We start from the raw sequence: 141146 nt of genomic DNA, 5'->3' as shown, positions 1-141146 counted from the left end.
TACCCGAGAGTCCTAGGAGTCCTCATACGTGTACTTCCTTTAAAGTAAAGCATATAAGGGACAAAGAACTCATGGAAACAGCTGCATGCCTCCCTTTCTGCACGGCTACTAAGGTCCTAACCTGGAGGCAAGTTTTCACGTTGAGATTCCCTTTAGCTCTAGAGCTTGTCAGGCTGACCACCACCGCGGCCATGGAAGCCCCTGGTTTAGACAGAGCCAACTCATTTTCTCCCCAGAAGCATTCTTACAGTGTTTACAGGCCTGTCAAGAGGAGGGAATGGCAGGCACTTTCAATGCAGCGTGAACGCTGCCTTCAAAATGGGAAAGCAAGGCTAGTTCCAGCAGGTCCCCTTTTCCAGGGGCACACTCAGCATGCACCCCTGTGGCTTCTAAGAAGTCCGAGGAGACACAGGTTACCCTGTGTTTCCTTCCCTGACTCAACTTCTCGAAGTAGGCTGTTCTGCATCATGCGAACTGCCTCAACCAAGGAACGCCGTAAGCTGCTCCTCTGGGCCTGTGGCTATTCGAAAGCCTGCAGTGCCACAGGAAGAACAGGACTTCAACTGCAGTAAGAACGCAAGCTGACTTCCTCTAGGAGGCACGGTGACTTCAGGCAGGACGTCTTAGATGGAATGCGAAGACGAGGGTTACCCTGAGTGCAGCTCAGGCTAGGGCAACGCGTAAGACTTGCACGCCGTGTGGGACGTGCCAGAACGCTGTTCGTGAACGTGTGCGAGGGCTGAGGAAATGAAGCTGCTCCAAAAGAGAGGGCAGTGCGTTTCCCTACACCCGGCATGCACAGAGGGGCTGTAACGGGCTCCGGGTCTGGACGTTGCTTAGCTGACCCAGGTGAGCCTGGGGTACTCAAGTGTTCCTGCGGGAATAGGGTGCCCAGGCTTGCGTCCTAGGTGTCCAGAAAACTGTGCTGCCGTTCAAGGAACGCAGAGCAGAGGCCAGCGCCTCATGGAAACTGCTGCACGCCTCTGCTTCTGCACGGCAAATCAGGGCCTTACTTCCAGGCATGTGTTCATGCTGGGTGTGCCGGTAGCGATATAGCAGGGTAAGATGCTGACTTTCTCCTCGAGCAGAGTGACTTCACGTACGAGGGCCTCGAAGTACTCCAAGCACAGTGTTCTCTCATGGCAGCTCACACAAGGACCATGAGAAGTTTTCTGTGCACTTCGGACTCACCAGCAAAGTTGTCCTGAGGCCGTTCGAGGACTCTGGAAATGTAGCTCTCCTCAAGGAACGTACAGTGTGTTGACCATCACTGGGCACGCACAGAGGGCCTCCGAGGGATGCACCAATGGGCCTCGAAGTTGCTCAGCCGGCCCACAGGGGTCTGGAGGTGCTCAGTGAACTTTCAGGAAAACGAGGCCTACCCGAGAGTCCTAGGAGTCCTCATACGTGTACTTCCTTTAAAGTAAAGCATATAAGGGACAAAGAACTCATGGAAACAGCTGCATGCCTCCCTTTCTGCACGGCTACTAAGGGCCTAACCTGGAGGCAAGTTTTCACGTTGAGATTCCCTTTAGCTCTAGAGCTTGTCAGGCTGACCACCACCGCGGCCATGGAAGCCCCTGGTTTAGACAGAGCCAACTCATTTTCTCCCCAGAAGCATTCTTACAGTGTTTACAGGCCTGTCAAGAGGAGGGAATGGCAGGCACTTTCAATGCAGCGTGAACGCTGCCTTCAAAATGGGAAAGCAAGGCTAGTTCCAGCAGGTCCCCTTTTCCAGGGGCACACTCAGCATGCACCCCTGTGGCTTCTAACAAGTCCGAGGAGACACAGGTTACCCTGTGTTTCCTTCCCTGACTCAACTTCTCGAAGTAGGCTGTTCTGCATCATGCGAACTGCCTCAACCAAGGAACGCCGTAAGCTGCTCCTCTGGGCCTGTGGCTATTCGAAAGCCTGCAGTGCCACAGGAAGAACAGGACTTCAACTGCAGTAAGAACGCAAGCTGACTTCCTCTAGGAGGCACGGTGACTTCAGGCAGGACGTCTTAGATGGAATGCGAAGACGAGGGTTACCCTGAGTGCAGCTCAGGCTAGGGCAACGCGTAAGACTTGCACGCCGTGTGGGACGTGCCAGAACGGTGTTCGTGAACGTGTGTGAGCGCTGAGGAAGTGAAGCTGCTCCAAAAGAGAGGGCAGTGCGTTTCCCTACACCCGGCATGCACAGAGGGGCTGTAACGGGCTCCGGGTCTGGACGTTGCTTAGCTGACCCAGGTGAGCCTGGGGTACTCAAGTGTTCCTGCGGGAATAGGGTGCCCAGGCTAGCGTCCTAGGTGTCCAGAAAACTGTGCTGCCGTTCAAGGAACGCAGAGCAGAGGCCAGCGCCTCATGGAAACTGCTGCACGCCTCTGCTTCTGCACGGCAAATCAGGGCCTTACTTCCAGGCATGTGTTCATGCTGAGTGTGCCGGTAGCGATATAGCAGGGTAAGATGCTGACTTTCTCCTCGAGCAGAGTGACTTCACGTACGAGGGCCTCGAAGTACTCCAAGCACAGTGTTCTCTCATGGCAGCTCACACAAGGACCATGAGAAGATTTCTGTGCACTTCGGACTCACCAGCAAAGTTGTCCTGAGGCCGTTCGAGGACTCTGGAAATGTAGCTCTCGTCAAGGATCGTACAGTGTGTTGCCCATCCCTGGGCACGCACAGAGGGCCTCCGAGGGATGCACCAATGGGACTCGAGGTTGCTCAGCCTGCCCACAGGGGTCTGGAGGTGCTCAGTGAACATGCAGGGAAAACGAGGCCTACCCGAGAGACCTAGGAGTCCTCAGACGTGTACTTCCTTTAAAATAAAGCATATAAGGGACAAAGAACTCATGGAAACAGCTGCATGCCTCCCTTTCTGCACGGCTACTAAGGGCCTAACCTGGAGGCAAGTTTTCACGTTGAGATTCCCTTTAGCTCTAGAGCTTGTCAGGCTGACCACCACCGCGGCCATGGAAGCCCCTGGTTTAGACAGAGCAAACTCATTTTCTCCCCAGAAGCATTCTTACAGTGTTTACAGGCCTGTCAAGAGGAGGGAATGGCAGGCACTTTCAATGCAGCGTGAACGCTGCCTTCAAAATGGGAAAGCAAGGTTAGTTCCAACAGGGCCCCTTTTCCAGGGGCACACTCAGCATGCACCCCTGTGGCTTCTAAGAAGTCCGAGGAGACACAGGTTACCCTGTGTTTCCTTCCCTGACTCAACTTCTCGAAGTAGGGTGTTCTGCATCATGCGAACTGCCTCAACCAAGGAACGCCGTAAGCTGCTCCTCTGGGCCTGTGGCTATTCGAAAGCCTGCAGTGCCACAGGAAGAACAGGACTTCAACTGCAGTAAGAACGCAAGCTGACTTCCTCTAGGAGGCACGGTGACTTCAGGCAGGACGTCTTAGATGGAATGCGAAGACGAGGGTTACCCTGAGTGCAGCTCAGGCTAGGGCAACGCGTAAGACTTGCACGCCGTGTGGGACGTGCCAGAACGCTGTTCGTGAACGTGTGCGAGGGCTGAGGAAATGAAGCTGCTCCAAAAGAGAGGGCAGTGCGTTTCCCTACACCCGGCATGCACAGAGGGGCTGTAACGGGCTCCGGGTCTGGACGTTGCTTAGCTGACCCAGGTGAGCCTGCGGTACTCAAGTGTTCCTGCGGGAATAGGGTGCCCAGGCTAGCGTCCTAGGTGTCCAGAAAACTGTGCTGCCGTTTAAGGAACGCAGAGCAGAGGCCAGCGCCTCATGGAAACTGCTGCACGCCTCTGCTTCTGCACGGCAAATCAGGGCCTTACTTCCAGGCATGTGTTCATGCTGGGTGTGCCGGAAGCGATATAGCAGGGTAAGATGCTGACTTTCTCCTCGAGCAGAGTGACTTCACGTACGAGGGCCTCGAAGTACTCCAAGCACAGTGTTCTCTCATGGCAGCTCACACAAGGACCATGAGAAGTTTTCTGTGCTCTTCGGACTCACCAGCAATGTTGTCCTGAGGCCGTTCGAGGACTCTGGAAATGTAGCTCTCCTCAAGGAACGTACAGTGTGTTGCCCATCACTGGGCACGCACAGAGGGCCTCCGAGGGATGCACCAATGGGCCTCGAAGTTGCTCAGCCGGCCCACAGGGGTCTGGAGGTGCTCAGTGAACTTGCAGGAAAACGAGGCCTACCCGAGAGGCCTAGGAGTCCTCAGACGTGTACTTCCTTTAAAGTAAAGCATATAAGGGACAAAGAACTCATGGAAACAGCAGCAGGCCTCCCTTTCTGCACGGCTACTAAGGGCCTAACCTGGAGGCAAGTTTTCACGTTGAGATTCCCTTTAGCTCTAGAGCTTGTCAGGCTGACCACCACCGCGGCCATGGAAGCCCCTGGTTTAGACAGAGCAAACTCATTTTCTCCCCAGAAGCATTCTTACAGTGTTTACAGGCCTGTCAAGAGGAGGGAATGGCAGGCACTTTCAATGCAGCGTGAACGCTTCCTTCAAAATTGGGAAGCAAGGTTAGTTCCAACAGGTCCCCTTTTCCAGGGGCACACTCAGCATGCACCCCTGTGGCTTCTAAGAAGTCCGAGGAGACACAGGTTACCCTGTGTTTCCTTCCCTGACTCAACTTCTCGAAGTAGGCTGTTCTGCATCATGCGAACTGCCTCAACCAAGGAACGCCGTAAGGTGCTCCTCTGGGCCTGTGGCAATTCGAAAGCCTGCAGTGCCACAGGAAGAACAGGACTTCAACTGCAGTAAGAACGCAAGCTGACTTCCTCTAGGAGGCACGGTGACTTCAGGGAGGACGTCTTAGATGGAATGCGAAGACGAGGGTTACCCTGAGTGCAGCTCAGGCTAGGGCAACGCGTAAGACTTGCACGCCGTGTGGGACGTGCCAGAACGGTGTTCGTGAACGTGTGCGAGGGCTGAGGAAATGAAGCTGCTCCAAAAGAGAGGGCAGTGCGTTTCCCTACACCCGGCATGCACAGAGGGGCTGTAACGGGCTCCGGGTCTGGACGTTGCTTAGCTGACCCAGGTGAGCCTGGGGTACTCAAGTGTTCCTGCGGGAATAGGGTGCCCAGGCTTGCGTCCTAGGTGTCCAGAAAACTGTGCTGCCGTTCAAGGAACGCAGAGCAGAGGCCAGCGCCTCATGGAAACTGCTGCACGCCTCTGCTTCTGCACGGCAAATCAGGGCCTTACTTCCAGGCATGTGTTCATGCTGGGTGTGCCGGTAGCGATATAGCAGGGTAAGATGCTGACTTTCTCCTCGAGCAGAGTGACTTCACGTACGAGGGCCTCGAAGTACTCCAAGCACAGTGTTCTCTCATGGCAGCTCACACAAGGACCATGAGAAGTTTTCTGTGCCCTTCGGACTCACCAGCAAAGTTGTCCTGTGGCCGTTCGAGGACTCTGGAAATGTAGCTCTCCTCAAGGATCGTACAGTGTGTTGCCCATCACTGGGCACGCACAGAGGGCCTCCGAGGGATGCACTATGGGCCTCGAAGTTGCTCAGCCGGCCCACAGGGGTGTGGAGGTACTCAGTGAACTTGCAGGGAAAACGAGGCCTACCCGAGAGGCCTAGGAGTCCTCAGACGTGTACTTCCTTTAAAGTAAAGCATATAAGGGACTAAGAACTCCTGGAAACAGCTGCATGCCTCCGTTTCTGCACGGCTACTAAGGGCCTAACCTGGAGGCAAGTTTTCACGTTGAGATTCCCTTTAGCTCTAGAGCTTGTCAGGCTGACCACCACCGCGGCCATGGAAGCCCCTGGTTTAGACAGAGCCAACTCATTTTCTCCCCAGAAGCATTCTTACAGTGTTTACAGGCCTGTCAAGAGGAGGGAATGGCAGGCACTTTCAATGCAGCGTGAACGCTGCCTTCAAAATGGGAAAGCAAGGCTAGTTCCAGCAGGTCCCCTGTTCCAGGGGCACACTCAGCATGCACCCCTGTGGCTTCTAAGAAGTCCGAGGAGACACAGGTTACCCTGTGTTTCCTTCCCTGACTCAACTTCTCGAAGTAGGCTGTTCTGCATCATGCGAACTGCCTCAACCAAGGAACGCCGTAAGCTGCTCCTCTGGGCCTGTGGCTATTCGAAAGCCTGCAGTGCCACAGGAAGAACAGGACTTCAACTGCAGTAAGAACGCAAGCTGACTTCCTCTAGGAGGCACGGTGACTTCAGGCAGGACGTCTTAGATGGAATGCGAAGACGAGGGTTACCCTGAGTGCAGCTCAGGCTAGGGCAACGCGTAAGACTTGCACGCCGTGTGGGACGTGCCAGAACGCTGTTCGTGAACGTGTGCGAGGGCTGAGGAAATGAAGCTGCTCCCAAAGAGAGGGCAGTGCGTTTCCCTACACCCGGCATGCACAGAGGGGCTGTAACGGGCTCCGGGTCTGGACGTTGCTTAGCTGACCCAGGTGAGCCTGCGGTACTCAAGTGTTCCTGCGGGAATAGGGTGCCCAGGCTAGCGTCCTAGGTGTCCAGAAAACTGTGCTGCCGTTTAAGGAACGCAGAGCAGAGGCCAGCGCCTCATGGAAACTGCTGCACGCCTCTGCTTCTGCACGGCAAATCAGGGCCTTACTTCCAGGCATGTGTTCATGCTGGGTGTGCCGGTAGCGATATAGCAGGGTAAGATGCTGACTTTCTCCTCGAGCAGAGTGACTTCACGTACGAGGGCCTCGAAGTACTCCAAGCACAGTGTTCTCTCATGGCAGCTCACACAAGGACCATGAGAAGTTTTCTGTGCCCTTCGGACTCACCAGCAAAGTTGTCCTGTGGCCGTTCGAGGACTCTGGAAATGTAGCTCTCCTCAAGGATCGTACAGTGTGTTGCCCATCACTGGGCACGCACAGAGGGCCTCCGAGGGATGCACTATGGGCCTCGAAGTTGCTCAGCCGGCCCACAGGGGTGTGGAGGTACTCAGTGAACTTGCAGGGAAAACGAGGCCTACCCGAGAGGCCTAGGAGTCCTCAGACGTGTACTTCCTTTAAAGTAAAGCATATAAGGGACTAAGAACTCCTGGAAACAGCTGCATGCCTCCCTTTCTGCACGGCTACTAAGGGCCTAACCTGGAGGCAAGTTTTCACGTTGAGATTCCCTTTAGCTCTAGAGCTTGTCAGGCTGACCACCACCGCGGCCATGGAAGCCCCTGGTTTAGACAGAGCCAACTCATTTTCTCCCCAGAAGCATTCTTACAGTGTTTACAGGCCTGTCAAGAGGAGGGAATGGCAGGCACTTTCAATGCAGCGTGAACGCTGCCTTCAAAATGGGAAAGCAAGGCTAGTTCCAGCAGGTCCCCTGTTCCAGGGGCACACTCAGCATGCACCCCTGTGGCTTCTAAGAAGTCCGAGGAGACACAGGTTACCCTGTGTTTCCTTCCCTGACTCAACTTCTCGAAGTAGGGTGTTCTGCATCATGCGAACTGCCTCAACCAAGGAACGCCGTAAGCTGCTCCTCTGGGCCTGTGGCTATTCGAAAGCCTGCAGTGCCACAGGAAGAACAGGACTTCAACTGCAGTAAGAACGCAAGCTGACTTCCTCTAGGAGGCACGGTGACTTCAGGCAGGACGTCTTAGATGGAATGCGAAGACGAGGGTTACCCTGAGTGCAGCTCAGGCTAGGGCAACGCGTAAGACTTGCACGCCGTGTGGGACGTGCCAGAACGCTGTTCGTGAACGTGTGCGAGGGCTGAGGAAATGAAGCTGCTCCAAAAGAGAGGGCAGTGCGTTTCCCTACACCCGGCATGCACAGAGGGGCTGTAACGGGCTCCGGGTCTGGACGTTGCTTAGCTGACCCAGGTGAGCCTGCGGTACTCAAGTGTTCCTGCGGGAATAGGGTGCCCAGGCTAGCGTCCTAGGTGTCCAGAAAACTGTGCTGCCGTTTAAGGAACGCAGAGCAGAGGCCAGCGCCTCATGGAAACTGCTGCACGCCTCTGCTTCTGCACGGCAAATCAGGGCCTTACTTCCAGGCATGTGTTCATGCTGGGTGTGCCGGAAGCGATATAGCAGGGTAAGATGCTGACTTTCTCCTCGAGCAGAGTGACTTCACGTACGAGGGCCTCGAAGTACTCCAAGCACAGTGTTCTCTCATGGCAGCTCACACAAGGACCATGAGAAGTTTTCTGTGCTCTTCGGACTCACCAGCAATGTTGTCCTGAGGCCGTTCGAGGACTCTGGAAATGTAGCTCTCCTCAAGGAACGTACAGTGTGTTGCCCATCACTGGGCACGCACAGAGGGCCTCCGAGGGATGCACCAATGGGCCTCGAAGTTGCTCAGCCGGCCCACAGGGGTCTGGAGGTGCTCAGTGAACTTTCAGGAAAACGAGGCCTACCCGAGAGGCCTAGGAGTCCTCAGACGTGTACTTCCTTTAAAGTAAAGCATATAAGGGACAAAGAACTCATGGAAACAGCAGCAGGCCTCCCTTTCTGCACGGCTACTAAGGGCCTAACCTGGAGGCAAGTTTTCACGTTGAGATTCCCTTTAGCTCTAGAGCTTGTCAGGCTGACCACCACCGCGGCCATGGAAGCCCCTGGTTTAGACAGAGCAAACTCATTTTCTCCCCAGAAGCATTCTTACAGTGTTTACAGGCCTGTCAAGAGGAGGGAATGGCAGGCACTTTCAATGCAGCGTGAACGCTTCCTTCAAAATTGGGAAGCAAGGTTAGTTCCAACAGGTCCCCTTTTCCAGGGGCACACTCAGCATGCACCCCTGTGGCTTCTAAGAAGTCCGAGGAGACACAGGTTACCCTGTGTTTCCTTCCCTGACTCAACTTCTCGAAGTAGGCTGTTCTGCATCATGCGAACTGCCTCAACCAAGGAACGCCGTAAGGTGCTCCTCTGGGCCTGTGGCAATTCGAAAGCCTGCAGTGCCACAGGAAGAACAGGACTTCAACTGCAGTAAGAACGCAAGCTGACTTCCTCTAGGAGGCACGGTGACTTCAGGGAGGACGTCTTAGATGGAATGCGAAGACGAGGGTTACCCTGAGTGCAGCTCAGGCTAGGGCAACGCGTAAGACTTGCACGCCGTGTGGGACGTGCCAGAACGGTGTTCGTGAACGTGTGCGAGGGCTGAGGAAATGAAGCTGCTCCAAAAGAGAGGGCAGTGCGTTTCCCTACACCCGGCATGCACAGAGGGGCTGTAACGGGCTCCGGGTCTGGACGTTGCTTAGCTGACCCAGGTGAGCCTGGGGTACTCAAGTGTTCCTGCGGGAATAGGGTGCCCAGGCTTGCGTCCTAGGTGTCCAGAAAACTGTGCTGCCGTTCAAGGAACGCAGAGCAGAGGCCAGCGCCTCATGGAAACTGCTGCACGCCTCTGCTTCTGCACGGCAAATCAGGGCCTTACTTCCAGGCATGTGTTCATGCTGGGTGTGCCGGTAGCGATATAGCAGGGTAAGATGCTGACTTTCTCCTCGAGCAGAGTGACTTCACGTACGAGGGCCTCGAAGTACTCCAAGCACAGTGTTCTCTCATGGCAGCTCACACAAGGACCATGAGAAGTTTTCTGTGCACTTCGGACTCACCAGCAAAGTTGTCCTGAGGCCGTTCGAGGACTCTGGAAATGTAGCTCTCCTCAAGGAACGTACAGTGTGTTGACCATCACTGGGCACGCACAGAGGGCCTCCGAGGGATGCACCAATGGGCCTCGAAGTTGCTCAGCCGGCCCACAGGGGTCTGGAGGTGCTCAGTGAACTTTCAGGAAAACGAGGCCTACCCGAGAGTCCTAGGAGTCCTCATACGTGTACTTCCTTTAAAGTAAAGCATATAAGGGACAAAGAACTCCTGGAAACAGCTGCATGCCTCCCTTTCTGCACGGCTACTAAGGTCCTAACCTGGAGGCAAGTTTTCACGTTGAGATTCCCTTTAGCTCTAGAGCTTGTCAGGCTGACCACCACCGCGGCCATGGAAGCCCCTGGTTTAGACAGAGCCAACTCATTTTCTCCCCAGAAGCATTCTTACAGTGTTTACAGGCCTGTCAAGAGGAGGGAATGGCAGGCACTTTCAATGCAGCGTGAACGCTGCCTTCAAAATGGGAAAGCAAGGCTAGTTCCAGCAGGTCCCCTTTTCCAGGGGCACACTCAGCATGCACCCCTGTGGCTTCTAAGAAGTCCGAGGAGACACAGGTTACCCTGTGTTTCCTTCCCTGACTCAACTTCTCGAAGTAGGGTGTTCTGCATCATGCGAACTGCCTCAACCAAGGAACGCCGTAAGCTGCTCCTCTGGGCCTGTGGCTATTCGAAAGCCTGCAGTGCCACAGGAAGAACAGGACTTCAACTGCAGTAAGAACGCAAGATGACTTCCTCTAGGAGGCACGGTGACTTCAGGCAGGACGTCTTAGATGGAATGCGAAGACGAGGGTTACCCTGAGTGCAGCTCAGGCTAGGGCAACGCGTAAGACTTGCACGCCGTGTGGGACGTGCCAGAACGCTGTTCGTGAACGTGTGCGAGGGCTGAGGAAATGAAGCTGCTCCCAAAGAGAGGGCAGTGCGTTTCCCTACACCCGGCATGCACAGAGGGGCTGTAACGGGCTCCGGGTCTGGACGTTGCTTAGCTGACCCAGGTGAGCCTGGGGTACTCAAGTGTTCCTGCGGGAATAGGGTGCCCAGGCTTGCGTCCTAGGTGTCCAGAAAACTGTGCTGCCGTTCAAGGAACGCAGAGCAGAGGCCAGCGCCTCATGGAAACTGCTGCACGCCTCTGCTTCTGCACGGCAAATCAGGGCCTTACTTCCAGGCATGTGTTCATGCTGGGTGTGCCGGTAGCGATATAGCAGGGTAAGATGCTGACTTTCTCCTCGAGCAGAGTGACTTCACGTACGAGGGCCTCGAAGTACTCCAAGCACAGTGTTCTCTCATGGCAGCTCACACAAGGACCATGAGAAGTTTTCTGTGCACTTCGGACTCACCAGCAAAGTTGTCCTGAGGCCGTTCGAGGACTCTGGAAATGTAGCTCTCCTCAAGGAACGTACAGTGTGTTGACCATCACTGGGCACGCACAGAGGGCCTCCGAGGGATGCACCAATGGGCCTCGAAGTTGCTCAGCCGGCCCACAGGGGTCTGGAGGTGCTCAGTGAACTTTCAGGAAAACGAGGCCTACCCGAGAGTCCTAGGAGTCCTCATACGTGTACTTCCTTTAAAGTAAAGCATATAAGGGACAAAGAACTCCTGGAAACAGCTGCATGCCTCCCTTTCTGCACGGCTACTAAGGGCCTAACCTGGAGGCAAGTTTTCACGTTGAGATTCCCTTTAGCTCTAGAGCTTGTCAGGCTGACCACCACCGCGGCCATGGAAGCCCCTGGTTTAGACAGAGCCAACTCATTTTCTCCCCAGAAGCATTCTTACAGTGTTTACAGGCCTGTCAAGAGGAGGGAATGGCAGGCACTTTCAATGCAGCGTGAATGCTGCCTTCAAAATGGGAAAGCAAGGCTAGTTCCAGCAGGTCCCCTTTTCCAGGGGCACACTCAGCATGCACCCCTGTGGCTTCTAAGAAGTCCGAGGAGACACAGGTTACCCTGTGTTTCCTTCCCTGACTCAACTTCTCGAAGTAGGCTGTTCTGCATCATGCGAACTGCCTCAACCAAGGAACGCCGTAAGGTGCTCCTCTGGGCCTGTGGCAATTCGAAAGCCTGCAGTGCCACAGGAAGAACAGGACTTCAACTGCAGTAAGAACGCAAGCTGACTTCCTCTAGGAGGCACGGTGACTTCAGGGAGGACGTCTTAGATGGAATGCGAAGACGAGGGTTACCCTGAGTGCAGCTCAGGCTAGGGCAACGCGTAAGACTTGCACGCCGTGTGGGACGTGCCAGAACGGTGTTCGTGAACGTGTGCGAGGGCTGAGGAAATGAAGCTGCTCCAAAAGAGAGGGCAGTGCGTTTCCCTACACCCGGCATGCACAGAGGGGCTGTAACGGGCTCCGGGTCTGGACGTTGCTTAGCTGACCCAGGTGAGCCTGGGGTACTCAAGTGTTCCTGCGGGAATAGGGTGCCCAGGCTTGCGTCCTAGGTGTCCAGAAATCTGTGCTGCCGTTCAAGGAACGCAGAGCAGAGGCCAGCGCCTCATGGAAACTGCTGCACGCCTCTGCTTCTGCACGGCAAATCAGGGCCTTACTTCCAGGCATGTGTTCATGCTGGGTGTGCCGGTAGCGATATAGCAGGGTAAGATGCTGACTTTCTCCTCGAGCAGAGTGACTTCACGTACGAGGGCCTCGAAGTACTCCAAGCACAGTGTTCTCTCATGGCAGCTCACACAAGGACCATGAGAAGTTTTCTGTGCTCTTCGGACTCACCAGCAATGTTGTCCTGAGGCCGTTCGAGGACTCTGGAAATGTAGCTCTCCTCAAGGAACGTACAGTGTGTTGACCATCACTGGGCACGCACAGAGGGCCTCCGAGGGATGCACCAATGGGCCTCGAAGTTGCTCAGCCGGCCCACAGGGGTCTGGAGGTGCTCAGTGAACTTTCAGGAAAACGAGGCCTACCCGAGAGTCCTAGGAGTCCTCATACGTGTACTTCCTTTAAAGTAAAGCATATAAGGGACAAAGAACTCATGGAAACAGCTGCATGCCTCCCTTTCTGCACGGCTACTAAGGGCCTAACCTGGAGGCAAGTTTTCACGTTGAGATTCCCTTTAGCTCTAGAGCTTGTCAGGCTGACCACCACCGCGGCCATGGAAGCCCCTGGTTTAGACAGAGCCAACTCATTTTCTCCCCAGAAGCATTCTTACAGTGTTTACAGGCCTGTCAAGAGGAGGGAATGGCAGGCACTTTCAATGCAGCGTGAACGCTGCCTTCAAAATGGGAAAGCAAGGCTAGTTCCAGCAGGTCCCCTTTTCCAGGGGCACACTCAGCATGCACCCCTGTGGCTTCTAAGAAGTCCGAGGAGACACAGGTTACCCTGTGTTTCCTTCCCTGACTCAACTTCTCGAAGTAGGCTGTTCTGCATCATGCGAACTGCCTCAACCAAGGAACGCCGTAAGCTGCTCCTCTGGGCCTGTGGCTATTCGAAAGCCTGCAGTGCCACAGGAAGAACAGGACTTCAACTGCAGTAAGAACGCAAGCTGACTTCCTCTAGGAGGCACGGTGACTTCAGGCAGGACGTCTTAGATGGAATGCGAAGACGAGGGTTACCCTGAGTGCAGCTCAGGCTAGGGCAACGCGTAAGACTTGCACGCCGTGTGGGACGTGCCAGAACGGTGTTCGTGAACGTGTGCGAGGGCTGAGGAAATGAAGCTGCTCCAAAAGAGAGGGCAGTGCGTTTCCCTACACCCGGCATGCACAGAGGGGCTGTAACGGGCTCCGGGTCTGGACGTTGCTTAGCTGACCCAGGTGAGCCTGCGGTACTCAAGTGTTCCTGCGGGAATAGGGTGCCCAGGCTAGCGTCCTAGGTGTCCAGAAAACTGTGCTGCCGTTTAAGGAACGCAGAGCAGAGGCCAGCGCCTCATGGAAACTGCTGCACGCCTCTGCTTCTGCACGGCAAATCAGGGCCTTACTTCCAGGCATGTGTTCATGCTGGGTGTGCCGGTAGCGATATAGCAGGGTAAGATGCTGACTTTCTCCTCGAGCAGAGTGACTTCACGTACGAGGGCCTCGAAGTACTCCAAGCACAGTGTTCGCTCATGGCAGCTCACACAAGGACCATGAGAAGTTTTCTGTGCCCTTCGGACTCACCAGCAAAGTTGTCCTGTGGCCGTTCGAGGACTCTGGAAATGTAGCTCTCCTCAAGGATCGTACAGTGTGTTGCCCATCACTGGGCACGCACAGAGGGCCTCCGAGGGATGCACTATGGGCCTCGAAGTTGCTCAGCCGGCCCACAGGGGTGTGGAGGTACTCAGTGAACTTGCAGGGAAAACGAGGCCTCCCCGAGAGGCCTAGGAGTCCTCAGACGTGTACTTCCTTTAAAGTAAAGCATATAAGGGACTAAGAACTCATGGAAACAGCAGCAGGCCTCCCTTTCTGCACGGCTACTAAGGGCCTAACCTGGAGGCAAGTTTTCACGTTGAGATTCCCTTTAGCTCTAGAGCTTGTCAGGCTGACCACCACCGCGGCCATGGAAGCCCCTGGTTTAGACAGAGCAAACTCATTTTCTCCCCAGAAGCATTCTTACAGTGTTTACAGGCCTGTCAAGAGGAGGGAATGGCAGGCACTTTCAATGCAGCGTGAACGCTTCCTTCAAAATTGGGAAGCAAGGTTAGTTCCAACAGGTCCCCTTTTCCAGGGGCACACTCAGCATGCACCCCTGTGGCTTCTAAGAAGTCCGAGGAGACACAGGTTACCCTGTGTTTCCTTCCCTGACTCAACTTCTCGAAGTAGGCTGTTCTGCATCATGCGAACTGCCTCAACCAAGGAACGCCGTAAGGTGCTCCTCTGGGCCTGTGGCAATTCGAAAGCCTGCAGTGCCACAGGAAGAACAGGACTTCAACTGCAGTAAGAACGCAAGCTGACTTCCTCTAGGAGGCACGGTGACTTCAGGGAGGACGTCTTAGATGGAATGCGAAGACGAGGGTTACCCTGAGTGCAGCTCAGGCTAGGGCAACGCGTAAGATTTCCACGCCGTGTGGGACGTGCCAGAACGGTGTTCGTGAACGTGTGCGAGGGCTCAGGAAATGAAGCTGCTCCAAAAGAGAGGGCAGTGCGTTTCCCTACACCCGGCATGCACAAAGGGGCTGTAACGGGCTCCGGGTCTGGACGTTGCTTAGCTGACCCAGGTGAGCCTGGGGTACTCAAGTGTTCCTGCGGGAATAGGGTGCCCAGGCTAGCGTCCTAGGTGTCCAGAAAACTGTGCTGCCGTTTAAGGAACGCAGAGCAGAGGCCAGCGCCTCATGGAAACTGCTGCACGCCTCTGCTTCTGCACGGCAAATCAGGGCCTTACTTCCAGGCATGTGTTCATGCTGGGTGTGCCGGAAGCGATATAGCAGGGTAAGATGCTGACTTTCTCCTCGAGCAGAGTGACTTCACGTACGAGGGCCTCGAAGTACTCCAAGCACAGTGTTCTCTCATGGCAGCTCACACAAGGATCATGAGAAGTTTTCTGTGCCCTTCGGACTCACCAGCAATGTTGTCCTGAGGCCGTTCGAGGACTCTGGAAATGTAGCTCTCCTCAAGGAACGTACAGTGTGTTGCCCATCACTGGGCACGCACAGAGGGCCTCCGAGGGATGCACTATGGGCCTCGAAGTTGCTCAGCCGGCCCACAGGGGTGTGGAGGTACTCAGTGAACTTGCAGGGAAAACGAGGCCTACCCGAGAGGCCTAGGAGTCCTCAGACGTGTACTTCCTTTAAAGTAAAGCATATAAGGGACTAAGAACTCCTGGAAACAGCTGCATGCCTCCCTTTCTGCACGGCTACTAAGGGCCTAACCTGGAGGCAAGTTTTCACGTTGAGATTCCCTTTAGCTCTAGAGCTTGTCAGGCTGACCACCACCGCGGCCATGGAAGCCCCTGGTTTAGACAGAGCAAACTCATTTTCTCCCCAGAAGCATTCTTACAGTGTTTACAGGCCTGTCAAGAGGAGGGAATGGCAGGCACTTTCAATGCAGCGTGAACGCTGCCTTCAAAATGGGAAAGCAAGGCTAGTTCCAGCAGGTCCCCTTTTCCAGGGGCACACTCAGCATGCACCCCTGTGGCTTCTAAGAAGTCCGAGGAGACACAGGTTACCCTGTGTTTCCTTCCCTGACTCAACTTCTCGAAGTAGGCTGTTCTGCATCATGCGAACTGCCTCAACCAAGGAACGCCGTAAGCTGCTCCTCTGGGCCTGTGGCTATTCGAAAGCCTGCAGTGCCACAGGAAGAACAGGACTTCAACTGCAGTAAGAACGCAAGCTGACTTCCTCTAGGAGGCACGGTGACTTCAGGCAGGACGTCTTAGATGGAATGCGAAGACGAGGGTTACCCTGAGTGCAGCTCAGGCTAGGGCAACGCGTAAGACTTGCACGCCGTGTGGGACGTGCCAGAACGGTGTTCGTGAACGTGTGCGAGGGCTGAGGAAATGAAGCTGCTCCAAAAGAGAGGGCAGTGCGTTTCCCTACACCCGGCATGCACAGAGGGGCTGTAACGGGCTCCGGGTCTGGACGTTGCTTAGCTGACCCAGGTGAGCCTGCGGTACTCAAGTGTTCCTGCGGGAATAGGGTGCCCAGGCTAGCGTCCTAGGTGTCCAGAAAACTGTGCTGCCGTTTAAGGAACGCAGAGCAGAGGCCAGCGCCTCATGGAAACTGCTGCACGCCTCTGCTTCTGCACGGCAAATCAGGGCCTTACTTCCAGGCATGTGTTCATGCTGGGTGTGCCGGTAGCGATATAGCAGGGTAAGATGCTGACTTTCTCCTCGAGCAGAGTGACTTCACGTACGAGGGCCTCGAAGTACTCCAAGCACAGTGTTCTCTCATGGCAGCTGACACAAGGACCATGAGAAGTTTTCTGTGCCCTTCGGACTCACCAGCAAAGTTGTCCTGTGGCCGTTCGAGGACTCTGGAAATGTAGCTCTCCTCAAGGATCGTACAGTGTGTTGCCCATCACTGGGCACGCACAGAGGGCCTCCGAGGGATGCACTATGGGCCTCGAAGTTGCTCAGCCGGCCCACAGGGGTGTGGAGGTACTCAGTGAACTTGCAGGGAAAACGAGGCCTACCCGAGAGGCCTAGGAGTCCTCAGACGTGTACTTCCTTTAAAGTAAAGCATATAAGGGACTAAGAACTCATGGAAACAGCAGCAGGCCTCCCTTTCTGCACGGCTACTAAGGGCCTAACCTGGAGGCAAGTTTTCACGTTGAGATTCCCTTTAGCTCTAGAGCTTGTCAGGCTGACCACCACCGCGGCCATGGAAGCCCCTGGTTTAGACAGAGCAAACTCATTTTCTCCCCAGAAGCATTCTTACAGTGTTTACAGGCCTGTCAAGAGGAGGGAATGGCAGGCACTTTCAATGCAGCGTGAACGCTTCCTTCAAAATTGGGAAGCAAGGTTAGTTCCAACAGGTCCCCTTTTCCAGGGGCACACTCAGCATGCACCCCTGTGGCTTCTAAGAAGTCCGAGGAGACACAGGTTACCCTGTGTTTCCTTCCCTGACTCAACTTCTCGAAGTAGGCTGTTCTGCATCATGCGAACTGCCTCAACCAAGGAACGCCGTAAGGTGCTCCTCTGGGCCTGTGGCAATTCGAAAGCCTGCAGTGCCACAGGAAGAACAGGACTTCAACTGCAGTAAGAACGCAAGCTGACTTCCTCTAGGAGGCACGGTGACTTCAGGGAGGACGTCTTAGATGGAATGCGAAGACGAGGGTTACCCTGAGTGCAGCTCAGGCTAGGGCAACGCGTAAGACTTGCACGCCGTGTGGGACGTGCCAGAACGGTGTTCGTGAACGTGTGCGAGGGCTGAGGAAATGAAGCTGCTCCAAAAGAGAGGGCAGTGCGTTTCCCTACACCCGGCATGCACAGAGGGGCTGTAACGGGCTCCGGGTCTGGACGTTGCTTAGCTGACCCAGGTGAGCCTGGGGTACTCAAGTGTTCCTGCGGGAATAGGGTGCCCAGGCTTGCGTCCTAGGTGTCCAGAAAACTGTGCTGCCGTTCAAGGAACGCAGAGCAGAGGCCAGCGCCTCATGGAAACTGCTGCACGCCTCTGCTTCTGCACGGCAAATCAGGGCCTTACTTCCAGGCATGTGTTCATGCTGGGTGTGCCGGTAGCGATATAGCAGGGTAAGATGCTGACTTTCTCCTCGAGCAGAGTGACTTCACGTACGAGGGCCTCGAAGTACTCCAAGCACAGTGTTCTCTCATGGCAGCTCACACAAGGACCATGAGAAGTTTTCTGTGCACTTCGGACTCACCAGCAAAGTTGTCCTGAGGCCGTTCGAGGACTCTGGAAATGTAGCTCTCCTCAAGGAACGTACAGTGTGTTGACCATCACTGGGCACGCACAGAGGGCCTCCGAGGGATGCACCAATGGGCCTCGAAGTTGCTCAGCCGGCCCACAGGGGTCTGGAGGTGCTCAGTGAACTTTCAGGAAAACGAGGCCTACCCGAGAGTCCTAGGAGTCCTCATACGTGTACTTCCTTTAAAGTAAAGCATATAAGGGACAAAGAACTCCTGGAAACAGCTGCATGCCTCCCTTTCTGCACGGCTACTAAGGTCCTAACCTGGAGGCAAGTTTTCACGTTGAGATTCCCTTTAGCTCTAGAGCTTGTCAGGCTGACCACCACCGCGGCCATGGAAGCCCCTGGTTTAGACAGAGCCAACTCATTTTCTCCCCAGAAGCATTCTTACAGTGTTTACAGGCCTGTCAAGAGGAGGGAATGGCAGGCACTTTCAATGCAGCGTGAACGCTGCCTTCAAAATGGGAAAGCAAGGCTAGTTCCAGCAGGTCCCCTTTTCCAGGGGCACACTCAGCATGCACCCCTGTGGCTTCTAAGAAGTCCGAGGAGACACAGGTTACCCTGTGTTTCCTTCCCTGACTCAACTTCTCGAAGTAGGCTGTTCTGCATCATGCGAACTGCCTCAACCAAGGAACGCCGTAAGGTGCTCCTCTGGGCCTGTGGCAATTCGAAAGCCTGCAGTGCCACAGGAAGAACAGGACTTCAACTGCAGTAAGAACGCAAGCTGACTTCCTCTAGGAGGCACGGTGACTTCAGGGAGGACGTCTCAGATGGAATGCGAAGACGAGGGTTACCCTGAGTGCAGCTCAGGCTAGGGCAACGCGTAAGACTTGCACGCCGTGTGGGACGTGCCAGAACGGTGTTCGTGAACGTGTGCGAGGGCTGAGGAAATGAAGCTGCTCCAAAAGAGAGGGCAGTGCGTTTCCCTACACCCGGCATGCACAGAGGGGCTGTAACGGGCTCCGGGTCTGGACGTTGCTTAGCTGACCCAGGTGAGCCTGGGGTACTCAAGTGTTCCTGCGGGAATAGGGTGCCCAGGCTAGCGTCCTAGGTGTCCAGAAAACTGTGCTGCCGTTTAAGGAACGCAGAGCAGAGGCCAGCGCCTCATGGAAACTGCTGCACGCCTCTGCTTCTGCACGGCAAATCAGGGCCTTACTTCCAGGCATGTGTTCATGCTGGGTGTGCCGGAAGCGATATAGCAGGGTAAGATGCTGACTTTCTCCTCGAGCAGAGTGACTTCACGTACGAGGGCCTCGAAGTACTCCAAGCACAGTGTTCTCTCATGGCAGCTCACACAAGGACCATGAGAAGTTTTCTGTGCCCTTCGGACTCACCAGCAAAGTTGTCCTGTGGCCGTTCGAGGACTCTGGAAATGTAGCTCTCCTCAAGGATCGTACAGTGTGTTGCCCATCACTGGGCACGCACAGAGGGCCTCCGAGGGATGCACTATGGGCCTCGAAGTTGCTCAGCCGGCCCACAGGGGTCTGGAGGTACTCAGTGAACTTGCAGGGAAAACGAGGCCTACCCGAGAGGCCTAGGAGTCCTCAGACGTGTACTTCCTTTAAAGTAAAGCATATAAGGGACTAAGAACTCATGGAAACAGCAGCAGGCCTCCCTTTCTGCACGGCTACTAAGGGCCTAACCTGGAGGCAAGTTTTCACGTTGAGATTCCCTTTAGCTCTAGAGCTTGTCAGGCTGACCACCACCGCGGCCATGGAAGCCCCTGGTTTAGACAGAGCAAACTCATTTTCTCCCCAGAAGCATTCTTACAGTGTTTACAGGCCTGTCAAGAGGAGGGAATGGCAGGCACTTTCAATGCAGCGTGAACGCTTCCTTCAAAATTGGGAAGCAAGGTTAGTTCCAACAGGTCCCCTTTTCCAGGGGCACACTCAGCATGCACCCCTGTGGCTTCTAAGAAGTCCGAGGAGACACAGGTTACCCTGTGTTTCCTTCCCTGACTCAACTTCTCGAAGTAGGCTGTTCTGCATCATGCGAACTGCCTCAACCAAGGAACGCCGTAAGGTGCTCCTCTGGGCCTGTGGCAATTCGAAAGCCTGCAGTGCCACAGGAAGAACAGGACTTCAACTGCAGTAAGAACGCAAGCTGACTTCCTCTAGGAGGCACGGTGACTTCAGGGAGGACGTCTTAGATGGAATGCGAAGACGAGGGTTACCCTGAGTGCAGCTCAGGCTAGGGCAACGCGTAAGATTTCCACGCCGTGTGGGACGTGCCAGAACGGTGTTCGTGAACGTGTGCGAGGGCTCAGGAAATGAAGCTGCTCCCAAAGAGAGGGCAGTGCGTTTCCCTACACCCGGCATGCACAGAGGGGCTGTAACGGGCTCCGGGTCTGGACGTTGCTTAGCTGACCCAGGTGAGCCTGCGGTACTCAAGTGTTCCTGCGGGAATAGGGTGCCCAGGCTTGCGTCCTAGGTGTCCAGAAATCTGTGCTGCCGTTCAAGGAACGCAGAGCAGAGGCCAGCGCCTCATGGAAACTGCTGCACGCCTCTGCTTCTGCACGGCAAATCAGGGCCTTACTTCCAGGCATGTGTTCATGCTGGGTGTGCCGGTAGCGATATAGCAGGGTAAGATGCTGACTTTCTCCTCGAGCAGAGTGACTTCACGTACGAGGGCCTCGAAGTACTCCAAGCACAGTGTTCTCTCATGGCAGCTCACACAAGGACCATGAGAAGTTTTCTGTGCACTTCGGACTCACCAGCAAAGTTGTCCTGAGGCCGTTCGAGGACTCTGGAAATGTAGCTCTCCTCAAGGAACGTACAGTGTGTTGACCATCACTGGGCACGCACAGAGGGCCTCCGAGGGATGCACCAATGGGCCTCGAAGTTGCTCAGCCGGCCCACAGGGGTCTGGAGGTGCTCAGTGAACTTTCAGGAAAACGAGGCCTACCCGAGAGTCCTAGGAGTCCTCATACGTGTACTTCCTTTAAAGTAAAGCATATAAGGGACAAAGAACTCATGGAAACAGCTGCATGCCTCCCTTTCTGCACGGCTACTAAGGTCCTAACCTGGAGGCAAGTTTTCACGTTGAGATTCCCTTTAGCTCTAGAGCTTGTCAGGCTGACCACCACCGCGGCCATGGAAGCCCCTGGTTTAGACAGAGCCAACTCATTTTCTCCCCAGAAGCATTCTTACAGTGTTTACAGGCCTGTCAAGAGGAGGGAATGGCAGGCACTTTCAATGCAGCGTGAACGCTGCCTTCAAAATGGGAAAGCAAGGCTAGTTCCAGCAGGTCCCCTTTTCCAGGGGCACACTCAGCATGCACCCCTGTGGCTTCTAAGAAGTCCGAGGAGACACAGGTTACCCTGTGTTTCCTTCCCTGACTCAACTTCTCGAAGTAGGCTGTTCTGCATCATGCGAACTGCCTCAACCAAGGAACGCCGTAAGCTGCTCCTCTGGGCCTGTGGCTATTCGAAAGCCTGCAGTGCCACAGGAAGAACAGGACTTCAACTGCAGTAAGAACGCAAGCTGACTTCCTCTAGGAGGCACGGTGACTTCAGGCAGGACGTCTTAGATGGAATGCGAAGACGAGGGTTACCCTGAGTGCAGCTCAGGCTAGGGCAACGCGTAAGACTTGCACGCCGTGTGGGACGTGCCAGAACGCTGTTCGTGAACGTGTGCGAGGGCTGAGGAAATGAAGCTGCTCCCAAAGAGAGGGCAGTGCGTTTCCCTACACCCGGCATGCACAGAGGGGCTGTAACGGGCTCCGGGTCTGGACGTTGCTTAGCTGACCCAGGTGAGCCTGGGGTACTCAAGTGTTCCTGCGGGAATAGGGTGCCCAGGCTTGCGTCCTAGGTGTCCAGAAAACTGTGCTGCCGTTCAAGGAACGCAGAGCAGAGGCCAGCGCCTCATGGAAACTGCTGCACGCCTCTGCTTCTGCACGGCAAATCAGGGCCTTACTTCCAGGCATGTGTTCATGCTGGGTGTGCCGGTAGCGATATAGCAGGGTAAGATGCTGACTTTCTCCTCGAGCAGAGTGACTTCACGTACGAGGGCCTCGAAGTACTCCAAGCACAGTGTTCTCTCATGGCAGCTCACACAAGGACCATGAGAAGTTTTCTGTGCACTTCGGACTCACCAGCAAAGTTGTCCTGAGGCCGTTCGAGGACTCTGGAAATGTAGCTCTCCTCAAGGAACGTACAGTGTGTTGACCATCACTGGGCACGCACAGAGGGCCTCCGAGGGATGCACCAATGGGCCTCGAAGTTGCTCAGCCGGCCCACAGGGGTCTGGAGGTGCTCAGTGAACTTTCAGGAAAACGAGGCCTACCCGAGAGTCCTAGGAGTCCTCATACGTGTACTTCCTTTAAAGTAAAGCATATAAGGGACAAAGAACTCCTGGAAACAGCTGCATGCCTCCCTTTCTGCACGGCTACTAAGGGCCTAACCTGGAGGCAAGTTTTCACGTTGAGATTCCCTTTAGCTCTAGAGCTTGTCAGGCTGACCACCACCGCGGCCATGGAAGCCCCTGGTTTAGACAGAGCCAACTCATTTTCTCCCCAGAAGCATTCTTACAGTGTTTACAGGCCTGTCAAGAGGAGGGAATGGCAGGCACTTTCAATGCAGCGTGAACGCTGCCTTCAAAATGGGAAAGCAAGGCTAGTTCCAGCAGGTCCCCTTTTCCAGGGGCACACTCAGCATGCACCCCTGTGGCTTCTAAGAAGTCCGAGGAGACACAGGTTACCCTGTGTTTCCTTCCCTGACTCAACTTCTCGAAGTAGGCTGTTCTGCATCATGCGAACTGCCTCAACCAAGGAACGCCGTAAGGTGCTCCTCTGGGCCTGTGGCAATTCGAAAGCCTGCAGTGCCACAGGAAGAACAGGACTTCAACTGCAGTAAGAACGCAAGCTGACTTCCTCTAGGAGGCACGGTGACTTCAGGGAGGACGTCTTAGATGGAATGCGAAGACGAGGGTTACCCTGAGTGCAGCTCAGGCTAGGGCAACGCGTAAGACTTGCACGCCGTGTGGGACGTGCCAGAACGGTGTTCGTGAACGTGTGCGAGGGCTGAGGAAATGAAGCTGCTCCAAAAGAGAGGGCAGTGCGTTTCCCTACACCCGGCATGCACAGAGGGGCTGTAACGGGCTCCGGGTCTGGACGTTGCTTAGCTGACCCAGGTGAGCCTGGGGTACTCAAGTGTTCCTGCGGGAATAGGGTGCCCAGGCTAGCGTCCTAGGTGTCCAGAAAACTGTGCTGCCGTTTAAGGAACGCAGAGCAGAGGCCAGCGCCTCATGGAAACTGCTGCACGCCTCTGCTTCTGCACGGCAAATCAGGGCCTTACTTCCAGGCATGTGTTCATGCTGGGTGTGCCGGAAGCGATATAGCAGGGTAAGATGCTGACTTTCTCCTCGAGCAGAGTGACTTCACGTACGAGGGCCTCGAAGTACTCCAAGCACAGTGTTCTCTCATGGCAGCTCACACAAGGATCATGAGAAGTTTTCTGTGCCCTTCGGACTCACCAGCAATGTTGTCCTGAGGCCGTTCGAGGACTCTGGAAATGTAGCTCTCCTCAAGGAACGTACAGTGTGTTGCCCATCACTGGGCACGCACAGAGGGCCTCCGAGGGATGCACTATGGGCCTCGAAGTTGCTCAGCCGGCCCACAGGGGTGTGGAGGTACTCAGTGAACTTGCAGGGAAAACGAGGCCTACCCGAGAGGCCTAGGAGTCCTCAGACGTGTACTTCCTTTAAAGTAAAGCATATAAGGGACTAAGAACTCCTGGAAACAGCTGCATGCCTCCCTTTCTGCACGGCTACTAAGGGCCTAACCTGGAGGCAAGTTTTCACGTTGAGATTCCCTTTAGCTCTAGAGCTTGTCAGGCTGACCACTACCGCGGCCATGGAAGCCCCTGGTTTAGACAGAGCCAACTCATTTTCTCCCCAGAAGCATTCTTACAGTGTTTACAGGCCTGTCAAGAGGAGGGAATGGCAGGCACTTTCAATGCAGCGTGAACGCTGCCTTCAAAATGGGAAAGCAAGGCTAGTTCCAGCAGGTCCCCTTTTCCAGGGGCACACTCAGCATGCACCCCTGTGGCTTCTAAGAAGTCCGAGGAGACACAGGTTACCCTGTGTTTCCTTCCCTGACTCAACTTCTCGAAGTAGGGTGTTCTGCATCATGCGAACTGCCTCAACCAAGGAACGCCGTAAGCTGCTCCTCTGGGCCTGTGGCTATTCGAAAGCCTGCAGTGCCACAGGAAGAACAGGACTTCAACTGCAGTAAGAACGCAAGCTGACTTCCTCTAGGAGGCACGGTGACTTCAGGCAGGACGTCTTAGATGGAATGCGAAGACGAGGGTTACCCTGAGTGCAGCTCAGGCTAGGGCAACGCGTAAGACTTGCACGCCGTGTGGGACGTGCCAGAACGCTGTTCGTGAACGTGTGCGAGGGCTGAGGAAATGAAGCTGCTCCAAAAGAGAGGGCAGTGCGTTTCCCTACACCCGGCATGCACAGAGGGGCTGTAACGGGCTCCGGGTCTGGACGTTGCTTAGCTGACCCAGGTGAGCCTGCGGTACTCAAGTGTTCCTGCGGGAATAGGGTGCCCAGGCTAGCGTCCTAGGTGTCCAGAAAACTGTGCTGCCGTTTAAGGAACGCAGAGCAGAGGCCAGCGCCTCATGGAAACTGCTGCACGCCTCTGCTTCTGCACGGCAAATCAGGGCCTTACTTCCAGGCATGTGTTCATGCTGGGTGTGCCGGTAGCGATATAGCAGGGTAAGATGCTGACTTTCTCCTCGAGCAGAGTGACTTCACGTACGAGGGCCTCGAAGTACTCCAAGCACAGTGTTCTCTCATGGCAGCTCACACAAGGACCATGAGAAGTTTTCTGTGCCCTTCGGACTCACCAGCAAAGTTGTCCTGTGGCCGTTCGAGGACTCTGGAAATGTAGCTCTCCTCAAGGATCGTACAGTGTGTTGCCCATCACTGGGCACGCACAGAGGGCCTCCGAGGGATGCACTATGGGCCTCGAAGTTGCTCAGCCGGCCCACAGGGGTGTGGAGGTACTCAGTGAACTTGCAGGGAAAACGAGGCCTACCCGAGAGGCCTAGGAGTCCTCAGACGTGTACTTCCTTTAAAGTAAAGCATATAAGGGACAAAGAACTCCTGGAAACAGCAGCAGGCCTCCCTTTCTGCACGGCTACTAAGGGCCTAACCTGGAGGCAAGTTTTCACGTTGAGATTCCCTTTAGCTCTAGAGCTTGTCAGGCTGACCACCACCGCGGCCATGGAAGCCCCTGGTTTAGACAGAGCCAACTCATTTTCTCCCCAGAAGCATTCTTACAGTGTTTACAGGCCTGTCAAGAGGAGGGAATGGCAGGCACTTTCAATGCAGCGTGAACGCTGCCTTCAAAATGGGAAAGCAAGGCTAGTTCCAGCAGGTCCCCTTTTCCAGGGGCACACTCAGCATGCACCCCTGTGGCTTCTAAGAAGTCCGAGGAGACACAGGTTACCCTGTGTTTCCTTCCCTGACTCAACTTCTCGAAGTAGGCTGTTCTGCATCATGCGAACTGCCTCAACCAAGGAACGCCGTAAGGTGCTCCTCTGGGCCTGTGGCAATTCGAAAGCCTGCAGTGCCACAGGAAGAACAGGACTTCAACTGCAGTAAGAACGCAAGCTGACTTCCTCTAGGAGGCACGGTGACTTCAGGGAGGACGTCTTAGATGGAATGCGAAGACGAGGGTTACCCTGAGTGCAGCTCAGGCTAGGGCAACGCGTAAGACTTGCACGCCGTGTGGGACGTGCCAGAACGGTGTTCGTGAACGTGTGCGAGGGCTGAGGAAATGAAGCTGCTCCAAAAGAGAGGGCAGTGCGTTTCCCTACACCCGGCATGCACAGAGGGGCTGTAACGGGCTCCGGGTCTGGACGTTGCTTAGCTGACCCAGGTGAGCCTGGGGTACTCAAGTGTTCCTGCGGGAATAGGGTGCCCAGGCTAGCGTCCTAGGTGTCCAGAAAACTGTGCTGCCGTTTAAGGAACGCAGAGCAGAGGCCAGCGCCTCATGGAAACTGCTGCACGCCTCTGCTTCTGCACGGCAAATCAGGGCCTTACTTCCAGGCATGTGTTCATGCTGGGTGTGCCGGAAGCGATATAGCAGGGTAAGATGCTGACTTTCTCCTCGAGCAGAGTGACTTCACGTACGAGGGCCTCGAAGTACTCCAAGCACAGTGTTCTCTCATGGCAGCTCACACAAGGATCATGAGAAGTTTTCTGTGCCCTTCGGACTCACCAGCAATGTTGTCCTGAGGCCGTTCGAGGACTCTGGAAATGTAGCTCTCCTCAAGGAACGTACAGTGTGTTGCCCATCACTGGGCACGCACAGAGGGCCTCCGAGGGATGCACTATGGGCCTCGAAGTTGCTCAGCCGGCCCACAGGGGTGTGGAGGTACTCAGTGAACTTGCAGGGAAAACGAGGCCTACCCGAGAGGCCTAGGAGTCCTCAGACGTGTACTTCCTTTAAAGTAAAGCATATAAGGGACTAAGAACTCCTGGAAACAGCTGCATGCCTCCCTTTCTGCACGGCTACTAAGGGCCTAACCTGGAGGCAAGTTTTCACGTTGAGATTCCCTTTAGCTCTAGAGCTTGTCAGGCTGACCACTACCGCGGCCATGGAAGCCCCTGGTTTAGACAGAGCCAACTCATTTTCTCCCCAGAAGCATTCTTACAGTGTTTACAGGCCTGTCAAGAGGAGGGAATGGCAGGCACTTTCAATGCAGCGTGAACGCTGCCTTCAAAATGGGAAAGCAAGGCTAGTTCCAGCAGGTCCCCTTTTCCAGGGGCACACTCAGCATGCACCCCTGTGGCTTCTAAGAAGTCCGAGGAGACACAGGTTACCCTGTGTTTCCTTCCCTGACTCAACTTCTCGAAGTAGGGTGTTCTGCATCATGCGAACTGCCTCAACCAAGGAACGCCGTAAGCTGCTCCTCTGGGCCTGTGGCTATTCGAAAGCCTGCAGTGCCACAGGAAGAACAGGACTTCAACTGCAGTAAGAACGCAAGCTGACTTCCTCTAGGAGGCACGGTGACTTCAGGCAGGACGTCTTAGATGGAATGCGAAGACGAGGGTTACCCTGAGTGCAGCTCAGGCTAGGGCAACGCGTAAGACTTGCACGCCGTGTGGGACGTGCCAGAACGCTGTTCGTGAACGTGTGCGAGGGCTGAGGAAATGAAGCTGCTCCAAAAGAGAGGGCAGTGCGTTTCCCTACACCCGGCATGCACAGAGGGGCTGTAACGGGCTCCGGGTCTGGACGTTGCTTAGCTGACCCAGGTGAGCCTGCGGTACTCAAGTGTTCCTGCGGGAATAGGGTGCCCAGGCTAGCGTCCTAGGTGTCCAGAAAACTGTGCTGCCGTTTAAGGAACGCAGAGCAGAGGCCAGCGCCTCATGGAAACTGCTGCACGCCTCTGCTTCTGCACGGCAAATCAGGGCCTTACTTCCAGGCATGTGTTCATGCTGGGTGTGCCGGTAGCGATATAGCAGGGTAAGATGCTGACTTTCTCCTCGAGCAGAGTGACTTCACGTACGAGGGCCTCGAAGTACTCCAAGCACAGTGTTCTCTCATGGCAGCTCACACAAGGACCATGAGAAGTTTTCTGTGCCCTTCGGACTCACCAGCAAAGTTGTCCTGTGGCCGTTCGAGGACTCTGGAAATGTAGCTCTCCTCAAGGATCGTACAGTGTGTTGCCCATCACTGGGCACGCACAGAGGGCCTCCGAGGGATGCACTATGGGCCTCGAAGTTGCTCAGCCGGCCCACAGGGGTGTGGAGGTACTCAGTGAACTTGCAGGGAAAACGAGGCCTACCCGAGAGGCCTAGGAGTCCTCAGACGTGTACTTCCTTTAAAGTAAAGCATATAAGGGACTAAGAACTCATGGAAACAGCAGCAGGCCTCCCTTTCTGCACGGCTACTAAGGGCCTAACCTGGAGGCAAGTTTTCACGTTGAGATTCCCTTTAGCTCTAGAGCTTGTCAGGCTGACCACCACCGCGGCCATGGAAGCCCCTGGTTTAGACAGAGCAAACTCATTTTCTCCCCAGAAGCATTCTTACAGTGTTTACAGGCCTGTCAAGAGGAGGGAATGGCAGGCACTTTCAATGCAGCGTGAACGCTTCCTTCAAAATTGGGAAGCAAGGTTAGTTCCAACAGGTCCCCTTTTCCAGGGGCACACTCAGCATGCACCCCTGTGGCTTCTAAGAAGTCCGAGGAGACACAGGTTACCCTGTGTTTCCTTCCCTGACTCAACTTCTCGAAGTAGGCTGTTCTGCATCATGCGAACTGCCTCAACCAAGGAACGCCGTAAGGTGCTCCTCTGGGCCTGTGGCAATTCGAAAGCCTGCAGTGCCACAGGAAGAACAGGACTTCAACTGCAGTAAGAACGCAAGCTGACTTCCTCTAGGAGGCACGGTGACTTCAGGGAGGACGTCTTAGATGGAATGCGAAGACGAGGGTTACCCTGAGTGCAGCTCAGGCTAGGGCAACGCGTAAGACTTGCACGCCGTGTGGGACGTGCCAGAACGGTGTTCGTGAACGTGTGCCAGGGCTGAGGAAATGAAGCTGCTCCAAAAGAGAGGGCAGTGCGTTTCCCTACACCCGGCATGCACAGAGGGGCTGTAACGGGCTCCGGGTCTGGACGTTGCTTAGCTGACCCAGGTGAGCCTGGGGTACTCAAGTGTTCCTGCGGGAATAGGGTGCTCAGGCTTGCGTCCTAGGTGTCCAGAAATCTGTGCTGCCGTTCAAGGAACGCAGAGCAGAGGCCAGCGCCTCATGGAAACTGCTGCACGCCTCTGCTTCTGCACGGCAAATCAGGGCCTTACTTCCAGGCATGTGTTCATGCTGGGTGTGCCGGTAGCGATATAGCAGGGTAAGATGCTGACTTTCTCCTCGAGCAGAGTGACTTCACGTACGAGGGCCTCGAAGTACTCCAAGCACAGTGTTCTCTCATGGCAGCTCACACAAGGACCATGAGAAGTTTTCTGTGCACTTCGGACTCACCAGCAAAGTTGTCCTGAGGCCGTTCGAGGACTCTGGAAATGTAGCTCTCCTCAAGGAACGTACAGTGTGTTGACCATCACTGGGCACGCACAGAGGGCCTCCGAGGGATGCACCAATGGGCCTCGAAGTTGCTCAGCCGGCCCACAGGGGTCTGGAGGTGCTCAGTGAACTTTCAGGAAAACGAGGCCTACCCGAGAGTCCTAGGAGTCCTCATACGTGTACTTCCTTTAAAGTAAAGCATATAAGGGACAAAGAACTCATGGAAACAGCTGCATGCCTCCCTTTCTGCACGGCTACTAAGGTCCTAACCTGGAGGCAAGTTTTCACGTTGAGATTCCCTTTAGCTCTAGAGCTTGTCAGGCTGACCACCACCGCGGCCATGGAAGCCCCTGGTTTAGACAGAGCCAACTCATTTTCTCCCCAGAAGCATTCTTACAGTGTTTACAGGCCTGTCAAGAGGAGGGAATGGCAGGCACTTTCAATGCAGCGTGAACGCTGCCTTCAAAATGGGAAAGCAAGGCTAGTTCCAGCAGGTCCCCTTTTCCAGGGGCACACTCAGCATGCACCCCTGTGGCTTCTAAGAAGTCCGAGGAGACACAGGTTACCCTGTGTTTCCTTCCCTGACTCAACTTCTCGAAGTAGGCTGTTCTGCATCATGCGAACTGCCTCAACCAAGGAACGCCGTAAGCTGCTCCTCTGGGCCTGTGGCTATTCGAAAGCCTGCAGTGCCACAGGAAGAACAGGACTTCAACTGCAGTAAGAACGCAAGCTGACTTCCTCTAGGAGGCACGGTGACTTCAGGCAGGACGTCTTAGATGGAATGCGAAGACGAGGGTTACCCTGAGTGCAGCTCAGGCTAGGGCAACGCGTAAGACTTGCACGCCGTGTGGGACGTGCCAGAACGCTGTTCGTGAACGTGTGCGAGGGCTGAGGAAATGAAGCTGCTCCCAAAGAGAGGGCAGTGCGTTTCCCTACACCCGGCATGCACAGAGGGGCTGTAACGGGCTCCGGGTCTGGACGTTGCTTAGCTGACCCAGGTGAGCCTGGGGTACTCAAGTGTTCCTGCGGGAATAGGGTGCCCAGGCTTGCGTCCTAGGTGTCCAGAAAACTGTGCTGCCGTTCAAGGAACGCAGAGCAGAGGCCAGCGCCTCATGGAAACTGCTGCACGCCTCTGCTTCTGCACGGCAAATCAGGGCCTTACTTCCAGGCATGTGTTCATGCTGGGTGTGCCGGTAGCGATATAGCAGGGTAAGATGCTGACTTTCTCCTCGAGCAGAGTGACTTCACGTACGAGGGCCTCGAAGTACTCCAAGCACAGTGTTCTCTCATGGCAGCTCACACAAGGACCATGAGAAGTTTTCTGTGCACTTCGGACTCACCAGCAAAGTTGTCCTGAGGCCGTTCGAGGACTCTGGAAATGTAGCTCTCCTCAAGGAACGTACAGTGTGTTGACCATCACTGGGCACGCACAGAGGGCCTCCGAGGGATGCACCAATGGGCCTCGAAGTTGCTCAGCCGGCCCACAGGGGTCTGGAGGTGCTCAGTGAACTTTCAGGAAAACGAGGCCTACCCGAGAGTCCTAGGAGTCCTCATACGTGTACTTCCTTTAAAGTAAAGCATATAAGGGACAAAGAACTCATGGAAACAGCTGCATGCCTCCCTTTCTGCACGGCTACTAAGGGCCTAACCTGGAGGCAAGTTTTCACGTTGAGATTCCCTTTAGCTCTAGAGCTTGTCAGGCTGACCACCACCGCGGCCATGGAAGCCCCTGGTTTAGACAGAGCCAACTCATTTTCTCCCCAGAAGCATTCTTACAGTGTTTACAGGCCTGTCAAGAGGAGGGAATGGCAGGCACTTTCAATGCAGCGTGAACGCTGCCTTCAAAATGGGAAAGCAAGGCTAGTTCCAGCAGGTCCCCTTTTCCAGGGGCACACTCAGCATGCACCCCTGTGGCTTCTAAGAAGTCCGAGGAGACACAGGTTACCCTGTGTTTCCTTCCCTGACTCAACTTCTCGAAGTAGGCTGTTCTGCATCATGCGAACTGCCTCAACCAAGGAACGCCGTAAGGTGCTCCTCTGGGCCTGTGGCAATTCGAAAGCCTGCAGTGCCACAGGAAGAACAGGACTTCAACTGCAGTAAGAACGCAAGCTGACTTCCTCTAGGAGGCACGGTGACTTCAGGGAGGACGTCTTAGATGGAATGCGAAGACGAGGGTTACCCTGAGTGCAGCTCAGGCTAGGGCAACGCGTAAGACTTGCACGCCGTGTGGGACGTGCCAGAACGGTGTTCGTGAACGTGTGCGAGGGCTGAGGAAATGAAGCTGCTCCAAAAGAGAGGGCAGTGCGTTTCCCTACACCCGGCATGCACAGAGGGGCTGTAACGGGCTCCGGGTCTGGACGTTGCTTAGCTGACCCAGGTGAGCCTGGGGTACTCAAGTGTTCCTGCGGGAATAGGGTGCCCAGGCTAGCGTCCTAGGTGTCCAGAAAACTGTGCTGCCGTTTAAGGAACGCAGAGCAGAGGCCAGCGCCTCATGGAAACTGCTGCACGCCTCTGCTTCTGCACGGCAAATCAGGGCCTTACTTCCAGGCATGTGTTCATGCTGGGTTTGCCGGAAGCGATATAGCAGGGTAAGATGCTGACTTTCTCCTCGAGCAGAGTGACTTCACGTACGAGGGCCTCGAAGTACTCCAAGCACAGTGTTCTCTCATGGCAGCTCACACAAGGACCATGAGAAGTTTTCTGTGCTCTTCGGACTCACCAGCAATGTTGTCCTGAGGCCGTTCGAGGACTCTGGAAATGTAGCTCTCCTCAAGGAACGTACAGTGTGTTGCCCATCCCTGGGCACGCACAGAGGGCCTCCGAGGGATGCACCAATGGGCCTCGAAGTTGCTCAGCCGGCCCACAGGGGTCTGGAGGTGCTCAGTGAACTTGCAGGAAAACGAGGACTACCCGAGAGGCCTAGGAGTCCTCATACGTGTACTTCCTTTAAAGTAAAGCATATAAGGGACAAAGAACTCATGGAAACAGCAGCATGCCTCCCTTTCTGCACGGCTACTAAGGGCCTAACCTGGAGGCAAGTTTTCACGTTGAGATTCCCTTTAGCTCTAGAGCTTGTCAGGCTGACCACCACCGCGGCCATGGAAGCCCCTGGTTTAGACAGAGCAAACTCATTTTCTCCCCAGAAGCATTCTTACAGTGTTTACAGGCCTGTCAAGAGGAGGGAATGGCAGGCACTTTCAATGCAGCGTGAACGCTGCCTTCAAAATGGGAAAGCAAGGCTTGTTCCAGCAGGTCCCCTTTTCCAGGGGCACACTCAGCATGCACCCCTGTGGCTTCTAAGAAGTCCGAGGAGACACAGGTTACCCTGTGTTTCCTTCCCTGACTCAACTTCTCGAAGTAGGCTGTTCTGCATCATGCGAACTGCCTCAACCAAGGAACGCCGTAAGCTGCTCCTCTGGGCCTGTGGCTATTCGAAAGCCTGCAGTGCCACAGGAAGAACAGGACTTCAACTGCAGTAAGAACGCAAGCTGACTTCCTCTAGGAGGCACGGTGACTTCAGGCAGGACGTCTTAGATGGAATGCGAAGACGAGGGTTACCCTGAGTGCAGCTCAGGCTAGGGCAACGCGTAAGACTTGCACGCCGTGTGGGACGTGCCAGAACGGTGTTCGTGAACGTGTGCAAGCGCTGAGGAAGTGAAGCTGCTCCAAAAGAGAGGGCAGTGCGTTTCCCTACACCCGGCATGCACAGAGGGGCTGTAACGGGCTCCGGGTCTGGACGTTGCTTAGCTGACCCAGGTGAGCCTGGGGTACTCAAGTGTTCCTGCGGGAATAGGGTGCCCAGGCTAGCGTCCTAGGTGTCCAGAAAACTGTGCTGCCGTTCAAGGAACGCAGAGCAGAGGCCAGCGCCTCATGGAAACTGCTGCACGCCTCTGCTTCTGCACGGCAAATCAGGGCCTTACTTCCAGGCATGTGTTCATGCTGAGTGTGCCGGTAGCGATATAGAAGGGTAAGATGCTGACTTTCTCCTCGAGCAGAGTGACTTCACGTACGAGGGCCTCGAAGTACTCCAAGCACAGTGTTCTCTCATGGCAGCTCACACAAGGACCATGAGAAGTTTTCTGTGCACTTCGGACTCACCAGCAAAGTTGTCCTGAGGCCGTTCGAGGACTCTGGAAATGTAGCTCTCGTCAAGGATCGTACAGTGTGTTGCCCATCCCTGGGCACGCACAGAGGGCCTCCGAGGGATGCACTATGGGCCTCGAAGTTGCTCAGCCGGCCCACAGGGGTGTGGAGGTACTCAGTGAACTTGCAGGGAAAACGAGGCCTACCCGAGAGGCCTAGGAGTCCTCAGACGTGTACTTCCTTTAAAGTAAAGCATATAAGGGACTAAGAACTCCTGGAAACAGCTGCATGCCTCCCTTTCTGCACGGCTACTAAGGGCCTAACCTGGAGGCAAGTTTTCACGTTGAGATTCCCTTTAGCTCTAGAGCTTGTCAGGCTGACCACCACCGCGGCCATGGAAGCCCCTGGTTTAGACAGAGCCAACTCATTTTCTCCCCAGAAGCATTCTTACAGTGTTTACAGGCCTGTCAAGAGGAGGGAATGGCAGGCACTTTCAATGCAGCGTGAACGCTGCCTTCAAAATGGGAAAGCAAGGCTAGTTCCAGCAGGTCCCCTGTTCCAGGGGCACACTCAGCATGCACCCCTGTGGCTTCTAAGAAGTCCGAGGAGACACAGGTTACCCTGTGTTTCCTTCCCTGACTCAACTTCTCGAAGTAGGGTGTTCTGCATCATGCGAACTGCCTCAACCAAGGAACGCCGTAAGCTGCTCCTCTGGGCCTGTGGCTATTCGAAAGCCTGCAGTGCCACAGGAAGAACAGGACTTCAACTGCAGTAAGAACGCAAGCTGACTTCCTCTAGGAGGCACGGTGACTTCAGGCAGGACGTCTTAGATGGAATGCGAAGACGAGGGTTACCCTGAGTGCAGCTCAGGCTAGGGCAACGCGTAAGACTTGCACGCCGTGTGGGACGTGCCAGAACGCTGTTCGTGAACGTGTGCGAGGGCTGAGGAAATGAAGCTGCTCCAAAAGAGAGGGCAGTGCGTTTCCCTACACCCGGCATGCACAGAGGGGCTGTAACGGGCTCCGGGTCTGGACGTTGCTTAGCTGACCCAGGTGAGCCTGCGGTACTCAAGTGTTCCTGCGGGAATAGGGTGCCCAGGCTAGCGTCCTAGGTGTCCAGAAAACTGTGCTGCCGTTTAAGGAACGCAGAGCAGAGGCCAGCGCCTCATGGAAACTGCTGCACGCCTCTGCTTCTGCACGGCAAATCAGGGCCTTACTTCCAGGCATGTGTTCATGCTGGGTGTGCCGGAAGCGATATAGCAGGGTAAGATGCTGACTTTCTCCTCGAGCAGAGTGACTTCACGTACGAGGGCCTCGAAGTACTCCAAGCACAGTGTTCTCTCATGGCAGCTCACACAAGGACCATGAGAAGTTTTCTGTGCTCTTCGGACTCACCAGCAATGTTGTCCTGAGGCCGTTCGAGGACTCTGGAAATGTAGCTCTCCTCAAGGAACGTACAGTGTGTTGCCCATCACTGGGCACGCACAGAGGGCCTCCGAGGGATGCACCAATGGGCCTCGAAGTTGCTCAGCCGGCCCACAGGGGTCTGGAGGTGCTCAGTGAACTTGCAGGAAAACGAGGCCTACCCGAGAGGCCTAGGAGTCCTCAGACGTGTACTTCCTTTAAAGTAAAGCATATAAGGGACAAAGAACTCATGGAAACAGCAGCAGGCCTCCCTTTCTGCACGGCTACTAAGGGCCTAACCTGGAGGCAAGTTTTCACGTTGAGATTCCCTTTAGCTCTAGAGCTTGTCAGGCTGACCACCACCGCGGCCATGGAAGCCCCTGGTTTAGACAGAGCAAACTCATTTTCTCCCCAGAAGCATTCTTACAGTGTTTACAGGCCTGTCAAGAGGAGGGAATGGCAGGCACTTTCAATGCAGCGTGAACGCTTCCTTCAAAATTGGGAAGCAAGGTTAGTTCCAACAGGTCCCCTTTTCCAGGGGCACACTCAGCATGCACCCCTGTGGCTTCTAAGAAGTCCGAGGAGACACAGGTTACCCTGTGTTTCCTTCCCTGACTCAACTTCTCGAAGTAGGCTGTTCTGCATCATGCGAACTGCCTCAACCAAGGAACGCCGTAAGGTGCTCCTCTGGGCCTGTGGCAATTCGAAAGCCTGCAGTGCCACAGGAAGAACAGGACTTCAACTGCAGTAAGAACGCAAGCTGACTTCCTCTAGGAGGCACGGTGACTTCAGGGAGGACGTCTTAGATGGAATGCGAAGACGAGGGTTACCCTGAGTGCAGCTCAGGTTAGGGCAACGCGTAAGACTTGCACGCCGTGTGGGACGTGCCAGAACGGTGTTCGTGAACGTGTGCGAGGGCTGAGGAAATGAAGCTGCTCCAAAAGAGAGGGCAGTGCGTTTCCCTACACCCGGCATGCACAGAGGGGCTGTAACGGGGCCGGGTCTGGACGTTGCTTAGCTGACCCAGGTGAGCCTGGGGTACTCAAGTGTTCCTGCGGGAATAGGGTGCCCAGGCTTGCGTCCTAGGTGTCCAGAAAACTGTGCTGCCGTTCAAGGAACGCAGAGCAGAGGCCAGCGCCTCATGGAAACTGCTGCACGCCTCTGCTTCTGCACGGCAAATCAGGGCCTTACTTCCAGGCATGTGTTCATGCTGGGTGTGCCGGTAGCGATATAGCAGGGTAAGATGCTGACTTTCTCCTCGAGCAGAGTGACTTCACGTACGAGGGCCTCGAAGTACTCCAAGCACAGTGTTCTCTCATGGCAGCTCACACAAGGACCATGAGAAGTTTTCTGTGCACTTCGGACTCACCAGCAAAGTTGTCCTGAGGCCGTTCGAGGACTCTGGAAATGTAGCTCTCCTCAAGGAACGTACAGTGTGTTGACCATCACTGGGCACGCACAGAGGGCCTCCGAGGGATGCACCAATGGGCCTCGAAGTTGCTCAGCCGGCCCACAGGGGTCTGGAGGTGCTCAGTGAACTTTCAGGAAAACGAGGCCTACCCGAGAGTCCTAGGAGTCCTCATACGTGTACTTCCTTTAAAGTAAAGCATATAAGGGACAAAGAACTCATGGAAACAGCTGCATGCCTCCCTTTCTGCACGGCTACTAAGGGCCTAACCTGGAGGCAAGTTTTCACGTTGAGATTCCCTTTAGCTCTAGAGCTTGTCAGGCTGACCACCACCGCGGCCATGGAAGCCCCTGGTTTAGACAGAGCCAACTCATTTTCTCCCCAGAAGCATTCTTACAGTGTTTACAGGCCTGTCAAGAGGAGGGAATGGCAGGCACTTTCAATGCAGCGTGAACGCTGCCTTCAAAATGGGAAAGCAAGGCTAGTTCCAGCAGGTCCCCTTTTCCAGGGGCACACTCAGCATGCACCCCTGTGGCTTCTAAGAAGTCCGAGGAGACACAGGTTACCCTGTGTTTCCTTCCCTGACTCAACTTCTCGAAGTAGGCTGTTCTGCATCATGCGAACTGCCTCAACCAAGGAACGCCGTAAGGTGCTCCTCTGGGCCTGTGGCAATTCGAAAGCCTGCAGTGCCACAGGAAGAACAGGACTTCAACTGCAGTAAGAACGCAAGCTGACTTCCTCTAGGAGGCACGGTGACTTCAGGGAGGACGTCTTAGATGGAATGCGAAGACGAGGGTTACCCTGAGTGCAGCTCAGGCTAGGGCAACGCGTAAGACTTGCACGCCGTGTGGGACGTGCCAGAACGGTGTTCGTGAACGTGTGCGAGGGCTGAGGAAATGAAGCTGCTCCAAAAGAGAGGGCAGTGCGTTTCCCTACACCCGGCATGCACAGAGGGGCTGTAACGGGCTCCGGGTCTGGACGTTGCTTAGCTGACCCAGGTGAGCCTGGGGTACTCAAGTGTTCCTGCGGGAATAGGGTGCCCAGGCTTGCGTCCTAGGTGTCCAGAAATCTGTGCTGCCGTTCAAGGAACGCAGAGCAGAGGCCAGCGCCTCATGGAAACTGCTGCACGCCTCTGCTTCTGCACGGCAAATCAGGGCCTTACTTCCAGGCATGTGTTCATGCTGGGTGTGCCGGTAGCGATATAGCAGGGTAAGATGCTGACTTTCTCCTCGAGCAGAGTGACTTCACGTACGAGGGCCTCGAAGTACTCCAAGCACAGTGTTCTCTCATGGCAGCTCACACAAGGACCATGAGAAGTTTTCTGTGCACTTCGGACTCACCAGCAAAGTTGTCCTGAGGCCGTTCGAGGACTCTGGAAATGTAGCTCTCCTCAAGGAACGTACAGTGTGTTGACCATCACTGGGCACGCACAGAGGGCCTCCGAGGGATGCACCAATGGGCCTCGAAGTTGCTCAGCCGGCCCACAGGGGTCTGGAGGTGCTCAGTGAACTTTCAGGAAAACGAGGCCTACCCGAGAGTCCTAGGAGTCCTCATACGTGTACTTCCTTTAAAGTAAAGCATATAAGGGACAAAGAACTCATGGAAACAGCTGCATGCCTCCCTTTCTGCACGGCTACTAAGGTCCTAACCTGGAGGCAAGTTTTCACGTTGAGATTCCCTTTAGCTCTAGAGCTTGTCAGGCTGACCACCACCGCGGCCATGGAAGCCCCTGGTTTAGACAGAGCCAACTCATTTTCTCCCCAGAAGCATTCTTACAGTGTTTACAGGCCTGTCAAGAGGAGGGAATGGCAGGCACTTTCAATGCAGCGTGAACGCTGCCTTCAAAATGGGAAAGCAAGGCTAGTTCCAGCAGGTCCCCTTTTCCAGGGGCACACTCAGCATGCACCCCTGTGGCTTCTAAGAAGTCCGAGGAGACACAGGTTACCCTGTGTTTCCTTCCCTGACTCAACTTCTCGAAGTAGGCTGTTCTGCATCATGCGAACTGCCTCAACCAAGGAACGCCGTAAGCTGCTCCTCTGGGCCTGTGGCTATTCGAAAGCCTGCAGTGCCACAGGAAGAACAGGACTTCAACTGCAGTAAGAACGCAAGATGACTTCCTCTAGGAGGCACGGTGACTTCAGGCAGGACGTCTTAGATGGAATGCGAAGACGAGGGTTACCCTGAGTGCAGCTCAGGCTAGGGCAACGCGTAAGACTTGCACGCCGTGTGGGACGTGCCAGAACGCTGTTCGTGAACGTGTGCGAGGGCTGAGGAAATGAAGCTGCTCCCAAAGAGAGGGCAGTGCGTTTCCCTACACCCGGCATGCACAGAGGGGCTGTAACGGGCTCCGGGTCTGGACGTTGCTTAGCTGACCCAGGTGAGCCTGGGGTACTCAAGTGTTCCTGCGGGAATAGGGTGCCCAGGCTTGCGTCCTAGGTGTCCAGAAAACTGTGCTGCCGTTCAAGGAACGCAGAGCAGAGGCCAGCGCCTCATGGAAACTGCTGCACGCCTCTGCTTCTGCACGGCAAATCAGGGCCTTACTTCCAGGCATGTGTTCATGCTGGGTGTGCCGGTAGCGATATAGCAGGGTAAGATGCTGACTTTCTCCTCGAGCAGAGTGACTTCACGTACGAGGGCCTCGAAGTACTCCAAGCACAGTGTTCTCTCATGGCAGCTCACACAAGGACCATGAGAAGTTTTCTGTGCACTTCGGACTCACCAGCAAAGTTGTCCTGAGGCCGTTCGAGGACTCTGGAAATGTAGCTCTCCTCAAGGAACGTACAGTGTGTTGACCATCACTGGGCACGCACAGAGGGCCTCCGAGGGATGCACCAATGGGCCTCGAAGTTGCTCAGCCGGCCCACAGGGGTCTGGAGGTGCTCAGTGAACTTTCAGGAAAACGAGGCCTACCCGAGAGTCCTAGGAGTCCTCATACGTGTACTTCCTTTAAAGTAAAGCATATAAGGGACAAAGAACTCCTGGAAACAGCTGCATGCCTCCCTTTCTGCACGGCTACTAAGGGCCTAACCTGGAGGCAAGTTTTCACGTTGAGATTCCCTTTAGCTCTAGAGCTTGTCAGGCTGACCACCACCGCGGCCATGGAAGCCCCTGGTTTAGACAGAGCCAACTCATTTTCTCCCCAGAAGCATTCTTACAGTGTTTACAGGCCTGTCAAGAGGAGGGAATGGCAGGCACTTTCAATGCAGCGTGAACGCTGCCTTCAAAATGGGAAAGCAAGGCTAGTTCCAGCAGGTCCCCTTTTCCAGGGGCACACTCAGCATGCACCCCTGTGGCTTCTAAGAAGTCCGAGGAGACACAGGTTACCCTGTGTTTCCTTCCCTGACTCAACTTCTCGAAGTAGGCTGTTCTGCATCATGCGAACTGCCTCAACCAAGGAACGCCGTAAGGTGCTCCTCTGGGCCTGTGGCAATTCGAAAGCCTGCAGTGCCACAGGAAGAACAGGACTTCAACTGCAGTAAGAACGCAAGCTGACTTCCTCTAGGAGGCACGGTGACTTCAGGGAGGACGTCTTAGATGGAATGCGAAGACGAGGGTTACCCTGAGTGCAGCTCAGGCTAGGGCAACGCGTAAGACTTGCACGCCGTGTGGGACGTGCCAGAACGGTGTTCGTGAACGTGTGCGAGGGCTGAGGAAATGAAGCTGCTCCAAAAGAGAGGGCAGTGCGTTTCCCTACACCCGGCATGCACAGAGGGGCTGTAACGGGCTCCGGGTCTGGACGTTGCTTAGCTGACCCAGGTGAGCCTGGGGTACTCAAGTGTTCCTGCGGGAATAGGGTGCCCAGGCTTGCGTCCTAGGTGTCCAGAAATCTGTGCTGCCGTTCAAGGAACGCAGAGCAGAGGCCAGCGCCTCATGGAAACTGCTGCACGCCTCTGCTTCTGCACGGCAAATCAGGGCCTTACTTCCAGGCATGTGTTCATGCTGGGTGTGCCGGTAGCGATATAGCAGGGTAAGATGCTGACTTTCTCCTCGAGCAGAGTGACTTCACGTACGAGGGCCTCGAAGTACTCCAAGCACAGTGTTCTCTCATGGCAGCTCACACAAGGACCATGAGAAGTTTTCTGTGCACTTCGGACTCACCAGCAAAGTTGTCCTGAGGCCGTTCGAGGACTCTGGAAATGTAGCTCTCCTCAAGGAACGTACAGTGTGTTGACCATCACTGGGCACGCACAGAGGGCCTCCGAGGGATGCACCAATGGGCCTCGAAGTTGCTCAGCCGGCCCACAGGGGTCTGGAGGTGCTCAGTGAACTTTCAGGAAAACGAGGCCTACCCGAGAGTCCTAGGAGTCCTCATACGTGTACTTCCTTTAAAGTAAAGCATATAAGGGACAAAGAACTCATGGAAACAGCTGCATGCCTCCCTTTCTGCACGGCTACTAAGGTCCTAACCTGGAGGCAAGTTTTCACGTTGAGATTCCCTTTAGCTCTAGAGCTTGTCAGGCTGACCACCACCGCGGCCATGGAAGCCCCTGGTTTAGACAGAGCCAACTCATTTTCTCCCCAGAAGCATTCTTACAGTGTTTACAGGCCTGTCAAGAGGAGGGAATGGCAGGCACTTTCAATGCAGCGTGAACGCTGCCTTCAAAATGGGAAAGCAAGGCTAGTTCCAGCAGGTCCCCTTTTCCAGGGGCACACTCAGCATGCACCCCTGTGGCTTCTAAGAAGTCCGAGGAGACACAGGTTACCCTGTGTTTCCTTCCCTGACTCAACTTCTCGAAGTAGGCTGTTCTGCATCATGCGAACTGCCTCAACCAAGGAACGCCGTAAGGTGCTCCTCTGGGCCTGTGGCTATTCGAAAGCCTGCAGTGCCACAGGAAGAACAGGACTTCAACTGCAGTAAGAACGCAAGATGACTTCCTCTAGGAGGCACGGTGACTTCAGGCAGGACGTCTTAGATGGAATGCGAAGACGAGGGTTACCCTGAGTGCAGCTCAGGCTAGGGCAACGCGTAAGACTTGCACGCCGTGTGGGACGTGCCAGAACGCTGTTCGTGAACGTGTGCGAGGGCTGAGGAAATGAAGCTGCTCCCAAAGAGAGGGCAGTGCGTTTCCCTACACCCGGCATGCACAGAGGGGCTGTAACGGGCTCCGGGTCTGGACGTTGCTTAGCTGACCCAGGTGAGCCTGGGGTACTCAAGTGTTCCTGCGGGAATAGGGTGCCCAGGCTTGCGTCCTAGGTGTCCAGAAAACTGTGCTGCCGTTCAAGGAACGCAGAGCAGAGGCCAGCGCCTCATGGAAACTGCTGCACGCCTCTGCTTCTGCACGGCAAATCAGGGCCTTACTTCCAGGCATGTGTTCATGCTGGGTGTGCCGGTAGCGATATAGCAGGGTAAGATGCTGACTTTCTCCTCGAGCAGAGTGACTTCACGTACGAGGGCCTCGAAGTACTCCAAGCACAGTGTTCTCTCATGGCAGCTCACACAAGGACCATGAGAAGTTTTCTGTGCACTTCGGACTCACCAGCAAAGTTGTCCTGAGGCCGTTCGAGGACTCTGGAAATGTAGCTCTCCTCAAGGAACGTACAGTGTGTTGACCATCACTGGGCACGCACAGAGGGCCTCCGAGGGATGCACCAATGGGCCTCGAAGTTGCTCAGCCGGCCCACAGGGGTCTGGAGGTGCTCAGTGAACTTTCAGGAAAACGAGGCCTACCCGAGAGTCCTAGGAGTCCTCATACGTGTACTTCCTTTAAAGTAAAGCATATAAGGGACAAAGAACTCCTGGAAACAGCTGCATGCCTCCCTTTCTGCACGGCTACTAAGGGCCTAACCTGGAGGCAAGTTTTCACGTTGAGATTCCCTTTAGCTCTAGAGCTTGTCAGGCTGACCACCACCGCGGCCATGGAAGCCCCTGGTTTAGACAGAGCCAACTCATTTTCTCCCCAGAAGCATTCTTACAGTGTTTACAGGCCTGTCAAGAGGAGGGAATGGCAGGCACTTTCAATGCAGCGTGAACGCTGCCTTCAAAATGGGAAAGCAAGGCTAGTTCCAGCAGGTCCCCTTTTCCAGGGGCACACTCAGCATGCACCCCTGTGGCTTCTAAGAAGTCCGAGGAGACACAGGTTACCCTGTGTTTCCTTCCCTGACTCAACTTCTCGAAGTAGGCTGTTCTGCATCATGCGAACTGCCTCAACCAAGGAACGCCGTAAGGTGCTCCTCTGGGCCTGTGGCAATTCGAAAGCCTGCAGTGCCACAGGAAGAACAGGACTTCAACTGCAGTAAGAACGCAAGCTGACTTCCTCTAGGAGGCACGGTGACTTCAGGGAGGACGTCTTAGATGGAATGCGAAGACGAGGGTTACCCTGAGTGCAGCTCAGGCTAGGGCAACGCGTAAGACTTGCACGCCGTGTGGGACGTGCCAGAACGGTGTTCGTGAACGTGTGCGAGGGCTGAGGAAATGAAGCTGCTCCAAAAGAGAGGGCAGTGCGTTTCCCTACACCCGGCATGCACAGAGGGGCTGTAACGGGCTCCGGGTCTGGACGTTGCTTAGCTGACCCAGGTGAGCCTGGGGTACTCAAGTGTTCCTGCGGGAATAGGGTGCCCAGGCTTGCGTCCTAGGTGTCCAGAAATCTGTGCTGCCGTTCAAGGAACGCAGAGCAGAGGCCAGCGCCTCATGGAAACTGCTGCACGCCTCTGCTTCTGCACGGCAAATCAGGGCCTTACTTCCAGGCATGTGTTCATGCTGGGTGTGCCGGTAGCGATATAGCAGGGTAAGATGCTGACTTTCTCCTCGAGCAGAGTGACTTCACGTACGAGGGCCTCGAAGTACTCCAAGCACAGTGTTCTCTCATGGCAGCTCACACAAGGACCATGAGAAGTTTTCTGTGCACTTCGGACTCACCAGCAAAGTTGTCCTGAGGCCGTTCGAGGACTCTGGAAATGTAGCTCTCCTCAAGGAACGTACAGTGTGTTGACCATCACTGGGCACGCACAGAGGGCCTCCGAGGGATGCACCAATGGGCCTCGAAGTTGCTCAGCCGGCCCACAGGGGTCTGGAGGTGCTCAGTGAACTTTCAGGAAAACGAGGCCTACCCGAGAGTCCTAGGAGTCCTCATACGTGTACTTCCTTTAAAGTAAAGCATATAAGGGACAAAGAACTCATGGAAACAGCTGCATGCCTCCCTTTCTGCACGGCTACTAAGGTCCTAACCTGGAGGCAAGTTTTCACGTTGAGATTCCCTTTAGCTCTAGAGCTTGTCAGGCTGACCACCACCGCGGCCATGGAAGCCCCTGGTTTAGACAGAGCCAACTCATTTTCTCCCCAGAAGCATTCTTACAGTGTTTACAGGCCTGTCAAGAGGAGGGAATGGCAGGCACTTTCAATGCAGCGTGAACGCTGCCTTCAAAATGGGAAAGCAAGGCTAGTTCCAGCAGGTCCCCTTTTCCAGGGGCACACTCAGCATGCACCCCTGTGGCTTCTAAGAAGTCCGAGGAGACACAGGTTACCCTGTGTTTCCTTCCCTGACTCAACTTCTCGAAGTAGGCTGTTCTGCATCATGCGAACTGCCTCAACCAAGGAACGCCGTAAGCTGCTCCTCTGGGCCTGTGGCTATTCGAAAGCCTGCAGTGCCACAGGAAGAACAGGACTTCAACTGCAGTAAGAACGCAAGATGACTTCCTCTAGGAGGCACGGTGACTTCAGGCAGGACGTCTTAGATGGAATGCGAAGACGAGGGTTACCCTGAGTGCAGCTCAGGCTAGGGCAACGCGTAAGACTTGCACGCCGTGTGGGACGTGCCAGAACGCTGTTCGTGAACGTGTGCGAGGGCTGAGGAAATGAAGCTGCTCCCAAAGAGAGGGCAGTGCGTTTCCCTACACCCGGCATGCACAGAGGGGCTGTAACGGGCTCCGGGTCTGGACGTTGCTTAGCTGACCCAGGTGAGCCTGGGGTACTCAAGTGTTCCTGCGGGAATAGGGTGCCCAGGCTTGCGTCCTAGGTGTCCAGAAAACTGTGCTGCCGTTCAAGGAACGCAGAGCAGAGGCCAGCGCCTCATGGAAACTGCTGCACGCCTCTGCTTCTGCACGGCAAATCAGGGCCTTACTTCCAGGCATGTGTTCATGCTGGGTGTGCCGGTAGCGATATAGCAGGGTAAGATGCTGACTTTCTCCTCGAGCAGAGTGACTTCACGTACGAGGGCCTCGAAGTACTCCAAGCACAGTGTTCTCTCATGGCAGCTCACACAAGGACCATGAGAAGTTTTCTGTGCACTTCGGACTCACCAGCAAAGTTGTCCTGAGGCCGTTCGAGGACTCTGGAAATGTAGCTCTCCTCAAGGAACGTACAGTGTGTTGACCATCACTGGGCACGCACAGAGGGCCTCCGAGGGATGCACCAATGGGCCTCGAAGTTGCTCAGCCGGCCCACAGGGGTCTGGAGGTGCTCAGTGAACTTTCAGGAAAACGAGGCCTACCCGAGAGTCCTAGGAGTCCTCATACGTGTACTTCCTTTAAAGTAAAGCATATAAGGGACAAAGAACTCCTGGAAACAGCTGCATGCCTCCCTTTCTGCACGGCTACTAAGGGCCTAACCTGGAGGCAAGTTTTCACGTTGAGATTCCCTTTAGCTCTAGAGCTTGTCAGGCTGACCACCACCGCGGCCATGGAAGCCCCTGGTTTAGACAGAGCCAACTCATTTTCTCCCCAGAAGCATTCTTACAGTGTTTACAGGCCTGTCAAGAGGAGGGAATGGCAGGCACTTTCAATGCAGCGTGAACGCTGCCTTCAAAATGGGAAAGCAAGGCTAGTTCCAGCAGGTCCCCTTTTCCAGGGGCACACTCAGCATGCACCCCTGTGGCTTCTAAGAAGTCCGAGGAGACACAGGTTACCCTGTGTTTCCTTCCCTGACTCAACTTCTCGAAGTAGGCTGTTCTGCATCATGCGAACTGCCTCAACCAAGGAACGCCGTAAGGTGCTCCTCTGGGCCTGTGGCAATTCGAAAGCCTGCAGTGCCACAGGAAGAACAGGACTTCAACTGCAGTAAGAACGCAAGCTGACTTCCTCTAGGAGGCACGGTGACTTCAGGGAGGACGTCTTAGATGGAATGCGAAGACGAGGGTTACCCTGAGTGCAGCTCAGGCTAGGGCAACGCGTAAGACTTGCACGCCGTGTGGGACGTGCCAGAACGGTGTTCGTGAACGTGTGCGAGGGCTGAGGAAATGAAGCTGCTCCAAAAGAGAGGGCAGTGCGTTTCCCTACACCCGGCATGCACAGAGGGGCTGTAACGGGCTCCGGGTCTGGACGTTGCTTAGCTGACCCAGGTGAGCCTGGGGTACTCAAGTGTTCCTGCGGGAATAGGGTGCCCAGGCTTGCGTCCTAGGTGTCCAGAAATCTGTGCTGCCGTTCAAGGAACGCAGAGCAGAGGCCAGCGCCTCATGGAAACTGCTGCACGCCTCTGCTTCTGCACGGCAAATCAGGGCCTTACTTCCAGGCATGTGTTCATGCTGGGTGTGCCGGTAGCGATATAGCAGGGTAAGATGCTGACTTTCTCCTCGAGCAGAGTGACTTCACGTACGAGGGCCTCGAAGTACTCCAAGCACAGTGTTCTCTCATGGCAGCTCACACAAGGACCATGAGAAGTTTTCTGTGCACTTCGGACTCACCAGCAAAGTTGTCCTGAGGCCGTTCGAGGACTCTGGAAATGTAGCTCTCCTCAAGGAACGTACAGTGTGTTGACCATCACTGGGCACGCACAGAGGGCCTCCGAGGGATGCACCAATGGGCCTCGAAGTTGCTCAGCCGGCCCACAGGGGTCTGGAGGTGCTCAGTGAACTTTCAGGAAAACGAGGCCTACCCGAGAGTCCTAGGAGTCCTCATACGTGTACTTCCTTTAAAGTAAAGCATATAAGGGACAAAGAACTCATGGAAACAGCTGCATGCCTCCCTTTCTGCACGGCTACTAAGGTCCTAACCTGGAGGCAAGTTTTCACGTTGAGATTCCCTTTAGCTCTAGAGCTTGTCAGGCTGACCACCACCGCGGCCATGGAAGCCCCTGGTTTAGACAGAGCCAACTCATTTTCTCCCCAGAAGCATTCTTACAGTGTTTACAGGCCTGTCAAGAGGAGGGAATGGCAGGCACTTTCAATGCAGCGTGAACGCTGCCTTCAAAATGGGAAAGCAAGGCTAGTTCCAGCAGGTCCCCTTTTCCAGGGGCACACTCAGCATGCACCCCTGTGGCTTCTAAGAAGTCCGAGGAGACACAGGTTACCCTGTGTTTCCTTCCCTGACTCAACTTCTCGAAGTAGGCTGTTCTGCATCATGCGAACTGCCTCAACCAAGGAACGCCGTAAGCTGCTCCTCTGGGCCTGTGGCTATTCGAAAGCCTGCAGTGCCACAGGAAGAACAGGACTTCAACTGCAGTAAGAACGCAAGATGACTTCCTCTAGGAGGCACGGTGACTTCAGGCAGGACGTCTTAGATGGAATGCGAAGACGAGGGTTACCCTGAGTGCAGCTCAGGCTAGGGCAACGCGTAAGACTTGCACGCCGTGTGGGACGTGCCAGAACGCTGTTCGTGAACGTGTGCGAGGGCTGAGGAAATGAAGCTGCTCCCAAAGAGAGGGCAGTGCGTTTCCCTACACCCGGCATGCACAGAGGGGCTGTAACGGGCTCCGGGTCTGGACGTTGCTTAGCTGACCCAGGTGAGCCTGGGGTACTCAAGTGTTCCTGCGGGAATAGGGTGCCCAGGCTTGCGTCCTAGGTGTCCAGAAAACTGTGCTGCCGTTCAAGGAACGCAGAGCAGAGGCCAGCGCCTCATGGAAACTGCTGCACGCCTCTGCTTCTGCACGGCAAATCAGGGCCTTACTTCCAGGCATGTGTTCATGCTGGGTGTGCCGGTAGCGATATAGCAGGGTAAGATGCTGACTTTCTCCTCGAGCAGAGTGACTTCACGTACGAGGGCCTCGAAGTACTCCAAGCACAGTGTTCTCTCATGGCAGCTCACACAAGGACCATGAGAAGTTTTCTGTGCACTTCGGACTCACCAGCAAAGTTGTCCTGAGGCCGTTCGAGGACTCTGGAAATGTAGCTCTCCTCAAGGAACGTACAGTGTGTTGACCATCACTGGGCACGCACAGAGGGCCTCCGAGGGATGCACCAATGGGCCTCGAAGTTGCTCAGCCGGCCCACAGGGGTCTGGAGGTGCTCAGTGAACTTTCAGGAAAACGAGGCCTACCCGAGAGTCCTAGGAGTCCTCATACGTGTACTTCCTTTAAAGTAAAGCATATAAGGGACAAAGAACTCATGGAAACAGCTGCATGCCTCCCTTTCTGCACGGCTACTAAGGGCCTAACCTGGAGGCAAGTTTTCACGTTGAGATTCCCTTTAGCTCTAGAGCTTGTCAGGCTGACCACCACCGCGGCCATGGAAGCCCCTGGTTTAGACAGAGCCAACTCATTTTCTCCCCAGAAGCATTCTTACAGTGTTTACAGGCCTGTCAAGAGGAGGGAATGGCAGGCACTTTCAATGCAGCGTGAACGCTGCCTTCAAAATGGGAAAGCAAGGCTAGTTCCAGCAGGTCCCCTTTTCCAGGGGCACACTCAGCATGCACCCCTGTGGCTTCTAAGAAGTCCGAGGAGACACAGGTTACCCTGTGTTTCCTTCCCTGACTCAACTTCTCGAAGTAGGCTGTTCTGCATCATGCGAACTGCCTCAACCAAGGAACGCCGTAAGGTGCTCCTCTGGGCCTGTGGCAATTCGAAAGCCTGCAGTGCCACAGGAAGAACAGGACTTCAACTGCAGTAAGAACGCAAGCTGACTTCCTCTAGGAGGCACGGTGACTTCAGGGAGGACGTCTTAGATGGAATGCGAAGACGAGGGTTACCCTGAGTGCAGCTCAGGCTAGGGCAACGCGTAAGACTTGCACGCCGTGTGGGACGTGCCAGAACGGTGTTCGTGAACGTGTGCGAGGGCTGAGGAAATGAAGCTGCTCCAAAAGAGAGGGCAGTGCGTTTCCCTACACCCGGCATGCACAGAGGGGCTGTAACGGGCTCCGGGTCTGGACGTTGCTTAGCTGACCCAGGTGAGCCTGGGGTACTCAAGTGTTCCTGCGGGAATAGGGTGCCCAGGCTAGCGTCCTAGGTGTCCAGAAAACTGTGCTGCCGTTTAAGGAACGCAGAGCAGAGGCCAGCGCCTCATGGAAACTGCTGCACGCCTCTGCTTCTGCACGGCAAATCAGGGCCTTACTTCCAGGCATGTGTTCATGCTGGGTGTGCCGGAAGCGATATAGCAGGGTAAGATGCTGACTTTCTCCTCGAGCAGAGTGACTTCACGTACGAGAGCCTCGAAGTACTCCAAGCACAGTGTTCTCTCATGGCAGCTCACACAAGGATCATGAGAAGTTTTCTGTGCCCTTCGGACTCACCAGCAATGTTGTCCTGAGGCCGTTCGAGGACTCTGGAAATGTAGCTCTCCTCAAGGAACGTACAGTGTGTTGCCCATCACTGGGCACGCACAGAGGGCCTCCGAGGGATGCACTATGGGCCTCGAAGTTGCTCAGCCGGCCCACAGGGGTGTGGAGGTACTCAGTGAACTTGCAGGGAAAACGAGGCCTACCCGAGAGGCCTAGGAGTCCTCAGACGTGTACTTCCTTTAAAGTAAAGCATATAAGGGACTAAGAACTCCTGGAAACAGCTGCATGCCTCCCTTTCTGCACGGCTACTAAGGGCCTAACCTGGAGGCAAGTTTTCACGTTGAGATTCCCTTTAGCTCTAGAGCTTGTCAGGCTGACCACCACCGCGGCCATGGAAGCCCCTGGTTTAGACAGAGCCAACTCATTTTCTCCCCAGAAGCATTCTTACAGTGTTTACAGGCCTGTCAAGAGGAGGGAATGGCAGGCACTTTCAATGCAGCGTGAACGCTGCCTTCAAAATGGGAAAGCAAGGCTAGTTCCAGCAGGTCCCCTTTTCCAGGGGCACACTCAGCATGCACCCCTGTGGCTTCTAAGAAGTCCGAGGAGACACAGGTTACCCTGTGTTTCCTTCCCTGACTCAACTTCTCGAAGTAGGCTGTTCTGCATCATGCGAACTGCCTCAACCAAGGAACGCCGTAAGCTGCTCCTCTGGGCCTGTGGCTATTCGAAAGCCTGCAGTGCCACAGGAAGAACAGGACTTCAACTGCAGTAAGAACGCAAGCTGACTTCCTCTAGGAGGCACGGTGACTTCAGGCAGGACGTCTTAGATGGAATGCGAAGACGAGGGTTACCCTGAGTGCAGCTCAGGCTAGGGCAACGCGTAAGACTTGCACGCCGTGTGGGACGTGCCAGAACGGTGTTCGTGAACGTGTGCGAGGGCTGAGGAAATGAAGCTGCTCCCAAAGAGAGGGCAGTGCGTTTCCCTACACCCGGCATGCACAGAGGGGCTGTAACGGGCTCCGGGTCTGGACGTTGCTTAGCTGACCCAGGTGAGCCTGGGGTACTCAAGTGTTCCTGCGGGAATAGGGTGCCCAGGCTTGCGTCCTAGGTGTCCAGAAAACTGTGCTGCCGTTCAAGGAACGCAGAGCAGAGGCCAGCGCCTCATGGAAACTGCTGCACGCCTCTGCTTCTGCACGGCAAATCAGGGCCTTACTTCCAGGCATGTGTTCATGCTGGGTGTGCCGGAAGCGATATAGCAGGGTAAGATGCTGACTTTCTCCTCGAGCAGAGTGACTTCACGTACGAGAGCCTCGAAGTACTCCAAGCACAGTGTTCTCTCATGGCAGCTCACACAAGGATCATGAGAAGTTTTCTGTGCCCTTCGGACTCACCAGCAATGTTGTCCTGAGGCCGTTCGAGGACTCTGGAAATGTAGCTCTCCTCAAGGAACGTACAGTGTGTTGCCCATCACTGGGCACGCACAGAGGGCCTCCGAGGGATGCACTATGGGCCTCGAAGTTGCTCAGCCGGCCCACAGGGGTGTGGAGGTACTCAGTGAACTTGCAGGGAAAACGAGGCCTACCCGAGAGGCCTAGGAGTCCTCAGACGTGTACTTCCTTTAAAGTAAAGCATATAAGGGACTAAGAACTCCTGGAAACAGCTGCATGCCTCCCTTTCTGCACGGCTACTAAGGGCCTAACCTGGAGGCAAGTTTTCACGTTGAGATTCCCTTTAGCTCTAGAGCTTGTCAGGCTGACCACCACCGCGGCCATGGAAGCCCCTGGTTTAGACAGAGCCAACTCATTTTCTCCCCAGAAGCATTCTTACAGTGTTTACAGGCCTGTCAAGAGGAGGGAATGGCAGGCACTTTCAATGCAGCGTGAACGCTTCCTTCAAAATTGGGAAGCAAGGTTAGTTCCAACAGGTCCCCTTTTCCAGGGGCACACTCAGCATGCACCCCTGTGGCTTCTAAGAAGTCCGAGGAGACACAGGTTACCCTGTGTTTCCTTCCCTGACTCAACTTCTCGAAGTAGGCTGTTCTGCATCATGCGAACTGCCTCAACCAAGGAACGCCGTAAGGTGCTCCTCTGGGCCTGTGGCAATTCGAAAGCCTGCAGTGCCACAGGAAGAACAGGACTTCAACTGCAGTAAGAACGCAAGCTGACTTCCTCTAGGAGGCACGGTGACTTCAGGGAGGACGTCTTAGATGGAATGCGAAGACGAGGGTTACCCTGAGTGCAGCTCAGGCTAGGGCAACGCGTAAGACTTGCACGCCGTGTGGGACGTGCCAGAACGGTGTTCGTGAACGTGTGCGAGGGCTGAGGAAATGAAGCTGCTCCAAAAGAGAGGGCAGTGCGTTTCCCTACACCCGGCATGCACAGAGGGGCTGTAACGGGCTCCGGGTCTGGACGTTGCTTAGCTGACCCAGGTGAGCCTGGGGTACTCAAGTGTTCCTGCGGGAATAGGGTGCCCAGGCTTGCGTCCTAGGTGTCCAGAAAACTGTGCTGCCGTTCAAGGAACGCAGAGCAGAGGCCAGCGCCTCATGGAAACTGCTGCACGCCTCTGCTTCTGCACGGCAAATCAGGGCCTTACTTCCAGGCATGTGTTCATGCTGGGTGTGCCGGTAGCGATATAGCAGGGTAAGATGCTGACTTTCTCCTCGAGCAGAGTGACTTCACGTACGAGGGCCTCGAAGTACTCCAAGCACAGTGTTCTCTCATGGCAGCTCACACAAGGACCATGAGAAGTTTTCTGTGCACTTCGGACTCACCAGCAAAGTTGTCCTGAGGCCGTTCGAGGACTCTGGAAATGTAGCTCTCCTCAAGGAACGTACAGTGTGTTGACCATCACTGGGCACGCACAGAGGGCCTCCGAGGGATGCACCAATGGGCCTCGAAGTTGCTCAGCCGGCCCACAGGGGTCTGGAGGTGCTCAGTGAACTTTCAGGAAAACGAGGCCTACCCGAGAGTCCTAGGAGTCCTCATACGTGTACTTCCTTTAAAGTAAAGCATATAAGGGACAAAGAACTCATGGAAACAGCTGCATGCCTCCCTTTCTGCACGGCTACTAAGGTCCTAACCTGGAGGCAAGTTTTCACGTTGAGATTCCCTTTAGCTCTAGAGCTTGTCAGGCTGACCACCACCGCGGCCATGGAAGCCCCTGGTTTAGACAGAGCAAACTCATTTTCTCCCCAGAAGCATTCTTACAGTGTTTACAGGCCTGTCAAGAGGAGGGAATGGCAGGCACTTTCAATGCAGCGTGAACGCTGCCTTCAAAATGGGAAAGCAAGGCTAGTTCCAGCAGGTCCCCTTTTCCAGGGGCACACTCAGCATGCACCCCTGTGGCTTCTAAGAAGTCCGAGGAGACACAGGTTACCCTGTGTTTCCTTCCCTGACTCAACTTCTCGAAGTAGGCTGTTCTGCATCATGCGAACTGCCTCAACCAAGGAACGCCGTAAGCTGCTCCTCTGGGCCTGTGGCTATTCGAAAGCCTGCAGTGCCACAGGAAGAACAGGACTTCAACTGCAGTAAGAACGCAAGCTGACTTCCTCTAGGAGGCACGGTGACTTCAGGCAGGACGTCTTAGATGGAATGCGAAGACGAGGGTTACCCTGAGTGCAGCTCAGGCTAGGGCAACGCGTAAGACTTGCACGCCGTGTGGGACGTGCCAGAACGCTGTTCGTGAACGTGTGCGAGGGCTGAGGAAATGAAGCTGCTCCAAAAGAGAGGGCAGTGCGTTTCCCTACACCCGGCATGCACAGAGGGGCTGTAACGGGCTCCGGGTCTGGACGTTGCTTAGCTGACCCAGGTGAGCCTGGGGTACTCAAGTGTTCCTGCGGGAATAGGGTGCCCAGGCTTGCGTCCTAGGTGTCCAGAAATCTGTGCTGCCGTTCAAGGAACGCAGAGCAGAGGCCAGCGCCTCATGGAAACTGCTGCACGCCTCTGCTTCTGCACGGCAAATCAGGGCCTTACTTCCAGGCATGTGTTCATGCTGGGTGTGCCGGTAGCGATATAGCAGGGTAAGATGCTGACTTTCTCCTCGAGCAGAGTGACTTCACGTACGAGGGCCTCGAAGTACTCCAAGCACAGTGTTCTCTCATGGCAGCTCACACAAGGACCATGAGAAGTTTTCTGTGCACTTCGGACTCACCAGCAAAGTTGTCCTGAGGCCGTTCGAGGACTCTGGAAATGTAGCTCTCCTCAAGGAACGTACAGTGTGTTGACCATCACTGGGCACGCACAGAGGGCCTCCGAGGGATGCACCAATGGGCCTCGAAGTTGCTCAGCCGGCCCACAGGGGTCTGGAGGTGCTCAGTGAACTTTCAGGAAAACGAGGCCTACCCGAGAGTCCTAGGAGGTCTCATACGTGTACTTTCTTTAAAGTAAAGCATATAAGGGACAAAGAACTCATGGAAACAGCTGCATGCCTCCCTTTCTGCACGGCTACTAAGGTCCTAACCTGGAGGCAAGTTTTCACGTTGAGATTCCCTTTAGCTCTAGAGCTTGTCAGGCTGACCACCACCGCGGCCATGGAAGCCCCTGGTTTAGACAGAGCAAACTCATTTTCTCCCCAGAAGCATTCTTACAGTGTTTACAGGCCTGTCAAGAGGAGGGAATGGCAGGCACTTTCAATGCAGCGTGAACGCTGCCTTCAAAATGGGAAAGCAAGGCTAGTTCCAGCAGGTCCCCTTTTCCAGGGGCACACTCAGCATGCACCCCTGTGGCTTCTAAGAAGTCCGAGGAGACACAGGTTACCCTGTGTTTCCTTCCCTGACTCAACTTCTCGAAGTAGGCTGTTCTGCATCATGCGAACTGCCTCAACCAAGGAACGCCGTAAGCTGCTCCTCTGGGCCTGTGGCTATTCGAAAGCCTGCAGTGCCACAGGAAGAACAGGACTTCAACTGCAGTAAGAACGCAAGCTGACTTCCTCTAGGAGGCACGGTGACTTCAGGCAGGACGTCTTAGATGGAATGCGAAGACGAGGGTTACCCTGAGTGCAGCTCAGGCTAGGGCAACGCGTAAGACTTGCACGCCGTGTGGGACGTGCCAGAACGCTGTTCGTGAACGTGTGCGAGGGCTGAGGAAATGAAGCTGCTCCCAAAGAGAGGGCAGTGCGTTTCCCTACACCCGGCATGCACAGAGGGGCTGTAACGGGCTCCGGGTCTGGACGTTGCTTAGCTGACCCAGGTGAGCCTGGGGTACTCAAGTGTTCCTGCGGGAATAGGGTGCCCAGGCTTGCGTCCTAGGTGTCCAGAAAACTGTGCTGCCGTTCAAGGAACGCAGAGCAGAGGCCAGCGCCTCATGGAAACTGCTGCACGCCTCTGCTTCTGCACGGCAAATCAGGGCCTTACTTCCAGGCATGTGTTCATGCTGGGTGTGCCGGTAGCGATATAGCAGGGTAAGATGCTGACTTTCTCCTCGAGCAGAGTGACTTCACGTACGAGGGCCTCGAAGTACTCCAAGCACAGTGTTCTCTCATGGCAGCTCACACAAGGACCATGAGAAGTTTTCTGTGCACTTCGGACTCACCAGCAAAGTTGTCCTGAGGCCGTTCGAGGACTCTGGAAATGTAGCTCTCCTCAAGGCACGTACAGTGTGTTGACCATCACTGGGCACGCACAGAGGGCCTCCGAGGGATGCACCAATGGGCCTCGAAGTTGCTCAGCCGGCCCACAGGGGTCTGGAGGTGCTCAGTGAACTTTCAGGAAAACGAGGCCTACCCGAGAGTCCTAGGAGTCCTCATACGTGTACTTCCTTTAAAGTAAAGCATATAAGGGACAAAGAACTCATGGAAACAGCTGCATGCCTCCCTTTCTGCACGGCTACTAAGGGCCTAACCTGGAGGCAAGTTTTCACGTTGAGATTCCCTTTAGCTCTAGAGCTTGTCAGGCTGACCACCACCGCGGCCATGGAAGCCCCTGGTTTAGAGAGAGCCAACTCATTTTCTCCCCAGAAGCATTCTTACAGTGTTTACAGGCCTGTCAAGAGGAGGGAATGGCAGGCACTTTCAATGCAGCGTGAACGCTGCCTTCAAAATGGGAAAGCAAGGCTAGTTCCAGCAGGTCCCCTTTTCCAGGGGCACACTCAGCATGCACCCCTGTGGCTTCTAACAAGTCCGAGGAGACACAGGTTACCCTGTGTTTCCTTCCCTGACTCAACTTCTCGAAGTAGGCTGTTCTGCATCATGCGAACTGCCTCAACCAAGGAACGCCGTAAGGTGCTCCTCTGGGCCTGTGGCAATTCGAAAGCCTGCAGTGCCACAGGAAGAACAGGACTTCAACTGCAGTAAGAACGCAAGCTGACTTCCTCTAGGAGGCACGGTGACTTCAGGGAGGACGTCTTAGATGGAATGCGAAGACGAGGGTTACCCTGAGTGCAGCTCAGGCTAGGGCAACGCGTAAGACTTGCACGCCGTGTGGGACGTGCCAGAACGGTGTTCGTGAACGTGTGCGAGGGCTGAGGAAATGAAGCTGCTCCAAAAGAGAGGGCAGTGCGTTTCCCTACACCCGGCATGCACAGAGGGGCTGTAACGGGCTCCGGGTCTGGACGTTGCTTAGCTGACCCAGGTGAGCCTGGGGTACTCAAGTGTTCCTGCGGGAATAGGGTGCCCAGGCTAGCGTCCTAGGTGTCCAGAAAACTGTGCTGCCGTTTAAGGAACGCAGAGCAGAGGCCAGCGCCTCATGGAAACTGCTGCACGCCTCTGCTTCTGCACGGCAAATCAGGGCCTTACTTCCAGGCATGTGTTCATGCTGGGTGTGCCGGAAGCGATATAGCAGGGTAAGATGCTGACTTTCTCCTCGAGCAGAGTGACTTCACGTACGAGGGCCTCGAAGTACTCCAAGCACAGTGTTCTCTCATGGCAGCTCACACAAGGACCATGAGAAGTTTTCTGTGCTCTTCGGACTCACCAGCAATGTTGTCCTGAGGCCGTTCGAGGACTCTGGAAATGTAGCTCTCCTCAAGGAACGTACAGTGTGTTGCCCATCACTGGGCACGCACAGAGGGCCTCCGAGGGATGCACCAATGGGCCTCGAAGTTGCTCAGCCGGCCCACAGGGGTCTGGAGGTGCTCAGTGAACTTGCAGGAAAACGAGGACTACCCGAGAGGCCTAGGAGTCCTCAGACGTGTACTTCCTTTAAAGTAAAGCATATAAGGGACAAAGAACTCATGGAAACAGCAGCATGCCTCCCTTTCTGCACGGCTACTAAGGGCCTAACCTGGAGGCAAGTTTTCACGTTGAGATTCCCTTTAGCTCTAGAGCTTGTCAGGCTGACCACCACCGCGGCCATGGAAGCCCCTGGTTTAGACAGAGCAAACTCATTTTCTCCCCAGAAGCATTCTTACAGTGTTTACAGGCCTGTCAAGAGGAGGGAATGGCAGGCACTTTCAATGCAGCGTGAACGCTGCCTTCAAAATGGGAAAGCAAGGCTTGTTCCAGCAGGTCCCCTTTTCCAGGGGCACACTCAGCATGCACCCCTGTGGCTTCTAACAAGTCCGAGGAGACACAGGTTACCCTGTGTTTCCTTCCCTGACTCAACTTCTCGAAGTAGGCTGTTCTGCATCATGCGAACTGCCTCAACCAAGGAACGCCGTAAGCTGCTCCTCTGGGCCTGTGGCTATTCGAAAGCCTGCAGTGCCACAGGAAGAACAGGACTTCAACTGCAGTAAGAACGCAAGCTGACTTCCTCTAGGAGGCACGGTGACTTCAGGCAGGACGTCTTAGATGGAATGCGAAGACGAGGGTTACCCTGAGTGCAGCTCAGGCTAGGGCAACGCGTAAGACTTGCACGCCGTGTGGGACGTGCCAGAACGGTGTTCGTGAACGTGTGCAAGCGCTGAGGAAGTGAAGCTGCTCCAAAAGAGAGGGCAGTGCGTTTCCCTACACCCGGCATGCACAGAGGGGCTGTAACGGGCTCCGGGTCTGGACGTTGCTTAGCTGACCCAGGTGAGCCTGGGGTACTCAAGTGTTCCTGCGGGAATAGGGTGCCCAGGCTAGCGTCCTAGGTGTCCAGAAAACTGTGCTGCCGTTCAAGGAACGCAGAGCAGAGGCCAGCGCCTCATGGAAACTGCTGCACGCCTCTGCTTCTGCACGGCAAATCAGGGCCTTACTTCCAGGCATGTGTTCATGCTGAGTGTGCCGGTAGCGATATAGCAGGGTAAGATGCTGACTTTCTCCTCGAGCAGAGTGACTTCACGTACGAGGGCCTCGAAGTACTCCAAGCACAGTGTTCTCTCATGGCAGCTCACACAAGGACCATGAGAAGTTTTCTGTGCACTTCGGACTCACCAGCAAAGTTGTCCTGAGGCCGTTCGAGGACTCTGGAAATGTAGCTCTCGTCAAGGATCGTACAGTGTGTTGCCCATCCCTGGGCACGCACAGAGGGCCTCCGAGGGATGCACCAATGGGACTCGAGGTTGCTCAGCCTGCCCACAGGGGTCTGGAGGTACTCAGTGAACATGCAGGGAAAACGAGGCCTACCCGAGAGACCTAGGAGTCCTCAGACGTGTACTTCCTTTAAAATAAAGCATATAAGGGAGTAAGAACTCATGGAAACAGCTGCATGCCTCCCTTTCTGCACGGCTACTAAGGGCCTAACCTGGAGGCAAGTTTTCACGTTGAGATTCCCTTTAGCTCTAGAGCTTGTCAGGCTGACCACCACCGCGGCCATGGAAGCCCCTGGTTTAGACAGAGCAAACTCATTTTCTCCCCAGAAGCATTCTTACAGTGTTTACAGGCCTGTCAAGAGGAGGGAATGGCAGGCACTTTCAATGCAGCGTGAACGCTGCCTTCAAAATGGGAAAGCAAGGTTAGTTCCAACAGGGCCCCTTTTCCAGGGGCACACTCAGCATGCACCCCTGTGGCTTCTAAGAAGTCCGAGGAGACACAGGTTACCCTGTGTTTCCTTCCCTGACTCAACTTCTCGAAGTAGGGTGTTCTGCATCATGCGAACTGCCTCAACCAAGGAACGCCGTAAGCTGCTCCTCTGGGCCTGTGGCTACTCGAAAGCCTGCAGTGCCACAGGAAGAACAGGACTTCAACTGCAGTAAGAACGCAAGCTGACTTGTTCTCGGAGGCCCGGTGACTTCAGGCAGGACGTCTTAGATGGAATGCGAAGACGAGGGTTACCCTGAGTGCAGCACAGGCTAGGGCAACGCGTAAGACTTGCACGCCGTGTGGGACGTGCCAGAACGCTGTTCGTGAACGTGTGCGAGGGCTGAGGAAATGAAGCTGCTCCAAAAGAGAGGGCAGTGCGTTTCCCTACACCCGGCATGCACAGAGGGGCTGTAACGGGCTCCGGGTCTGGACGTTGCTTAGCTGACCCAGGTGAGCCTGGGGTACTCAAGTGTTCCTGCGGGAATAGGGTGCCGAGGCTAGCGTCCTAGGTGTCCAGAAAACTGTGCTGCCGTTTAAGGAACGCAGAGCAGAGGCCAGCGCCTCATGGAAACTGCTGCACGCCTCTGCTTCTGCACGGCAAATCAGGGCCTTACTTCCAGGCATGTGTTCATGCTGGGTGTGCCGGAAGCGATATAGCAGGGTAAGATGCTGACTTTCTCCTCGAGCAGAGTGACTTCACGTACGAGGGCCTCGAAGTACTCCAAGCACAGTGTTCTCTCATGGCAGCTCACACAAGGACCATGAGAAGTTTTCTGTGCTCTTCGGACTCACCAGCAATGTTGTCCTGAGGCCGTTCGAGGTCTCTGGAAATGTAGCTCTCCTCAAGGAACGTACAGTGTGTTGCCCATCACTGGGCACGCACAGAGGGCCTCCGAGGGATGCACCAATGGGCCTCGAAGTTGCTCAGCCGGCCCACAGGGGTGTGGAGGTACTCAGTGAACTTGCAGGGAAAACGAGGCCTACCCGAGAGGCCTAGGAGTCCTCAGACGTGTACTTCCTTTAAAGTAAAGCATATAAGGGACAAAGAACTCATGGAAACAGCAGCAGGCCTCCCTTTCTGCACGGCTACTAAGGGCCTAACCTGGAGGCAAGTTTTCACGTTGAGATTCCCTTTAGCTCTAGAGCTTGTCAGGCTGACCACCACCGCGGCCATGGAAGCCCCTGGTTTAGACAGAGCCAACTCATTTTCTCCCCAGAAGCATTCTTACAGTGTTTACAGGCCTGTCAAGAGGAGGGAATGGCAGGCACTTTCAATGCAGCGTGAACGCTTCCTTCAAAATTGGGAAGCAAGGTTAGTTCCAACAGGTCCCCTTTTCCAGGGGCACACTCAGCATGCACCCCTGTGGCTTCTAAGAAGTCCGAGGAGACACAGGTTACCCTGTGTTTCCTTCCCTGACTCAACTTCTCGAAGTAGGCTGTTCTGCATCATGCGAACTGCCTCAACCAAGGAACGCCGTAAGGTGCTCCTCTGGGCCTGTGGCAATTCGAAAGCCTGCAGTGCCACAGGAAGAACAGGACTTCAACTGCAGTAAGAACGCAAGCTGACTTCCTCTAGGAGGCACGGTGACTTCAGGGAGGACGTCTTAGATGGAATGCGAAGACGAGGGTTACCCTGAGTGCAGCTCAGGCTAGGGCAACGCGTAAGACTTGCACGCCGTGTGGGACGTGCCAGAACGGTGTTCGTGAACGTGTGCGAGGGCTGAGGAAATGAAGCTGCTCCAAAAGAGAGGGCAGTGCGTTTCCCTACACCCGGCATGCACAGAGGGGCTGTAACGGGCTCCGGGTCTGGACGTTGCTTAGCTGACCCAGGTGAGCCTGGGGTACTCAAGTGTTCCTGCGGGAATAGGGTGCCCAGGCTTGCGTCCTAGGTGTCCAGAAAACTGTGCTGCCGTTCAAGGAACGCAGAGCAGAGGCCAGCGCCTCATGGAAACTGCTGCACGCCTCTGCTTCTGCACGGCAAATCAGGGCCTTACTTCCAGGCATGTGTTCATGCTGGGTGTGCCGGTAGCGATATAGCAGGGTAAGATGCTGACTTTCTCCTCGAGCAGAGTGACTTCACGTACGAGGGCCTCGAAGTACTCCAAGCACAGTGTTCTCTCATGGCAGCTCACACAAGGACCATGAGAAGTTTTCTGTGCACTTCGGACTCACCAGCAAAGTTGTCCTGAGGCCGTTCGAGGACTCTGGAAATGTAGCTCTCCTCAAGGAACGTACAGTGTGTTGACCATCACTGGGCACGCACAGAGGGCCTCCGAGGGATGCACCAATGGGCCTCGAAGTTGCTCAGCCGGCCCACAGGGGTCTGGAGGTGCTCAGTGAACTTTCAGGAAAACGAGGCCTACCCGAGAGTCCTAGGAGTCCTCATACGTGTACTTCCTTTAAAGTAAAGCATATAAGGGACAAAGAACTCCTGGAAACAGCTGCATGCCTCCCTTTCTGCACGGCTACTAAGGGCCTAACCTGGAGGCAAGTTTTCACGTTGAGATTCCCTTTAGCTCTAGAGCTTGTCAGGCTGACCACCACCGCGGCCATGGAAGCCCCTGGTTTAGACAGAGCCAACTCATTTTCTCCCCAGAAGCATTCTTACAGTGTTTACAGGCCTGTCAAGAGGAGGGAATGGCAGGCACTTTCAATGCAGCGTGAACGCTGCCTTCAAAATGGGAAAGCAAGGCTAGTTCCAGCAGGTCCCCTTTTCCAGGGGCACACTCAGCATGCACCCCTGTGGCTTCTAAGAAGTCCGAGGAGACACAGGTTACCCTGTGTTTCCTTCCCTGACTCAACTTCTCGAAGTAGGCTGTTCTGCATCATGCGAACTGCCTCAACCAAGGAACGCCGTAAGGTGCTCCTCTGGGCCTGTGGCAATTCGAAAGCCTGCAGTGCCACAGGAAGAACAGGACTTCAACTGCAGTAAGAACGCAAGCTGACTTCCTCTAGGAGGCACGGTGACTTCAGGGAGGACGTCTTAGATGGAATGCGAAGACGAGGGTTACCCTGAGTGCAGCTCAGGCTAGGGCAACGCGTAAGACTTGCACGCCGTGTGGGACGTGCCAGAACGGTGTTCGTGAACGTGTGCGAGGGCTGAGGAAATGAAGCTGCTCCAAAAGAGAGGGCAGTGCGTTTCCCTACACCCGGCATGCACAGAGGGGCTGTAACGGGCTCCGGGTCTGGACGTTGCTTAGCTGACCCAGGTGAGCCTGGGGTACTCAAGTGTTCCTGCGGGAATAGGGTGCCCAGGCTTGCGTCCTAGGTGTCCAGAAAACTGTGCTGCCGTTCAAGGAACGCAGAGCAGAGGCCAGCGCCTCATGGAAACTGCTGCACGCCTCTGCTTCTGCACGGCAAATCAGGGCCTTACTTCCAGGCATGTGTTCATGCTGGGTGTGCCGGTAGCGATATAGCAGGGTAAGATGCTGACTTTCTCCTCGAGCAGAGTGACTTCACGTACGAGGGCCTCGAAGTACTCCAAGCACAGTGTTCTCTCATGGCAGCTCACACAAGGACCATGAGAAGTTTTCTGTGCACTTCGGACTCACCAGCAAAGTTGTCCTGAGGCCGTTCGAGGACTCTGGAAATGTAGCTCTCCTCAAGGAACGTACAGTGTGTTGACCATCACTGGGCACGCACAGAGGGCCTCCGAGGGATGCACCAATGGGCCTCGAAGTTGCTCAGCCGGCCCACAGGGGTCTGGAGGTGCTCAGTGAACTTTCAGGAAAACGAGGCCTACCCGAGAGTCCTAGGAGTCCTCATACGTGTACTTCCTTTAAAGTAAAGCATATAAGGGACAAAGAACTCATGGAAACAGCTGCATGCCTCCCTTTCTGCACGGCTACTAAGGTCCTAACCTGGAGGCAAGTTTTCACGTTGAGATTCCCTTTAGCTCTAGAGCTTGTCAGGCTGACCACCACCGCGGCCATGGAAGCCCCTGGTTTAGACAGAGCCAACTCATTTTCTCCCCAGAAGCATTCTTACAGTGTTTACAGGCCTGTCAAGAGGAGGGAATGGCAGGCACTTTCAATGCAGCGTGAACGCTGCCTTCAAAATGGGAAAGCAAGGCTAGTTCCAGCAGGTCCCCTTTTCCAGGGGCACACTCAGCATGCACCCCTGTGGCTTCTAAGAAGTCCGAGGAGACACAGGTTACCCTGTGTTTCCTTCCCTGACTCAACTTCTCGAAGTAGGGTGTTCTGCATCATGCGAACTGCCTCAACCAAGGAACGCCGTAAGCTGCTCCTCTGGGCCTGTGGCTATTCGAAAGCCTGCAGTGCCACAGTTAGAACAGGACTTCAACTGCAGTAAGAACGCAAGATGACTTCCTCTAGGAGGCACGGTGACTTCAGGCAGGACGTCTTAGATGGAATGCGAAGACGAGGGTTACCCTGAGTGCAGCTCAGGCTAGGGCAACGCGTAAGACTTGCACGCCGTGTGGGACGTGCCAGAACGCTGTTCGTGAACGTGTGCGAGGGCTGAGGAAATGAAGCTGCTCCCAAAGAGAGGGCAGTGCGTTTCCCTACACCCGGCATGCACAGAGGGGCTGTAACGGGCTCCGGGTCTGGACGTTGCTTAGCTGACCCAGGTGAGCCTGGGGTACTCAAGTGTTCCTGCGGGAATAGGGTGCCCAGGCTTGCGTCCTAGGTGTCCAGAAAACTGTGCTGCCGTTCAAGGAACGCAGAGCAGAGGCCAGCGCCTCATGGAAACTGCTGCACGCCTCTGCTTCTGCACGGCAAATCAGGGCCTTACTTCCAGGCATGTGTTCATGCTGGGTGTGCCGGTAGCGATATAGCAGGGTAAGATGCTGACTTTCTCCTCGAGCAGAGTGACTTCACGTACGAGGGCCTCGAAGTACTCCAAGCACAGTGTTCTCTCATGGCAGCTCACACAAGGACCATGAGAAGTTTTCTGTGCACTTCGGACTCACCAGCAAAGTTGTCCTGAGGCCGTTCGAGGACTCTGGAAATGTAGCTCTCCTCAAGGAACGTACAGTGTGTTGACCATCACTGGGCACGCACAGAGGGCCTCCGAGGGATGCACCAATGGGCCTCGAAGTTGCTCAGCCGGCCCACAGGGGTCTGGAGGTGCTCAGTGAACTTTCAGGAAAACGAGGCCTACCCGAGAGTCCTAGGAGTCCTCATACGTGTACTTCCTTTAAAGTAAAGCATATAAGGGACAAAGAACTCCTGGAAACAGCTGCATGCCTCCCTTTCTGCACGGCTACTAAGGGCCTAACCTGGAGGCAAGTTTTCACGTTGAGATTCCCTTTAGCTCTAGAGCTTGTCAGGCTGACCACCACCGCGGCCATGGAAGCCCCTGGTTTAGACAGAGCCAACTCATTTTCTCCCCAGAAGCATTCTTACAGTGTTTACAGGCCTGTCAAGAGGAGGGAATGGCAGGCACTTTCAATGCAGCGTGAACGCTGCCTTCAAAATGGGAAAGCAAGGCTAGTTCCAGCAGGTCCCCTTTTCCAGGGGCACACTCAGCATGCACCCCTGTGGCTTCTAAGAAGTCCGAGGAGACACAGGTTACCCTGTGTTTCCTTCCCTGACTCAACTTCTCGAAGTAGGCTGTTCTGCATCATGCGAACTGCCTCAACCAAGGAACGCCGTAAGCTGCTCCTCTGGGCCTGTGGCTATTCGAAAGCCTGCAGTGCCACAGGAAGAACAGGACTTCAACTGCAGTAAGAACGCAAGCTGACTTCCTCTAGGAGGCACGGTGACTTCAGGCAGGACGTCTTAGATGGAATGCGAAGACGGGGGTTACCCTGAGTGCAGCTCAGGCTAGGGCAACGCGTAAGACTTGCACGCCGTGTGGGACGTGCCAGAACGCTGTTCGTGAACGTGTGCGAGGGCTGAGGAAATGAAGCTGCTCCCAAAGAGAGGGCAGTGCGTTTCCCTACACCCGGCATGCACAGAGGGGCTGTAACGGGCTCCGGGTCTGGACGTTGCTTAGCTGACCCAGGTGAGCCTGGGGTACTCAAGTGTTCCTGCGGGAATAGGGTGCCCAGGCTTGCGTCCTAGGTGTCCAGAAAACTGTGCTGCCGTTCAAGGAACGCAGAGCAGAGGCCAGCGCCTCATGGAAACTGCTGCACGCCTCTGCTTCTGCACGGCAAATCAGGGCCTTACTTCCAGGCATGTGTTCATGCTGGGTGTGCCGGTAGCGATATAGCAGGGTAAGATGCTGACTTTCTCCTCGAGCAGAGTGACTTCACGTACGAGGGCCTCGAAGTACTCCAAGCACAGTGTTCTCTCATGGCAGCTCACACAAGGACCATGAGAAGTTTTCTGTGCACTTCGGACTCACCAGCAAAGTTGTCCTGAGGCCGTTCGAGGACTCTGGAAATGTAGCTCTCCTCAAGGAACGTACAGTGTGTTGACCATCACTGGGCACGCACAGAGGGCCTCCGAGGGATGCACCAATGGGCCTCGAAGTTGCTCAGCCGGCCCACAGGGGTCTGGAGGTGCTCAGTGAACTTTCAGGAAAACGAGGCCTACCCGAGAGTCCTAGGAGTCCTCATACGTGTACTTCCTTTAAAGTAAAGCATATAAGGGACAAAGAACTCATGGAAACAGCTGCATGCCTCCCTTTCTGCACGGCTACTAAGGGCCTAACCTGGAGGCAAGTTTTCACGTTGAGATTCCCTTTAGCTCTAGAGCTTGTCAGGCTGACCACCACCGCGGCCATGGAAGCCCCTGGTTTAGACAGAGCCAACTCATTTTCTCCCCAGAAGCATTCTTACAGTGTTTACAGGCCTGTCAAGAGGAGGGAATGGCAGGCACTTTCAATGCAGCGTGAACGCTGCCTTCAAAATGGGAAAGCAAGGCTAGTTCCAGCAGGTCCCCTTTTCCAGGGGCACACTCAGCATGCACCCCTGTGGCTTCTAAGAAGTCCGAGGAGACACAGGTTACCCTGTGTTTCCTTCCCTGACTCAACTTCTCGAAGTAGGCTGTTCTGCATCATGCGAACTGCCTCAACCAAGGAACGCCGTAAGGTGCTCCTCTGGGCCTGTGGCAATTCGAAAGCCTGCAGTGCCACAGGAAGAACAGGACTTCAACTGCAGTAAGAACGCAAGCTGACTTCCTCTAGGAGGCACGGTGACTTCAGGGAGGACGTCTTAGATGGAATGCGAAGACGAGGGTTACCCTGAGTGCAGCTCAGGCTAGGGCAACGCGTAAGACTTGCACGCCGTGTGGGACGTGCCAGAACGGTGTTCGTGAACGTGTGCGAGGGCTGAGGAAATGAAGCTGCTCCCAAAGAGAGGGCAGTGCGTTTCCCTACACCCGGCATGCACAGAGGGGCTGTAACGGGCTCCGGGTCTGGACGTTGCTTAGCTGACCCAGGTGAGCCTGGGGTACTCAAGTGTTCCTGCGGGAATAGGGTGCCCAGGCTAGCGTCCTAGGTGTCCAGAAAACTGTGCTGCCGTTTAAGGAACGCAGAGCAGAGGCCAGCGCCTCATGGAAACTGCTGCACGCCTCTGCTTCTGCACGGCAAATCAGGGCCTTACTTCCAGGCATGTGTTCATGCTGGGTGTGCCGGTAGCGATATAGCAGGGTAAGATGCTGACTTTCTCCTCGAGCAGAGTGACTTCACGTACGAGGGCCTCGAAGTACTCCAAGCACAGTGTTCTCTCATGGCAGCTCACACAAGGACCATGAGAAGTTTTCTGTGCACTTCGGACTCACCAGCAAAGTTGTCCTGAGGCCGTTCGAGGACTCTGGAAATGTAGCTCTCCTCAAGGAACGTACAGTGTGTTGACCATCACTGGGCACGCACAGAGGGCCTCCGAGGGATGCACCAATGGGCCTCGAAGTTGCTCAGCCGGCCCACAGGGGTCTGGAGGTGCTCAGTGAACTTTCAGGAAAACGAGGCCTACCCGAGAGTCCTAGGAGTCCTCATACGTGTACTTCCTTTAAAGTAAAGCATATAAGGGACAAAGAACTCATGGAAACAGCTGCATGCCTCCCTTTCTGCACGGCTACTAAGGGCCTAACCTGGAGGCAAGTTTTCACGTTGAGATTCCCTTTAGCTCTAGAGCTTGTCAGGCTGACCACCACCGCGGCCATGGAAGCCCCTGGTTTAGACAGAGCCAACTCATTTTCTCCCCAGAAGCATTCTTACAGTGTTTACAGGCCTGTCAAGAGGAGGGAATGGCAGGCACTTTCAATGCAGCGTGAACGCTGCCTTCAAAATGGGAAAGCAAGGCTAGTTCCAGCAGGTCCCCTTTTCCAGGGGCACACTCAGCATGCACCCCTGTGGCTTCTAAGAAGTCCGAGGAGACACAGGTTACCCTGTGTTTCCTTCCCTGACTCAACTTCTCGAAGTAGGCTGTTCTGCATCATGCGAACTGCCTCAACCAAGGAACGCCGTAAGGTGCTCCTCTGGGCCTGTGGCAATTCGAAAGCCTGCAGTGCCACAGGAAGAACAGGACTTCAACTGCAGTAAGAACGCAAGCTGACTTCCTCTAGGAGGCACGGTGACTTCAGGGAGGACGTCTTAGATGGAATGCGAAGACGAGGGTTACCCTGAGTGCAGCTCAGGCTAGGGCAACGCGTAAGACTTGCACGCCGTGTGGGACGTGCCAGAACGGTGTTCGTGAACGTGTGCGAGGGCTGAGGAAATGAAGCTGCTCCAAAAGAGAGGGCAGTGCGTTTCCCTACACCCGGCATGCACAGAGGGGCTGTAACGGGCTCCGGGTCTGGACGTTGCTTAGCTGACCCAGGTGAGCCTGGGGTACTCAAGTGTTCCTGCGGGAATAGGGTGCCCAGGCTAGCGTCCTAGGTGTCCAGAAAACTGTGCTGCCGTTTAAGGAACGCAGAGCAGAGGCCAGCGCCTCATGGAAACTGCTGCACGCCTCTGCTTCTGCACGGCAAATCAGGGCCTTACTTCCAGGCATGTGTTCATGCTGGGTGTGCCGGTAGCGATATAGCAGGGTAAGATGCTGACTTTCTCCTCGAGCAGAGTGACTTCACGTACGAGGGCCTCGAAGTACTCCAAGCACAGTGTTCTCTCATGGCAGCTCACACAAGGACCATGAGAAGTTTTCTGTGCACTTCGGACTCACCAGCAAAGTTGTCCTGAGGCCGTTCGAGGACTCTGGAAATGTAGCTCTCCTCAAGGAACGTACAGTGTGTTGACCATCACTGGGCACGCACAGAGGGCCTCCGAGGGATGCACCAATGGGCCTCGAAGTTGCTCAGCCGGCCCACAGGGGTCTGGAGGTGCTCAGTGAACTTTCAGGAAAACGAGGCCTACCCGAGAGTCCTAGGAGTCCTCATACGTGTACTTCCTTTAAAGTAAAGCATATAAGGGACAAAGAACTCATGGAAACAGCTGCATGCCTCCCTTTCTGCACGGCTACTAAGGGCCTAACCTGGAGGCAAGTTTTCACGTTGAGATTCCCTTTAGCTCTAGAGCTTGTCAGGCTGACCACCACCGCGGCCATGGAAGCCCCTGGTTTAGACAGAGCCAACTCATTTTCTCCCCAGAAGCATTCTTACAGTGTTTACAGGCCTGTCAAGAGGAGGGAATGGCAGGCACTTTCAATGCAGCGTGAACGCTTCCTTCAAAATTGGGAAGCAAGGTTAGTTCCAACAGGTCCCCTTTTCCAGGGGCACACTCAGCATGCACCCCTGTGGCTTCTAAGAAGTCCGAGGAGACACAGGTTACCCTGTGTTTCCTTCCCTGACTCAACTTCTCGAAGTAGGCTGTTCTGCATCATGCGAACTGCCTCAACCAAGGAACGCCGTAAGGTGCTCCTCTGGGCCTGTGGCAATTCGAAAGCCTGCAGTGCCACAGGAAGAACAGGACTTCAACTGCAGTAAGAACGCAAGCTGACTTCCTCTAGGAGGCACGGTGACTTCAGGGAGGACGTCTTAGATGGAATGCGAAGACGAGGGTTACCCTGAGTGCAGCTCAGGCTAGGGCAACGCGTAAGACTTGCACGCCGTGTGGGACGTGCCAGAACGGTGTTCGTGAACGTGTGCGAGGGCTGAGGAAATGAAGCTGCTCCAAAAGAGAGGGCAGTGCGTTTCCCTACACCCGGCATGCACAGAGGGGCTGTAACGGGCTCCGGGTCTGGACGTTGCTTAGCTGACCCAGGTGAGCCTGGGGTACTCAAGTGTTCCTGCGGGAATAGGGTGCCCAGGCTTGCGTCCTAGGTGTCCAGAAAACTGTGCTGCCGTTCAAGGAACGCAGAGCAGAGGCCAGCGCCTCATGGAAACTGCTGCACGCCTCTGCTTCTGCACGGCAAATCAGGGCCTTACTTCCAGGCATGTGTTCATGCTGGGTGTGCCGGTAGCGATATAGCAGGGTAAGATGCTGACTTTCTCCTCGAGCAGAGTGACTTCACGTACGAGGGCCTCGAAGTACTCCAAGCACAGTGTTCTCTCATGGCAGCTCACACAAGGACCATGAGAAGTTTTCTGTGCACTTCGGACTCACCAGCAAAGTTGTCCTGAGGCCGTTCGAGGACTCTGGAAATGTAGCTCTCCTCAAGGAACGTACAGTGTGTTGACCATCACTGGGCACGCACAGAGGGCCTCCGAGGGATGCACCAATGGGCCTCGAAGTTGCTCAGCCGGCCCACAGGGGTCTGGAGGTGCTCAGTGAACTTTCAGGAAAACGAGGCCTACCCGAGAGTCCTAGGAGTCCTCATACGTGTACTTCCTTTAAAGTAAAGCATATAAGGGACAAAGAACTCATGGAAACAGCTGCATGCCTCCCTTTCTGCACGGCTACTAAGGTCCTAACCTGGAGGCAAGTTTTCACGTTGAGATTCCCTTTAGCTCTAGAGCTTGTCAGGCTGACCACCACCGCGGCCATGGAAGCCCCTGGTTTAGACAGAGCAAACTCATTTTCTCCCCAGAAGCATTCTTACAGTGTTTACAGGCCTGTCAAGAGGAGGGAATGGCAGGCACTTTCAATGCAGCGTGAACGCTGCCTTCAAAATGGGAAAGCAAGGCTAGTTCCAGCAGGTCCCCTTTTCCAGGGGCACACTCAGCATGCACCCCTGTGGCTTCTAAGAAGTCCGAGGAGACACAGGTTACCCTGTGTTTCCTTCCCTGACTCAACTTCTCGAAGTAGGCTGTTCTGCATCATGCGAACTGCCTCAACCAAGGAACGCCGTAAGCTGCTCCTCTGGGCCTGTGGCTATTCGAAAGCCTGCAGTGCCACAGGAAGAACAGGACTTCAACTGCAGTAAGAACGCAAGCTGACTTCCTCTAGGAGGCACGGTGACTTCAGGCAGGACGTCTTAGATGGAATGCGAAGACGAGGGTTACCCTGAGTGCAGCTCAGGCTAGGGCAACGCGTAAGACTTGCACGCCGTGTGGGACGTGCCAGAACGGTGTTCGTGAACGTGTGCGAGGGCTGAGGAAATGAAGCTGCTCCCAAAGAGAGGGCAGTGCGTTTCCCTACACCCGGCATGCACAGAGGGGCTGTAACGGGCTCCGGGTCTGGACGTTGCTTAGCTGACCCAGGTGAGCCTGGGGTACTCAAGTGTTCCTGCGGGAATAGGGTGCCCAGGCTTGCGTCCTAGGTGTCCAGAAAACTGTGCTGCCGTTCAAGGAACGCAGAGCAGAGGCCAGCGCCTCATGGAAACTGCTGCACGCCTCTGCTTCTGCACGGCAAATCAGGGCCTTACTTCCAGGCATGTGTTCATGCTGGGTGTGCCGGTAGCGATATAGCAGGGTAAGATGCTGACTTTCTCCTCGAGCAGAGTGACTTCACGTACGAGGGCCTCGAAGTACTCCAAGCACAGTGTTCTCTCATGGCAGCTCACACAAGGACCATGAGAAGTTTTCTGTGCACTTCGGACTCACCAGCAAAGTTGTCCTGAGGCCGTTCGAGGACTCTGGAAATGTAGCTCTCCTCAAGGAACGTACAGTGTGTTGACCATCACTGGGCACGCACAGAGGGCCTCCGAGGGATGCACCAATGGGCCTCGAAGTTGCTCAGCCGGCCCACAGGGGTCTGGAGGTGCTCAGTGAACTTTCAGGAAAACGAGGCCTACCCGAGAGTCCTAGGAGTCCTCATACGTGTACTTCCTTTAAAGTAAAGCATATAAGGGACAAAGAACTCATGGAAACAGCTGCATGCCTCCCTTTCTGCACGGCTACTAAGGGCCTAACCTGGAGGCAAGTTTTCACGTTGAGATTCCCTTTAGCTCTAGAGCTTGTCAGGCTGACCACCACCGCGGCCATGGAAGCCCCTGGTTTAGACAGAGCCAACTCATTTTCTCCCCAGAAGCATTCTTACAGTGTTTACAGGCCTGTCAAGAGGAGGGAATGGCAGGCACTTTCAATGCAGCGTGAACGCTGCCTTCAAAATGGGAAAGCAAGGCTAGTTCCAGCAGGTCCCCTTTTCCAGGGGCACACTCAGCATGCACCCCTGTGGCTTCTAAGAAGTCCGAGGAGACACAGGTTACCCTGTGTTTCCTTCCCTGACTCAACTTCTCGAAGTAGGCTGTTCTGCATCATGCGAACTGCCTCAACCAAGGAACGCCGTAAGGTGCTCCTCTGGGCCTGTGGCAATTCGAAAGCCTGCAGTGCCACAGGAAGAACAGGACTTCAACTGCAGTAAGAACGCAAGCTGACTTCCTCTAGGAGGCACGGTGACTTCAGGGAGGACGTCTTAGATGGAATGCGAAGACGAGGGTTACCCTGAGTGCAGCTCAGGCTAGGGCAACGCGTAAGACTTGCACGCCGTGTGGGACGTGCCAGAACGGTGTTCGTGAACGTGTGCGAGGGCTGAGGAAATGAAGCTGCTCCAAAAGAGAGGGCAGTGCGTTTCCCTACACCCGGCATGCACAGAGGGGCTGTAACGGGCTCCGGGTCTGGACGTTGCTTAGCTGACCCAGGTGAGCCTGGGGTACTCAAGTGTTCCTGCGGGAATAGGGTGCCCAGGCTTGCGTCCTAGGTGTCCAGAAATCTGTGCTGCCGTTCAAGGAACGCAGAGCAGAGGCCAGCGCCTCATGGAAACTGCTGCACGCCTCTGCTTCTGCACGGCAAATCAGGGCCTTACTTCCAGGCATGTGTTCATGCTGGGTGTGCCGGTAGCGATATAGCAGGGTAAGATGCTGACTTTCTCCTCGAGCAGAGTGACTTCACGTACGAGGGCCTCGAAGTACTCCAAGCACAGTGTTCTCTCATGGCAGCTCACACAAGGACCATGAGAAGTTTTCTGTGCACTTCGGACTCACCAGCAAAGTTGTCCTGAGGCCGTTCGAGGACTCTGGAAATGTAGCTCTCCTCAAGGAACGTACAGTGTGTTGACCATCACTGGGCACGCACAGAGGGCCTCCGAGGGATGCACCAATGGGCCTCGAAGTTGCTCAGCCGGCCCACAGGGGTCTGGAGGTGCTCAGTGAACTTTCAGGAAAACGAGGCCTACCCGAGAGTCCTAGGAGTCCTCATACGTGTACTTTCTTTAAAGTAAAGCATATAAGGGACAAAGAACTCATGGAAACAGCTGCATGCCTCCCTTTCTGCACGGCTACTAAGGTCCTAACCTGGAGGCAAGTTTTCACGTTGAGATTCCCTTTAGCTCTAGAGCTTGTCAGGCTGACCACCACCGCGGCCATGGAAGCCCCTGGTTTAGACAGAGCAAACTCATTTTCTCCCCAGAAGCATTCTTACAGTGTTTACAGGCCTGTCAAGAGGAGGGAATGGCAGGCACTTTCAATGCAGCGTGAACGCTGCCTTCAAAATGGGAAAGCAAGGCTAGTTCCAGCAGGTCCCCTTTTCCAGGGGCACACTCAGCATGCACCCCTGTGGCTTCTAAGAAGTCCGAGGAGACACAGGTTACCCTGTGTTTCCTTCCCTGACTCAACTTCTCGAAGTAGGGTGTTCTGCATCATGCGAACTGCCTCAACCAAGGAACGCCGTAAGGTGCTCCTCTGGGCCTGTGGCAATTCGAAAGCCTGCAGTGCCACAGGAAGAACAGGACTTCAACTGCAGTAAGAACGCAAGCTGACTTCCTCTAGGAGGCACGGTGACTTCAGGGAGGACGTCTTAGATGGAATGCGAAGACGAGGGTTACCCTGAGTGCAGCTCAGGCTAGGGCAACGCGTAAGACTTGCACGCCGTGTGGGACGTGCCAGAACGGTGTTCGTGAACGTGTGCGAGGGCTGAGGAAATGAAGCTGCTCCAAAAGAGAGGGCAGTGCGTTTCCCTACACCCGGCATGCACAGAGGGGCTGTAACGGGCTCCGGGTCTGGACGTTGCTTAGCTGACCCAGGTGAGCCTGGGGTACTCAAGTGTTCCTGCGGGAATAGGGTGCCCAGGCTAGCGTCCTAGGTGTCCAGAAAACTGTGCTGCCGTTTAAGGAACGCAGAGCAGAGGCCAGCGCCTCATGGAAACTGCTGCACGCCTCTGCTTCTGCACGGCAAATCAGGGCCTTACTTCCAGGCATGTGTTCATGCTGGGTGTGCCGGAAGCGATATAGCAGGGTAAGATGCTGACTTTCTCCTCGAGCAGAGTGACTTCACGTACGAGGGCCTCGAAGTACTCCAAGCACAGTGTTCTCTCATGGCAGCTCACACAAGGACCATGAGAAGTTTTCTGTGCTCTTCGGACTCACCAGCAATGTTGTCCTGAGGCCGTTCGAGGACTCTGGAAATGTAGCTCTCCTCAAGGAACGTACAGTGTGTTGCCCATCACTGGGCACGCACAGAGGGCCTCCGAGGGATGCACCAATGGGCCTCGAAGTTGCTCAGCCGGCCCACAGGGGTCTGGAGGTGCTCAGTGAACTTGCAGGAAAACGAGGACTACCCGAGAGGCCTAGGAGTCCTCAGACGTGTACTTCCTTTAAAGTAAAGCATATAAGGGACAAAGAACTCATGGAAACAGCAGCATGCCTCCCTTTCTGCACGGCTACTAAGGGCCTAACCTGGAGGCAAGTTTTCACGTTGAGATTCCCTTTAGCTCTAGAGCTTGTCAGGCTGACCACCACCGCGGCCATGGAAGCCCCTGGTTTAGACAGAGCAAACTCATTTTCTCCCCAGAAGCATTCTTACAGTGTTTACAGGCCTGTCAAGAGGAGGGAATGGCAGGCACTTTCAATGCAGCGTGAACGCTGCCTTCAAAACGGGAAAGCAAGGCTAGTTCCAGCAGGTCCCCTTTTCCAGGGGCACACTCAGCATGCACCCCTGTGGCTTCTAAGAAGTCCGAGGAGACACAGGTTACCCTGTGTTTCCTTCCCTGACTCAACTTCTCGAAGTAGGCTGTTCTGCATCATGCGAACTGCCTCAACCAAGGAACGCCGTAAGCTGCTCCTCTGGGCCTGTGGCTATTCGAAAGCCTGCAGTGCCACAGGAAGAACAGGACTTCAACTGCAGTAAGAACGCAAGCTGACTTCCTCTAGGAGGCACGGTGACTTCAGGCAGGACGTCTTAGATGGAATGCGAAGACGAGGGTTACCCTGAGTGCAGCTCAGGCTAGGGCAACGCGTAAGACTTGCACGCCGTGTGGGACGTGCCAGAACGGTGTTCGTGAACGTGTGCAAGCGCTGAGGAAGTGAAGCTGCTCCAAAAGAGAGGGCAGTGCGTTTCCCTACACCCGGCATGCACAGAGGGGCTGTAACGGGCTCCGGGTCTGGACGTTGCTTAGCTGACCCAGGTGAGCCTGGGGTACTCAAGTGTTCCTGCGGGAATAGGGTGCCCAGGCTAGCGTCCTAGGTGTCCAGAAAACTGTGCTGCCGTTCAAGGAACGCAGAGCAGAGGCCAGCGCCTCATGGAAACTGCTGCACGCCTCTGCTTCTGCACGGCAAATCAGGGCCTTACTTCCAGGCATGTGTTCATGCTGAGTGTGCCGGTAGCGATATAGCAGGGTAAGATGCTGACTTTCTCCTCGAGCAGAGTGACTTCACGTACGAGGGCCTCGAAGTACTCCAAGCACAGTGTTCTCTCATGGCAGCTCACACAAGGACCATGAGAAGTTTTCTGTGCACTTCGGACTCACCAGCAAAGTTGTCCTGAGGCCGTTCGAGGACTCTGGAAATGTAGCTCTCGTCAAGGATCGTACAGTGTGTTGCCCATCCCTGGGCACGCACAGAGGGCCTCCGAGGGATGCACCAATGGGACTCGAGGTTGCTCAGCCTGCCCACAGGGGTCTGGAGGTACTCAGTGAACATGCAGGGAAAACGAGGCCTACCCGAGAGACCTAGGAGTCCTCAGACGTGTACTTCCTTTAAAATAAAGCATATAAGGGAGTAAGAACTCATGGAAACAGCTGCATGCCTCCCTTTCTGCACGGCTACTAAGGGCCTAACCTGGAGGCAAGTTTTCACGTTGAGATTCCCTTTAGCTCTAGAGCTTGTCAGGCTGACCACCACCGCGGCCATGGAAGCCCCTGGTTTAGACAGAGCAAACTCATTTTCTCCCCAGAAGCATTCTTACAGTGTTTACAGGCCTGTCAAGAGGAGGGAATGGCAGGCACTTTCAATGCAGCGTGAACGCTGCCTTCAAAATGGGAAAGCAAGGTTAGTTCCAACAGGGCCCCTTTTCCAGGGGCACACTCAGCATGCACCCCTGTGGCTTCTAAGAAGTCCGAGGAGACACAGGTTACCCTGTGTTTCCTTCCCTGACTCAACTTCTCGAAGTAGGGTGTTCTGCATCATGCGAACTGCCTCAACCAAGGAACGCCGTAAGCTGCTCCTCTGGGCCTGTGGCTACTCGAAAGCCTGCAGTGCCACAGGAAGAACAGGACTTCAACTGCAGTAAGAACGCAAGCTGACTTGTTCTCGGAGGCCCGGTGACTTCAGGCAGGACGTCTTAGATGGAATGCGAAGACGAGGGTTACCCTGAGTGCAGCACAGGCTAGGGCAACGCGTAAGACTTGCACGCCGTGTGGGACGTGCCAGAACGCTGTTCGTGAACGTGTGCGAGGGCTGAGGAAATGAAGCTGCTCCAAAAGAGAGGGCAGTGCGTTTCACTACACCCGGCATGCACAGAGGGGCTGTAACGGGCTCCGGGTCTGGACGTTGCTTAGCTGACCCAGGTGAGCCTGGGGTACTCAAGTGTTCCTGCGGGAATAGGGTGCCCAGGCTAGCGTCCTAGGTGTCCAGAAAACTGTGCTGCCGTTTAAGGAACGCAGAGCAGAGGCCAGCGCCTCTTGGAAACTGCTGCACGCCTCTGCTTCTGCACGGCAAATCAGGGCCTTACTTCCAGGCATGTGTTCATGCTGGGTGTGCCGGAAGCGATATAGCAGGGTAAGATGCTGACTTTCTCCTCGAGCAGAGTGACTTCACGTACGAGGGCCTCGAAGTACTCCAAGCACAGTGTTCTCTCATGGCAGCTCACACAAGGACCATGAGAAGTTTTCTGTGCTCTTCGGACTCACCAGCAATGTTGTCCTGAGGCCGTTCGAGGTCTCTGGAAATGTAGCTCTCCTCAAGGAACGTACAGTGTGTTGCCCATCACTGGGCACGCACAGAGGGCCTCCGAGGGATGCACCAATGGGCCTCGAAGTTGCTCAGCCGGCCCACAGGGGTGTGGAGGTACTCAGTGAACTTGCAGGGAAAACGAGGCCTACCCGAGAGGCCTAGGAGTCCTCAGACGTGTACTTCCTTTAAAGTAAAGCATATAAGGGACAAAGAACTCATGGAAACAGCAGCAGGCCTCCCTTTCTGCACGGCTACTAAGGGCCTAACCTGGAGGCAAGTTTTCACGTTGAGATTCCCTTTAGCTCTAGAGCTTGTCAGGCTGACCACCACCGCGGCCATGGAAGCCCCTGGTTTAGACAGAGCCAACTCATTTTCTCCCCAGAAGCATTCTTACAGTGTTTACAGGCCTGTCAAGAGGAGGGAATGGCAGGCACTTTCAATGCAGCGTGAACGCTTCCTTCAAAATTGGGAAGCAAGGTTAGTTCCAACAGGTCCCCTTTTCCAGGGGCACACTCAGCATGCACCCCTGTGGCTTCTAAGAAGTCCGAGGAGACACAGGTTACCCTGTGTTTCCTTCCCTGACTCAACTTCTCGAAGTAGGCTGTTCTGCATCATGCGAACTGCCTCAACCAAGGAACGCCGTAAGGTGCTCCTCTGGGCCTGTGGCAATTCGAAAGCCTGCAGTGCCACAGGAAGAACAGGACTTCAACTGCAGTAAGAACGCAAGCTGACTTCCTCTAGGAGGCACGGTGACTTCAGGGAGGACGTCTTAGATGGAATGCGAAGACGAGGGTTACCCTGAGTGCAGCTCAGGCTAGGGCAACGCGTAAGACTTGCACGCCGTGTGGGACGTGCCAGAACGGTGTTCGTGAACGTGTGCGAGGGCTGAGGAAATGAAGCTGCTCCAAAAGAGAGGGCAGTGCGTTTCCCTACACCCGGCATGCACAGAGGGGCTGTAACGGGCTCCGGGTCTGGACGTTGCTTAGCTGACCCAGGTGAGCCTGGGGTACTCAAGTGTTCCTGCGGGAATAGGGTGCCCAGGCTTGCGTCCTAGGTGTCCAGAAAACTGTGCTGCCGTTCAAGGAACGCAGAGCAGAGGCCAGCGCCTCATGGAAACTGCTGCACGCCTCTGCTTCTGCACGGCAAATCAGGGCCTTACTTCCAGGCATGTGTTCATGCTGGGTGTGCCGGTAGCGATATAGCAGGGTAAGATGCTGACTTTCTCCTCGAGCAGAGTGACTTCACGTACGAGGGCCTCGAAGTACTCCAAGCACAGTGTTCTCTCATGGCAGCTCACACAAGGACCATGAGAAGTTTTCTGTGCACTTCGGACTCACCAGCAAAGTTGTCCTGAGGCCGTTCGAGGACTCTGGAAATGTAGCTCTCCTCAAGGAACGTACAGTGTGTTGACCATCACTGGGCACGCACAGAGGGCCTCCGAGGGATGCACCAATGGGCCTCGAAGTTGCTCAGCCGGCCCACAGGGGTCTGGAGGTGCTCAGTGAACTTTCAGGAAAACGAGGCCTACCCGAGAGTCCTAGGAGTCCTCATACGTGTACTTCCTTTAAAGTAAAGCATATAAGGGACAAAGAACTCCTGGAAACAGCTGCATGCCTCCCTTTCTGCACGGCTACTAAGGGCCTAACCTGGAGGCAAGTTTTCACGTTGAGATTCCCTTTAGCTCTAGAGCTTGTCAGGCTGACCACCACCGCGGCCATGGAAGCCCCTGGTTTAGACAGAGCCAACTCATTTTCTCCCCAGAAGCATTCTTACAGTGTTTACAGGCCTGTCAAGAGGAGGGAATGGCAGGCACTTTCAATGCAGCGTGAACGCTGCCTTCAAAATGGGAAAGCAAGGCTAGTTCCAGCAGGTCCCCTTTTCCAGGGGCACACTCAGCATGCACCCCTGTGGCTTCTAAGAAGTCCGAGGAGACACAGGTTACCCTGTGTTTCCTTCCCTGACTCAACTTCTCGAAGTAGGCTGTTCTGCATCATGCGAACTGCCTCAACCAAGGAACGCCGTAAGGTGCTCCTCTGGGCCTGTGGCAATTCGAAAGCCTGCAGTGCCACAGGAAGAACAGGACTTCAACTGCAGTAAGAACGCAAGCTGACTTCCTCTAGGAGGCACGGTGACTTCAGGGAGGACGTCTTAGATGGAATGCGAAGACGAGGGTTACCCTGAGTGCAGCTCAGGCTAGGGCAACGCGTAAGACTTGCACGCCGTGTGGGACGTGCCAGAACGGTGTTCGTGAACGTGTGCGAGGGCTGAGGAAATGAAGCTGCTCCAAAAGAGAGGGCAGTGCGTTTCCCTACACCCGGCATGCACAGAGGGGCTGTAACGGGCTCCGGGTCTGGACGTTGCTTAGCTGACCCAGGTGAGCCTGGGGTACTCAAGTGTTCCTGCGGGAATAGGGTGCCCAGGCTTGCGTCCTAGGTGTCCAGAAAACTGTGCTGCCGTTCAAGGAACGCAGAGCAGAGGCCAGCGCCTCATGGAAACTGCTGCACGCCTCTGCTTCTGCACGGCAAATCAGGGCCTTACTTCCAGGCATGTGTTCATGCTGGGTGTGCCGGTAGCGATATAGCAGGGTAAGATGCTGACTTTCTCCTCGAGCAGAGTGACTTCACGTACGAGGGCCTCGAAGTACTCCAAGCACAGTGTTCTCTCATGGCAGCTCACACAAGGACCATGAGAAGTTTTCTGTGCACTTCGGACTCACCAGCAAAGTTGTCCTGAGGCCGTTCGAGGACTCTGGAAATGTAGCTCTCCTCAAGGAACGTACAGTGTGTTGACCATCACTGGGCACGCACAGAGGGCCTCCGAGGGATGCACCAATGGGCCTCGAAGTTGCTCAGCCGGCCCACAGGGGTCTGGAGGTGCTCAGTGAACTTTCAGGAAAACGAGGCCTACCCGAGAGTCCTAGGAGTCCTCATACGTGTACTTCCTTTAAAGTAAAGCATATAAGGGACAAAGAACTCATGGAAACAGCTGCATGCCTCCCTTTCTGCACGGCTACTAAGGTCCTAACCTGGAGGCAAGTTTTCACGTTGAGATTCCCTTTAGCTCTAGAGCTTGTCAGGCTGACCACCACCGCGGCCATGGAAGCCCCTGGTTTAGACAGAGCCAACTCATTTTCTCCCCAGAAGCATTCTTACAGTGTTTACAGGCCTGTCAAGAGGAGGGAATGGCAGGCACTTTCAATGCAGCGTGAACGCTGCCTTCAAAATGGGAAAGCAAGGCTAGTTCCAGCAGGTCCCCTTTTCCAGGGGCACACTCAGCATGCACCCCTGTGGCTTCTAAGAAGTCCGAGGAGACACAGGTTACCCTGTGTTTCCTTCCCTGACTCAACTTCTCGAAGTAGGGTGTTCTGCATCATGCGAACTGCCTCAACCAAGGAACGCCGTAAGCTGCTCCTCTGGGCCTGTGGCTATTCGAAAGCCTGCAGTGCCACAGTTAGAACAGGACTTCAACTGCAGTAAGAACGCAAGATGACTTCCTCTAGGAGGCACGGTGACTTCAGGCAGGACGTCTTAGATGGAATGCGAAGACGAGGGTTACCCTGAGTGCAGCTCAGGCTAGGGCAACGCGTAAGACTTGCACGCCGTGTGGGACGTGCCAGAACGCTGTTCGTGAACGTGTGCGAGGGCTGAGGAAATGAAGCTGCTCCCAAAGAGAGGGCAGTGCGTTTCCCTACACCCGGCATGCACAGAGGGGCTGTAACGGGCTCCGGGTCTGGACGTTGCTTAGCTGACCCAGGTGAGCCTGGGGTACTCAAGTGTTCCTGCGGGAATAGGGTGCCCAGGCTTGCGTCCTAGGTGTCCAGAAAACTGTGCTGCCGTTCAAGGAACGCAGAGCAGAGGCCAGCGCCTCATGGAAACTGCTGCACGCCTCTGCTTCTGCACGGCAAATCAGGGCCTTACTTCCAGGCATGTGTTCATGCTGGGTGTGCCGGTAGCGATATAGCAGGGTAAGATGCTGACTTTCTCCTCGAGCAGAGTGACTTCACGTACGAGGGCCTCGAAGTACTCCAAGCACAGTGTTCTCTCATGGCAGCTCACACAAGGACCATGAGAAGTTTTCTGTGCACTTCGGACTCACCAGCAAAGTTGTCCTGAGGCCGTTCGAGGACTCTGGAAATGTAGCTCTCCTCAAGGAACGTACAGTGTGTTGACCATCACTGGGCACGCACAGAGGGCCTCCGAGGGATGCACCAATGGGCCTCGAAGTTGCTCAGCCGGCCCACAGGGGTCTGGAGGTGCTCAGTGAACTTTCAGGAAAACGAGGCCTACCCGAGAGTCCTAGGAGTCCTCATACGTGTACTTCCTTTAAAGTAAAGCATATAAGGGACAAAGAACTCCTGGAAACAGCTGCATGCCTCCCTTTCTGCACGGCTACTAAGGGCCTAACCTGGAGGCAAGTTTTCACGTTGAGATTCCCTTTAGCTCTAGAGCTTGTCAGGCTGACCACCACCGCGGCCATGGAAGCCCCTGGTTTAGACAGAGCCAACTCATTTTCTCCCCAGAAGCATTCTTACAGTGTTTACAGGCCTGTCAAGAGGAGGGAATGGCAGGCACTTTCAATGCAGCGTGAACGCTGCCTTCAAAATGGGAAAGCAAGGCTAGTTCCAGCAGGTCCCCTTTTCCAGGGGCACACTCAGCATGCACCCCTGTGGCTTCTAAGAAGTCCGAGGAGACACAGGTTACCCTGTGTTTCCTTCCCTGACTCAACTTCTCGAAGTAGGGTGTTCTGCATCATGCGAACTGCCTCAACCAAGGAACGCCGTAAGCTGCTCCTCTGGGCCTGTGGCTATTCGAAAGCCTGCAGTGCCACAGTTAGAACAGGACTTCAACTGCAGTAAGAACGCAAGATGACTTCCTCTAGGAGGCACGGTGACTTCAGGCAGGACGTCTTATATGGAATGCGAAGACGAGGGTTACCCTGAGTGCAGCTCAGGCTAGGGCAACGCGTAAGACTTGCACGCCGTGTGGGACGTGCCAGAACGCTGTTCGTGAACGTGTGCGAGGGCTGAGGAAATGAAGCTGCTCCCAAAGAGAGGGCAGTGCGTTTCCCTACACCCGGCATGCACAGAGGGGCTGTAACGGGCTCCGGGTCTGGACGTTGCTTAGCTGACCCAGGTGAGCCTGGGGTACTCAAGTGTTCCTGCGGGAATAGGGTGCCCAGGCTTGCGTCCTAGGTGTCCAGAAAACTGTGCTGCCGTTCAAGGAACGCAGAGCAGAGGCCAGCGCCTCATGGAAACTGCTGCACGCCTCTGCTTCTGCACGGCAAATCAGGGCCTTACTTCCAGGCATGTGTTCATGCTGGGTGTGCCGGTAGCGATATAGCAGGGTAAGATGCTGACTTTCTCCTCGAGCAGAGTGACTTCACGTACGAGGGCCTCGAAGTACTCCAAGCACAGTGTTCTCTCATGGCAGCTCACACAAGGACCATGAGAAGTTTTCTGTGCACTTCGGACTCACCAGCAAAGTTGTCCTGAGGCCGTTCGAGGACTCTGGAAATGTAGCTCTCCTCAAGGAACGTACAGTGTGTTGACCATCACTGGGCACGCACAGAGGGCCTCCGAGGGATGCACCAATGGGCCTCGAAGTTGCTCAGCCGGCCCACAGGGGTCTGGAGGTGCTCAGTGAACTTTCAGGAAAACGAGGCCTACCCGAGAGTCCTAGGAGTCCTCATACGTGTACTTCCTTTAAAGTAAAGCATATAAGGGACAAAGAACTCATGGAAACAGCTGCATGCCTCCCTTTCTGCACGGCTACTAAGGGCCTAACCTGGAGGCAAGTTTTCACGTTGAGATTCCCTTTAGCTCTAGAGCTTGTCAGGCTGACCACCACCGCGGCCATGGAAGCCCCTGGTTTAGACAGAGCCAACTCATTTTCTCCCCAGAAGCATTCTTACAGTGTTTACAGGCCTGTCAAGAGGAGGGAATGGCAGGCACTTTCAATGCAGCGTGAACGCTGCCTTCAAAATGGGAAAGCAAGGCTAGTTCCAGCAGGTCCCCTTTTCCAGGGGCACACTCAGCATGCACCCCTGTGGCTTCTAAGAAGTCCGAGGAGACACAGGTTACCCTGTGTTTCCTTCCCTGACTCAACTTCTCGAAGTAGGCTGTTCTGCATCATGCGAACTGCCTCAACCAAGGAACGCCGTAAGGTGCTCCTCTGGGCCTGTGGCAATTCGAAAGCCTGCAGTGCCACAGGAAGAACAGGACTTCAACTGCAGTAAGAACGCAAGCTGACTTCCTCTAGGAGGCACGGTGACTTCAGGGAGGACGTCTTAGATGGAATGCGAAGACGAGGGTTACCCTGAGTGCAGCTCAGGCTAGGGCAACGCGTAAGACTTGCACGCCGTGTGGGACGTGCCAGAACGGTGTTCGTGAACGTGTGCGAGGGCTGAGGAAATGAAGCTGCTCCAAAAGAGAGGGCAGTGCGTTTCCCTACACCCGGCATGCACAGAGGGGCTGTAACGGGCTCCGGGTCTGGACGTTGCTTAGCTGACCCAGGTGAGCCTGGGGTACTCAAGTGTTCCTGCGGGAATAGGGTGCCCAGGCTTGCGTCCTAGGTGTCCAGAAAACTGTGCTGCCGTTCAAGGAACGCAGAGCAGAGGCCAGCGCCTCATGGAAACTGCTGCACGCCTCTGCTTCTGCACGGCAAATCAGGGCCTTACTTCCAGGCATGTGTTCATGCTGGGTGTGCCGGTAGCGATATAGCAGGGTAAGATGCTGACTTTCTCCTCGAGCAGAGTGACTTCACGTACGAGGGCCTCGAAGTACTCCAAGCACAGTGTTCTCTCATGGCAGCTCACACAAGGACCATGAGAAGTTTTCTGTGCACTTCGGACTCACCAGCAAAGTTGTCCTGAGGCCGTTCGAGGACTCTGGAAATGTAGCTCTCCTCAAGGAACGTACAGTGTGTTGACCATCACTGGGCACGCACAGAGGGCCTCCGAGGGATGCACCAATGGGCCTCGAAGTTGCTCAGCCGGCCCACAGGGGTCTGGAGGTGCTCAGTGAACTTTCAGGAAAACGAGGCCTACCCGAGAGTCCTAGGAGTCCTCATACGTGTACTTCCTTTAAAGTAAAGCATATAAGGGACAAAGAACTCATGGAAACAGCTGCATGCCTCCCTTTCTGCACGGCTACTAAGGGCCTAACCTGGAGGCAAGTTTTCACGTTGAGATTCCCTTTAGCTCTAGAGCTTGTCAGGCTGACCACCACCGCGGCCATGGAAGCCCCTGGTTTAGACAGAGCAAACTCATTTTCTCCCCAGAAGCATTCTTACAGTGTTTACAGGCCTGTCAAGAGGAGGGAATGGCAGGCACTTTCAATGCAGCGTGAACGCTGCCTTCAAAATGGGAAAGCAAGGCTAGTTCCAGCAGGTCCCCTTTTCCAGGGGCACACTCAGCATGCACCCCTGTGGCTTCTAAGAAGTCCGAGGAGACACAGGTTACCCTGTGTTTCCTTCCCTGACTCAACTTCTCGAAGTAGGCTGTTCTGCATCATGCGAACTGCCTCAACCAAGGAACGCCGTAAGCTGCTCCTCTGGGCCTGTGGCTATTCGAAAGCCTGCAGTGCCACAGGAAGAACAGGACTTCAACTGCAGTAAGAACGCAAGATGACTTCCTCTAGGAGGCACGGTGACTTCAGGCAGGACGTCTTAGATGGAATGCGAAGACGGGGGTTACCCTGAGTGCAGCTCAGGCTAGGGCAACGCGTAAGACTTGCACGCCGTGTGGGACGTGCCAGAACGCTGTTCGTGAACGTGTGCGAGGGCTGAGGAAATGAAGCTGCTCCCAAAGAGAGGGCAGTGCGTTTCCCTACACCCGGCATGCACAGAGGGGCTGTAACGGGCTCCGGGTCTGGACGTTGCTTAGCTGACCCAGGTGAGCCTGGGGTACTCAAGTGTTCCTGCGGGAATAGGGTGCCCAGGCTTGCGTCCTAGGTGTCCAGAAAACTGTGCTGCCGTTCAAGGAACGCAGAGCAGAGGCCAGCGCCTCATGGAAACTGCTGCACGCCTCTGCTTCTGCACGGCAAATCAGGGCCTTACTTCCAGGCATGTGTTCATGCTGGGTGTGCCGGTAGCGATATAGCAGGGTAAGATGCTGACTTTCTCCTCGAGCAGAGTGACTTCACGTACGAGGGCCTCGAAGTACTCCAAGCACAGTGTTCTCTCATGGCAGCTCACACAAGGACCATGAGAAGTTTTCTGTGCACTTCGGACTCACCAGCAAAGTTGTCCTGAGGCCGTTCGAGGACTCTGGAAATGTAGCTCTCCTCAAGGAACGTACAGTGTGTTGACCATCACTGGGCACGCACAGAGGGCCTCCGAGGGATGCACCAATGGGCCTCGAAGTTGCTCAGCCGGCCCACAGGGGTCTGGAGGTGCTCAGTGAACTTTCAGGAAAACGAGGCCTACCCGAGAGTCCTAGGAGTCCTCATACGTGTACTTCCTTTAAAGTAAAGCATATAAGGGACAAAGAACTCATGGAAACAGCTGCATGCCTCCCTTTCTGCACGGCTACTAAGGGCCTAACCTGGAGGCAAGTTTTCACGTTGAGATTCCCTTTAGCTCTAGAGCTTGTCAGGCTGACCACCACCGCGGCCATGGAAGCCCCTGGTTTAGACAGAGCCAACTCATTTTCTCCCCAGAAGCATTCTTACAGTGTTTACAGGCCTGTCAAGAGGAGGGAATGGCAGGCACTTTCAATGCAGCGTGAACGCTGCCTTCAAAATGGGAAAGCAAGGCTAGTTCCAGCAGGTCCCCTTTTCCAGGGGCACACTCAGCATGCACCCCTGTGGCTTCTAAGAAGTCCGAGGAGACACAGGTTACCCTGTGTTTCCTTCCCTGACTCAACTTCTCGAAGTAGGCTGTTCTGCATCATGCGAACTGCCTCAACCAAGGAACGCCGTAAGGTGCTCCTCTGGGCCTGTGGCAATTCGAAAGCCTGCAGTGCCACAGGAAGAACAGGACTTCAACTGCAGTAAGAACGCAAGCTGACTTCCTCTAGGAGGCACGGTGACTTCAGGGAGGACGTCTTAGATGGAATGCGAAGACGAGGGTTACCCTGAGTGCAGCTCAGGCTAGGGCAACGCGTAAGACTTGCACGCCGTGTGGGACGTGCCAGAACGGTGTTCGTGAACGTGTGCGAGGGCTGAGGAAATGAAGCTGCTCCAAAAGAGAGGGCAGTGCGTTTCCCTACACCCGGCATGCACAGAGGGGCTGTAACGGGCTCCGGGTCTGGACGTTGCTTAGCTGACCCAGGTGAGCCTGGGGTACTCAAGTGTTCCTGCGGGAATAGGGTGCCCAGGCTAGCGTCCTAGGTGTCCAGAAAACTGTGCTGCCGTTTAAGGAACGCAGAGCAGAGGCCAGCGCCTCATGGAAACTGCTGCACGCCTCTGCTTCTGCACGGCAAATCAGGGCCTTACTTCCAGGCATGTGTTCATGCTGGGTGTGCCGGAAGCGATATAGCAGGGTAAGATGCTGACTTTCTCCTCGAGCAGAGTGACTTCACGTACGAGGGCCTCGAAGTACTCCAAGCACAGTGTTCTCTCATGGCAGCTCACACAAGGATCATGAGAAGTTTTCTGTGCCCTTCGGACTCACCAGCAATGTTGTCCTGAGGCCGTTCGAGGACTCTGGAAATGTAGCTCTCCTCAAGGAACGTACAGTGTGTTGCCCATCACTGGGCACGCACAGAGGGCCTCCGAGGGATGCACTATGGGCCTCGAAGTTGCTCAGCCGGCCCACAGGGGTGTGGAGGTACTCAGTGAACTTGCAGGGAAAACGAGGCCTACCCGAGAGGCCTAGGAGTCCTCAGACGTGTACTTCCTTTAAAGTAAAGCATATAAGGGACTAAGAACTCCTGGAAACAGCTGCATGCCTCCCTTTCTGCACGGCTACTAAGGGCCTAACCTGGAGGCAAGTTTTCACGTTGAGATTCCCTTTAGCTCTAGAGCTTGTCAGGCTGACCACCACCGCGGCCATGGAAGCCCCTGGTTTAGACAGAGCCAACTCATTTTCTCCCCAGAAGCATTCTTACAGTGTTTACAGGCCTGTCAAGAGGAGGGAATGGCAGGCACTTTCAATGCAGCGTGAACGCTGCCTTCAAAATGGGAAAGCAAGGCTAGTTCCAGCAGGTCCCCTTTTCCAGGGGCACACTCAGCATGCACCCCTGTGGCTTCTAAGAAGTCCGAGGAGACACAGGTTACCCTGTGTTTCCTTCCCTGACTCAACTTCTCGAAGTAGGCTGTTCTGCATCATGCGAACTGCCTCAACCAAGGAACGCCGTAAGCTGCTCCTCTGGGCCTGTGGCTATTCGAAAGCCTGCAGTGCCACAGGAAGAACAGGACTTCAACTGCAGTAAGAACGCAAGCTGACTTCCTCTAGGAGGCACGGTGACTTCAGGCAGGACGTCTTAGATGGAATGCGAAGACGAGGGTTACCCTGAGTGCAGCTCAGGCTAGGGCAACGCGTAAGACTTGCACGCCGTGTGGGACGTGCCAGAACGGTGTTCGTGAACGTGTGCGAGGGCTGAGGAAATGAAGCTGCTCCCAAAGAGAGGGCAGTGCGTTTCCCTACACCCGGCATGCACAGAGGGGCTGTAACGGGCTCCGGGTCTGGACGTTGCTTAGCTGACCCAGGTGAGCCTGGGGTACTCAAGTGTTCCTGCGGGAATAGGGTGCCCAGGCTTGCGTCCTAGGTGTCCAGAAAACTGTGCTGCCGTTCAAGGAACGCAGAGCAGAGGCCAGCGCCTCATGGAAACTGCTGCACGCCTCTGCATCTGCACGGCAAATCAGGGCCTTACTTCCAGGCATGTGTTCATGCTGGGTGTGCCGGTAGCGATATAGCAGGGTAAGATGCTGACTTTCTCCTCGAGCAGAGTGACTTCACGTACGAGGGCCTCGAAGTACTCCAAGCACAGTGTTCTCTCATGGCAGCTCACACAAGGACCATGAGAAGTTTTCTGTGCACTTCGGACTCACCAGCAAAGTTGTCCTGAGGCCGTTCGAGGACTCTGGAAATGTAGCTCTCCTCAAGGAACGTACAGTGTGTTGACCATCACTGGGCACGCACAGAGGGCCTCCGAGGGATGCACCAATGGGCCTCGAAGTTGCTCAGCCGGCCCACAGGGGTCTGGAGGTGCTCAGTGAACTTTCAGGAAAACGAGGCCTACCCGAGAGTCCTAGGAGTCCTCATACGTGTACTTCCTTTAAAGTAAAGCATATAAGGGACAAAGAACTCATGGAAACAGCTGCATGCCTCCCTTTCTGCACGGCTACTAAGGGCCTAACCTGGAGGCAAGTTTTCACGTTGAGATTCCCTTTAGCTCTAGAGCTTGTCAGGCTGACCACCACCGCGGCCATGGAAGCCCCTGGTTTAGACAGAGCCAACTCATTTTCTCCCCAGAAGCATTCTTACAGTGTTTACAGGCCTGTCAAGAGGAGGGAATGGCAGGCACTTTCAATGCAGCGTGAACACTTCCTTCAAAATTGGGAAGCAAGGTTAGTTCCAACAGGTCCCCTTTTCCAGGGGCACACTCAGCATGCACCCCTGTGGCTTCTAAGAAGTCCGAGGAGACACAGGTTACCCTGTGTTTCCTTCCCTGACTCAACTTCTCGAAGTAGGCTGTTCTGCATCATGCGAACTGCCTCAACCAAGGAACGCCGTAAGCTGCTCCTCTGGGCCTGTGGCTATTCGAAAGCCTGCAGTGCCACAGGAAGAACAGGACTTCAACTGCAGTAAGAACGCAAGCTGACTTCCTCTAGGAGGCACGGTGACTTCAGGCAGGACGTCTTAGATGGAATGCGAAGACGAGGGTTACCCTGAGTGCAGCTCAGGCTAGGGCAACGCGTAAGACTTGCACGCCGTGTGGGACGTGCCAGAACGGTGTTCGTGAACGTGTGCGAGGGCTGAGGAAATGAAGCTGCTCCCAAAGAGAGGGCAGTGCGTTTCCCTACACCCGGCATGCACAGAGGGGCTGTAACGGGCTCCGGGTCTGGACGTTGCTTAGCTGACCCAGGTGAGCCTGGGGTACTCAAGTGTTCCTGCGGGAATAGGGTGCCCAGGCTTGCGTCCTAGGTGTCCAGAAAACTGTGCTGCCGTTCAAGGAACGCAGAGCAGAGGCCAGCGCCTCATGGAAACTGCTGCACGCCTCTGCTTCTGCACGGCAAATCAGGGCCTTACTTCCAGGCATGTGTTCATGCTGGGTGTGCCGGTAGCGATATAGCAGGGTAAGATGCTGACTTTCTCCTCGAGCAGAGTGACTTCACGTACGAGGGCCTCGAAGTACTCCAAGCACAGTGTTCTCTCATGGCAGCTCACACAAGGACCATGAGAAGTTTTCTGTGCACTTCGGACTCACCAGCAAAGTTGTCCTGAGGCCGTTCGAGGACTCTGGAAATGTAGCTCTCCTCAAGGAACGTACAGTGTGTTGACCATCACTGGGCACGCACAGAGGGCCTCCGAGGGATGCACCAATGGGCCTCGAAGTTGCTCAGCCGGCCCACAGGGGTCTGGAGGTGCTCAGTGAACTTTCAGGAAAACGAGGCCTACCCGAGAGTCCTAGGAGTCCTCATACGTGTACTTCCTTTAAAGTAAAGCATATAAGGGACAAAGAACTCATGGAAACAGCTGCATGCCTCCCTTTCTGCACGGCTACTAAGGGCCTAACCTGGAGGCAAGTTTTCACGTTGAGATTCCCTTTAGCTCTAGAGCTTGTCAGGCTGACCACCACCGCGGCCATGGAAGCCCCTGGTTTAGACAGAGCCAACTCATTTTCTCCCCAGAAGCATTCTTACAGTGTTTACAGGCCTGTCAAGAGGAGGGAATGGCAGGCACTTTCAATGCAGCGTGAACGCTGCCTTCAAAATGGGAAAGCAAGGCTAGTTCCAGCAGGTCCCCTTTTCCAGGGGCACACTCAGCATGCACCCCTGTGGCTTCTAAGAAGTCCGAGGAGACACAGGTTACCCTGTGTTTCCTTCCCTGACTCAACTTCTCGAAGTAGGCTGTTCTGCATCATGCGAACTGCCTCAACCAAGGAACGCCGTAAGGTGCTCCTCTGGGCCTGTGGCAATTCGAAAGCCTGCAGTGCCACAGGAAGAACAGGACTTCAACTGCAGTAAGAACGCAAGCTGACTTCCTCTAGGAGGCACGGTGACTTCAGGGAGGACGTCTTAGATGGAATGCGAAGACGAGGGTTACCCTGAGTGCAGCTCAGGCTAGGGCAACGCGTAAGACTTGCACGCCGTGTGGGACGTGCCAGAACGCTGTTCGTGAACGTGTGCGAGGGCTGAGGAAATGAAGCTGCTCCAAAAGAGAGGGCAGTGCGTTTCCCTACACCCGGCATGCACAGAGGGGCTGTAACGGGCTCCGGGTCTGGACGTTGCTTAGCTGACCCAGGTGAGCCTGGGGTACTCAAGTGTTCCTGCGGGAATAGGGTGCCCAGGCTTGCGTCCTAGGTGTCCAGAAATCTGTGCTGCCGTTCAAGGAACGCAGAGCAGAGGCCAGCGCCTCATGGAAACTGCTGCACGCCTCTGCTTCTGCACGGCAAATCAGGGCCTTACTTCCAGGCATGTGTTCATGCTGGGTGTGCCGGTAGCGATATAGCAGGGTAAGATGCTGACTTTCTCCTCGAGCAGAGTGACTTCACGTACGAGGGCCTCGAAGTACTCCAAGCACAGTGTTCTCTCATGGCAGCTCACACAAGGACCATGAGAAGTTTTCTGTGCACTTCGGACTCACCAGCAAAGTTGTCCTGAGGCCGTTCGAGGACTCTGGAAATGTAGCTCTCCTCAAGGAACGTACAGTGTGTTGACCATCACTGGGCACGCACAGAGGGCCTCCGAGGGATGCACCAATGGGCCTCGAAGTTGCTCAGCCGGCCCACAGGGGTCTGGAGGTGCTCAGTGAACTTTCAGGAAAACGAGGCCTACCCGAGAGTCCTAGGAGTCCTCATACGTGTACTTTCTTTAAAGTAAAGCATATAAGGGACAAAGAACTCATGGAAACAGCTGCATGCCTCCCTTTCTGCACGGCTACTAAGGTCCTAACCTGGAGGCAAGTTTTCACGTTGAGATTCCCTTTAGCTCTAGAGCTTGTCAGGCTGACCACCACCGCGGCCATGGAAGCCCCTGGTTTAGACAGAGCAAACTCATTTTCTCCCCAGAAGCATTCTTACAGTGTTTACAGGCCTGTCAAGAGGAGGGAATGGCAGGCACTTTCAATGCAGCGTGAACGCTGCCTTCAAAATGGGAAAGCAAGGCTAGTTCCAGCAGGTCCCCTTTTCCAGGGGCACACTCAGCATGCACCCCTGTGGCTTCTAAGAAGTCCGAGGAGACACAGGTTACCCTGTGTTTCCTTCCCTGACTCAACTTCTCGAAGTAGGCTGTTCTGCATCATGCGAACTGCCTCAACCAAGGAACGCCGTAAGCTGCTCCTCTGGGCCTGTGGCTATTCGAAAGCCTGCAGTGCCACAGGAAGAACAGGACTTCAACTGCAGTAAGAACGCAAGCTGACTTCCTCTAGGAGGCACGGTGACTTCAGGCAGGACGTCTTAGATGGAATGCGAAGACGAGGGTTACCCTGAGTGCAGCTCAGGCTAGGGCAACGCGTAAGACTTGCACGCCGTGTGGGACGTGCCAGAACGCTGTTCGTGAACGTGTGCGAGGGCTGAGGAAATGAAGCTGCTCCCAAAGAGAGGGCAGTGCGTTTCCCTACACCCGGCATGCACAGAGGGGCTGTAACGGGCTCCGGGTCTGGACGTTGCTTAGCTGACCCAGGTGAGCCTGGGGTACTCAAGTGTTCCTGCGGGAATAGGGTGCCCAGGCTTGCGTCCTAGGTGTCCAGAAAACTGTGCTGCCGTTCAAGGAACGCAGAGCAGAGGCCAGCGCCTCATGGAAACTGCTGCACGCCTCTGCTTCTGCACGGCAAATCAGGGCCTTACTTCCAGGCATGTGTTCATGCTGGGTGTGCCGGTAGCGATATAGCAGGGTAAGATGCTGACTTTCTCCTCGAGCAGAGTGACTTCACGTACGAGGGCCTCGAAGTACTCCAAGCACAGTGTTCTCTCATGGCAGCTCACACAAGGACCATGAGAAGTTTTCTGTGCACTTCGGACTCACCAGCAAAGTTGTCCTGAGGCCGTTCGAGGACTCTGGAAATGTAGCTCTCCTCAAGGAACGTACAGTGTGTTGACCATCACTGGGCACGCACAGAGGGCCTCCGAGGGATGCACCAATGGGCCTCGAAGTTGCTCAGCCGGCCCACAGGGGTCTGGAGGTGCTCAGTGAACTTTCAGGAAAACGAGGCCTACCCGAGAGTCCTAGGAGTCCTCATACGTGTACTTCCTTTAAAGTAAAGCATATAAGGGACAAAGAACTCATGGAAACAGCTGCATGCCTCCCTTTCTGCACGGCTACTAAGGGCCTAACCTGGAGGCAAGTTTTCACGTTGAGATTCCCTTTAGCTCTAGAGCTTGTCAGGCTGACCACCACCGCGGCCATGGAAGCCCCTGGTTTAGAGAGAGCCAACTCATTTTCTCCCCAGAAGCATTCTTACAGTGTTTACAGGCCTGTCAAGAGGAGGGAATGGCAGGCACTTTCAATGCAGCGTGAACGCTGCCTTCAAAATGGGAAAGCAAGGCTAGTTCCAGCAGGTCCCCTTTTCCAGGGGCACACTCAGCATGCACCCCTGTGGCTTCTAACAAGTCCGAGGAGACACAGGTTACCCTGTGTTTCCTTCCCTGACTCAACTTCTCGAAGTAGGCTGTTCTGCATCATGCGAACTGCCTCAACCAAGGAACGCCGTAAGGTGCTCCTCTGGGCCTGTGGCAATTCGAAAGCCTGCAGTGCCACAGGAAGAACAGGACTTCAACTGCAGTAAGAACGCAAGCTGACTTCCTCTAGGAGGCACGGTGACTTCAGGGAGGACGTCTTAGATGGAATGCGAAGACGAGGGTTACCCTGAGTGCAGCTCAGGCTAGGGCAACGCGTAAGACTTGCACGCCGTGTGGGACGTGCCAGAACGGTGTTCGTGAACGTGTGCGAGGGCTGAGGAAATGAAGCTGCTCCAAAAGAGAGGGCAGTGCGTTTCCCTACACCCGGCATGCACAGAGGGGCTGTAACGGGCTCCGGGTCTGGACGTTGCTTAGCTGACCCAGGTGAGCCTGGGGTACTCAAGTGTTCCTGCGGGAATAGGGTGCCCAGGCTAGCGTCCTAGGTGTCCAGAAAACTGTGCTGCCGTTTAAGGAACGCAGAGCAGAGGCCAGCGCCTCATGGAAACTGCTGCACGCCTCTGCTTCTGCACGGCAAATCAGGGCCTTACTTCCAGGCATGTGTTCATGCTGGGTGTGCCGGAAGCGATATAGCAGGGTAAGATGCTGACTTTCTCCTCGAGCAGAGTGACTTCACGTACGAGGGCCTCGAAGTACTCCAAGCACAGTGTTCTCTCATGGCAGCTCACACAAGGACCATGAGAAGTTTTCTGTGCTCTTCGGACTCACCAGCAATGTTGTCCTGAGGCCGTTCGAGGACTCTGGAAATGTAGCTCTCCTCAAGGAACGTACAGTGTGTTGCCCATCACTGGGCACGCACAGAGGGCCTCCGAGGGATGCACCAATGGGCCTCGAAGTTGCTCAGCCGGCCCACAGGGGTCTGGAGGTGCTCAGTGAACTTGCAGGAAAACGAGGACTACCCGAGAGGCCTAGGAGTCCTCAGACGTGTACTTCCTTTAAAGTAAAGCATATAAGGGACAAAGAACTCATGGAAACAGCAGCATGCCTCCCTTTCTGCACGGCTACTAAGGGCCTAACCTGGAGGCAAGTTTTCACGTTGAGATTCCCTTTAGCTCTAGAGCTTGTCAGGCTGACCACCACCGCGGCCATGGAAGCCCCTGGTTTAGACAGAGCAAACTCATTTTCTCCCCAGAAGCATTCTTACAGTGTTTACAGGCCTGTCAAGAGGAGGGAATGGCAGGCACTTTCAATGCAGCGTGAACGCTGCCTTCAAAATGGGAAAGCAAGGCTTGTTCCAGCAGGTCCCCTTTTCCAGGGGCACACTCAGCATGCACCCCTGTGGCTTCTAACAAGTCCGAGGAGACACAGGTTACCCTGTGTTTCCTTCCCTGACTCAACTTCTCGAAGTAGGCTGTTCTGCATCATGCGAACTGCCTCAACCAAGGAACGCCGTAAGCTGCTCCTCTGGGCCTGTGGCTATTCGAAAGCCTGCAGTGCCACAGGAAGAACAGGACTTCAACTGCAGTAAGAACGCAAGCTGACTTCCTCTAGGAGGCACGGTGACTTCAGGCAGGACGTCTTAGATGGAATGCGAAGACGAGGGTTACCCTGAGTGCAGCTCAGGCTAGGGCAACGCGTAAGACTTGCACGCCGTGTGGGACGTGCCAGAACGGTGTTCGTGAACGTGTGCAAGCGCTGAGGAAGTGAAGCTGCTCCAAAAGAGAGGGCAGTGCGTTTCCCTACACCCGGCATGCACAGAGGGGCTGTAACGGGCTCCGGGTCTGGACGTTGCTTAGCTGACCCAGGTGAGCCTGGGGTACTCAAGTGTTCCTGCGGGAATAGGGTGCCCAGGCTAGCGTCCTAGGTGTCCAGAAAACTGTGCTGCCGTTCAAGGAACGCAGAGCAGAGGCCAGCGCCTCATGGAAACTGCTGCACGCCTCTGCTTCTGCACGGCAAATCAGGGCCTTACTTCCAGGCATGTGTTCATGCTGAGTGTGCCGGTAGCGATATAGCAGGGTAAGATGCTGACTTTCTCCTCGAGCAGAGTGACTTCACGTACGAGGGTCTCGAAGTACTCCAAGCACAGTGTTCTCTCATGGCAGCTCACACAAGGACCATGAGAAGTTTTCTGTGCACTTCGGACTCACCAGCAAAGTTGTCCTGAGGCCGTTCGAGGACTCTGGAAATGTAGCTCTCGTCAAGGATCGTACAGTGTGTTGCCCATCCCTGGGCACGCACAGAGGGCCTCCGAGGGATGCACCAATGGGACTCGAGGTTGCTCAGCCTGCCCACAGGGGTCTGGAGGTACTCAGTGAACATGCAGGGAAAACGAGGCCTACCCGAGAGACCTAGGAGTCCTCAGACGTGTACTTCCTTTAAAATAAAGCATATAAGGGAGTAAGAACTCATGGAAACAGCTGCATGCCTCCCTTTCTGCACGGCTACTAAGGGCCTAACCTGGAGGCAAGTTTTCACGTTGAGATTCCCTTTAGCTCTAGAGCTTGTCAGGCTGACCACCACCGCGGCCATGGAAGCCCCTGGTTTAGACAGAGCAAACTCATTTTCTCCCCAGAAGCATTCTTACAGTGTTTACAGGCCTGTCAAGAGGAGGGAATGGCAGGCACTTTCAATGCAGCGTGAACGCTGCCTTCAAAATGGGAAAGCAAGGTTAGTTCCAACAGGGCCCCTTTTCCAGGGGCACACTCAGCATGCACCCCTGTGGCTTCTAAGAAGTCCGAGGAGACACAGGTTACCCTGTGTTTCCTTCCCTGACTCAACTTCTCGAAGTAGGGTGTTCTGCATCATGCGAACTGCCTCAACCAAGGAACGCCGTAAGCTGCTCCTCTGGGCCTGTGGCTACTCGAAAGCCTGCAGTGCCACAGGAAGAACAGGACTTCAACTGCAGTAAGAACGCAAGCTGACTTGTTCTCGGAGGCCCGGTGACTTCAGGCAGGACGTCTTAGATGGAATGCGAAGACGAGGGTTACCCTGAGTGCAGCACAGGCTAGGGCAACGCGTAAGACTTGCACGCCGTGTGGGACGTGCCAGAACGCTGTTCGTGAACGTGTGCGAGGGCTGAGGAAATGAAGCTGCTCCAAAAGAGAGGGCAGTGCGTTTCCCTACACCCGGCATGCACAGAGGGGCTGTAACGGGCTCCGGGTCTGGACGTTGCTTAGCTGACCCAGGTGAGCCTGGGGTACTCAAGTGTTCCTGCGGGAATAGGGTGCCCAGGCTAGCGTCCTAGGTGTCCAGAAAACTGTGCTGCCGTTTAAGGAACGCAGAGCAGAGGCCAGCGCCTCATGGAAACTGCTGCACGCCTCTGCTTCTGCACGGCAAATCAGGGCCTTACTTCCAGGCATGTGTTCATGCTGGGTGTGCCGGAAGCGATATAGCAGGGTAAGATGCTGACTTTCTCCTCGAGCAGAGTGACTTCACGTACGAGGGCCTCGAAGTACTCCAAGCACAGTGTTCTCTCATGGCAGCTCACACAAGGACCATGAGAAGTTTTCTGTGCTCTTCGGACTCACCAGCAATGTTGTCCTGAGGCCGTTCGAGGTCTCTGGAAATGTAGCTCTCCTCAAGGAACGTACAGTGTGTTGCCCATCACTGGGCACGCACAGAGGGCCTCCGAGGGATGCACCAATGGGCCTCGAAGTTGCTCAGCCGGCCCACAGGGGTGTGGAGGTACTCAGTGAACTTGCAGGGAAAACGAGGCCTACCCGAGAGGCCTAGGAGTCCTCAGACGTGTACTTCCTTTAAAGTAAAGCATATAAGGGACAAAGAACTCATGGAAACAGCAGCAGGCCTCCCTTTCTGCACGGCTACTAAGGGCCTAACCTGGAGGCAAGTTTTCACGTTGAGATTCCCTTTAGCTCTAGAGCTTGTCAGGCTGACCACCACCGCGGCCATGGAAGCCCCTGGTTTAGACAGAGCCAACTCATTTTCTCCCCAGAAGCATTCTTACAGTGTTTACAGGCCTGTCAAGAGGAGGGAATGGCAGGCACTTTCAATGCAGCGTGAACGCTTCCTTCAAAATTGGGAAGCAAGGTTAGTTCCAACAGGTCCCCTTTTCCAGGGGCACACTCAGCATGCACCCCTGTGGCTTCTAAGAAGTCCGAGGAGACACAGGTTACCCTGTGTTTCCTTCCCTGACTCAACTTCTCGAAGTAGGCTGTTCTGCATCATGCGAACTGCCTCAACCAAGGAACGCCGTAAGGTGCTCCTCTGGGCCTGTGGCAATTCGAAAGCCTGCAGTGCCACAGGAAGAACAGGACTTCAACTGCAGTAAGAACGCAAGCTGACTTCCTCTAGGAGGCACGGTGACTTCAGGGAGGACGTCTTAGATGGAATGCGAAGACGAGGGTTACCCTGAGTGCAGCTCAGGCTAGGGCAACGCGTAAGACTTGCACGCCGTGTGGGACGTGCCAGAACGGTGTTCGTGAACGTGTGCGAGGGCTGAGGAAATGAAGCTGCTCCAAAAGAGAGGGCAGTGCGTTTCCCTACACCCGGCATGCACAGAGGGGCTGTAACGGGCTCCGGGTCTGGACGTTGCTTAGCTGACCCAGGTGAGCCTGGGGTACTCAAGTGTTCCTGCGGGAATAGGGTGCCCAGGCTTGCGTCCTAGGTGTCCAGAAAACTGTGCTGCCGTTCAAGGAACGCAGAGCAGAGGCCAGCGCCTCATGGAAACTGCTGCACGCCTCTGCTTCTGCACGGCAAATCAGGGCCTTACTTCCAGGCATGTGTTCATGCTGGGTGTGCCGGTAGCGATATAGCAGGGTAAGATGCTGACTTTCTCCTCGAGCAGAGTGACTTCACGTACGAGGGCCTCGAAGTACTCCAAGCACAGTGTTCTCTCATGGCAGCTCACACAAGGACCATGAGAAGTTTTCTGTGCACTTCGGACTCACCAGCAAAGTTGTCCTGAGGCCGTTCGAGGACTCTGGAAATGTAGCTCTCCTCAAGGAACGTACAGTGTGTTGACCATCACTGGGCACGCACAGAGGGCCTCCGAGGGATGCACCAATGGGCCTCGAAGTTGCTCAGCCGGCCCACAGGGGTCTGGAGGTGCTCAGTGAACTTTCAGGAAAACGAGGCCTACCCGAGAGTCCTAGGAGTCCTCATACGTGTACTTCCTTTAAAGTAAAGCATATAAGGGACAAAGAACTCCTGGAAACAGCTGCATGCCTCCCTTTCTGCACGGCTACTAAGGGCCTAACCTGGAGGCAAGTTTTCACGTTGAGATTCCCTTTAGCTCTAGAGCTTGTCAGGCTGACCACCACCGCGGCCATGGAAGCCCCTGGTTTAGACAGAGCCAACTCATTTTCTCCCCAGAAGCATTCTTACAGTGTTTACAGGCCTGTCAAGAGGAGGGAATGGCAGGCACTTTCAATGCAGCGTGAACGCTGCCTTCAAAATGGGAAAGCAAGGCTAGTTCCAGCAGGTCCCCTTTTCCAGGGGCACACTCAGCATGCACCCCTGTGGCTTCTAAGAAGTCCGAGGAGACACAGGTTACCCTGTGTTTCCTTCCCTGACTCAACTTCTCGAAGTAGGCTGTTCTGCATCATGCGAACTGCCTCAACCAAGGAACGCCGTAAGGTGCTCCTCTGGGCCTGTGGCAATTCGAAAGCCTGCAGTGCCACAGGAAGAACAGGACTTCAACTGCAGTAAGAACGCAAGCTGACTTCCTCTAGGAGGCACGGTGACTTCAGGGAGGACGTCTTAGATGGAATGCGAAGACGAGGGTTACCCTGAGTGCAGCTCAGGCTAGGGCAACGCGTAAGACTTGCACGCCGTGTGGGACGTGCCAGAACGGTGTTCGTGAACGTGTGCGAGGGCTGAGGAAATGAAGCTGCTCCAAAAGAGAGGGCAGTGCGTTTCCCTACACCCGGCATGCACAGAGGGGCTGTAACGGGCTCCGGGTCTGGACGTTGCTTAGCTGACCCAGGTGAGCCTGGGGTACTCAAGTGTTCCTGCGGGAATAGGGTGCCCAGGCTTGCGTCCTAGGTGTCCAGAAAACTGTGCTGCCGTTCAAGGAACGCAGAGCAGAGGCCAGCGCCTCATGGAAACTGCTGCACGCCTCTGCTTCTGCACGGCAAATCAGGGCCTTACTTCCAGGCATGTGTTCATGCTGGGTGTGCCGGTAGCGATATAGCAGGGTAAGATGCTGACTTTCTCCTCGAGCAGAGTGACTTCACGTACGAGGGCCTCGAAGTACTCCAAGCACAGTGTTCTCTCATGGCAGCTCACACAAGGACCATGAGAAGTTTTCTGTGCACTTCGGACTCACCAGCAAAGTTGTCCTGAGGCCGTTCGAGGACTCTGGAAATGTAGCTCTCCTCAAGGAACGTACAGTGTGTTGACCATCACTGGGCACGCACAGAGGGCCTCCGAGGGATGCACCAATGGGCCTCGAAGTTGCTCAGCCGGCCCACAGGGGTCTGGAGGTGCTCAGTGAACTTTCAGGAAAACGAGGCCTACCCGAGAGTCCTAGGAGTCCTCATACGTGTACTTCCTTTAAAGTAAAGCATATAAGGGACAAAGAACTCATGGAAACAGCTGCATGCCTCCCTTTCTGCACGGCTACTAAGGTCCTAACCTGGAGGCAAGTTTTCACGTTGAGATTCCCTTTAGCTCTAGAGCTTGTCAGGCTGACCACCACCGCGGCCATGGAAGCCCCTGGTTTAGACAGAGCAAACTCATTTTCTCCCCAGAAGCATTCTTACAGTGTTTACAGGCCTGTCAAGAGGAGGGAATGGCAGGCACTTTCAATGCAGCGTGAACGCTGCCTTCAAAATGGGAAAGCAAGGCTAGTTCCAGCAGGTCCCCTTTTCCAGGGGCACACTCAGCATGCACCCCTGTGGCTTCTAAGAAGTCCGAGGAGACACAGGTTACCCTGTGTTTCCTTCCCTGACTCAACTTCTCGAAGTAGGCTGTTCTGCATCATGCGAACTGCCTCAACCAAGGAACGCCGTAAGCTGCTCCTCTGGGCCTGTGGCTATTCGAAAGCCTGCAGTGCCACAGTTAGAACAGGACTTCAACTGCAGTAAGAACGCAAGATGACTTCCTCTAGGAGGCACGGTGACTTCAGGCAGGACGTCTTAGATGGAATGCGAAGACGAGGGTTACCCTGAGTGCAGCTCAGGCTAGGGCAACGCGTAAGACTTGCACGCCGTGTGGGACGTGCCAGAACGCTGTTCGTGAACGTGTGCGAGGGCTGAGGAAATGAAGCTGCTCCCAAAGAGAGGGCAGTGCGTTTCCCTACACCCGGCATGCACAGAGGGGCTGTAACGGGCTCCGGGTCTGGACGTTGCTTAGCTGACCCAGGTGAGCCTGGGGTACTCAAGTGTTCCTGCGGGAATAGGGTGCCCAGGCTTGCGTCCTAGGTGTCCAGAAAACTGTGCTGCCGTTCAAGGAACGCAGAGCAGAGGCCAGCGCCTCATGGAAACTGCTGCACGCCTCTGCTTCTGCACGGCAAATCAGGGCCTTACTTCCAGGCATGTGTTCATGCTGGGTGTGCCGGTAGCGATATAGCAGGGTAAGATGCTGACTTTCTCCTCGAGCAGAGTGACTTCACGTACGAGGGCCTCGAAGTACTCCAAGCACAGTGTTCTCTCATGGCAGCTCACACAAGGACCATGAGAAGTTTTCTGTGCACTTCGGACTCACCAGCAAAGTTGTCCTGAGGCCGTTCGAGGACTCTGGAAATGTAGCTCTCCTCAAGGAACGTACAGTGTGTTGACCATCACTGGGCACGCACAGAGGGCCTCCGAGGGATGCACCAATGGGCCTCGAAGTTGCTCAGCCGGCCCACAGGGGTCTGGAGGTGCTCAGTGAACTTTCAGGAAAACGAGGCCTACCCGAGAGTCCTAGGAGTCCTCATACGTGTACTTCCTTTAAAGTAAAGCATATAAGGGACAAAGAACTCCTGGAAACAGCTGCATGCCTCCCTTTCTGCACGGCTACTAAGGGCCTAACCTGGAGGCAAGTTTTCACGTTGAGATTCCCTTTAGCTCTAGAGCTTGTCAGGCTGACCACCACCGCGGCCATGGAAGCCCCTGGTTTAGACAGAGCCAACTCATTTTCTCCCCAGAAGCATTCTTACAGTGTTTACAGGCCTGTCAAGAGGAGGGAATGGCAGGCACTTTCAATGCAGCGTGAACGCTGCCTTCAAAATGGGAAAGCAAGGCTAGTTCCAGCAGGTCCCCTTTTCCAGAGGCACACTCAGCATGCACCCCTGTGGCTTCTAAGAAGTCCGAGGAGACACAGGTTACCCTGTGTTTCCTTCCCTGACTCAACTTCTCGAAGTAGGCTGTTCTGCATCATGCGAACTGCCTCAACCAAGGAACGCCGTAAGGTGCTCCTCTGGGCCTGTGGCAATTCGAAAGCCTGCAGTGCCACAGGAAGAACAGGACTTCAACTGCAGTAAGAACGCAAGCTGACTTCCTCTAGGAGGCACGGTGACTTCAGGGAGGACGTCTTAGATGGAATGCGAAGACGAGGGTTACCCTGAGTGCAGCTCAGGCTAGGGCAACGCGTAAGACTTGCACGCCGTGTGGGACGTGCCAGAACGGTGTTCGTGAACGTGTGCGAGGGCTGAGGAAATGAAGCTGCTCCAAAAGAGAGGGCAGTGCGTTTCCCTACACCCGGCATGCACAGAGGGGCTGTAACGGGCTCCGGGTCTGGACGTTGCTTAGCTGACCCAGGTGAGCCTGGGGTACTCAAGTGTTCCTGCGGGAATAGGGTGCCCAGGCTTGCGTCCTAGGTGTCCAGAAAACTGTGCTGCCGTTCAAGGAACGCAGAGCAGAGGCCAGCGCCTCATGGAAACTGCTGCACGCCTCTGCTTCTGCACGGCAAATCAGGGCCTTACTTCCAGGCATGTGTTCATGCTGGGTGTGCCGGTAGCGATATAGCAGGGTAAGATGCTGACTTTCTCCTCGAGCAGAGTGACTTCACGTACGAGGGCCTCGAAGTACTCCAAGCACAGTGTTCTCTCATGGCAGCTCACACAAGGACCATGAGAAGTTTTCTGTGCACTTCGGACTCACCAGCAAAGTTGTCCTGAGGCCGTTCGAGGACTCTGGAAATGTAGCTCTCCTCAAGGAACGTACAGTGTGTTGACCATCACTGGGCACGCACAGAGGGCCTCCGAGGGATGCACCAATGGGCCTCGAAGTTGCTCAGCCGGCCCACAGGGGTCTGGAGGTGCTCAGTGAACTTTCAGGAAAACGAGGCCTACCCGAGAGTCCTAGGAGTCCTCATACGTGTACTTCCTTTAAAGTAAAGCATATAAGGGACAAAGAACTCCTGGAAACAGCTGCATGCCTCCCTTTCTGCACGGCTACTAAGGGCCTAACCTGGAGGCAAGTTTTCACGTTGAGATTCCCTTTAGCTCTAGAGCTTGTCAGGCTGACCACCACCGCGGCCATGGAAGCCCCTGGTTTAGACAGAGCCAACTCATTTTCTCCCCAGAAGCATTCTTACAGTGTTTACAGGCCTGTCAAGAGGAGGGAATGGCAGGCACTTTCAATGCAGCGTGAACGCTGCCTTCAAAATGGGAAAGCAAGGCTAGTTCCAGCAGGTCCCCTTTTCCAGGGGCACACTCAGCATGCACCCCTGTGGCTTCTAAGAAGTCCGAGGAGACACAGGTTACCCTGTGTTTCCTTCCCTGACTCAACTTCTCGAAGTAGGGTGTTCTGCATCATGCGAACTGCCTCAACCAAGGAACGCCGTAAGCTGCTCCTCTGGGCCTGTGGCTATTCGAAAGCCTGCAGTGCCACAGGAAGAACAGGACTTCAACTGCAGTAAGAACGCAAGCTGACTTCCTCTAGGAGGCACGGTGACTTCAGGCAGGACGTCTTAGATGGAATGCGAAGACGAGGGTTACCCTGAGTGCAGCTCAGGCTAGGGCAACGCGTAAGACTTGCACGCCGTGTGGGACGTGCCAGAACGCTGTTCGTGAACGTATGCGAGGGCTGAGGAAATGAAGCTGCTCCAAAAGAGAGGGCAGTGCGTTTCCCTACACCCGGCATGCACAGAGGGGCTGTAACGGGCTCCGGGTCTGGACGTTGCTTAGCTGACCCAGGTGAGCCTGGGGTACTCAAGTGTTCCTGCGGGAATAGGGTGCCCAGGCTAGCGTCCTAGGTGTCCAGAAAACTGTGCTGCCGTTTAAGGAACGCAGAGCAGAGGCCAGCGCCTCATGGAAACTGCTGCACGCCTCTGCTTCTGCACGGCAAATCAGGGCCTTACTTCCAGGCATGTGTTCATGCTGGGTGTGCCGGAAGCGATATAGCAGGGTAAGATGCTGACTTTCTCCTCGAGCAGAGTGACTTCACGTACGAGGGCCTCGAAGTACTCCAAGCACAGTGTTCTCTCATGGCAGCTCACACAAGGACCATGAGAAGTTTTCTGTGCTCTTCGGACTCACCAGCAATGTTGTCCTGAGGCCGTTCGAGGACTCTGGAAATGTAGCTCTCCTCAAGGAACGTACAGTGTGTTGCCCATCACTGGGCACGCACAGAGGGCCTCCGAGGGATGCACCAATGGGCCTCGAAGTTGCTCAGCCGGCCCACAGGGGTCTGGAGGTGCTCAGTGAACTTGCAGGAAAACGAGGACTACCCGAGAGGCCTAGGAGTCCTCAGACGTGTACTTCCTTTAAAGTAAAGCATATAAGGGACAAAGAACTCATGGAAACAGCAGCATGCCTCCCTTTCTGCACGGCTACTAAGGGCCTAACCTGGAGGCAAGTTTTCACGTTGAGATTCCCTTTAGCTCTAGAGCTTGTCAGGCTGACCACCACCGCGGCCATGGAAGCCCCTGGTTTAGACAGAGCAAACTCATTTTCTCCCCAGAAGCATTCTTACAGTGTTTACAGGCCTGTCAAGAGGAGGGAATGGCAGGCAGTTTCAATGCAGCGTGAACGCTGCCTTCAAAACGGGAAAGCAAGGCTAGTTCCAGCAGGTCCCCTTTTCCAGGGGCACACTCAGCATGCACCCCTGTGGCTTCTAACAAGTCCGAGGAGACACAGGTTACCCTGTGTTTCCTTCCCTGACTCAACTTCTCGAAGTAGGCTGTTCTGCATCATGCGAACTGCCTCAACCAAGGAACGCCGTAAGCTGCTCCTCTGGGCCTGTGGCTATTCGAAAGCCTGCAGTGCCACAGGAAGAACAGGACTTCAACTGCAGTAAGAACGCAAGCTGACTTCCTCTAGGAGGCACGGTGACTTCAGGCAGGACGTCTTAGATGGAATGCGAAGACGAGGGTTACCCTGAGTGCAGCTCAGGCTAGGGCAACGCGTAAGACTTGCACGCCGTGTGGGACGTGCCAGAACGGTGTTCGTGAACGTGTGCAAGCGCTGAGGAAGTGAAGCTGCTCCAAAAGAGAGGGCAGTGCGTTTCCCTACACCCGGCATGCACAGAGGGGCTGTAACGGGCTCCGGGTCTGGACGTTGCTTAGCTGACCCAGGTGAGCCTGGGGTACTCAAGTGTTCCTGCGGGAATAGGGTGCCCAGGCTAGCGTCCTAGGTGTCCAGAAAACTGTGCTGCCGTTCAAGGAACGCAGAGCAGAGGCCAGCGCCTCATGGAAACTGCTGCACGCCTCTGCTTCTGCACGGCAAATCAGGGCCTTACTTCCAGGCATGTGTTCATGCTGAGTGTGCCGGTAGCGATATAGCAGGGTAAGATGCTGACTTTCTCCTCGAGCAGAGTGACTTCACGTACGAGGGCCTCGAAGTACTCCAAGCACAGTGTTCTCTCATGGCAGCTCACACAAGGACCATGAGAAGTTTTCTGTGCACTTCGGACTCACCAGCAAAGTTGTCCTGAGGCCGTTCGAGGACTCTGGAAATGTAGCTCTCCTCAAGGAACGTACAGTGTGTTGACCATCACTGGGCACGCACAGAGGGCCTCCGAGGGATGCACCAATGGGCCTCGAAGTTGCTCAGCCGGCCCACAGGGGTCTGGAGGTGCTCAGTGAACTTTCAGGAAAACGAGGCCTACCCGAGAGTCCTAGGAGTCCTCATACGTGTACTTCCTTTAAAGTAAAGCATATAAGGGACAAAGAACTCCTGGAAACAGCTGCATGCCTCCCTTTCTGCACGGCTACTAAGGGCCTAACCTGGAGGCAAGTTTTCACGTTGAGATTCCCTTTAGCTCTAGAGCTTGTCAGGCTGACCACCACCGCGGCCATGGAAGCCCCTGGTTTAGACAGAGCCAACTCATTTTCTCCCCAGAAGCATTCTTACAGTGTTTACAGGCCTGTCAAGAGGAGGGAATGGCAGGCACTTTCAATGCAGCGTGAACGCTGCCTTCAAAATGGGAAAGCAAGGCTAGTTCCAACAGGTCCCCTTTTCCAGGGGCACACTCAGCATGCACCCCTGTGGCTTCTAAGAAGTCCGAGGAGACACAGGTTACCCTGTGTTTCCTTCCCTGACTCAACTTCTCGAAGTAGGCTGTTCTGCATCATGCGAACTGCCTCAACCAAGGAACGCCGTAAGGTGCTCCTCTGGGCCTGTGGCAATTCGAAAGCCTGCAGTGCCACAGGAAGAACAGGACTTCAACTGCAGTAAGAACGCAAGCTGACTTCCTCTAGGAGGCACGGTGACTTCAGGGAGGACGTCTTAGATGGAATGCGAAGACGAGGGTTACCCTGAGTGCAGCTCAGGCTAGGGCAACGCGTAAGACTTGCACGCCGTGTGGGACGTGCCAGAACGGTGTTCGTGAACGTGTGCGAGGGCTGAGGAAATGAAGCTGCTCCAAAAGAGAGGGCAGTGCGTTTCCCTACACCCGGCATGCACAGAGGGGCTGTAACGGGCTCCGGGTCTGGACGTTGCTTAGCTGACCCAGGTGAGCCTGGGGTACTCAAGTGTTCCTGCGGGAATAGGGTGCCCAGGCTTGCGTCCTAGGTGTCCAGAAAACTGTGCTGCCGTTCAAGGAACGCAGAGCAGAGGCCAGCGCCTCATGGAAACTGCTGCACGCCTCTGCTTCTGCACGGCAAATCAGGGCCTTACTTCCAGGCATGTGTTCATGCTGGGTGTGCCGGTAGCGATATAGCAGGGTAAGATGCTGACTTTCTCCTCGAGCAGAGTGACTTCACGTACGAGGGCCTCGAAGTACTCCAAGCACAGTGTTCTCTCATGGCAGCTCACACAAGGACCATGAGAAGTTTTCTGTGCACTTCGGACTCACCAGCAAAGTTGTCCTGAGGCCGTTCGAGGACTCTGGAAATGTAGCTCTCCTCAAGGAACGTACAGTGTGTTGACCATCACTGGGCACGCACAGAGGGCCTCCGAGGGATGCACCAATGGGCCTCGAAGTTGCTCAGCCGGCCCACAGGGGTCTGGAGGTGCTCAGTGAACTTTCAGGAAAACGAGGCCTACCCGAGAGTCCTAGGAGTCCTCATACGTGTACTTCCTTTAAAGTAAAGCATATAAGGGACAAAGAACTCATGGAAACAGCTGCATGCCTCCCTTTCTGCACGGCTACTAAGGTCCTAACCTGGAGGCAAGTTTTCACGTTGAGATTCCCTTTAGCTCTAGAGCTTGTCAGGCTGACCACCACCGCGGCCATGGAAGCCCCTGGTTTAGACAGAGCCAACTCATTTTCTCCCCAGAAGCATTCTTACAGTGTTTACAGGCCTGTCAAGAGGAGGGAATGGCAGGCACTTTCAATGCAGCGTGAACGCTGCCTTCAAAATGGGAAAGCAAGGCTAGTTCCAGCAGGTCCCCTTTTCCAGGGGCACACTCAGCATGCACCCCTGTGGCTTCTAAGAAGTCCGAGGAGACACAGGTTACCCTGTGTTTCCTTCCCTGACTCAACTTCTCGAAGTAGGGTGTTCTGCATCATGCGAACTGCCTCAACCAAGGAACGCCGTAAGCTGCTCCTCTGGGCCTGTGGCTATTCGAAAGCCTGCAGTGCCACAGTTAGAACAGGACTTCAACTGCAGTAAGAACGCAAGATGACTTCCTCTAGGAGGCACGGTGACTTCAGGCAGGACGTCTTAGATGGAATGCGAAGACGAGGGTTACCCTGAGTGCAGCTCAGGCTAGGGCAACGCGTAAGACTTGCACGCCGTGTGGGACGTGCCAGAACGCTGTTCGTGAACGTGTGCGAGGGCTGAGGAAATGAAGCTGCTCCCAAAGAGAGGGCAGTGCGTTTCCCTACACCCGGCATGCACAGAGGGGCTGTAACGGGCTCCGGGTCTGGACGTTGCTTAGCTGACCCAGGTGAGCCTGGGGTACTCAAGTGTTCCTGCGGGAATAGGGTGCCCAGGCTTGCGTCCTAGGTGTCCAGAAAACTGTGCTGCCGTTCAAGGAACGCAGAGCAGAGGCCAGCGCCTCATGGAAACTGCTGCACGCCTCTGCTTCTGCACGGCAAATCAGGGCCTTACTTCCAGGCATGTGTTCATGCTGGGTGTGCCGGTAGCGATATAGCAGGGTAAGATGCTGACTTTCTCCTCGAGCAGAGTGACTTCACGTACGAGGGCCTCGAAGTACTCCAAGCACAGTGTTCTCTCATGGCAGCTCACACAAGGACCATGAGAAGTTTTCTGTGCACTTCGGACTCACCAGCAAAGTTGTCCTGAGGCCGTTCGAGGACTCTGGAAATGTAGCTCTCCTCAAGGAACGTACAGTGTGTTGACCATCACTGGGCACGCACAGAGGGCCTCCGAGGGATGCACCAATGGGCCTCGAAGTTGCTCAGCCGGCCCACAGGGGTCTGGAGGTGCTCAGTGAACTTTCAGGAAAACGAGGCCTACCCGAGAGTCCTAGGAGTCCTCATACGTGTACTTCCTTTAAAGTAAAGCATATAAGGGACAAAGAACTCCTGGAAACAGCTGCATGCCTCCCTTTCTGCACGGCTACTAAGGGCCTAACCTGGAGGCAAGTTTTCACGTTGAGATTCCCTTTAGCTCTAGAGCTTGTCAGGCTGACCACCACCGCGGCCATGGAAGCCCCTGGTTTAGACAGAGCCAACTCATTTTCTCCCCAGAAGCATTCTTACAGTGTTTACAGGCCTGTCAAGAGGAGGGAATGGCAGGCACTTTCAATGCAGCGTGAACGCTGCCTTCAAAATGGGAAAGCAAGGCTAGTTCCAGCAGGTCCCCTTTTCCAGGGGCACACTCAGCATGCACCCCTGTGGCTTCTAAGAAGTCCGAGGAGACACAGGTTACCCTGTGTTTCCTTCCCTGACTCAACTTCTCGAAGTAGGCTGTTCTGCATCATGCGAACTGCCTCAACCAAGGAACGCCGTAAGGTGCTCCTCTGGGCCTGTGGCAATTCGAAAGCCTGCAGTGCCACAGGAAGAACAGGACTTCAACTGCAGTAAGAACGCAAGCTGACTTCCTCTAGGAGGCACGGTGACTTCAGGGAGGACGTCTTAGATGGAATGCGAAGACGAGGGTTACCCTGAGTGCAGCTCAGGCTAGGGCAACGCGTAAGACTTGCACGCCGTGTGGGACGTGCCAGAACGATGTTCGTGAACGTGTGCGAGGGCTGAGGAAATGAAGCTGCTCCAAAAGAGAGGGCAGTGCGTTTCCCTACACCCGGCATGCACAGAGGGGCTGTAACGGGCTCCGGGTCTGGACGTTGCTTAGCTGACCCAGGTGAGCCTGGGGTACTCAAGTGTTCCTGCGGGAATAGGGTGCCCAGGCTTGCGTCCTAGGTGTCCAGAAAACTGTGCTGCCGTTCAAGGAACGCAGAGCAGAGGCCAGCGCCTCATGGAAACTGCTGCACGCCTCTGCTTCTGCACGGCAAATCAGGGCCTTACTTCCAGGCATGTGTTCATGCTGGGTGTGCCGGTAGCGATATAGCAGGGTAAGATGCTGACTTTCTCCTCGAGCAGAGTGACTTCACGTACGAGGGCCTCGAAGTACTCCAAGCACAGTGTTCTCTCATGGCAGCTCACACAAGGACCATGAGAAGTTTTCTGTGCACTTCGGACTCACCAGCAAAGTTGTCCTGAGGCCGTTCGAGGACTCTGGAAATGTAGCTCTCCTCAAGGAACGTACAGTGTGTTGACCATCACTGGGCACGCACAGAGGGCCTCCGAGGGATGCACCAATGGGCCTCGAAGTTGCTCAGCCGGCCCACAGGGGTCTGGAGGTGCTCAGTGAACTTTCAGGAAAACGAGGCCTACCCGAGAGTCCTAGGAGTCCTCATACGTGTACTTCCTTTAAAGTAAAGCATATAAGGGACAAAGAACTCATGGAAACAGCTGCATGCCTCCCTTTCTGCACGGCTACTAAGGGCCTAACCTGGAGGCAAGTTTTCACGTTGAGATTCCCTTTAGCTCTAGAGCTTGTCAGGCTGACCACCACCGCGGCCATGGAAGCCCCTGGTTTAGACAGAGCCAACTCATTTTCTCCCCAGAAGCATTCTTACAGTGTTTACAGGCCTGTCAAGAGGAGGGAATGGCAGGCACTTTCAATGCAGCGTGAACGCTGCCTTCAAAATGGGAAAGCAAGGCTAGTTCCAGCAGGTCCCCTTTTCCAGGGGCACACTCAGCATGCACCCCTGTGGCTTCTAAGAAGTCCGAGGAGACACAGGTTACCCTGTGTTTCCTTCCCTGACTCAACTTCTCGAAGTAGGGTGTTCTGCATCATGCGAACTGCCTCAACCAAGGAACGCCGTAAGGTGCTCCTCTGGGCCTGTGGCAATTCGAAAGCCTGCAGTGCCACAGGAAGAACAGGACTTCAACTGCAGTAAGAACGCAAGCTGACTTCCTCTAGGAGGCACGGTGACTTCAGGGAGGACGTCTTAGATGGAATGCGAAGACGAGGGTTACCCTGAGTGCAGCTCAGGCTAGGGCAACGCGTAAGACTTGCACGCCGTGTGGGACGTGCCAGAACGCTGTTCGTGAACGTATGCGAGGGCTGAGGAAATGAAGCTGCTCCAAAAGAGAGGGCAGTGCGTTTCCCTACACCCGGCATGCACAGAGGGGCTGTAACGGGCTCCGGGTCTGGACGTTGCTTAGCTGACCCAGGTGAGCCTGGGGTACTCAAGTGTTCCTGCGGGAATAGGGTGCCCAGGCTAGCGTCCTAGGTGTCCAGAAAACTGTGCTGCCGTTTAAGGAACGCAGAGCAGAGGCCAGCGCCTCATGGAAACTGCTGCACGCCTCTGCTTCTGCACGGCAAATCAGGGCCTTACTTCCAGGCATGTGTTCATGCTGGGTGTGCCGGAAGCGATATAGCAGGGTAAGATGCTGACTTTCTCCTCGAGCAGAGTGACTTCACGTACGAGGGCCTCGAAGTACTCCAAGCACAGTGTTCTCTCATGGCAGCTCACACAAGGACCATGAGAAGTTTTCTGTGCTCTTCGGACTCACCAGCAATGTTGTCCTGAGGCCGTTCGAGGACTCTGGAAATGTAGCTCTCCTCAAGGAACGTACAGTGTGTTGCCCATCACTGGGCACGCACAGAGGGCCTCCGAGGGATGCACCAATGGGCCTCGAAGTTGCTCAGCCGGCCCACAGGGGTCTGGAGGTGCTCAGTGAACTTGCAGGAAAACGAGGACTACCCGAGAGGCCTAGGAGTCCTCAGACGTGTACTTCCTTTAAAGTAAAGCATATAAGGGACAAAGAACTCATGGAAACAGCAGCATGCCTCCCTTTCTGCACGGCTACTAAGGGCCTAACCTGGAGGCAAGTTTTCACGTTGAGATTCCCTTTAGCTCTAGAGCTTGTCAGGCTGACCACCACCGCGGCCATGGAAGCCCCTGGTTTAGACAGAGCAAACTCATTTTCTCCCCAGAAGCATTCTTACAGTGTTTACAGGCCTGTCAAGAGGAGGGAATGGCAGGCAGTTTCAATGCAGCGTGAACGCTGCCTTCAAAACGGGAAAGCAAGGCTAGTTCCAGCAGGTCCCCTTTTCCAGGGGCACACTCAGCATGCACCCCTGTGGCTTCTAACAAGTCCGAGGAGACACAGGTTACCCTGTGTTTCCTTCCCTGACTCAACTTCTCGAAATAGGGTGTTCTGCATCATGCGAACTGCCTCAACCAAGGAACGCCGTAAGCTGCTCCTCTGGGCCTGTGGCTATTCGAAAGCCTGCAGTGCCACAGGAAGAACAGGACTTCAACTGCAGTAAGAACGCAAGCTGACTTCCTCTAGGAGGCACGGTGAATTCAGCCAGGACGTCTTAGGTGGAATGCGAAGACGAGGGTTACCCTGAGTGCAGCTCAGGCTAGGGCAACGCGTAAGACTTCAACGCCGTGTGGGACGTGCCAGAATGCTGTTCGTGAACGTGTGCGAGAGCTGAGGAAATGAAGCTCCTCCAAAAGAGAGGGCAGTGCGTTTCCCTACACCCGGCATGCACAGAGGGGCTGTAACGGGCTCCGGGTCTGGACGTTGCTTAGCTGACCCAGGTGAGCCTGGGGTACTCAAGTGTTCCTGCGGGAATAGGGTGCCCAGGCTAGCGTCCTAGGTGTCCAGAAAACTGTGCTGCCGTTCAAGGAACGCAGAGCAGAGGCCAGCGCCTCATGGAAACTGCTGCACGCCTCTGCTTCTGCACGGCAAATCAGGGCCTTACTTCCAGGCATGTGTTCATGCTGGGTGTGCCGGTAGCGATATAGCAGGGTAAGATGCTGACTTTCTCCTCGAGCAGAGTGACTTCACGTACGAGGGCCTCGAAGTACTCCAAGCACAGTGTTCTCTCATGGCAGCTCACACAAGGACCATGAGAAGTTTTCTGTGCACTTCGGACTCACCAGCAATGTTGTCCTGAGGCCGTTCGAGGACTCTGGAAATGTAGCTCTCCTCAAGGAACGTACAGTGTGTTGCCCATCACTGGGCACGCACAGAGGGCCTCCGAGGGATGCACCAATGGGCCTCGAAGTTGCTCAGCCGGCCCACAGGGGTCTGGAGGTACTCAGTGAACTTGCAGGGAAAACGAGGCCTACCCGAGAGGCCTAGGAGTCCTCAGACGTGTACTTCCTTTAAAGTAAAGCATATAAGGGACTAAGAACTCATGGAAACAGCTGCATGCCTCCCTTTCTGCACGGCTACTAAGGGCCTAACCTGGAGGCAAGTTTTCACGTTGAGATTCCCTTTAGCTCTAGAGCTTGTCAGGCTGACCACCACCGCGGCCATGGAAGCCCCTGGTTTAAACAGAGCAAACTCATTTTCTCCCCAGAAGCATTCTTACAGTGTTTACAGGCCTGTCAAGAGGAGGGAATGGCAGGCAGTTTCAATGCAGCGTGAACGCTGCCTTCAAAACGGGAAAGCAAGGCTAGTTCCAGCAGGTCCCCTTTTCCAGGGGCACACTCAGCATGCACCCCTGTGGCTTCTAACAATTCCGAGGAGACACAGGTTACCCTGTGTTTCCTTCCCTGACTCAACTTTTCGAAGTAGGGTGTTCTGCATCATGCGAACTGCCTCAACCAAGGAACGCCGTAAGCTGCTCCTCTGGGCCTGTGGCTATTCGAAAGCCTGCAGTGCCACAGGAAGAACAGGACTTCAACTGCAGTAAGAACGCAAGCTGACTTACTCTAGGAGGCACGGTGACTTCAGGCAGGACGTCTTAGGTGGAATGCGAAGACGAGGGTTACCCTGAGTGCAGCTCAGGCTAGGGCAACGCGTAAGACTTCAACGCCGTGTGGGACGTGCCAGAATGCTGTTCGTGAACGTGTGCGAGAGCTGAGGAAATGAAGCTCCTCCAAAAGAGAGGGCAGTGCGTTTCCGTACACCCGGCATGCACAGAGGGGCTGTAACGGGCTCCGGGTCTGGACGTTGCTTAGCTGACCCAGGTGAGCCTGGGGTACTCAAGTGTTCCTGCGGGAATAGGGTGCCCAGGCTACCGTCCTAGGTGTCCAGAAAACTGTGCTGCCGTTCAAGGAACGCAGAGCAGAGGCCAGCGCCTCATGGAAACTGCTGCACGCCTCTGCCTCTGCACGGCAAATCAGGGCCTTACTTCCAGGCATGTGTTCATGCTGGGTGTGCCGGTAGCGATATAGCAGGGTAAGATGCTGACTTTCTCCTCGAGCAGAGTGACTTCACGTACGAGGGCCTCGAAGTACTCCAAGCACAGTGTTCTCTCATGGCAGCTCACACAAGGACCATGAGAAGTTTTCTGTGCACTTCGGACTCACCAGCAAAGTTGTCCTGAGGCCGTTCGAGGACTCTGGAAATGTAGCTCTCCTCAAGGAACGTACAGTGTGTTGCCCATCACTGGGCACGCACAGAGGGCCACCGAGGGATGCACCAATGGGCCTCGAAGTTGCTCAGCCGGCCCACAGGGGTCTGGAGGTACTCAGTGAACTTGCAGGGAAAACGAGGCCTACCCGAGAGGCCTAGGAGATCTCAGACGTGTACTTCCTTTAAAGTAAAGCATATAAGGGACTAAGAACTCATGGAAACAGCTGCATGCCTCCCTTTCTGCACGGCTACTAAGGGCCTAACCTGGAGGCAAGTTTTCACATTGAGATTCCCTTTAGCTCTAGAGCTTGTCAGGCTGACCACCACCGCGGCCATGGAAGCCCCTGGTTTAGACAGAGCCAACTCATTTTCTCCCCAGAAGCATTCTTACAGTGTTTACAGGCCTGTCAAGAGGAGGGAATGGCAGGCACTTTCAATGCAGCGTGAACGCTGCCTTCAAAATGGGAAAGCCAGGCTAGTTCCAGCAGGTCCCCTTTTCCAGGGGCACACTCAGCATGCACCCCTGTGGCTTCTAAGAAGTCCGAGGAGACACAGGTTACCCGGTGTTTCCTTCCCTGACTCAACTTCTCGAAGTAGGCTGTTCTGCATCATGCGAACTGCCTCAACCAAGGAACGCCATAAGCTGCTCCTCTGGGCCTGTGGCTATTCGAAAGCCTGCAGTGCCACAGGAAGAACAGGACTTCAAATGCAGTAAGAACGCAAGCTGACTTCCTCTAGGAGGCACGGTGACTTCAGGCAGGACGTCTTAGATGGAATGCGAAGACGAGGGTTACCCTGAGTGCAGCTCAGGCTAGGGCAACGTGTAAGACTTGCACGCCGTGTGGGACGTGCCAGAACGCTGTTCGTGAACGTGTGCGAGGGCTGAGGAAATGAAGCTGCTCCAAAAGAGAGGGCAGTGCGTTTCCCTACACCCGGCATGCACAGAGGGGCTGTAACGGGCTCCGGGTCTGGACGTTGCTTAGCTGACCCAGGTGAGCCTGGGGTACTCAAGTGTTCCTGCGGGAATAGGGTGCCCAGGCTAGCGTCCTAGGTGTCCAGAAAACTGTGCTGCCGTTCAAGGAACGCAGAGCAGAGGCCAGCGCCTCATGGAAACTGCTGCACGCCTCTGCTTCTACACGGCAAATCAGGGCCTTACTTCCAGGCATGTGTTCATGCTGGGTGTGCCGGTAGCGATATAGCAGGGTAAGATGCTGACTTTCTCCTCGAGCAGAGTGACTTCACGTACGAGGGCCTCGAAGTACTCCAAGCACAGTGTTCTCCCATGGCAGCTCACACAAGGACCATGAGAAGTTTTCTGTGCACTTCGGACTCACCAGCAATGTTGTCCTGAGGCCGTTCGAGGACTCTGGAAATGTAGCTCTCCTCAAGGAACGTACAGTGTGTTGCCCATCACTGGGCACGCACAGAGGGCCTCCGAGGGATGCACCAATGGGCCTCGAAGTTGCTCAGCCGGCCCACAGGTGTCTGCAGGTACTCAGTGAACTTGCAGGGAAAACGAGGCCTATCCGAGAGGCCTAGGAGTCCTCAGACGTGTACTTCCTTTAAAGTAAAGCATATAAGGGACTAAGAACTCATGGAAACAGCTGCATGCCTCCCTTTCTGCACGGCTACTAAGGGCCTAACCTGGAGGCAAGTTTTCACGTTGAGATTCCCTTTAGCTCTAGAGCTTGTCAGGCTGACCACCACCGCGGCCATGGAAGCCCCTGGTTTAGACAGAGCAAACTCATTTTCTCCCCAGAAGCATTCTTACAGTGTTTACAGGCCTGTCAAGAGGAGGGAATGCCAGGCACTTTCAATGCAGCGTGAACGCTGCCTTCAAAATGGGAAAGCAAGGCTAGTTCCAACAGGTCCCCTTTTCCAGGGGCACACTCAGCATGCACCCCTGTGCTTCTAACAAGTCCGAGGAGACACAGGTTACCCTGTGTTTCCTTCCCTGACTCAACTTTTCGAAGTAGGGTGTTCTGCATCATGCGAACTGCCTCAACCAAGGAACGCCGTAAGCTGCTCCTCTGGGTCTGTGGCTATTCGAAAGCCTGCAGTGCCACAGGAAGAACAGGACTTCAACTGCAGTAAGAACGCAAGCTGACTTCCTCTAGGAGGCACGGTGACTTCAGGCAGGACGTCTTAGATGGAATGCGAAGACGAGGGTTACCCTGAGTGCAGCTCAGGCTAGGGCAACGCGTAAGACTTGCACGCCGTGTGGGACGTGCCAGAACGCTGTTCGTGAACGTGTGCGAGGGCTGAGGAAATGAAGCTGCTCCAAAAGAGAGGGCAGTGCGTTTCCCTACACCCGGCATGCACAGAGGGGCTGTAACGGGCTCCGGGTCTGGACGTTGCTTAGCTGACCCAGGTGAACCTGGGGTACTCAAGTGTTCCTGCGGGAATAGGGTGCCCAGGCTAGCGTCCTAGGTGTCCAGAAAAGTGTGATGCCGTTTAAGGAACGCAGAGCAGAGGCCAGCGCCTCATGGAAACTGCTGCACGCCTCTGCTTCTGCACGGCAAATCAGGGCCTTACTTCCAGGCATGTGTTCATGCTGGGTGTGCCGGTAGCGATATAGCAGGGTAAGATGCTGACTTTCTCCTCGAGCAGAGTGACTTCACGTACGAGGGCCTCGAAGTACTCCAAGCACAGTGTTCTCTCATGGCAGCTCACACAAGGACCATGAGAAGTTTTCTGTGCACTTCGGACTCACCAGCAAAGTTGTCCTGAGGCCGTTCGAGGACTCTGGAAATGTAGCTCTCCTCAAGGAACGTACAGTGTGTTGCCCATCACTGGGCACGCACAGAGTGCCTCCGAGGGATGCACCAATGGGCCTCGAAGTTGCTCAGCCAGCCCACAGGGGTCTGGAGGTGCTCAGTGAACTTGCAGGAAAACGAGGCCAACCCGAGAGGCCTAGGAGTCCTCAGACGTGTACTTCCTTTAAAGTAAAGCATATAAGGGACAAAGAACTCATGGAAACAGCTGCATGCCTCCCTTTCTGCACGGCTACTACGGGCCTAACCTGGAGGCAAGTTTTCACGTTGAGATTCCCTTTAGCTCTAGAGCTTGTCAGGCTGACCACCACCGCGGCCATGGAAGCCCCTGGTTTAGACAGAGCAAACTCATTTTCTCCCCAGAAGCATTCTTACAGTGTTTACAGGCCTGTCAAGAGGAGGGAATGGCAGGCACTTTCAATGCAGCGTGAACGCTGCCTTCAAAATGGGAAAGCAAGGCTAGTTCCAACAGGTCCCCTTTTCCAGGGGCACACTCAGCATGCACCCCTGTGCTTCTAACAAGTCCGAGGAGACACAGGTTACCCTGTGTTTCCTTCCCTGACTCAACTTTTCGAAGTAGGGTGTTCTGCATCATGCGAACTGCCTGAACCAAGGAACGCCGTAAGCTGCTCCTCTGGGTCTGTGGCTATTCGAAAGCCTGCAGTGCCACAGGAAGAACAGGACTTCAACTGCAGTAAGAACGCAAGCTGACTTCCTCTAGGAGGCACGGTGACTTCAGGCAGGACGTCTTAGATGGAATGCGAAGACGAGGGTTACCCTGAGTGCAGCTCAGGCTAGGGCAACGCGTAAGACTTGCACGCCGTGTGGGACGTGCCAGAACGCTGTTCGTGAACGTGTGCGAGGGCTGAGGAAATGAAGCTGCTCCAAAAGAGAGGGCAGTGCGTTTCCCTACACCCGGCATGCATAGAGGGGCTGTAACGGGCTCCGGGTCTGGACGTTGCTTAGCTGACCCAGGTGAGCCTGGGGTACTCAAGTGTTCCTGCGGGAATAGGGTGCCCAGGCTAGCGTCCTAGGTGTCCAGAAAAGTGTGATGCCGTTTAAGGAACGCAGAGCAGAGGCCAGCGCCTCATGGAAACTGCTGCACGCCTCTGCCTCTGCACGGCAAATCAGGGCCTTACTTCCAGGCATGTGTTCATGCTGGGTGTGCCGGTAGCGATATAGCAGGGTAAGATGCTGACTTTCTCCTCGAGCAGAGTGACTTCACGTACGAGGGCCTCGAAGTACTCCAAGCACAGTGTTCTCTCATGGCAGCTCACACAAGGACCATGAGAAGTTTTCTGTGCACTTCGGACTCACCAGCAAAGTTGTCCTGAGGCCGTTCGAGGACTCTGGAAATGTAGCTCTCCTCAAGGAACGTACAGTGTGTTGCCCATCACTGGGCACGCACAGAGGGCCACCGAGGGATGCACCAATGGGCCTCGAAGTTGCTCAGCCGGCCCACAGGGGTCTGGAGGTACTCAGTGAACTTGTAGGGAAAACGAGGCCTACCCGAGAGGCCTAGGAGTCCTCAGACGTGTACTTCCTTTAAAGTAAACCATATAAGGGACTAAGAACTCATGGAAACAGCTGCATGCCTCCCTTTCTGCACGGCTACTAAGGGCCTAACCTGGAGGCAAGTTTTCACATTGAGATTCCTTTTAGCTCTAGAGCTTGTCAGGCTGACCACCACCGCGGCCATGGAAGCCCCTGGTTTAGACAGAGCTAACTCATTTTCTCCCCAGAAGCATTCTTACAGTGTTTACAGGCCTGTCAAGAGGAGGGAATGGCAGGCACTTTCAATGCAGCGTGAACGCTGCCTTCAAAATGGGAAAGCCAGGCTAGTTCCAGCAGGTCCCCTTTTCCAGGGGCACACTCAGCATGCACCCCTGTGGCTTCTAAGAAGTCCGAGGAGACACAGGTTACCCGGTGTTTCCTTCCCTGACTCAACTTCTCGAAGTAGGGTGTTCTGCATCATGCGAACTGCCTCAACCAAGGAACGCCATAAGCTGCTCCTCTGGGCCTGTGGCTATTCGAAAGCCTGCAGTGCCACAGGAAGAACAGGACTTCAACTGCAGTAAGAACGCAAGCTGACTTCCTCTAGGAGGCACGGTGACTTCAGGCAGGACGTCTTAGATGGAATGCGAAGACGAGGGTTACCCTGAGTGCAGCTCAGGCTAGGGCAACGTGTAAGACTTGCACGCCGTGTGGGACGTGCCAGAACGCTGTTCGTGAACGTGTGCGAGGGCTGAGGAAATGAAGCTGCTCCAAAAGAGAGGGCAGTGCGTTTCCCTACACCCGGCATGCACAGAGGGGCTGTAACGGGCTCCGGGTCTGGACGTTGCTTAGCTGACCCAGGTGAGCCTGGGGTACTCAAGTGTTCCTGCGGGAATAGGGTGCCCAGGCTAGCGTCCTAGGTGTCCAGAAAACTGTGCTGCCGTTCAAGGAACGCAGAGCAGAGGCCAGCGCCTCATGGAAACTGCTGCACGCCTCTGCTTCTACACGGCAAATCAGGGCCTTACTTCCAGGCATGTGTTCATGCTGGGTGTGCCGGTAGCGATATAGCAGGGTAAGATGCTGACTTTCTCCTCGAGCAGAGTGACTTCACGTACGAGGGCCTCGAAGTACTCCAAGCACAGTGTTCTCCCATGGCAGCTCACACAAGGACCATGAGAAGTTTTCTGTGCACTTCGGACTCACCAGCAATGTTGTCCTGAGGCCGTTCGAAGACTCTGGAAATGTAGCTCTCCTCAAGGAACGTACAGTGTGTTGCCCATCACTGGGCACGCACAGAGGGCCTCCGAGGGATGCACCAATGGGCCTCGAAGTTGGTCAGCCGGCCCACAGGTGTCTGCAGGTACTCAGTGAACTTGCAGGGAAAACGAGGCCTATCCGAGAGGCCTAGGAGTCCTCAGACGTGTACTTCCTTTAAAGTAAAGCATATAAGGGACAAAGAACTCATGGAAACAGCTGCATGCCTCCCTTTCTGCACGGCCACTAAGGGCCTAACCTGGAGGCAAGTTTTCACGTTGAGATTCCCTTTAGCTCTAGAGCTTGTCAGGCTGACCACCACCGCGGCCATGGAAGCCCCTGGTTTAGACAGAGCAAACTCATTTTCTCCCCAGAAGCATTCTTACAGTGTTTACAGGCCTGTCAAGAGGAGGGAATGCCAGGCACTTTCAATGCAGCGTGAACGCTGCCTTCAAAATGGGAAAGCAAGGCTAGTTCCAACAGGTCCCCTTTTCCAGGGGCACACTCAGCATGCACCCCTGTGCTTCTAACAAGTCCGAGGAGACACAGGTTACCCTGTGTTTCCTTCCCTGACTCAACTTTTCGAAGTAGGGTGTTCTGCATCATGCGAACTGCCTCAACCAAGGAACGCCGTAAGCTGCTCCTCTGGGTCTGTGGCTATTCGAAAGCCTGCAGTGCCACAGGAAGAACAGGACTTCAACTGCAGTAAGAACGCAAGCTGACTTCCTCTAGGAGGCACGGTGACTTCAGGCAGGACGTCTTAGATGGAATGCGAAGACGAGGGTTACCCTGAGTGCAGCTCAGGCTAGGGCAACGCGTAAGACTTGCACGCCGTGTGGGACGTGCCAGAACGCTGTTCGTGAACGTGTGCGAGGGCTGAGGAAATGAAGCTGCTCCAAAAGAGAGGGCAGTGCGTTTCCCTACACCCGGCATGCACAGAGGGGCTGTAACGGGCTCCGGGTCTGGACGTTGCTTAGCTGACCCAGGTGAACCTGGGGTACTCAAGTGTTCCTGCGGGAATAGGGTGCCCAGGCTAGCGTCCTAGGTGTCCAGAAAAGTGTGATGCCGTTTAAGGAACGCAGAGCAGAGGCCAGCGCCTCATGGAAACTGCTGCACGCCTCTGCTTCTGCACGGCAAATCAGGGCCTTACTTCCAGGCATGTGTTCATGCTGGGTGTGCCGGTAGCGATATAGCAGGGTAAGATGCTGACTTTCTCCTCGAGCAGAGTGACTTCACGTACGAGGGCCTCGAAGTACTCCAAGCACAGTGTTCTCTCATGGCAGCTCACACAAGGACCATGAGAAGTTTTCTGTGCACTTCGGACTCACCAGCAAAGTTGTCCTGAGGCCGTTCGAGGACTCTGGAAATGTAGCTCTCCTCAAGGAACGTACAGTGTGTTGCCCATCACTGGGCACGCACAGAGGGCCTCCGAGGGATGCACCAATGGGCCTCGAAGTTGCTCAGCCAGCCCACAGGGGTCTGGAGGTGCTCAGTGAACTTGCAGGAAAACGAGGCCAACCCGAGAGGCCTAGGAGTCCTCAGACGTGTACTTCCTTTAAAGTAAAGCATATAAGGGACAAAGAACTCATGGAAACAGCTGCATGCCTCCCTTTCTGCACGGCTACTACGGGCCTAACCTGGAGGCAAGTTTTCACGTTGAGATTCCCTTTAGCTCTAGAGCTTGTCAGGCTGACCACCACCGCGGCCATGGAAGCCCCTGGTTTAGACAGAGCAAACTCATTTTCTCCCCAGAAGCATTCTTACAGTGTTTACAGGCCTGTCAAGAGGAGGGAATGGCAGGCACTTTCAATGCAGCGTGAACGCTGCCTTCAAAATGGGAAAGCAAGGCTAGTTCCAGCAGGTCCCCTTTTCCAGGGGCACACTCAGCATGCACCCCTGTGGCTTCTAAGAAGTCCGAGGAGACACAGGTTACCCTGTGTTTCCTTCCCTGACTCAACTTCTCGAAGTAGGGTGTTCTGCATCATGCGAACTGCCTCAGCCAAGGAACGCCGTAAGCTGCTCCTCTGGGCCTGTGGCTATTCGAAAGCCTGCAGTGCCACAGGAAGAACAGGACTTCAACTGCAGTAAGAACGCAAGCTGACTTCCTCTAGGAGGCACGGTGACTTCAGGCAGGACGTCTTAGATGGAATGCGAAGACGAGGGTTACCCTGAGTGCAGCTCAGGCTAGGGCAACGCGTAAGACTTGCACGCCGTGTGGGACGTGCCAGAACGCTGTTCGTGAACGTGTGCGAGGCCTGAGGAAATGAAGCTGCTCCAAAAGAGAGGGCAGTGCGTTTCCCTACACCCGGCATGCACAGAGGGGCTGTAACGGGCTCCGGGTCTGGACGTTGCTTAGCTGACCCAGGTGAGCCTGGGGTACTCAAGTGTTCCTGCGGGAATAGGGTGCCCAGGCTAGCGTCCTAGGTGTCCAGAAAACTGTGCTGCCGTTCAAGGAACGCAGAGCACAGGCCAGCGCCTCATGGAAACTGCTGCACGCCTCTGCTTCTGCACGGCAAATCAGGGCCTTACTTCCAGGCATGTGTTCATGCTGGGTGTGCCGGTAGCGATATAGCAGGGTAAGATGCTGACTTTCTCCTCGAGCAGAGTGACTTCACGTACGAGGGCCTCGAAGTACTCCAAGCACAGTGTTCTCTCATGGCAGCTCACACAAGGACCATGAGAAGTTTCCTGTGCACTTCGGACTCACCAGCAATGTTGTCCTGAGGCCGTTCGAGGACTCTGGAAATGTAGCTCTCCTCAAGGAACGTACAGTGTGTTGCCCATCACTGGGCACGCACAGAGGCCTCCGAGGGATGCACCAATGGGCCTCGAAGTTGCTCAGCCGGCCCACAGGTGTCTGCAGGTACTCAGTGAACTTGCAGGGAAAACGAGGCCTACCCGAGAGGCCTAGGAGTCCTCAGACGTGTACTTCCTTTAAAGTAAAGCATATAAGGGACAAAGAACTCATGGAAACAGCTGCATGCCTCCCTTTCTGCACGGCTACTAAGGGCCTAACCTGGAGGCAAGTTTTCACGTTGAGATTCCCTTTAGCTCTAGAGCTTGTCAGGCTGACCACCACCGCGGCCATGGAAGCCCCTGGTTTAGACAGAGCCAACTCATTTTCTCCCCAGAAGCATTCTTACAGTGTTTACAGGCCTGTCAAGAGGAGGGAATGGCAGGCACTTTCAATGCAGCGTGAACGCTGCCTTCAAAATTGGAAAGCAAGGCTAGTTCCAACAGGTCCCCTTTTCCAGGGGCACACTCAGCATGCACCCCTGTGCTTCTAACAAGTCCGAGGAGACACAGGTTACCCTGTGTTTCCTTCCCTGACTCAACTTTTCGAAGTAGGGTGTTCTGCATCATGCGAACTGCCTCAACCAAGGAACGCCGTAAGCTGCTCCTCTGGGTCTGTGGCTATTCGAAAGCCTGCAGTGCCACAGGAAGAACAGGACTTCAACTGCAGTAAGAACGCAAGCTGACTTCCTCTAGGAGGCATGGTGACTTCAGGCAGGACGTCTTAGATGGAATGCGAAGACGAGGGTTACCCTGAGTGCAGCTCAGGCTAGGGCAACGCGTAAGACTTGCACGCCGTGTGGGACGTGCCAGAACGCTGTTCGTGAACGTGTGCGAGGGCTGAGGAAATGAAGCTGCTCCAAAAGAGAGGGCAGTGCGTTTCCCTACACCCGGCATGCACAGAGGGGCTGTAACGGGCTCCGGGTCTGGACGTTGCTTAGCTGACCCAGGTGAGCCTGGGGTACTCAAGTGTTCCTGCGGGAATAGGGTGCCCAGGCTAGCGTCCTAGGTGTCCAGAAAAGTGTGATGCCGTTTAAGGAACGCAGAGCAGAGGCCAGCGCCTCATGGAAACTGCTGCACGCCTCTGCTTCTGCACGGCAAATCAGGGCCTTACTTCCAGGCATGTGTTCATGCTGAGTGTGCCGGTAGCGATATAGCAGGGTAAGATGCTGACTTTCTCCTCGAGCAGAGTGACTTCACGTACGAGGGCCTCGAAGTACTCCAAGCACAGTGTTCTCTCATGGCAGCTCACACAAGGACCATGAGAAGTTTTCTGTGCACTTCGGACTCACCAGCAAAGTTGTCCTGAGGCCGTTCGAGGACTCTGGAAATGTAGCTCTCCTCAAGGATCGTACAGTGTGTTGCCCATCACTGGGCACGCACAGAGGGCCTCCGAGGGATGCACCAATGGGCCTCGAAGTTGCTCAACAGGCCCACAGGGGTCTGGAGGTGCTCAGTGAACTTGCAGGAAAACGAGGCCTACCCGAGAGGCCTAGGAGTACTCAGACGTGTACTTCCTTTAAAATAAAGCATATAAGGGACTAAGAACTCATGGAAACAGCTGCATGCCTCCCTTTCTGCACGGCTACTAAGGGCCTAACCTGGAGGCAAGTTTTCACGTTGAGATTCCCTTTAGCTCTAGAGCTTGTCAGGCTGACCACCACCGCGGCCATGGAAGCCCCTGGTTTAGACAGAGCAAACTCATTTTCTCCCCAGAAGCATTCTTACAGTGTTTACAGGCCTGTCAAGAGGAGGGAATGGCAGGCACTTTCAATGCAGCGTGAACGCTGCCTTCAAAATGGGAAAGCAAGGCTAGTTCCAACAGGTCCCCTTTTCCAGGGGCACACTCAGCATGCACCCCTGTGCTTCTAACAAGTCCGAGGAGACACAGGTTACCCTGTGTTTCCTTCCCTGACTCAACTTTTCGAAGTAGGGTGTTCTGCATCATGCGAACTGCCTCAACCAAGGAACGCCGTAAGCTGCTCCTCTGGGTCTGTGGCTATTCGAAAGCCTGCAGTGCCACAGGAAGAACAGGACTTCAACTGCAGTAAGAACGCAAGCTGACTTCCTCTAGGAGGCACGGTGACTTCAGGCAGGACGTCTTAGATGGAATGCGAAGACGAGGGTTACCCTGAGTGCAGCTCAGGCTAGGGCAACGCGTAAGACTTGCACGCCGTGTGGGACGTGCCAGAACGGTGTTCGTGAACGTGTGCGAGGGCTGAGGAAATGAAGCTGCTCCAAAAGAGAGGGCAGTGCGTTTCCCTACACCCGGCATGCACAGAGGGGCTGTAACGGGCTCCGGGTCTGGACGTTGCTTAGCTGACCCAGGTGAGCCTGGGGTACTCAAGTGTTCCTGCGGGAATAGGGTGCCCAGGCTTGCGTCCTAGGTGTCCAGAAAACTGTGCTGCCGTTCAAGGAACGCAGAGCAGAGGCCAGCGCCTCATGGAAACTGCTGCACGCCTCTGCTTCTGCACGGCAAATCAGGGCCTTACTTCCAGGCATGTGTTCATGCTGGGTGTGCCGGTAGCGATATAGCAGGGTAAGATGCTGACTTTCTCCTCGAGCAGAGTGACTTCACGTACGAGGGCCTCGAAGTACTCCAAGCACAGTGTTCTCTCATGGCAGCTCACACAAGGACCATGAGAAGTTTTCTGTGCACTTCGGACTCACCAGCAAAGTTGTCCTGAGGCCGTTCGAGGACTCTGGAAATGTAGCTCTCCTCAAGGAACGTACAGTGTGTTGACCATCACTGGGCACGCACAGAGGGCCTCCGAGGGATGCACCAATGGGCCTCGAAGTTGCTCAGCCGGCCCACAGGGGTCTGGAGGTGCTCAGTGAACTTTCAGGAAAACGAGGCCTACCCGAGAGTCCTAGGAGTCCTCATACGTGTACTTCCTTTAAAGTAAAGCATATAAGGGACAAAGAACTCATGGAAACAGCTGCATGCCTCCCTTTCTGCACGGCTACTAAGGGCCTAACCTGGAGGCAAGTTTTCACGTTGAGATTCCCTTTAGCTCTAGAGCTTGTCAGGCTGACCACCACCGCGGCCATGGAAGCCCCTGGTTTAGACAGAGCCAACTCATTTTCTCCCCAGAAGCATTCTTACAGTGTTTACAGGCCTGTCAAGAGGAGGGAATGGCAGGCACTTTCAATGCAGCGTGAACGCTGCCTTCAAAATGGGAAAGCAAGGCTAGTTCCAGCAGGTCCCCTTTTCCAGGGGCACACTCAGCATGCACCCCTGTGGCTTCTAAGAAGTCCGAGGAGACACAGGTTACCCTGTGTTTCCTTCCCTGACTCAACTTCTCGAAGTAGGGTGTTCTGCATCATGCGAACTGCCTCAACCAAGGAACGCCGTAAGCTGCTCCTCTGGGCCTGTGGCTATTCGAAAGCCTGCAGTGCCACAGGAAGAACAGGACTTCAACTGCAGTAAGAACGCAAGCTGACTTCCTCTAGGAGGCACGGTGACTTCAGGCAGGACGTCTTAGATGGAATGCGAAGACGAGGGTTACCCTGAGTGCAGCTCAGGCTAGGGCAACGCGTAAGACTTGCACGCCGTGTGGGACGTGCCAGAACGCTGTTCGTGAACGTATGCGAGGGCTGAGGAAATGAAGCTGCTCCAAAAGAGAGGGCAGTGCGTTTCCCTACACCCGGCATGCACAGAGGGGCTGTAACGGGCTCCGGGTCTGGACGTTGCTTAGCTGACCCAGGTGAGCCTGGGGTACTCAAGTGTTCCTGCGGGAATAGGGTGCCCAGGCTAGCGTCCTAGGTGTCCAGAAAACTGTGCTGCCGTTTAAGGAACGCAGAGCAGAGGCCAGCGCCTCATGGAAACTGCTGCACGCCTCTGCTTCTGCACGGCAAATCAGGGCCTTACTTCCAGGCATGTGTTCATGCTGGGTGTGCCGGAAGCGATATAGCAGGGTAAGATGCTGACTTTCTCCTCGAGCAGAGTGACTTCACGTACGAGGGCCTCGAAGTACTCCAAGCACAGTGTTCTCTCATGGCAGCTCACACAAGGACCATGAGAAGTTTTCTGTGCTCTTCGGACTCACCAGCAATGTTGTCCTGAGGCCGTTCGAGGACTCTGGAAATGTAGCTCTCCTCAAGGAACGTACAGTGTGTTGCCCATCACTGGGCACGCACAGAGGGCCTCCGAGGGATGCACCAATGGGCCTCGAAGTTGCTCAGCCGGCCCACAGGGGTCTGGAGGTGCTCAGTGAACTTGCAGGAAAACGAGGACTACCCGAGAAGCCTAGGAGTCCTCAGACGTGTACTTCCTTTAAAGTAAAGCATATAAGGGACAAAGAACTCATGGAAACAGCAGCATGCCTCCCTTTCTGCACGGCTACTAAGGGCCTAACCTGGAGGCAAGTTTTCACGTTGAGATTCCCTTTAGCTCTAGAGCTTGTCAGGCTGACCACCACCGCGGCCATGGAAGCCCCTGGTTTAGACAGAGCAAACTCATTTTCTCCCCAGAAGCATTCTTACAGTGTTTACAGGCCTGTCAAGAGGAGGGAATGGCAGGCAGTTTCAATGCAGCGTGAACGCTGCCTTCAAAACGGGAAAGCAAGGCTAGTTCCAGCAGGTCCCCTTTTCCAGGGGCACACTCAGCATGCACCCCTGTGGCTTCTAACAAGTCCGAGGAGACACAGGTTACCCTGTGTTTCCTTCCCTGACTCAACTTCTCGAAATAGGGTGTTCTGCATCATGCGAACTGCCTCAACCAAGGAACGCCGTAAGCTGCTCCTCTGGGCCTGTGGCTATTCGAAAGCCTGCAGTGCCACAGGAAGAACAGGACTTCAACTGCAGTAAGAACGCAAGCTGACTTCCTCTAGGAGGCACGGTGAATTCAGCCAGGACGTCTTAGGTGGAATGCGAAGACGAGGGTTACCCTGAGTGCAGCTCAGGCTAGGGCAACGCGTAAGACTTCAACGCCGTGTGGGACGTGCCAGAATGCTGTTCGTGAACGTGTGCGAGAGCTGAGGAAATGAAGCTCCTCCAAAAGAGAGGGCAGTGCGTTTCCCTACACCCGGCATGCACAGAGGGGCTGTAACGGGCTCCGGGTCTGGACGTTGCTTAGCTGACCCAGGTGAGCCTGGGGTACTCAAGTGTTCCTGCGGGAATAGGGTGCCCAGGCTAGCGTCCTAGGTGTCCAGAAAACTGTGCTGCCGTTCAAGGAACGCAGAGCAGAGGCCAGCGCCTCATGGAAACTGCTGCACGCCTCTGCTTCTGCACGGCAAATCAGGGCCTTACTTCCAGGCATGTGTTCATGCTGGGTGTGCCGGTAGCGATATAGCAGGGTAAGATGCTGACTTTCTCCTCGAGCAGAGTGACTTCACGTACGAGGGCCTCGAAGTACTCCAAGCACAGTGTTCTCTCATGGCAGCTCACACAAGGACCATGAGAAGTTTTCTGTGCACTTCGGACTCACCAGCAATGTTGTCCTGAGGCCGTTCGAGGACTCTGGAAATGTAGCTCTCCTCAAGGAACGTACAGTGTGTTGCCCATCACTGGGCACGCACAGAGGGCCTCCGAGGGATGCACCAATGGGCCTCGAAGTTGCTCAGCCGGCCCACAGGTGTCTGGAGGTACTCAGTGAACTTGCAGGGAAAACGAGGCCTACCCGAGAGGCCTAGGAGTCCTCAGCCGTGTACTTCCTTTAAAGTAAAGCATATAAGGGACTAAGAACTCATGGAAACAGCTGCATGCCTCCCTTTCTGCACGGCTACTAAGGGCCTAACCTGGAGGCAAGTTTTCACGTTGAGATTCCCTTTAGCTCTAGAGCTTGTCAGGCTGACCACCACCGCGGCCATGGAAGCCCCTGGTTTAAACAGAGCAAACTCATTTTCTCCCCAGAAGCATTCTTACAGTGTTTACAGGCCTGTCAAGAGGAGGGAATGGCAGGCAGTTTCAATGCAGCGTGAACGCTGCCTTCAAAACGGGAAAGCAAGGCTAGTTCCAGCAGGTCCCCTTTTCCAGGGGCACACTCAGCATGCACCCCTGTGGCTTCTAACAATTCCGAGGAGACACAGGTTACCCTGTGTTTCCTTCCCTGACTCAACTTTTCGAAGTAGGGTGTTCTGCATCATGCGAACTGCCTCAACCAAGGAACGCCGTAAGCTGCTCCTCTGGGCCTGTGGCTATTCGAAAGCCTGCAGTGCCACAGGAAGAACAGGACTTCAACTGCAGTAAGAACGCAAGCTGACTTACTCTAGGAGGCACGGTGACTTCAGGCAGGACGTCTTAGGTGGAATGCGAAGACGAGGGTTACCCTGAGTGCAGCTCAGGCTAGGGCAACGCGTAAGACTTCAACGCCGTGTGGGACGTGCCAGAATGCTGTTCGTGAACGTGTGCGAGAGCTGAGGAAATGAAGCTCCTCCAAAAGAGAGGGCAGTGCGTTTCCGTACACCCGGCATGCACAGAGGGGCTGTAACGGGCTCCGGGTCTGGACGTTGCTTAGCTGACCCAGGTGAGCCTGGGGTACTCAAGTGTTCCTGCGGGAATAGGGTGCCCAGGCTACCGTCCTAGGTGTCCAGAAAACTGTGCTGCCGTTCAAGGAACGCAGAGCAGAGGCCAGCGCCTCATGGAAACTGCTGCACGCCTCTGCCTCTGCACGGCAAATCAGGGCCTTACTTCCAGGCATGTGTTCATGCTGGGTGTGCCGGTAGCGATATAGCAGGGTAAGATGCTGACTTTCTCCTCGAGCAGAGTGACTTCACGTACGAGGGCCTCGAAGTACTCCAAGCACAGTGTTCTCTCATGGCAGCTCACACAAGGACCATGAGAAGTTTTCTGTGCACTTCGGACTCACCAGCAAAGTTGTCCTGAGGCCGTTCGAGGACTCTGGAAATGTAGCTCTCCTCAAGGAACGTACAGTGTGTTGCCCATCACTGGGCACGCACAGAGGGCCACCGAGGGATGCACCAATGGGCCTCGAAGTTGCTCAGCCGGCCCACAGGGGTCTGGAGGTACTCAGTGAACTTGCAGGGAAAACGAGGCCTACCCGAGAGGCCTAGGAGATCTCAGACGTGTACTTCCTTTAAAGTAAAGCATATAAGGGACTAAGAACTCATGGAAACAGCTGCATGCCTCCCTTTCTGCACGGCTACTAAGGGCCTAACCTGGAGGCAAGTTTTCACATTGAGATTCCCTTTAGCTCTAGAGCTTGTCAGGCTGACCACCACCGCGGCCATGGAAGCCCCTGGTTTAGACAGAGCCAACTCATTTTCTCCCCAGAAGCATTCTTACAGTGTTTACAGGCCTGTCAAGAGGAGGGAATGGCAGGCACTTTCAATGCAGCGTGAACGCTGCCTTCAAAATGGGAAAGCCAGGCTAGTTCCAGCAGGTCCCCTTTTCCAGGGGCACACTCAGCATGCACCCCTGTGGCTTCTAAGAAGTCCGAGGAGACACAGGTTACCCGGTGTTTCCTTCCCTGACTCAACTTCTCGAAGTAGGCTGTTCTGCATCATGCGAACTGCCTCAACCAAGGAACGCCATAAGCTGCTCCTCTGGGCCTGTGGCTATTCGAAAGCCTGCAGTGCCACAGGAAGAACAGGACTTCAACTGCAGTAAGAACGCAAGCTGACTTCCTCTAGGAGGCACGGTGACTTCAGGCAGGACGTCTTAGATGGAATGCGAAGACGAGGGTTACCCTGAGTGCAGCTCAGGCTAGGGCAACGTGTAAGACTTGCACGCCGTGTGGGACGTGCCAGAACGCTGTTCGTGAACGTGTGCGAGGGCTGAGGAAATGAAGCTGCTCCAAAAGAGAGGGCAGTGCGTTTCCCTACACCCGGCATGCACAGAGGGGCTGTAACGGGCTCCGGGTCTGGACGTTGCTTAGCTGACCCAGGTGAGCCTGGGGTACTCAAGTGTTCCTGCGGGAATAGGGTGCCCAGGCTAGCGTCCTAGGTGTCCAGAAAACTGTGCTGCCGTTCAAGGAACGCAGAGCAGAGGCCAGCGCCTCATGGAAACTGCTGCACGCCTCTGCTTCTACACGGCAAATCAGGGCCTTACTTCCAGGCATGTGTTCATGCTGGGTGTGCCGGTAGCGATATAGCAGGGTAAGATGCTGACTTTCTCCTCGAGCAGAGTGACTTCACGTACGAGGGCCTCGAAGTACTCCAAGCACAGTGTTCTCCCATGGCAGCTCACACAAGGACCATGAGAAGTTTTCTGTGCACTTCGGACTCACCAGCAATGTTGTCCTGAGGCCGTTCGAGGACTCTGGAAATGTAGCTCTCCTCAAGGAACGTACAGTGTGTTGCCCATCACTGGGCACGCACAGAGGGCCTCCGAGGGATGCACCAATGGGCCTCGAAGTTGCTCAGCCGGCCCACAGGTGTCTGCAGGTACTCAGTGAACTTGCAGGGAAAACGAGGCCTATCCGAGAGGCCTAGGAGTCCTCAGACGTGTACTTCCTTTAAAGTAAAGCATATAAGGGACTAAGAACTCATGGAAACAGCTGCATGCCTCCCTTTCTGCACGGCTACTAAGGGCCTAACCTGGAGGCAAGTTTTCACGTTGAGATTCCCTTTAGCTCTAGAGCTTGTCAGGCTGACCACCACCGCGGCCATGGAAGCCCCTGGTTTAGACAGAGCAAACTCATTTTCTCCCCAGAAGCATTCTTACAGTGTTTACAGGCCTGTCAAGAGGAGGGAATGCCAGGCACTTTCAATGCAGCGTGAACGCTGCCTTCAAAATGGGAAAGCAAGGCTAGTTCCAACAGGTCCCCTTTTCCAGGGGCACACTCAGCATGCACCCCTGTGCTTCTAACAAGTCCGAGGAGACACAGGTTACCCTGTGTTTCCTTCCCTGACTCAACTTTTCGAAGTAGGGTGTTCTGCATCATGCGAACTGCCTCAACCAAGGAACGCCGTAAGCTGCTCCTCTGGGTCTGTGGCTATTCGAAAGCCTGCAGTGCCACAGGAAGAACAGGACTTCAACTGCAGTAAGAACGCAAGCTGACTTCCTCTAGGAGGCACGGTGACTTCAGGCAGGACGTCTTAGATGGAATGCGAAGACGAGGGTTACCCTGAGTGCAGCTCAGGCTAGGGCAACGCGTAAGACTTGCACGCCGTGTGGGACGTGCCAGAACGCTGTTCGTGAACGTGTGCGAGGGCTGAGGAAATGAAGCTGCTCCAAAAGAGAGGGCAGTGCGTTTCCCTACACCCGGCATGCACAGAGGGGCTGTAACGGGCTCCGGGTCTGGACGTTGCTTAGCTGACCCAGGTGAACCTGGGGTACTCAAGTGTTCCTGCGGGAATAGGGTGCCCAGGCTAGCGTCCTAGGTGTCCAGAAAAGTGTGATGCCGTTTAAGGAACGCAGAGCAGAGGCCAGCGCCTCATGGAAACTGCTGCACGCCTCTGCTTCTGCACGGCAAATCAGGGCCTTACTTCCAGGCATGTGTTCATGCTGGGTGTGCCGGTAGCGATATAGCAGGGTAAGATGCTGACTTTCTCCTCGAGCAGAGTGACTTCACGTACGAGGGCCTCGAAGTACTCCAAGCACAGTGTTCTCTCATGGCAGCTCACACAAGGACCATGAGAAGTTTTCTGTGCACTTCGGACTCACCAGCAAAGTTGTCCTGAGGCCGTTCGAGGACTCTGGAAATGTAGCTCTCCTCAAGGAACGTACAGTGTGTTGCCCATCACTGGGCACGCACAGAGGGCCTCCGAGGGATGCACCAATGGGCCTCGAAGTTGCTCAGCCAGCCCACAGGGGTCTGGAGGTGCTCAGTGAACTTGCAGGAAAACGAGGCCAACCCGAGAGGCCTAGGAGTCCTCAGACGTGTACTTCCTTTAAAGTAAAGCATATAAGGGACAAAGAACTCATGGAAACAGCTGCATGCCTCCCTTTCTGCACGGCTACTACGGGCCTAACCTGGAGGCAAGTTTTCACGTTGAGATTCCCTTTAGCTCTAGAGCTTGTCAGGCTGACCACCACCGCGGCCATGGAAGCCCCTGGTTTAGACAGAGCAAACTCATTTTCTCCCCAGAAGCATTCTTACAGTGTTTACAGGCCTGTCAAGAGGAGGGAATGGCAGGCACTTTCAATGCAGCGTGAACGCTGCCTTCAAAATGGGAAAGCAAGGCTAGTTCCAGCAGGTCCCCTTTTCCAGGGGCACACTCAGCATGCACCCCTGTGGCTTCTAAGAAGTCCGAGGAGACACAGGTTACCCTGTGTTTCCTTCCCTGACTCAACTTCTCGAAGTAGGGTGTTCTGCATCATGCGAACTGCCTCAGCCAAGGAACGCCGTAAGCTGCTCCTCTGGGCCTGTGGCTATTCGAAAGCCTGCAGTGCCACAGGAAGAACAGGACTTCAACTGCAGTAAGAACGCAAGCTGACTTCCTCTAGGAGGCACGGTGACTTCAGGCAGGACGTCTTAGATGGAATGCGAAGACGAGGGTTACCCTGAGTGCAGCTCAGGCTAGGGCAACGCGTAAGACTTGCACGCCGTGTGGGACGTGCCAGAACGCTGTTCGTGAACGTGTGCGAGGCCTGAGGAAATGAAGCTGCTCCAAAAGAGAGGGCAGTGCGTTTCCCTACACCCGGCATGCACAGAGGGGCTGTAACGGGCTCCGGGTCTGGACGTTGCTTAGCTGACCCAGGTGAGCCTGGGGTACTCAAGTGTTCCTGCGGGAATAGGGTGCCCAGGCTAGCGTCCTAGGTGTCCAGAAAACTGTGCTGCCGTTCAAGGAACGCAGAGCACAGGCCAGCGCCTCATGGAAACTGCTGCACGCCTCTGCTTCTGCACGGCAAATCAGGGCCTTACTTCCAGGCATGTGTTCATGCTGGGTGTGCCGGTAGCGATATAGCAGGGTAAGATGCTGACTTTCTCCTCGAGCAGAGTGACTTCACGTACGAGGGCCTCGAAGTACTCCAAGCACAGTGTTCTCTCATGGCAGCTCACACAAGGACCATGAGAAGTTTCCTGTGCACTTCGGACTCACCAGCAATGTTGTCCTGAGGCCGTTCGAGGACTCTGGAAATGTAGCTCTCCTCAAGGAACGTACAGTGTGTTGCCCATCACTGGGCACGCACAGAGGCCTCCGAGGGATGCACCAATGGGCCTCGAAGTTGCTCAGCCGGCCCACAGGTGTCTGCAGGTACTCAGTGAACTTGCAGGGAAAACGAGGCCTACCCGAGAGGCCTAGGAGTCCTCAGACGTGTACTTCCTTTAAAGTAAAGCATATAAGGGACAAAGAACTCATGGAAACAGCTGCATGCCTCCCTTTCTGCACGGCTACTAAGGGCCTAACCTGGAGGCAAGTTTTCACGTTGAGATTCCCTTTAGCTCTAGAGCTTGTCAGGCTGACCACCACCGCGGCCATGGAAGCCCCTGGTTTAGACAGAGCCAACTCATTTTCTCCCCAGAAGCATTCTTACAGTGTTTACAGGCCTGTCAAGAGGAGGGAATGGCAGGCACTTTCAATGCAGCGTGAACGCTGCCTTCAAAATTGGAAAGCAAGGCTAGTTCCAACAGGTCCCCTTTTCCAGGGGCACACTCAGCATGCACCCCTGTGCTTCTAACAAGTCCGAGGAGACACAGGTTACCCTGTGTTTCCTTCCCTGACTCAACTTTTCGAAGTAGGGTGTTCTGCATCATGCGAACTGCCTCAACCAAGGAACGCCGTAAGCTGCTCCTCTGGGTCTGTGGCTATTCGAAAGCCTGCAGTGCCACAGGAAGAACAGGACTTCAACTGCAGTAAGAACGCAAGCTGACTTCCTCTAGGAGGCATGGTGACTTCAGGCAGGACGTCTTAGATGGAATGCGAAGACGAGGGTTACCCTGAGTGCAGCTCAGGCTAGGGCAACGCGTAAGACTTGCACGCCGTGTGGGACGTGCCAGAACGCTGTTCGTGAACGTGTGCGAGGGCTGAGGAAATGAAGCTGCTCCCAAAGAGAGGGCAGTGCGTTTCCCTACACCCGGCATGCACAGAGGGGCTGTAACGGGCTCCGGGTCTGGACGTTGCTTAGCTGACCCAGGTGAGCCTGGGGTACTCAAGTGTTCCTGCGGGAATAGGGTGCCCAGGCTAGCGTCCTAGGTGTCCAGAAAAGTGTGATGCCGTTTAAGGAACGCAGAGCAGAGGCCAGCGCCTCATGGAAACTGCTGCACGCCTCTGCTTCTGCACGGCAAATCAGGGCCTTACTTCCAGGCATGTGTTCATGCTGAGTGTGCCGGTAGCGATATAGCAGGGTAAGATGCTGACTTTCTCCTCGAGCAGAGTGACTTCACGTACGAGGGCCTCGAAGTACTCCAAGCACAGTGTTCTCTCATGGCAGCTCACACAAGGACCATGAGAAGTTTTCTGTGCACTTCGGACTCACCAGCAAAGTTGTCCTGAGGCCGTTCGAGGACTCTGGAAATGTAGCTCTCCTCAAGGATCGTACAGTGTGTTGCCCATCACTGGGCACGCACAGAGGGCCTCCGAGGGATGCACCAATGGGCCTCGAAGTTGCTCAACAGGCCCACAGGGGTCTGGAGGTGCTCAGTGAACTTGCAGGAAAACGAGGCCTACCCGAGAGGCCTAGGAGTCCTCAGACGTGTACTTCCTTTAAAATAAAGCATATAAGGGACTAAGAACTCATGGAAACAGCTGCATGCCTCCCTTTCTGCACGGCTACTAAGGGCCTAACCTGGAGGCAAGTTTTCACGTTGAGATTCCCTTTAGCTCTAGAGCTTGTCAGGCTGACCACCACCGCGGCCATGGAAGCCCCTGGTTTAGACAGAGCAAACTCATTTTCTCCCCAGAAGCATTCTTACAGTGTTTACAGGCCTGTCAAGAGGAGGGAATGGCAGGCACTTTCAATGCAGCGTGAACGCTGCCTTCAAAATGGGAAAGCAAGGCTAGTTCCAACAGGTCCCCTTTTCCAGGGGCACACTCAGCATGCACCCCTGTGTTTCTAACAAGTCCGAGGAGACACAGGTTACCCTGTGTTTCCTTCCCTGACTCAACTTTTCGAAGTAGGGTGTTCTGCATCATGCGAACTGCCTCAACCAAGGAACGCCGTAAGCTGCTCCTCTGGGTCTGTGGCTATTCGAAAGCCTGCAGTGCCACAGGAAGAACAGGACTTCAACTGCAGTAAGAACGCAAGCTGACTTCCTCTAGGAGGCACGGTGACTTCAGGCAGGACGTCTTAGATGGAATGCGAAGACGAGGGTTACCCTGAGTGCAGCTCAGGCTAGGGCAACGCGTAAGACTTGCACGCCGTGTGGGACGTGCCAGAACGCTGTTCGTGAACGTGTGCGAGGGCTGAGGAAATGAAGCTGCTCCAAAAGAGAGGGCAGTGCGTTTCCCTACACCCGGCATGCACAGAGGGGCTGTAACGGGCTCCGGGTCTGGACGTTGCTTAGCTGACCCAGGTGAGCCTGGGGTACTCAAGTGTTCCTGCGGGAATAGGGTGCCCAGGCTAGCGTCCTAGGTGTCCAGAAAAGTGTGATGCCGTTTAAGGAACGCAGAGCAGAGGCCAGCGCCTCATGGAAACTGCTGCACGCCTCTGCTTCTGCACGGCAAATCAGGGCCTTACTTCCAGGCATGTGTTCATGCTGGGTGTGCCGGAAGCGATATAGCAGGGTAAGATGCTGACTTTCTCCTCGAGCAGAGTGACTTCACGTACGAGGGCCTCGAAGTACTCCAAGCACAGTGTTCTCTCATGGCATCTCACACAAGGACCATGAGAAGTTTTCTGTGCACTTCGGACTCACCAGCAAAGTTGTCCTGAGGCCGTTCGAGGACTCTGGAAATGTAGCTCTCCTCAAGGAACGTACAGTGTGTTGCCCATCACTGGGCACGCACAGAGGGCCTCCGAGGGATGCACCAATGGGCCTCGAAGTTGCTCAGCCGGCCCACAGGGGTCTGGAGGTACTCAGTGAACTTGCAGGGAAAACGAGGCCTACCCGAGAGGCCTAGGAGTCCTCAGCCGTGTACTTCCTTTAAAGTAAAGCATATAAGGGACTAAGAACTCATGGAAACAGCTGCATGCCTCCCTTTCTGCACGGCTACTAAGGGCCTAACCTGGAGGCAAGTTTTCACGTTGAGATTCCCTTTAGCTCTAGAGCTTGTCAGGCTGACCACCACCGCGGCCATGGAAGCCCCTGGTTTAGACAGAGCAAACTCATTTTCTCCCCAGAAGCATTCTTACAGTGTTTACAGGCCTGTCAAGAGGAGGGAATGGCAGGCACTTTCAATGCAGCGTGAACGCTGCCTTCAAAATGGGAAAGCAAGGCTAGTTCCAACAGGTCCCCTTTTCCAGGGGCACACTCAGCATGCACCCCTGTGCTTCTAACAAGTCCGAGGAGACACAGGTTACCCTGTGTTTCCTTCCCTGACTCAACTTTTCGAAGTAGGGTGTTCTGCATCATGCGAACTGCCTGAACCAAGGAACGCCGTAAGCTGCTCCTCTGGGTCTGTGGCTATTCGAAAGCCTGCAGTGCCACAGGAAGAACAGGACTTCAACTGCAGTAAGAACGCAAGCTGACTTCCTCTAGGAGGCACGGTGACTTCAGGCAGGACGTCTTAGATGGAATGCGAAGACGAGGGTTACCCTGAGTGCAGCTCAGGCTAGGGCAACGCGTAAGACTTGCACGCCGTGTGGGACGTGCCAGAACGCTGTTCGTGAACGTGTGCGAGGGCTGAGGAAATGAAGCTGCTCCAAAAGAGAGGGCAGTGCGTTTCCCTACACCCGGCATGCATAGAGGGGCTGTAACGGGCTCCGGGTCTGGACGTTGCTTAGCTGACCCAGGTGAGCCTGGGGTACTCAAGTGTTCCTGCGGGAATAGGGTGCCCAGGCTAGCGTCCTAGGTGTCCAGAAAAGTGTGATGCCGTTTAAGGAACGCAGAGCAGAGGCCAGCGCCTCATGGAAACTGCTGCACGCCTCTGCCTCTGCACGGCAAATCAGGGCCTTACTTCCAGGCATGTGTTCATGCTGGGTGTGCCGGTAGCGATATAGCAGGGTAAGATGCTGACTTTCTCCTCGAGCAGAGTGACTTCACGTACGAGGGCCTCGAAGTACTCCAAGCACAGTGTTCTCTCATGGCAGCTCACACAAGGACCATGAGAAGTTTTCTGTGCACTTCGGACTCACCAGCAAAGTTGTCCTGAGGCCGTTCGAGGACTCTGGAAATGTAGCTCTCCTCAAGGAACGTACAGTGTGTTGCCCATCACTGGGCACGCACAGAGGGCCACCGAGGGATGCACCAATGGGCCTCGAAGTTGCTCAGCCGGCCCACAGGGGTCTGGAGGTACTCAGTGAACTTGTAGGGAAAACGAGGCCTACCCGAGAGGCCTAGGAGTCCTCAGACGTGTACTTCCTTTAAAGTAAACCATATAAGGGACTAAGAACTCATGGAAACAGCTGCATGCCTCCCTTTCTGCACGGCTACTAAGGGCCTAACCTGGAGGCAAGTTTTCACATTGAGATTCCCTTTAGCTCTAGAGCTTGTCAGGCTGACCACCACCGCGGCCATGGAAGCCCCTGGTTTAGACAGAGCTAACTCATTTTCTCCCCAGAAGCATTCTTACAGTGTTTACAGGCCTGTCAAGAGGAGGGAATGGCAGGCACTTTCAATGCAGCGTGAACGCTGCCTTCAAAATGGGAAAGCCAGGCTAGTTCCAGCAGGTCCCCTTTTCCAGGGGCACACTCAGCATGCACCCCTGTGGCTTCTAAGAAGTCCGAGGAGACACAGGTTACCCGGTGTTTCCTTCCCTGACTCAACTTCTCGAAGTAGGGTGTTCTGCATCATGCGAACTGCCTCAACCAAGGAACGCCATAAGCTGCTCCTCTGGGCCTGTGGCTATTCGAAAGCCTGCAGTGCCACAGGAAGAACAGGACTTCAACTGCAGTAAGAACGCAAGCTGACTTCCTCTAGGAGGCACGGTGACTTCAGGCAGGACGTCTTAGATGGAATGCGAAGACGAGGGTTACCCTGAGTGCAGCTCAGGCTAGGGCAACGTGTAAGACTTGCACGCCGTGTGGGACGTGCCAGAACGCTGTTCGTGAACGTGTGCGAGGGCTGAGGAAATGAAGCTGCTCCAAAAGAGAGGGCAGTGCGTTTCCCTACACCCGGCATGCACAGAGGGGCTGTAACGGGCTCCGGGTCTGGACGTTGCTTAGCTGACCCAGGTGAGCCTGGGGTACTCAAGTGTTCCTGCGGGAATAGGGTGCCCAGGCTAGCGTCCTAGGTGTCCAGAAAACTGTGCTGCCGTTCAAGGAACGCAGAGCAGAGGCCAGCGCCTCATGGAAACTGCTGCACGCCTCTGCTTCTACACGGCAAATCAGGGCCTTACTTCCAGGCATGTGTTCATGCTGGGTGTGCCGGTAGCGATATAGCAGGGTAAGATGCTGACTTTCTCCTCGAGCAGAGTGACTTCACGTACGAGGGCCTCGAAGTACTCCAAGCACAGTGTTCTCCCATGGCAGCTCACACAAGGACCATGAGAAGTTTTCTGTGCACTTCGGACTCACCAGCAATGTTGTCCTGAGGCCGTTCGAAGACTCTGGAAATGTAGCTCTCCTCAAGGAACGTACAGTGTGTTGCCCATCACTGGGCACGCACAGAGGGCCTCCGAGGGATGCACCAATGGGCCTCGAAGTTGGTCAGCCGGCCCACAGGTGTCTGCAGGTACTCAGTGAACTTGCAGGGAAAACGAGGCCTATCCGAGAGGCCTAGGAGTCCTCAGACGTGTACTTCCTTTAAAGTAAAGCATATAAGGGACAAAGAACTCATGGAAACAGCTGCATGCCTCCCTTTCTGCACGGCCACTAAGGGCCTAACCTGGAGGCAAGTTTTCACGTTGAGATTCCCTTTAGCTCTAGAGCTTGTCAGGCTGACCACCACCGCGGCCATGGAAGCCCCTGGTTTAGACAGAGCAAACTCATTTTCTCCCCAGAAGCATTCTTACAGTGTTTACAGGCCTGTCAAGAGGAGGGAATGCCAGGCACTTTCAATGCAGCGTGAACGCTGCCTTCAAAATGGGAAAGCAAGGCTAGTTCCAACAGGTCCCCTTTTCCAGGGGCACACTCAGCATGCACCCCTGTGCTTCTAACAAGTCCGAGGAGACACAGGTTACCCTGTGTTTCCTTCCCTGACTCAACTTTTCGAAGTAGGGTGTTCTGCATCATGCGAACTGCCTCAACCAAGGAACGCCGTAAGCTGCTCCTCTGGGTCTGTGGCTATTCGAAAGCCTGCAGTGCCACAGGAAGAACAGGACTTCAACTGCAGTAAGAACGCAAGCTGACTTCCTCTAGGAGGCACGGTGACTTCAGGCAGGACGTCTTAGATGGAATGCGAAGACGAGGGTTACCCTGAGTGCAGCTCAGGCTAGGGCAACGCGTAAGACTTGCACGCCGTGTGGGACGTGCCAGAACGCTGTTCGTGAACGTGTGCGAGGGCTGAGGAAATGAAGCTGCTCCAAAAGAGAGGGCAGTGCGTTTCCCTACACCCGGCATGCACAGAGGGGCTGTAACGGGCTCCGGGTCTGGACGTTGCTTAGCTGACCCAGGTGAACCTGGGGTACTCAAGTGTTCCTGCGGGAATAGGGTGCCCAGGCTAGCGTCCTAGGTGTCCAGAAAAGTGTGATGCCGTTTAAGGAACGCAGAGCAGAGGCCAGCGCCTCATGGAAACTGCTGCACGCCTCTGCTTCTGCACGGCAAATCAGGGCCTTACTTCCAGGCATGTGTTCATGCTGGGTGTGCCGGTAGCGATATAGCAGGGTAAGATGCTGACTTTCTCCTCGAGCAGAGTGACTTCACGTACGAGGGCCTCGAAGTACTCCAAGCACAGTGTTCTCTCATGGCAGCTCACACAAGGACCATGAGAAGTTTTCTGTGCACTTCGGACTCACCAGCAAAGTTGTCCTGAGGCCGTTCGAGGACTCTGGAAATGTAGCTCTCCTCAAGGAACGTACAGTGTGTTGCCCATCACTGGGCACGCACAGAGGGCCTCCGAGGGATGCACCAATGGGCCTCGAAGTTGCTCAGCCAGCCCACAGGGGTCTGGAGGTGCTCAGTGAACTTGCAGGAAAACGAGGCCAACCCGAGAGGCCTAGGAGTCCTCAGACGTGTACTTCCTTTAAAGTAAAGCATATAAGGGACAAAGAACTCATGGAAACAGCTGCATGCCTCCCTTTCTGCACGGCTACTACGGGCCTAACCTGGAGGCAAGTTTTCACGTTGAGATTCCCTTTAGCTCTAGAGCTTGTCAGGCTGACCACCACCGCGGCCATGGAAGCCCCTGGTTTAGACAGAGCAAACTCATTTTCTCCCCAGAAGCATTCTTACAGTGTTTACAGGCCTGTCAAGAGGAGGGAATGGCAGGCACTTTCAATGCAGCGTGAACGCTGCCTTCAAAATGGGAAAGCAAGGCTAGTTCCAGCAGGTCCCCTTTTCCAGGGGCACACTCAGCATGCACCCCTGTGGCTTCTAAGAAGTCCGAGGAGACACAGGTTACCCTGTGTTTCCTTCCCTGACTCAACTTCTCGAAGTAGGGTGTTCTGCATCATGCGAACTGCCTCAGCCAAGGAACGCCGTAAGCTGCTCCTCTGGGCCTGTGGCTATTCGAAAGCCTGCAGTGCCACAGGAAGAACAGGACTTCAACTGCAGTAAGAACGCAAGCTGACTTCCTCTAGGAGGCACGGTGACTTCAGGCAGGACGTCTTAGATGGAATGCGAAGACGAGGGTTACCCTGAGTGCAGCTCAGGCTAGGGCAACGCGTAAGACTTGCACGCCGTGTGGGACGTGCCAGAACGCTGTTCGTGAACGTGTGCGAGGCCTGAGGAAATGAAGCTGCTCCAAAAGAGAGGGCAGTGCGTTTCCCTACACCCGGCATGCACAGAGGGGCTGTAACGGGCTCCGGGTCTGGACGTTGCTTAGCTGACCCAGGTGAGCCTGGGGTACTCAAGTGTTCCTGCGGGAATAGGGTGCCCAGGCTAGCGTCCTAGGTGTCCAGAAAAGTGTGATGCCGTTTAAGGAACGCAGAGCAGAGGCCAGCGCCTCATGGAAACTGCTGCACGCCTCTGCTTCTGCACGGCAAATCAGGGCCTTACTTCCAGGCATGTGTTCATGCTGAGTGTGCCGGTAGCGATATAGCAGGGTAAGATGCTGACTTTCTCCTCGAGCAGAGTGACTTCACGTACGAGGGCCTCGAAGTACTCCAAGCACAGTGTTCTCTCATGGCAGCTCACACAAGGACCATGAGAAGTTTTCTGTGCACTTCGGAATCACCAGCAAAGTTGTCCTGAGGCCGTTCGAGGACTCTGGAAATGTAGCTCTCCTCAAGGATCGTACAGTGTGTTGCCCATCACTGGGCACGCACAGAGGGCCTCCGAGGGATGCACCAATGGGCCTCGAAGTTGCTCAACAGGCCCACAGGGGTCTGGAGGTGCTCAGTGAACTTGCAGGAAAACGAGGCCTACCCGAGAGGCCTAGGAGTCCTCAGACGTGTACTTCCTTTAAAATAAAGCATATAAGGGACTAAGAACTCATGGAAACAGCTGCATGCCTCCCTTTCTGCACGGCTACTAAGGGCCTAACCTGGAGGCAAGTTTTCACGTTGAGATTCCCTTTAGCTCTAGAGCTTGTCAGGCTGACCACCACCGCGGCCATGGAAGCCCCTGGTTTAGACAGAGCAAACTCATTTTCTCCCCAGAAGCATTCTTACAGTGTTTACAGGCCTGTCAAGAGGAGGGAATGGCAGGCACTTTCAATGCAGCGTGAACGCTGCCTTCAAAATGGGAAAGCAAGGCTAGTTCCAACAGGTCCCCTTTTCCAGGGGCACACTCAGCATGCACCCCTGTGCTTCTAACAAGTCCGAGGAGACACAGGTTACCCTGTGTTTCCTTCCCTGACTCAACTTTTCGAAGTAGGGTGTTCTGCATCATGCGAACTGCCTGAACCAAGGAACGCCGTAAGCTGCTCCTCTGGGTCTGTGGCTATTCGAAAGCCTGCAGTGCCACAGGAAGAACAGGACTTCAACTGCAGTAAGAACGCAAGCTGACTTCCTCTAGGAGGCACGGTGACTTCAGGCAGGACGTCTTAGATGGAATGCGAAGACGAGGGTTACCCTGAGTGCAGCTCAGGCTAGGGCAACGCGTAAGACTTGCACGCCGTGTGGGACGTGCCAGAACGCTGTTCGTGAACGTGTGCGAGGGCTGAGGAAATGAAGCTGCTCCCAAAGAGAGGGCAGTGCGTTTCCCTACACCCGGCATGCACAGAGGGGCTGTAACGGGCTCCGGGTCTGGACGTTGCTTAGCTGACCCAGGTGAGCCTGGGGTACTCAAGTGTTCCTGCGGGAATAGGGTGCCCAGGCTAGCGTCCTAGGTGTCCAGAAAAGTGTGATGCCGTTTAAGGAACGCAGAGCAGAGGCCAGCGCCTCATGGAAACTGCTGCACGCCTCTGCTTCTGCACGGCAAATCAGGGCCTTACTTCCAGGCATGTGTTCATGCTGGGTGTGCCGGAAGCGATATAGCAGGGTAAGATGCTGACTTTCTCCTCGAGCAGAGTGACTTCACGTACGAGGGCCTCGAAGTACTCCAAGCACAGTGTTCTCTCATGGCAGCTCACACAAGGACCATGAGAAGTTTTCTGTGCACTTCGGACTCACCAGCAAAGTTGTCCTGAGGCCGTTCGAGGACTCTGGAAATGTAGCTCTCCTCAAGGAACGTACAGTGTGTTGCCCATCACTGGGCACGCACAGAGGGCCTCCGAGGGATGCACCAATGGGCCTCGAAGTTGCTCAGCCGGCCCACAGGGGTCTGGAGGTACTCAGTGAACTTGCAGGGAAAACGAGGCCTACCCGAGAGGCCTAGGAGTCCTCAGCCGTGTACTTCCTTTAAAGTAAAGCATATAAGGGACTAAGAACTCATGGAAACAGCTGCATGCCTCCCTTTCTGCACGGCTACTAAGGGCCTAACCTGGAGGCAAGTTTTCACGTTGAGATTCCCTTTAGCTCTAGAGCTTGTCAGGCTGACCACCACCGCGGCCATGGAAGCCCCTGGTTTAGACAGAGCAAACTCATTTTCTCCCCAGAAGCATTCTTACAGTGTTTACAGGCCTGTCAAGAGGAGGGAATGGCAGGCACTTTCAATGCAGCGTGAACGCTGCCTTCAAAATGGGAAAGCAAGGCTAGTTCCAACAGGTCCCCTTTTCCAGGGGCACACTCAGCATGCACCCCTGTGCTTCTAACAAGTCCGAGGAGACACAGGTTACCCTGTGTTTCCTTCCCTGACTCAACTTTTCGAAGTAGGGTGTTCTGCATCATGCGAACTGCCTGAACCAAGGAACGCCGTAAGCTGCTCCTCTGGGTCTGTGGCTATTCGAAAGCCTGCAGTGCCACAGGAAGAACAGGACTTCAACTGCAGTAAGAACGCAAGCTGACTTCCTCTAGGAGGCACGGTGACTTCAGGCAGGACGTCTTAGATGGAATGCGAAGACGAGGGTTACCCTGAGTGCAGCTCAGGCTAGGGCAACGCGTAAGACTTGCACGCCGTGTGGGACGTGCCAGAACGCTGTTCGTGAACGTGTGCGAGGGCTGAGGAAATGAAGCTGCTCCAAAAGAGAGGGCAGTGCGTTTCCCTACACCCGGCATGCATAGAGGGGCTGTAACGGGCTCCGGGTCTGGACGTTGCTTAGCTGACCCAGGTGAGCCTGGGGTACTCAAGTGTTCCTGCGGGAATAGGGTGCCCAGGCTAGCGTCCTAGGTGTCCAGAAAAGTGTGATGCCGTTTAAGGAACGCAGAGCAGAGGCCAGCGCCTCATGGAAACTGCTGCACGCCTCTGCCTCTGCACGGCAAATCAGGGCCTTACTTCCAGGCATGTGTTCATGCTGGGTGTGCCGGTAGCGATATAGCAGGGTAAGATGCTGACTTTCTCCTCGAGCAGAGTGACTTCACGTACGAGGGCCTCGAAGTACTCCAAGCACAGTGTTCTCTCATGGCAGCTCACACAAGGACCATGAGAAGTTTTCTGTGCACTTCGGACTCACCAGCAAAGTTGTCCTGAGGCCGTTCGAGGACTCTGGAAATGTAGCTCTCCTCAAGGAACGTACAGTGTGTTGCCCATCACTGGGCACGCACAGAGGGCCACCGAGGGATGCACCAATGGGCCTCGAAGTTGCTCAGCCGGCCCACAGGGGTCTGGAGGTACTCAGTGAACTTGCAGGGAAAACGAGGCCTACCCGAGAGGCCTAGGAGTCCTCAGACGTGTACTTCCTTTAAAGTAAAGCATATAAGGGACTAAGAACTCATGGAAACAGCTGCATGCCTCCCTTTCTGCACGGCTACTAAGGGCCTAACCTGGAGGCAAGTTTTCACATTGAGATTCCCTTTAGCTCTAGAGCTTGTCAGGCTGACCACCACCGCGGCCATGGAAGCCCCTGGTTTAGACAGAGCCAACTCATTTTCTCCCCAGAAGCATTCTTACAGTGTTTACAGGCCTGTCAAGAGGAGGGAATGGCAGGCACTTTCAATGCAGCGTGAACGCTGCCTTCAAAATGGGAAAGCCAGGCTAGTTCCAGCAGGTCCCCTTTTCCAGGGGCACACTCAGCATGCACCCCTGTGGCTTCTAAGAAGTCCGAGGAGACACAGGTTACCCGGTGTTTCCTTCCCTGACTCAACTTCTCGAAGTAGGGTGTTCTGCATCATGCGAACTGCCTC

Source organism: Delphinapterus leucas, chromosome 9 (genome assembly GCF_059928025.1).
Source record: "Delphinapterus leucas isolate spDelLeu-1000000601 "Yukka" chromosome 9, BTC_Dleu_Yukka2, whole genome shotgun sequence".
In the NCBI taxonomy this organism is placed as follows: Eukaryota; Metazoa; Chordata; class Mammalia; order Artiodactyla; family Monodontidae; genus Delphinapterus; species Delphinapterus leucas.
The sequence above is the reverse complement of the archived record's forward strand: the minus strand, read 5'-3'. Positions refer to the sequence as shown.